This window comes from Lonchura striata, chromosome 4 (assembly GCF_050655825.1).
Source record: "Lonchura striata isolate lonStrDom1 chromosome 4, ASM5065582v1, whole genome shotgun sequence".
NCBI lineage: Eukaryota > Metazoa > Chordata > Aves > Passeriformes > Estrildidae > Lonchura > Lonchura striata.
In genome coordinates this window covers 63,241,517-63,363,412 of record NC_140706.1, presented here as the reverse complement: position 1 = coordinate 63,363,412, position 121,896 = coordinate 63,241,517, and the positions used below count along the sequence as shown (strand labels likewise).

The 121,896-nt window shown below is 39.0% G+C and overlaps 2 protein-coding genes across 20 annotated transcripts in view; both read left to right on the top strand.

Moving 5' to 3' along the window:
• The first annotated feature begins 830 nt into the window (after positions 1 to 830).
• Positions 831 to 97,260, top strand: GAB1 (GRB2 associated binding protein 1). 17 transcript variants are annotated; one of them, XM_085578225.1, is made up of 13 exons: positions 45,390 to 45,537; positions 46,597 to 46,744; positions 57,913 to 58,207; positions 67,827 to 68,040; positions 71,153 to 71,233; positions 74,893 to 75,494; positions 77,374 to 77,459; positions 77,666 to 77,969; positions 89,758 to 89,847; positions 91,552 to 91,645; positions 91,984 to 92,107; positions 95,036 to 95,158; positions 95,362 to 97,260. In XM_085578225.1, exons 3-13 carry the CDS (start codon positions 58,150 to 58,152, stop codon positions 95,518 to 95,520), a joined length of 1,935 nt encoding a protein of 644 aa, XP_085434351.1. In that variant the 5' UTR covers positions 45,390 to 45,537; positions 46,597 to 46,744; positions 57,913 to 58,149; the 3' UTR covers positions 95,521 to 97,260. The 17 variants fall into 17 exon arrangements, 15 of the variants coding, with proteins under 15 accessions (XP_021382182.2, XP_021382179.2, XP_085434345.1 ...); XM_085578219.1 differs by lacking the exons at positions 45,390 to 45,537; positions 46,597 to 46,744 and adding an exon at positions 861 to 1,276 and having other exon boundaries at positions 77,759 to 77,969; XM_085578217.1 differs by lacking the exons at positions 45,390 to 45,537; positions 46,597 to 46,744; positions 91,984 to 92,107 and adding exons at positions 861 to 1,276; positions 94,347 to 94,422.
• A 9,553-nt stretch (positions 97,261 to 106,813) lies between these two features.
• The window catches only part of SMARCA5 (SNF2 related chromatin remodeling ATPase 5), a 22,910-nt gene continuing 7,827 nt past the window's right edge, over positions 106,814 to 121,896 (top strand). The window contains exons 1-14 of one of the 3 annotated variants that reach the window (XM_085578213.1): positions 106,814 to 107,055; positions 109,342 to 109,416; positions 111,649 to 111,815; positions 112,742 to 112,842; positions 113,488 to 113,588; positions 115,515 to 115,694; positions 116,053 to 116,208; positions 116,310 to 116,441; positions 116,712 to 116,780; positions 117,146 to 117,255; positions 118,075 to 118,301; positions 119,787 to 119,908; positions 119,997 to 120,149; positions 121,352 to 121,484. In XM_085578213.1, coding sequence (XP_085434339.1) covers positions 106,921 to 107,055; positions 109,342 to 109,416; positions 111,649 to 111,815; positions 112,742 to 112,842; positions 113,488 to 113,588; positions 115,515 to 115,694; positions 116,053 to 116,208; positions 116,310 to 116,441; positions 116,712 to 116,780; positions 117,146 to 117,255; positions 118,075 to 118,301; positions 119,787 to 119,908; positions 119,997 to 120,149; positions 121,352 to 121,484 — 1,861 coding nt within the window. In that variant the 5' untranslated portion in view covers positions 106,814 to 106,920. Of the gene's footprint in view, positions 107,056 to 109,341; positions 109,417 to 111,648; positions 111,816 to 112,741; positions 112,843 to 113,487; positions 113,589 to 115,514; positions 115,695 to 116,052; positions 116,209 to 116,309; positions 116,442 to 116,711; positions 116,781 to 117,145; positions 117,256 to 118,074; positions 118,302 to 119,786; positions 119,909 to 119,996; positions 120,150 to 121,351; positions 121,489 to 121,896 lie in introns of all 3 variants that reach the window. The other 2 variants (XM_085578212.1, XM_077783027.2) reach the window with 2 other exon arrangements.

The window sequence follows — 121,896 nt, the reverse complement described above, 5'->3', positions numbered from 1 at the left end:
TAATAATATATTATTTATTGATTATATTTATTAATGTATTTGTTATTACTTATTTAACCCTTTTCTGACAGAGTGGAAAAGACAGAGAGCATTCACAGCAGAGCTGGTGAACGACCTGGACAATTAAGGATTATTTTTTTTCCTTTTTTTGTTATGGCAGTTTCAGACTTGCTATGAGAAATTTACTTAGGCCGCGCTATTTTTAATGCAGTTTTAATAGGGATCTTTAGGTTGGGTTTTGTTTCTTTGCTTGCTTGGTGTTTTCATTTGTTTTCCCCGCAGGGACCGAGCCAGTCCCTCGGCCGCGTCCCCTCCGCTCCCGGCCGCGCCGCCGCAGTTCTCGCCGGGTGCCGACTACAGCTCCCAGGATCCCGCTGGAAGCGTCGGCCGGCCGTCCCTCCCTGCCTGCCTCCCTGCTTCCCAGCCCTTGTTGTTTGAAAGGGCTCCGGCGGAATTCCGAGGGGGAGCCGCGGCGCTCGGGGCGGCGCCGGGCGGGGGCAGGCGGGGCGGCACCGCCGCTCGGCGCCGGGAGAAAGGGGGCTCGGGGGGGACGCGGCGCCGTGAATTCCAGGGAAAAGCCTTCCCCCGCTGGCCGGCAGGGAAGCGGACCGGCTCCGGGCCACGGCCCCAGCCTCGGGACAAGACCCCTCCCCGCGGAAGGGAAGGCGAGGAAGGGACGGCAGGCGTGCTGCCGATCCCCTCCTCCCGGCGCAGGGGGAGGAGGAAGAAGGAGCGAGCAGGGAGCCGCGGCGGCCGGCGCTGAGCTCGGAGGGGCGGGCGGGCGGGAGCGAAGCCCCCAGCGGCCCTGCCCAGCGGGAGGGTCCCGGTGGCACGGGGGAGGCGCCACCGGCGCGGGGCGGTGGCTGGATCCTGGATCCTGCCCCGGGACGCCGAAGTTGCGGCGGGGCGGCGGCCGCCCCTGTCGTCTCTCTCGATGTCCGTGTAACTCGGCGGCGGCGAGCAGGAGAAGGCAGGGAGGACCCTCCCGCCTCAGCCCCGCTCGCCGCCCCGCTCCCCTCCGGCGGGCTGTTGTGCGAGAGAGACAGACAGACACACACACCCTGCGCCCCGTCCCGCCCCTCGCCCCGGGAGGCCAGGCCAGGCGCGGTGCTGCCGCCGCCGATCGGGGCTCCCCGCGCCCGCTGCTCGAGGAAGAGAAGGAGCGGGAGGCGGAGGGAGCGCCCCGGCGGGCAGCGGCGCAGCCATGAGCGGCGGGGAGGTGGTCTGCTCGGGCTGGCTCCGAAAGTCCCCGCCGGAGAAGAAGTTGAAACGCTACGTGAGTGCCCTCTCCCACTCGCGGGCCGCCCTCCCCCTTGCTCCCTCCCTTCCTCCCTGCCCCGCTTCTCTCCCGCCGGAATTCCGCGCTCGCCTCCCGCTCCCGCCGGCCCGGCCCGGCCTCCCCGCGCGGTCCCTCCCGGCCGGGCCCGGGCGAGCCGCCCTCCCCTCCGCCTCCCCGTTCCAGCCGGCGCTTCTGCACGCCACGTCCCTGCCGCTTTCCCAGCGCTTTTTCTTTTCTTTTCTTTTCTTTTCTTTTCTTTTCTTTTCTTTTCTTTTCTTTTCTTTTCTTTTCTTTTCTTTTCTTTTCTTTTTTCTTTTCTTTTCTCCTTAAAAAAGGAGAGCTGAGCGGTCAGATGTTTCAGCCCAGTTTTTATCGCCTTTCCGAGGGAGTCGGGAGAGGGCGGAGTTTTCCCCCTCTTCCCTCCGAGTCCGACCTCGGTATATATGTATTTTTAAATGTAAACACTTGCCGTCCCGGGGCTGGTGCCCGATCCCAGGGAGGGCGGGGGCTGCCCCGGTTCCGCGCCGCTCCCGGCGGGATTGCACCCCGGGCTGGAGCCGGGGATGCCTCGGAAGCGGTCTGGCTGGGGCGGGGGGAGCTCCGCTCTCGCTCTGCGCACCGGGAAGAAAAAAGAGGAGGCAGTTGTGAGAGAAGCGCCCGTGTCTCTCTCGAAGTTGTTGCCGCTGTTGCTCGGTAGTGGCTGCGCTCGCAGGGGCTCCGGCGGAGCGGACGGGAAAATGGAGCGCGTTTGCTGAGCGGGCAGATTCCATGACAGGGCACAGCGGAGCTGCGGGGCCGCCGGGGAGGCTGTCAGGTCACGTAGGAAGGAAGGATGGGTGATGCCAGGAGTCATCGCTGCTGGCTGAGCCCTTTCCCATTGGCACCCGGCTTGTTTCGCGGCATCTGTGTAATCGGGACAAAATGTTGGGCCTTTTTTTTAAACTCTTTTCTTCCTTCGCCTTCATTCCCTCCCTCCGCCCTCCAGTGTTTATCTTTTTTAAGCAGCTAAAGCTTCAGATTTATTTGAGAATCTGTGAATACAGATCTTAGCGTGACTGTGTTATTTTTGTCTGTTAGCGATTAGCAGTCTCTTCTTGAAGAACTGTTTTGGGCAGGTTTTTTTAAATGCCAGGAAATCTGTGAAATGAGTCCCTATTTAAATTAATAAACAATATTTGGGGTAGCCCATTCTCTGGTTCCCAATGTCAGAAATCCTCTTTGTGTAAAGGAAAGAGAACATCCTGATGAGACATAGCAGGGTTCTGCTTCCCCGCTGAATGGACTGCTTTTTTGGCCAATTCTCTATGTCTGTGTGTGTATTCACAGGATACCTCTTCACCAGTGTGGAGGAATTAAGAGCAGTATTCATGTTTTTAAAGACTTCTAATAAATTTTCCACTCAAACTCTAAATCCTGTGAAGGGTGCTGTGTGTAAATGGACAGAGTTTGCCCTCCTAAATCAATCTCATTAATCAGTCTCATAATATGCCAACTTTTTTCCATGTAGCTGCCCTTTCAGTGTATTTATAGCTCCATTTCTATACTGGAATTACACAAGAACCTTTGAGGGGAAAACCCCGACTACAGCACTGGTCAAGTGGTTCCCTGTCCTAAAGAGGTAATTCCTTAATTTTCATTTGAAAGGGGGATCTGCTTTTTGAGTAGGCAGACTATCAGGATGATAATACGGCAAGCTTACCTTAGCGTGATTTGGTTCAACATTAGCATGCATTGTAGGCCATAAGATCATAAGTTTAAATCCTACACGTTATTTTTGACTCTTTTCTGCTTGTGTGAAAGAAAGATACCACTTAGAGAAGGGCTTAAAGTAAAATTCCTCCTGTTTGTCTGTAGTGCCTGCTCTGTTGCAGGCTGAAGGCTGACACTCCCTTCAAAGACCTAAAAGTGACCTTGACGTTATGGTAGCCGTCTTGGAGCAAACAATAAGTTGATGTATTTAAGACAATGAACTCCAGCTGAGTGCACTGGCTGGAGAGTTGGCTTGTGCTCCCTGTAATTCTATGCTTAAGTGAAGGCACAGCAGAGAGCTGCCTTTTCCAAAGCCATGTTTTATGGTGGTAGTATTTCAAGGGGCTGCACCAGATGAAAAGATGGGAAAGCGATTTCAACAGGAAACTGCTTTTCTGCAACGCATACTTTTCACAGGTATATATGGAAAATTGTAACTTCGTGCTCTATTAAGTTTTGCATGCAAATGTTGGGGCGAACCCAGGTTACCATCTGGAAATGGAGATAAAAAGTCTGATATTGTTGTTAAATATGGTTTAGTTCCTAGAAAGGGTGAAAAGGAGCACTTTGAAGCTAATATACAGACATAGGTTTCACAGGGACTTTGATTTTTAGTTTGAAACTGTTGGATGAGGTATTAAAGCTAGCTTATACTCATTTCGAGGCTAAAAAAGTAAAAACCCTCCAACCAGCCCTGTCCTGCAGGTGGTATTCCAGATTTCCTTGAGTGTATGCCTTAATGCCATGAATGTCTGTTTCTTCTCTTAGGAGTTCTGTTCTCATGCCTTGTTCATGTGGTTTTGTTACGGAACTAATGTTCTGACAACCATTGGCACCTGCTGTCAGTTCCCTGGAGCTGCTGTTCAGAACAGTTGGAGGTAATAGACTGGTTGTTTCCAGCAGCACATCTCTGAGGAAAGTACAACTAACTTTTAGTGCTGTTGGTAGGTCAAGATGTGGATTTAGCAGAGGAGAAGAAAAAGGGAGTTGGGGATAAATCCTGCACAGCTCTCCACAGCCTGTGCTCTGGTTTCACAAGTACATGAAATAACTTGTTTGTGCAGAGAGATGGAGGACTGCTGAATTTCGCAGCTTCTGCTATTTTCTTATATGGTTTTTTTTCTTCCCTTGTTCCATTGCCTTAAAATTTGCAAACGTTGATGTGATCACTTTAACTTGCTGTGATTTTTCTGTTCTTTTATTTTTAAAAAATGTTGTTGGAAAGCCCCTTTCTCCCCATCTGTCCGCTAAAATGTGATAGTAAACCTTAGCTTCGTGGTTTTCTGCTGCATTGCAGTTCTGCTGTATATGTGCCAGTTAAAATAGCTGATGCTTTGTGGTGGCAGCACAGAGGTTTTTTACTACCATTATGCTAGGAAACCACCAGATATGTAGACACATCTGTCCTTGGTAAAGCAAGAAAGAAAAACTTGAAGAAATAAGAGTAAGTCTTAAATTGTCTCCTAGAATAACTATGCTCTTGTCTGGGGTAGGCTAGTACTCAGTAGGACACCTGGATGTGCATTAAATTAGAAAGAATGTTAGCAATGATGGTTGGAAGTCTACTGATGTAGTATAATAATTCCCAGTATTCTGAGGGAATCTCACCAGTGCATATAAATATCTCAAAGTCTGGGGCCAAGAGGTTGATGCCAGACTCTTTTTGGTGGTGCTCAGTGACAGGATGAGGAGCAATGGCCATAAACTAAAAACACAAGAAGTGTCACCTTAACATGAGGAAGAACTTCTTTGCATTGAGGGTGGCAGAGCACTGGAACAGGCTGCCCACGGAGGTTGTGGACTCTCCCTCTCTGGAGACATTCCAGCCCCACCTGGACATGTTCCTGTGTCACCTGCTGCAGGTGACCCTGCCTAGGCAGGGGTTTGGACTGGATGATCTCCACAGGACCCTTCCAGTCCTACCTGTTCTGTCATTCTAATATGTTCTACTTAGAAATAGGTTTTATTAGATAAAAGGTAAAACTCCATCAAACATACTGTGTAGACTAAGCACTTTGGGATAAATTGGTTCCGATTTTCTGTATCTAATAGGCTTCCCCATTCTTCTTACAGTTCAGAAGATGATTTTTGAAAGTAAAGTAAGAAACCTTAATTTTTATGTAAGTGTGGCTAAAAATCCTGTGGTTATTTGACTATTCCTACTGACAGTTCATTTAGTTATTTTAAAGAAATGAGTTTAAAAAAGAGAAATGGCCTTGATCACCCTTGATTTCCCTAGGTTGTAAGAGGCACTGGTATGCTACAATAACATCCTCTTACTTTCTAATCTTTTCAGTTGTAGACAGTGACTAAAGAAATGCCAGATTATTAAAATGCTTAATTGTTATTGATGTTTGCACTAGAGGCTCAGACAGCATAGGTACAGAAGTGGAATATTTTGCTGTTTTTTTGTTTGGTAGTTACTCTTTGCCACTAGTCACATAGGTGCATCTTCTGTTTTTGGTAATAGTTAAACATGCTAAGATATGTAAGGATTTTAAGAAATGTTATATTTATCAGGTTAGTTGTAATTTGGTAAAAGCTGCAGTGCCTGACCAAAGCCCTTTTATCTGGAAGACACCTGTTTGTGTTAGGCTTTTATTTGTGATCTTTCATCAGCATAATGAGCAAATTCATGAAGCTGGTTGGTTTACAGGAAAAAACAAGCCAAACTAAGATGAGCTTGTCTGACATCATTCAGTGCTGTCCCCATGGAACAGGGTCAAGTTAACTCAAGAGAGATAAGTATTATCAAGAAACATTATGTGACATCTTTTGTATTCTGAACTTGATTGTGCTTGTGCTACTCAAGAAGTTGCTGAAGAACTCACAGAGATTGGTGTTCAGGCAGGAAACCTTCCTTCTGGAAGGAAGTTTAACCCTCCCCTTTTGCTGTGCACTGGTCAGAAAACAGCAGTTCCACTTTTGATCCTTTCAAACATGGGTTAGTAAACCCTAAATGATGAAGTTGAAGGCATGACTAAACACAGTGTTTTTGTGGATTATAAGTTACATTGTTTTGGGTGCCAGTTGAAGATGCTGATACGATCTTGAGTATGACTTTAGGGCTATAGCTACATCCTGAGTGAGCTGTTGGGGTGTAAGGCTCACTTGAGGAGCATGGAATTCATCATACAAGTATTTATCATCTTTGATAGGACATCAGCAGCTGGTGTTGACTTTGCTGCCCAAGCTGCAGCACTCTTAGTGACTGACCTGTGGTGCATGCTCTGAATTAACTCCCAGAGGATGATTGCAGAGAGTAAGAGCAGGTACCAGCATATAAAACAGATTAAGAAGTCTAATATGTGCATAGTAAGATTATCTTCGGCTAGTTATTTTAATTTTTATGTAGTTTACCATACTATTAATTTGAGCATTTCTGAGCTTGGGGGGTGAGATGGTACTTGAACCACTTGAATGCATTTTTTTTTTCCTTGGTGTAGATAGGAAAATTGGAGACCTAATTAACAGAAATTGTTCTGCTCCTCTTGAAGTGCAGGTGAACTGCTGGATATATAAAATAAGCCAGATATTCTAAATATGTTAAATGATGTGAAAAAGTTTTCCTAACATCTGTGAAATAATTACTCCTAATTTGAGAACACAGTAGCTGAGAAATGAAGGAACAATAAAATTCTGACTTTTCATGATATTGAAGGTGGTTCTCAATTGGATGTATAACAATTTATGGATACCTTTTCAGTATTGCTTCTGTGTTTTGATAAGTCTGTTAATGAGATTTGGTGCAGCTAATCACAGGGGATTACAGTTCAGTGAGAAACTAAGAGAGAGCAGGGAGAGGAAGTAGAAAAACAAATCACTGTCTGCTATTTTCTTGATGCTGTACAGTGGCTGCTCCTCCATGTGTGCACAGAGTCTTGCAGTATTGAAATTAAGTATGAGTAACATATATACTTAGCAGAGGAAATAATGAAATAACATTATTTTAATTTCCATTTATACACATATGAGCTTGATTTGCATGCCTTTTAGTCAATTATCAGCCCAGAACAGCTGTGTGAAATGTCAATTGGATAAATTGAGAAAAGAATGTTTTATTGGACAGTTTATCTTAAAAAAGTATAGACCTTGACTCAAAATGAGCATCAATTCTGGAAACCTTTGGTAGAGCAGGTAACTCTTTCAGCTGAGAGGTAATTCTTGGTATTCAACAATCCCTTATTTAGAGGGAGAAGAAAGTGATACACAGAACTGTTTCTAGTGTTCTTTTCTCTCCCTCTTTAAGTTTTAAAAATGTTGGAACAGTGGTCACTTCTGAGGCATGTTTTATTTTTGTCTTTTTTGACATAACTTTTGAATCACATTATTAGAATCAAATGCACTCTTCTACAGATATTTAGAAAACATTTACTCCCCACTAAATTTTACTGATGACTTTGATAGAACTGTTGGCAAAAAAAGTGAAAGGAACATCAGTTATTCAAAACAGAGTAAATTTAAGGAAGAGGATAAACCTGTGGGTTGTAGGTGACTCTGGCTTGGGTATCTTACACTTCTTTAGTCCTTCTTTCATCTTTTCCTAGTCTAAAAGTAGATGCCACTGAACTGTATTGAGTGAAATGTTTTCCTAAATCAAGAAGAGGAGTACAACTGATGAGGTGCAAGTTTTGTTTTGACACAGAGCTAAGATTCACCTCCTTATTTTTTTATTCTCGCTTTTGCAGTGTTGCAGTGACAGACTTCTTGAGACCTTTTCAGAATTACCTTAATGTGCTTCAGTGAGTAATCATTTTATTGCCAATAGAAGCAAGTTCAACTGTTGCAATTTAATTGCAGTATTTCATTAGGAGGGACAGACCTTATGTCTTGCAAATTACTTGAGCAAGGCATGCAGAAAGATCATACAGAAAGGGATAATCTTGTCAAGGCAGGTAAGTGTTGTGTACAGGTGAATATTGTACTACAGTACAGTAATTTGCTGCTATTTTAGGGACTCTAATGTGAATTCAGCTCCTTATATGTACAAACAACTAGCTCTAAAGGAATGCTATGTATTTCTTTCTTTTTTCCTTTCCTTTTTTTTTTTTTTTTTAGAAGGGTGGAGGGAAGATTCTGCCATCTCCCAGCTGCAATAATATACTGTTTATTTTCAAGTCCCTCTTTATCAATTATTGATTATGCTTTTACATTGGTTCTTTTATGAATTCTCTTGCTTATTTGCTTTAGGAATAATGTTCATGCAGTTACACAAATCATGTTAGCTTTGTAAGTATTGTTCAGTGCAATATGCTAGGTGTATTTGCGGACTTTTTATTTTTAAAGAAAAGCACTTCTGGCTTCCAATAAAAGGTTACGTAGTATGTGTTTTGTAGTTGTGTTTGCTACTAGCTGTTGACAAAGGTTTTGTTTCTCATTATGAACTTTTGAAACTCTTTAAAACATGCCACAGTGCTTTTAGTTGTAAAAAGTACTCTTATGTTATGTAATATATGACTGTCTCCCTAGTAGTATCCAGTGAGGAAATGTTTACAAGGTAACTTTTTGAATGAAACAGACTGAATTAGCTGTTGAACTCTCTAACCATCTTTTTCTTGGTATGTTTTTGTTTTTCAACTGAGAAGGAACAAATCTAATTGTTTTTTTTTGCCTAAAATTACAACTCTATGATTAAACTCCCTGAGGTTATGGTGACATATTTTTCTTCCTTTTCTTTTCTTGGTAAATGGCAGTTATTTGGGGTAAATGGCAAATGGAGTATTTGGAGTTGTCTCTCTTGGAACTGGTGGCACAGCAGCATGTAATTAAAAAGGTCAGGTAGCTATGTCCATAGCTTTATAAGGCTTGTGTATTATTAAATATAATATCTCTGCATAATGCAAATAATTCTGTTTAAAAACATACCTGGAGAAAGAGGTGATACTTCAGCTAGGAAGCTGTGCCAAGATCCAGCCTCTCCCTTCACACAGCCAAGTTTAGGCTCCACATCAAGTAGTGAATTAAATGAAAAGCTTTTGCTCCTTTTTATTTTGTACAGCAATTTCTTGGCAGACTGATTTAATAACAATTACTCTTTTTCAGGAGCTGTTCTTGTTCTTTTGACTGAGAATTTCTAGGAAGCCAGAAAAAAGCTTTTCCCTCTCTGTGTCTTTTAAAAGGAGGTAATTTTTGCCTTCTGCCACAGGCTGGCTAGCTCAGATGAGAAACCTTGGTTGGGGGGGTGCTCTCAGGCCAGTGGCTGCACCTGGTGCTGAGGATGGTGGCCAGGCACTGGGATAACCTTGCCTACCAGGAGAAAAGCAACCTCGCCCCTTTGTCTGTTCCCAACACGAGTTTTCCAGCCATCTCACTGGTGACACGTGGGTTGTTCTGCTGCTTTGTAAGTGAAAACACAATGCTAGATAAACCCTTCATAGCAGTGGAGATAGTGGCTGTCGCAAAATAAATCTGCTTCCCCACCCTCTTCCCAGCACAGTCAGCCTTGGGGCAGGGTGATGGCAGAAGTGCTCCCTCCTTTTTCCTGGGTAACCAGTCTCCACCCTGGGAGGAATGCGATGGGTTTCAGTGGAGAAGGCCAGCAGGCTCCTCTCTCTGGGGGCTACAGCCACCACCAGGCTCTTCAGTTTTCTGCCTCAAAGCAAAATGGGGGAAGAAGAAAAACAACACAAAATTAGACTTTGGTTTATTTTTCTACATTGTCTGAGGTTTGGGATTTAAAAGCAAACTAAATCCTCTGTAGGTGTTTATTTCTGACAGTAGGAGTTCACTGGATTAGATTTGGGATATGGAATAATACAGGAAGCTTTTCAAACAGTTCAAATGACCTTTTTATGCAATCAATACAGAAGAATTGCAGGGCTTTGGGGAGGGGTATTAAAAGGGTTAATACACAAATTATATCAGATAAAAAGTGGATTTTGAGTTTCAAAATAGAATGCTACCCATTTCTAAAAAAAAAAAAGCCATTCTTAATGTTATGTGTCAGTTTGTCATTTTCCCTTTGTATGAAGAATAACTGCACTGAGTCAGGTAATGTGTTAGACAAACATTCCCATTCACACTTAATGCATATTTCTGTTACAGTTTTCTGATGCTAGTGTTTCCATGTAGATTCATAAACAGGATCAGATGTAGTGAAGAAGCTGCACCTGGTTTTGGGATGGTGCAGGGAGAATTGCTGCTTTATAAGGAAAGCTTTTTGAAACTGGTCCTAAGTCCATATACAGAATTTAACAAACATTTATGGTTTTTAAAAATGCATATGCATATCTGTCATCCTTAAAAAAAGAGTAAAATACTGACAGCAAGTGTGCCTCTTTGCAGCAAACACTGAAAAGTAAGGAATTTGTTAGGAAAGAGATGGTGGGGATAATTATTTGATGCTTCTAATGGTTGTTGTAAGGATTGGTATGTGTTTGTTTCATCAATAAACAACCAAGAAAGAGGATGTCAGTGTAATGTATGAACTTGATGTGAATTGACAATTTGTCCTTGCACTGTTTAATTAAACAAAAAGAGGGGGCAGGGAGAAAGAGAGGAGTGTTTGGAGTGTAGCTTGAAACAGAAGAGGCTGGTGTTTTCCAGGGCAAATGAGGCAGTGGAATGCTCTGCCATGTGGCATCCACACTGGGAATGCAGGAGATTCTGGGTAGGCTTGGAGAGAATCCCCCATCTCTAAACATGAACACTAGGCTGTGATAAGAGGAAACTTCTAAAATATCATGTTGTAACTGATTCCTTTGGTTCACTTGTGTGATCCAGCCTTTTCCTAGTTCTGCTGATGTGCAGGAAGAGTCAGAGGTAGGCCGTGAGTGTGATGCCATCTGGCAGTTCTGCTTTCCTAGAAAGTAGTGATCTCTATTAACTTCGAGATTTAAACTACAAACTGACAAAAACTTGTTCTTTTTGAATCTGTTACTTGTTACATAATTCTGTGATTTCTTTTGGTGCTCTTCATTAAAGAAATGTTTTCTTTCAATTACATGTTACACTGGGTGATGCTCTCATGGTGCCCTTAGACAAACTTGTTGTTTACAAAATCCTTCCCCGTTGCTAAGGGAGATAACATTAATAAGTGCAAGAGTAGGGATGTCAGTAAGTGCATCTTCCTGAGTCTTGCATGTCCTGGTGCATTTCCATTCACTGTTTGTATGCACTTATAGCTGAAATTGTTAGCATCATGCTGTGTGAGCAAGTTTTGCAGTCTAATGGCTTGTTACTCAGTGTGAAATAATGCCCTCAAAACTGAGGTCATGTCACGCTCTTAGTTATGACGTATCTAATGCAGTTGTCTGTGTACACAAATGAAGGAAAATTGCATAAGCTTCTCAGCACTGTGAAAAATAAATAAAATTACTCTTCACTACCAAAGGTCTGTCAGCAGAGAGGACACACTTTTATTCATTTAGGAGTCAGTCATTACTAAAATAAAACCTTGTTTTGTTTTGTTTTTTTTCTGGACTTTTGGTGTGGGGAAGGGAGAAATGGGGGAGGGGGAAGATCTAAACTGAAGAGTAGGATACAAGTGACTCATTAGTGTAAATTGGGAAACTTAACCCTGGTTTCATCCCAGGGTAATATTGTCCAAAGACAAGTAACTACAGAGTTTTCTGCTATGGTGTGTACTTCAGTGCTAAGTTAATTCACAGTCCTTTGAATTTTTCCTTGATCTAATGGCTCTGTTGATCTGTGAATCTCTGCAGCTCCAGGGGAAAAAAAAAAGAGCAGGAATTTATTGTCTGATTTATAAAGAGAATGACAGGAAGATCTTTACTGATCATATAATGGAGGCACCACTATCATTACATAAATTTGAGAGTATTCTTTGGTGGGGTTTTCTTACAGTACAGCCATAACTCACTGTGATACAAATCTGCTTGTTTGCTGTTTTAGGCATGAAATTGGCATGTTAATAATGCAGATTATTACTGCAGTTTGATAAACTTCAAGCTTCTGCTGGGATCTAAGAAACTGTGGATGAGACATGCAAAGTCGTAAGCAGCACTGCTGAGATTGTTTCCAACAACTGCTGGGAATGCAGTGCTATTCCCATTGGGGTGCATCTCCTGCCTTCTGCTTACGGGAAGAGGTTTTCCTGACAGTCTCTGCAACCAGCATCAGACAGCTGGAGAGTGTTCCTAACTGCCTTAGCTGGCTGGAGAATGAGCTTTTTGATCCTTTGCTTCAGGAAGTTTTTATTTTTAAAGAGAGGGCAAATGAAATGCTCTCTGAAATCTCAGTCTGCTTAAATAAAATAAGGAATAAGGAAGACTGATCTGTCCTTTTCAACTGGGAGACTGAGCTGGACAGATGTTTCTTAGTACTGAGGAGGAAAGTCCCTGGCTAAGGACTCTAGGAGGGTTAAAAGGTGACGGAATCATATGGGGACCTCCTGCTGCAATGATGAATTCAGCCCTGCACAAGCGGGATCAAAGATACAAAACTTGTGTCTCTTCATCCTTTCTTCCTCCTCCTTCTCTCATTGCAACTACTTTGTTTATTTTTCTACTTTTAAATTGCATAATTTAGTCCTTCCTGTCACTTCCTAATGTCTGAATCATAGGTAGCTCTTCCTGCCTGCAGTAAACAAACATTTTTACTCCTGGCACCTTTCCAAACATTGAGATGATGCTTATGAAGGTGGAGGGGGTCCCTCTGGCAGTGTGCTTGGGAAGCTAATTCAGGTGTGTACAGGTTGGGTAAGCTGCTTACTGCATGCTTCTGTGCCCAGCTGATTTCCTTGTCTTTCCAATCTTCCAAACTGATGGAGTTGCTGGGCTAATCAGGGCTGAGCAGGTGAATGGTAACAGATGATAAAAGCAGAGCATAAAAGATGAGCTTCTGCAGTTAGTAAGAGCAGCAAGTAGATTGCCTCAAGTCTTGCTGCTGTTGGTGGTGCCCCTTGGCTCTCTCACACCTTTGCATATAGGTACAGTGCTGAGGTACAATGGTGTGAGTCATCTAACTAGTCGCTTGGGAGAAACACTGCTTGGTCTAACACTCAGGCTTTCCTCATTTTTTGGATTCTTTCACTGTAAGGCAAGAAGATAACACAGGATACTTTGGAGCATGTGTCAGCCTCCATCAGCCTGCTGTATATCTTAGGCCACATTTGTAAAAGCTGCAAGTGTGTCATCCTCATTTTTCACATTATTACTCATCTTTCTTAGCTTTGAAAATCCTTTATTTTATTTTCGAATTGACTGTGACTCCAGAATGATACAGAGAAGACACAGCTGACACCCATGGAGGTTTCCCACCTGTCCTGTTGCATTTGAACTCTTTTTACTGGTTACTGTCCTTTAGGAAGAAAATTCATCTTGAGTAATCATAGACCAGCCTCACAATATGTTGAACACTACAGCTCCTGCACCGCATGTGGAACTATTAAATGGCCTTAATTTGATAAATGGAGACAGCAGGGGAAAGATACAGTCTTTTGTTTGTCAGCCTTGCACTTGTACCTTCCTGCTCATCTGTGCCTTCTCACTTCCCTCTCTGGTTCTTACTACTAAGATGCAAGAAGGTGAAAATAAGTTAAATATGTTTAGGATAGATTAGATGAGGAAAGAACACCCTGATTATTAGACTGACTTAACTGAGCTTTCTTGTAAAAGATAAAGAGATTGCCTTTTTCTTAAGTTACAACTTACCCTGAGTTTTCTGACAGTGTTGTGTATAGCATGGGAAGCATATCCTTTATACAGATGATCTAAAAAACCTACCAAAACCATTTTGCAGGTTGTGCCAATAAGACAAAGTAACAGAATGTTACTCTAGCCTAGTTTAGTACCAGTTTAAGAAAAGACAATTGAAGCAAAAGAACATGCCATAGGGATGCCTCATGTTCCAGTTTGTTCTGGCTGAGGCTACATATGCACAGGGATGTGAGGCTTTCCCTTGTGCCATTTTTTCTCATCCAGTCAGTAAAGGAATTAATGAAGTTCCTCAGAAAGATAAGTGTGAGAGACTTTGAACCTGAGAGCTTGTTTTAGTTGTGGTTGCGTTGGATACCCTTTTTGCCATCATTCCCTACTTGCAGTGTTTTCCTGTGTGTAATGAAATAATTTACATTTTATTTTGCAATAGTGGGAGGAGTTACTTTTTCCTATGGCTGGGGTTGAAATTACTTTTCTGTCTGTGCAGTATGAAAGAAATTTTCTTGGGGGTGGAATTTGGGTAATGTACCATTGTACTTACTAGGGAATTGGAAAGAAAGCATTGTAACACAAGACAGCACCCTCTTAATAGTATATTCTAGTCTACAAATCATGGCAACCCCTTTCATAATAATACTGTACCATGTGCAAACAACTACATGAAAATATTTTTATCTGTTTGCTACATGCATTTTGGAAATCTTGAAACTTAGCAGTACGTATTCAAATAAATGCCGTGTTAAATACTGTAGAAAATGCTTATGTGTCCTTTCTACACCATGTGGTGAAAGTTCTGCTGAATCAGAAACAAAAATAAGGGCTGGGTCCTGTAATTATAGTATTATATTGCCTGTCTACTATTGTCTTTGAAGCTTGTAATATAAAGTGTTTTGGTTAAAATGAAGATAACACTTAACAAAGTACAATTAAACCAAATTTTACAGTCATTTGTGTTACTTTGTCTTGTAATGGTCCACAGTACTATTTTATCAGTTCTTGTCAATAAACATCACAGTGGTGTCCAAGTCTTTCCGTTGGAATTTGAGGCTATTAAATTATACTCTTGCACTGAATTTCAGTGATTGCATTATTGTCATACATCTGAGGCAATGACAATCTTGCCTTCTCAAAGGATGTTGGGCTTTTTATTTCTTTAAGAAGACATAAGTGGTATTGAAGTGAAATCTGATGGAGTGTTGTATGATTTTTAGTAACTTGTTAAGCAGCGCTTCTGAGTTGCGTGTGAAATTTCAGTAAGTCTCATTGTAAAGTGCAAATATTTCTCTAGGCAATTGAATTATGCAGCCTTAAGTTGCTATTAAACACCTGTATGGTATTATGAAAAAAATTGTGCTAAGCTTTATAACAAAACTTGTGACTGTGGACAGGTGTAAGCCAAGAAAATGGTTGTGGCCATAGCAGAAACATGCTTTCCCATGAAAATAAAATCCAGGGATGTAGCCACTGTAGTTGTGCAATACATTATCATAAATGTGATGTCATAGTCTCTGCAACTTTCTGAAGGGGTAGTCTGATTTTGAAATCAACCAAGTAGTGAATAACAAGCCTCTGAATTGGCTGACACAACAGCAGACAAGTCTGCATCATTTGGGGAAAGTAGTAATCTCCTTAGTGAATTAAACTATTTCAAAATAGAACTTGTTGACTCGATTTGTTAATCTTGGCTTTTCATGAAAAAATGCAGCATCCAATACTGATTATTTTTTTATAGCACATCCCTAAACTGTGGGCTACACAGTTAAGAAGAGACTGATTGGAAGACAGTTCATTGAGGCTCTATTAAACATAACTTTTCTTAACTGCAGTTTTTCTTTGGTAGCATTCAAACATTCTTATTCACTTGTAGAAAAAGATCCCAAGATGCAGATGGGATTGCAGGACTGAGCTTTTGATTTATGAAGACAATTTCACAAGGGTGAAATTACCCAAGGGTGTATTGTGAAGATTAGAACCCAGAAAATCTTTAAGATTTCAATGGCATAATACAGAAAGTTTGTTTGGGATAATTACTGTATGTGATAACAAGGACCTATTGCTTGAACTGTAACTCTGTTAGTCATGTGTTATTGTAACTTTAAATAGAAAAAGGGAGAGTCCTCCCAAGTTTCTTACGGGTCTTGGTTAAAAATTAAGTATTTTTAATGAAATTATTTGAAAGAACAAGTTGAAATTCAAATGAGTGTGGTAAAACTTACCTCAGTGTCCAAATAAGGATATATTCTAAATGTAATAATACACAGTTTATGTTTTTGAGTGATTACCAGAACCTCTTTATATATAGATCAGTTGAAACAGCTTAGGAATAAGTGATGTGCCAACAAAATTATATCTCTGTGCCTTCCTAGTAAGAAATAGGAGAATCTTCACACAACCTCCATTCCTGTGGTGTTAGGTAAAAACACAGGTAAATAAATAAGTCTTGCAGTGTGCCAGGAAGGTGTTCTGTGAGGGGTCAGCTGGAGCAAAATTTGGAGCCAAGAGCCTTCCTAAAAGGTGAAGCCTTGGCTTTGTCCTGGCTCAGTCTTTCCTCAAGACTTCTGCAGATGCCTGCAGAGGCCTACAGGTGACCTTTTCCAAGCTGATACCCATTCATTCTATTTTTTTCCCTTTTCAACTTTATTCACTTTAGAAGCAATCAAAAACTCCTTGCTTGAGCTCTTGTACTTAGCCATGTGCCATAATACCCTGCTACTCTTGTGACTTAATATCTTTCCTAAAAGGTAGTAGTCTTTTATTTTCCTTTTTTCCTTTTCCTTTTGGTCTCACTTTCCCTTGAAGATCTGCAGCTTCTCTGGCAGCTTGTATCTGTTCATCTTTGCTCTGCCTTGCCATTGATCTGTCTGTGAATGGCTCTTCATGCTCATTGTATGTAAACTTTGCATCAATGGCACACAATCTCTCTGCTCCTAAATGCTGCCTTTTCTCAGACTTGTCTTCTGTATACTACTACCACTAATGTTTTACTACCAAATCGAATGTATTTTCTGGTTTTCTTGGAAGTTATCTTTGCAGCTGACATCTCTGTTCTTTTAACATACACCCAACATTTTCCTGACATTTAAGTCTCTTCGCCACTAGAATTGCCCATTCCAGGAGCTTGTAGATGGCCTTACCCACATTCATCATTGGCTGGGCATGTAGGTGTTTACCAGACAGAGCTCACTGTAGCCGTTTTTGTTTTGTTATGGTTTGGGTTTTTAAAAATTGTTCTGGTGGGTTTTGTTTTGGTTTTTGTTTGGTGTCTGTTTTTGGTTTTAGGGGTTTTTTTTGCGTTTTGGGTTTTTTTTTTTATGTCAGTTCTCCCTGAGCCTCCTTTTCTCCAGGCTACAGAGCTCCAGCTCTTTAAGCTGCTCCTCATAGCACTTGTGCTCCAGACTGTTCTCCAGCTCCATTGTCCTTCTCTGGACATTCTCCAGAATCTCAATGTCTTTCTTTTATGGAGGGGTTCAAACCACAGGATTTGATGTGTGGCCTCACCTGTGCTGAGTACAGGGGGACTATCACTGCCCTGCTCCTGCTGGCCACACTATTGCTGATCCAGGCCAGGATGCCACTGGCCTTCTTGGCCACCTGGGCACAGCTGGCTCATGTTCAGCTGCTGTTGGCCAGCACTCCCAGGTCCTTTTCTTCTGGGCAGTTCTCCAGCCACTCTGCCCCACCCTGTGTTGCTGCCTGGGGTTGTTGCAGCCCAAGAGCAGGAGCCGGCACTTGGCCTTGTTGAACCTCACACCATTGGCCTTGTCCCATTGATCCAGCCTGTCCAGATCCCTCTGCAGAGCCTTCCTGCCCTCCTGCACATCAGCATTCCCACCCAACTTGGTGTCATCCATGAGCTTACTGAGGGTGCACTTGAACCCCTCATCCAGATCATTGATAAAGATATTCATCAGGACTGGCCTATATATCTCTAAATGCCACAACTGTTTTTTCTTCATAGATTAATAAAATGCAGTCTTCCTGAAGATTGTATTTAATGTCATTCATAACTGCGCTATATCTCTATAGAAACATATATTATTATTTTTCCTGACTGCTCTAGCAGATTTATTTATGGTTTTGAACTCTGCACTGTTTGGGATTAAGTGATAAAACTATTCTGAATTATTAAAACTAGAGGGTGATTCTTGCATTCTGTTCTCAATCAGGATTGATTTCTCCTATTATGTGTACCAGGGATCTGTGAGGTTATTCTATTCACTTGTGTGTTTTTGTGAAATGTTCTTATGTCTATACTGAGGGAAGGAACTACATACAAACTTTTCAGAAGACTTCATAGTGGAAAACATCTCTCTCTTTGCTTGGAAAGAATGTAGCAGGCTTTATATGTAATTGCTCTTTTTTAGTCTAATCTGGGCAGATTTAGAGATTCCTTTGTAGTTTGGACTTTGCCCATGTGGAAGTCCATGAAGGCCAAAATGGATTGAATTTGTGCATAGACAGAATTGACAGAATAGAGACTGGTGTGCATGGGAATTATCTCTACTCTTTTGGGAGCGCTGCCAAGATAAGCTGCTGTCCTCTGTATCAGCTGTAAAGTTTCTTTGTGGTCATCCTTCAGAAAAGCCCCAAATAGAGTGCATGGTTCAAATTCCACTGAGATATAAAAGCAAACACAAATATGAAAGCTGACCCCTAAAGGAATGCAATTTTAACTATAAAGCCAAATTTTCTTTCATTTAATGATCTCACTACCCTACTAATAAAATAATTACATTTTTTTAAATTTTATTTTTAATGTAACAAAACCTGAAGGCAATGGAATTCACAACATGCATTAATTCTGTCATCTGAATGAGGTAGAAAGTTTTGGAGTCTTCAAGTGCTTTGACAGCATTAGTCGTGTCTTCCCTGGACTGTGCCTCAATTGGTACATTTCTCCCAAATCGTGTCAGGCAAGTCTGAAGTGACTTGGCACTGGAACATACATTTACAATGGTGACATGGCTGCTGGGACTACTGCTTTCTATTTTCACAAGTCTTGACAAATTCTCCAAGAGTGATGTGTGACAAAGCAGAATTAATTGCTATGCACAGGAGATAAGCCCTCTATCCTATGTGCCAACCCTTCCAACTCAGAATATTCTGTGATTTGATTATGTAATCCAAGCCTGTTGCTGTCCAAGAGGAAATAGTTGCGTGAGCCCCCCTCACCAGGATTCTGCACAGATCAAGGCACCAAGGGCTGCTGTTGGTTGAGCTAAAACTGACTAGGCTGCATGTTTTGAGTTTTGCAATGACCTTGATTGGGGGAAAACGATAGAGCTGTTTGCCTATCGATGGGAAAGCAAACTGGAAGTGATCCAGACCTGTTTGTGCACTCTCCAGTTGTTCTGCTGCATCAATCTGTGCAAAGTATTCCTGAAAGGGGAGTCCAGGAGGGGGGTGGAGAAGGTGATGGTGTGTTATTTTCTGATCTTACTAACCAGCAGTGTTCTTAATGGGAATAACTGGAAATGAGGAGGCTACTCAGGTGTAATGAGGTTTAACTAATGTAACCAATGTTTCAACTTGTTCTACTGCATGTTTGCTCTGAGGCTTGTTTATGTATTGTATAAGCCAAACTAGCCTGTCTTGTTGGGTGAGTGTGGTAAAGTCTGCAGAGCTACGCGAATGTACTGTAATATCTTACATAGCATTAACAAAATACGCCCCTGTGCTATGACACACTAATGGCACATGAAATCTCTGTGCTTTTCAGACACATCTCAGAATGATGGTACCAATTTTTGCAGATTGTGGGAAATCAGGCACACTCAAAAAAATACCGTAATACCAGCCTTTTGAATTAAAAAAATAATTCAAGGGACTTGAATTCCTGACAGAGGCAAATGGGAGTTGCAGTTTTTCTTACTGATGGTCTTGTGGATTGTTCTGAAATACAGTGAAAATGTGTTGATGGACAGTTTGTATCAAGTGAGGTGACTTATTTTTCTTATTTTAGAACCCCTTTCCCAAGCTTACTGCCTTATTGGTCTTCTGGTGACCTTTTGGAGTTCATCACAAGAATATTTTTGGTATTTCATATAATACAGCTATTATGAACAGCTTCTTTCACTGAGAAAACCTAGGGTAATAAGAATGTAGCAGTCATTGTTCATAACATTTCCAGTGCTAAGGAAATTTTTCTTTTCCTCTTGGACTAAGCTTCACGAGTGAATATGAAGCAAAATATCAGAAAGAATTTTTCAAGTGAGCCAGTTAATCAGAGCTACTGTAAGTTGATCACTATTGTGCTGAACAGAAAAACATTAAATTAGTCTGGTTGTGAACCAAGTTCTGCAGTTAATATATGTTTTACCAGTTTTGTTCATGAGAACTGCTTCAGCTATAGAATCAGGTCTGTTGTAAAAATTTGGGGCTTTGATGCCTCAAATTACTTTTTGAATCCCTTTTGAACATTAGTATGTAATACTTGTCTCCAAGAATTTGAAGTTTCTCAAAAGAGTTTGTTTCCCTCAAGAGAGTTATTCAGAATAGTTATCAAGATGAAGTATCTAATTACAATTCATTGATTTAATGACCTTTGAAGAAAAATGTTTTAATAACATAGAAATATTTAATTATTATTTCTGTTACAGTAAAAAATAAAATATTTTAATTTTACATGAAAGCAATAATAAAATTGAATCAGAAAACTAAAAATACAGCTCCACTGATATATGTTTCCAGATGTTTTTTTCTTCTGCTCTTCCCACTCTCCCAAAAGGTTGGAAGGAAATGTAGCTTTACAATCTTTGATTTTCCCGACTTCTCCTATTTTGAGAGCATTCCTAATGTGTTTATCATAGTTTGCTTGGAATGGGTTGTTCTGAGTTTCTTAGGGGAACGTAAAGTGAGCCTATATTTATGTATAGACTACCATGTGTCTTGCGTCTCAGTATTTCTGAGCAGTTACCTGATCTCCATTATCTGTGTTACAGGAAGGTTTGTGCAAAATGCTGGTTTTACAACTGGAGAGGCCATGACCCATAGTGATTTTTATCTGGAAATAGTAGCTAGAAAGGAAGATGTTCCCTCATTTGAAACTTCTCAGTAGTTTGGTTTTTTGGTGGTTTTGTTGTTTTTTGGTTTTTTTTTCTCATTATTCGAATTTTCATTCCAGTTATTTTGTGTGCCATGTAAGAAACTGCTGTTTTTAGACTATAGTGATGTTAGCCAGGTATGTGGGTACCATAGTGTCACCGCAGGCCCCCAGTCAGGTAATAATTAGCATTGACTCTATGATTCTCAGAAGGCTGATCAATCACTTATTATACTATACTTATTAAGAAAACCCATTATCCTTACCGACAGCCACGATACAGGTGGACTCAGTTGGTTCTCCAATCCAAACACCATCACCATTGGCTAATTAAGAAACTACCGTTTGGTAAACAAATCTCCATGACACATTCCACTTGTTCACAACAACACGTGCAGCAAGTGATGATAAGAGTTGTTTATCATTCTTTTTTCTGATCTCACAGCCTTCCCCAGGACAATGCCTGGGAAAGTTGTGTGTTGCTCTCTGTGGCCAGAGAGCTGCTGCCACACCATAGAGATGAAAATCTGGCTTTGCCTGGGATTCAGAGGTACTGGTGTGTGGTGTTGCATTTTAGTTAAATGGCATGCTCTGTCTCACCCCTCAAAACTGTATAGTTTATTCCAAGTTTGTAATCCTCGCCTGAAGTGTCCTGTGTTTGTAATCCCGTTGGGCCAAATCTTATCCCGTGCCCGCTTGGGATCTTGCTGTTAAGTGTGCCGGTGGGATGAGCCTCTCTCTCTCAGCCGGCTCTCTTGGCTGGTGCTTTCCCACCCCTCTCTCCCCCTCCTTCCCTCCCTCAGACACCATGCTGCTTCCCGGGGATAGGACCCCCAGTAAACCCTCATCTAATGAGCACCCTCAGAAGCTGTGTGTAATTCTCCTTGCCTGCCTGCTGCTACCAGCAAACTCACAGCTTGGGGGTCCCCCCAAACACACCGCAACACTGGTGGAGCCAGCAAGGGGCAAGGAGCGCTGTTGGGGTGTTAGACTTCACAATTCTGTATCACACTCTCTGATGTTCCTGTGTGTTGAGAAACCTACGGGCAGACACTCAGCCTTGAAGTAAAGTAAATTGTGACTGGTAAATTTTAAATTTACTCTGGTGTAGAACAGGTTTATTTAGCAAACTGGAGATAGAAGAATTTATTTGTTGCTCTTATCACCTTAAACTGAGAGGATGCAGAGAAGAATTGAGTAATGTGGGCTGCATGCACTGTGGGTGATTGGATGGCCTTGTATATTTACATTTGACTTATTATGGTATAGTCATTCTTCTTCATCTTCTAAAATTAGCAAAGTGCAGCACAATTATAATACTTTCATGCTTTGGGATTAGCTTTGCATTTCATTAGTTCATTGGTTCTTGTTTATGCTATGTCAGTTCAGGAAGAAAATGTTAAACTGGAATAACTTGTTTTGAAAGTTCAGTACAAGTGTGTGCTTTCCTCATCTCTAGTTTTGAATCTCCCACCTCTTCTGTTAATGTGAGTGTCTGCCTAACTCTCTGCTGAGTTGTAGACACCACCGCGGAGCAGCATCAAAGCACTTTATTTGCTTTTAAATACACACATGCATTTGATGAGAAGTTTTTAGTTGACACCCCACTAAATCCTCCTTTTTTTTTTTTTTTTTTTCCTCCTCCCCACACAAATATTTTTAGGACAAGATTTACTGATAAAAATAGCAACAGGTTAGAAGCACCTTGCTTTAGCTTGGTTATTCTTCTCGTTAGAGACTGGTGTTTGTGCTTGTCTGTGTAGTGGCCTTTGTCACCTGGAGGGCACCATGCTGCAAGTGGCCACTTCTTTCTTCTAAGTCACAGCCTTCAGCAAAAGTTGGAGAGGAATTGTGGTCAGAAATGTGAGGGCAGCTTTTCTTCTCCCCCCACAACCTTGTTTGATGTAGGGCTGGAGGCTGCTCCCTGCACCTTTCCTTGCTGCTGTGGGGCTCTGTCTTGCTCCATGCACAGCTTTCCAAGGAGACCACCAAGTGTCTCTGACTGTCCCCAGGGAACCCTCAGATGTTCCTGCCCCTCTGCCTTAGGCTGGCATTGCTGCTTTGCTTGTGCACCTTGTGGGGTTTCTCTCACTGGGCTGGGCACTGGTGGGAATGGAGATGCCCGTGTTCCTATGGGAAGTCAGGCTGTTGTGTTTATCTTCCTCGAGCGCCGCTTTAAAGTTATCTGGCAAGGAGTGCACACTCTTTAAAGATCACAGTCTTGCAGTATTTTTATGAGTATTTTGAAAGGCAAAAGAGCACTCTGCTGGACTAGCAGGCAGATGAATGGATGTGGCCCTGGGGCCTCACGCGCTGCTGGAGCGCCGCGCTAACGAAGCCTTCAGACAAAACCAGAAGGATGAGGCAGTCGGCAGTCACATTTCTCCTCCTCCTTTGACTTCGTCCAGAGGCTGCAGTGAAAGATGGAACAGTTGCCCTTAGACCAATCTTCAGGGTGTAGCCACATACTTCATCTTGGTGTCTTTCCTCTCAGTTCATGTTAATGGAAATGGCCTTTTTCACCACGCATTTTTCTTGCTTGCAGGCTTCTCTGTGACCTTGTAGTGAAATCATAAAAGCTTGAATCTTTGCTATCGCAGTCCTTGCCATAGCAACACACGTCATAGCTGAATAATTATTTATTTAATGGGTTTAATTATGAAAACTGGGAAGGGCACTTATGAAAACTGGATTAGTTGGGGGGAAAAAAGCACTAGTTTTAAAGTAAAAACAAAAAGCAGCAACACTTTCATGAAACCGGAGACAGGAATAAGTACTGCAGCTTTGGTTTTAACTACTTTACTTTCTTCTCCATCTGCCTTTTCCTCCTTCTTAATTGTTTTTTCTTGTCCACTTTGCAAAAACCATGCAGCTGCTTCAGTGTTTCCCCTCTCCCCCTTTTTCAAACCTATAAATACACTTCCTTTGTTATGTTGTTCCTTAAAAGCTTCACTTTGAGATAGCTTTGCTATTTAAAATCTTCCATCTTTCAATCTCCTGCTATCGTGAAAAAAGTAATTAGGAAGCCCGAAATCAAATGCTCTTTTTCGGTCTTCAGATTTTAGATTGTCTGCAGCTTTCACTCTGTATATTCAGAAATCAGTGTTTCTATTGACATGCCTTCTCAGAAAGAACCATCTATAGGAATAAAATTTAAAGTATTTAAGAACATGCAGACACTAGCACATTTGTAGAGTAGAGAAACTGTGTATTTTTTATAACAATGACTGCTATACTCTGGAGAATGTCCTTATTTATTTTTACCAGTATATACACCAAAAGTTACACAATCTGCAGCACCTGGTGGACTGATCTCTGATCACTAGTTACTCTTTTTCCTTCATTCATGAAGCAAGAATGAAATGAGACAAATAGCTTTATTGATTCCATTTCAAATTTACTGACATGTTGGGAATCTTTCAGTTTGAATTGATAGAGAACTCAGTAGCCATAGCAGAAAAATACCTGGACTCCTGGCAGAGATGCCCTTTCCTTGTCTCTGCTTTCATGCTACAAATACACTGAGGGTGCATTGTGAAATATGTCTTTGTGACAGAGCAATGAATTGTTAATCCAGGATGGGACTAGAATTTCAGATTTTTGAACTTTTGGCATGGAATGAAGGGTAGGGTTTTGGAAGGAAATTCATTTGTTGGATCATGATATAAAATGCAAAGACTTGACTGAATTACTCAAAAAATAACTTGGAAAAACTTTTCTGTTGAAGTTATTACTGGAGTCAGAAGCCATCACTAGTGAATATTCTTGCTCAGTCCTGATGCATAGAAGCAGAATTTCCTGGGTTTGTGGTGTGTGTTTGTTTTTGCTGGGATTTTTCTTAGGGGTTTGGGTTGGTTTTTTTCCAGTGCTGAAAAGGGAAGTTTTACGTGTTGGCTGACTTAAATACTCTTTTGGTAGTCTTGTACTCACTATGTAGGAAAAGTAGACATCTACTTCCCTGCTGCCTGCAGAGAGCTTTGTGGGACATAATCTTTCTTATTTTCCTTGTAAAATTACTTTTCTGCATTTTATTTCACAGATGTGATGCAAGACTGTGTACAGGACTCACAGGCTAATAACAGTATGTTGGGAGAAAAGACTTGTCTTGATAGTTACATTCTTGTTGTATCTTCTCAGCTGCCCACAAAAGTCTGCATTTTGGAATTGCAATGAGGGAGTGCCTTAGACTTGGGAGCTGTTTTGTGGCATTGCTCTTCACAGGAGGAATCAGCAAAACCCTTTTGGGTTAAAATCAGGAAAGAAAGGAAGAAAGTTCTGAAAGCAGACTGTGGGATGGTGAATTCTCACTAGTCCAAATGCTGTGTGAGTGACAGATGTATTTTTTAACCTGTGGATGCAAACCACCTGAGGGCAAATAAATTCATGTGCCCCCCGGGCTACAACAGCAGAGCTTCAGAAGTACGGTTCTGAAGCTTTGTGAGGTTCACAAATAGATTTGGTGGTGGTCCAACAAAGCATACCTTTATACTGCTAATTAATCTTTATCCTGCATTGAATGCAAGCATAAGTTTAATATTCACAATATTACTTTCTGAGTTTTTCTAGGCCTTCAAAGAAAAAGCCATACCACGTTAAAAGTACTAATGCAAAGGTATGTAGAGGTGTGTACAAACTTGTATCTCTCTCTGCAGCTGTTTTGACTTGAACTGTCTCAGTCAAGCTTCCAAAATTTGGAGGAAACTTAAAGTGGAAAGTTTTCAATTAAAAATGGAAGGAGATCTCCCATTTAAAATCGTGACTCTATATTGTCAATTTGGATAACCAAGAGCTATCTGGGGTCGTCCACATCATGTTGTGATAGTGTTGGCTGAGGAACTTGGGGCATCATTTTGGTGTCTGGCTTGTGTGTCAAGCAGATGCTTCCCTATTAGGGAAGGGTGAACTTACTAGGGATCAAAAATTTGTTGTTTGGGTGAAGGGCAGCCTTTGCATTTGGAAAGGCCAGTGAAGTTCTGACAGTGTCCTTTCCTCCTAAGCTACTTCCCTCTTTTCTGGGTCAAAGTGGTCCTTCTACACGTGGGGCAGCACCCAGAGTTTGTAGTTGCTGGGGGGAATGTGTGTGTATATTATTTCTGTCTGCAGCAGAAATGCAGCACATCCAGAGTGGAGCTCTGCAGTCTCCTTGAGTGACTGTCCTAGTTTAACCCCAGCTGGCACTGTGTAATGTTACAAGGGACAATCCTTCTTCTACATGGCTCCTTCCTTCTTCTTCCCTCCCCTTCATATGCTGAGCATGGTGTTATATGGCTGGAACATCCATCCCTTTGGTCAGCCAGGGTCAGCTGTCCCAGCTGTGTCCCCTCCCAGCTTGTACATCCCCACCCCACTCACTGGTTGTCGGGGTTTGACATGTAAAACCGTGACACTGGTGGTCTGGGGTGAGAGGCAGAAAAGGCCTTGGTTCTGTGTAAGATCTGCTCAGTAGTAACAAAAACCATCCCCATTATCATCACTGCTTCCAGCACAAATCCAAGTTACCCCATACCAGCTACTGTGAAAAAAATGAACTCTAGCCCAGCCAAAAGCAGCACATTGACATTTTCAGGAAAAATGGTGTAGAAGAAGATATGCAGGTGGACTTCTTTCTCTGCTGTTGCTTATCTCTACTGGATTCCTCTTCTCTTGATGTGATGAATGCTTCTGCTTCTTACAGAAACTTTTGTTCTTATCTTGAATTCTGAGTATGGAAACCTGGAGAGTAGCTGGTCTGCAGCAGCCAGGCCGTGCTTCCAAGGAGAGGTGGTTTACTGGGAGCTTTAGAAGTGAGCCTGCTGAGAAGGAAGTGGTGGGAATAACACAAGACATTTGCATCTAAGAATACAAACAAGAAAAGCCAAAAGGAATAGAACTTTGTAATGTTACAGCCTTTTCCATCTTCTTAAAGCAAGGTCATTAAATTCACCCTTTGCTTCCATAAAGCTTCCACTGGGTGTGGGAAGCAATAGACTTATAATCCAGAAACTGTTGACAAAACCCTTTTTCCTCCACTGCAGTTTTTTCATCTTTTTTCCCTGCCAGTATCTTGACAGTGAAACTGTATTTCTTCAGAGGAAGATCAGATGTTCTTTTAACATTGCAGCAAATCTGTACCACGTAACCATGTTTTGACGCATAATGTAATCAGCTTGATTGCTTTTTAATATGTCATTCAGTCCTACAGTTGCTGTCAGCTGGAAATTGTTCCCTTGGGGAATTTCAGTATTACTTTCTGGTGGATCACAGTACCTGGTGGTAACAGGGCTTTTTTCCTTAGGTGCAAATCTGTGTCCCCAGGATGACTTTAGAGGGGAGAGCTGAAGCAAGATGTGAGAAATGTGCTGGGTTCTTGGTATTCCTCTGCTTTTACAGTGGGGAGGGAAAGGCTGAACAGAGTTCAGCCTTTCTGCACAAGTACCAGGTGGCACAGCTGCACTGGTGTATGACATGCATTAAGCAATGCTGGGTACATGCCTTGCAAGTTTTCTCCAGAGGAAAAGCTGAGGAGGATGAAGTGGCAGCCTGTGGCAGCAGCTCTCTGGCCACAGAGAGCAGGCACAGACTTTCCCAGGCATTTTCCCAGGGAAGGCTGTGAGAAGATCAGAGAAAAGAAAGAGAAACAATTCTTACCTCCACTTGTTGCACTTGCTGTTGTGCACATGTGGAATGTGTTATGGAGATTTGTTTACCAAAGGGTAGTTTCTTAATTGGACACTGGATGGTGTTTGGATAGACTGACCAATTAGGTCAAAGCTGTTTTGGACTGGCTGTAAGGGTTACGGAGTTTCTTAATAAGTATAGGATAATATAATATAAGATGATATAATAAAGCAATTGATCAGCCTTCTGCAATCATGGAGTCAATGCTAATTATTACCCGGCTGGGAGCCTGCGGCAACAGCAGCCTGGACACTGTGCTGCTTAGAAGTCTTCCTTCTTGGATATTAGTTGTGCATGGCTTATTATGATTTAAGCACTGCAAAACTATTACTAAATTGTAACAGCTTTAAATGTGTTCTGTTTACTTCGCAAGTTACAGTGCCAGGTTCCATTAAGAGACGAGGTTTTTCTTTTTGAGTGTTTTGCTTTTGAAAGGCTTTATTGACACTATGAGGTGTGAATATAAAGCATACATGTGGCTGTGCTTTTTTTTCTTCCCCATCTGAGTGTTGTAGCATATCATGTTTAATATGACTGCAATCTCACTAAAATACCAGCTGGTTGAATGTGGAACCTCTTCATGTTATGCATTCTTGATTAATTGTGAACTAGACAGGTTTGAGTAGTTAAGATTCTCAGTTTTCTTATTGTGGTGTGCTGGTTGTAGAAAATATGGGTGCTTTCATTTCTCCTCTATTTAAAGGAAGTATGACAAAGCCCCAGACAAATCAAACCCATGTGGACTCATAAGAAATCTGCAAGTGACATAGGTAAGAAATTACATTTGGCATTTTCATGTGTTTACTTGCCTAAACATACCATTATAGCTCTAAGAATTCAGAGACCTTTCTTTTAACAGCAATATGCCTAATTTTCTGTGGCAAGATGCTTGGCTGCAGCTTGAATGAGTTAAAAATGGCAAGTAGCTGTTTTATATATACTGGGCACAAGAAACAATTGAACATAATGAAGTACTTGTGAAGTGTCCTTAAGAAAGCAAAAGGCCTCTGTGTGGAAGTGTGAAGAAGGATTAAAACTGAGACAGTCGTTAATCCCCCTGCCTCTTTTTAAAGAAAGAAGGATTTCTAAGGAATACTGGTGAGAATAATATCGCTAATTAGAAAGACTTAGACATAAGAGCATTTTGGTTAAAACAAGACTAATAACTTACCCCTTCAGGCTGATTCTGTACTGTGAGTGACTTTATCTTGCATAAAATACAGATACTGGTTTCTTATTTTCATGTCTGCTTCTTTAGCCTTTCCTCCTCCTTTCTTTTCTCTGTAGAAAACTTTTTGGTGAGGCTATTGATGCAAATTTGACCTTTAAGTTTTTGACTGAACAGCTTGTGTATCAGGAAATAGCTTAGAATGTGGAAGATAATTTATTGCAGGAATTTGGTGCACTTTATCGCTCTTTGAAATTTCCAAGGCCTTTTAAAATTCCATCTCTCTAATCTTACCCTTTACCATGGGGAGGTTCTACTTGTTAAGTGTCTGCATGAGGTGCTTGATGGTGAGGCTGAGGAGGTGGTTGCCTTGTAAGTGCCTTGGTCTGTGAACAGCTACCCAGCAGGGAATGAAGCAATATGTGGAATAAATGGACTTCACAACTTGGGGTAGTTAGGAAGTGGGTATGTATTGTCAGCACCTGACACAAGTGAGGTGGTTCTCCAAAAACTTGTGTGGTGAGCCTTAGTCTGACCCAAATCTTTATTCCCAAAGGTGTTCCATATGCAGGACATTATACAACTTTTCCATGTATATTCAGCCCCTGCCCCCGCATCTCCTTGCCTCTCATGCTAAATAGGTCCACGCCCTTCTGGGCACGTGTGGTTTGCTGTGATGGTCCTGCGGGGGTCTCTGGTGGTCTCTGAAGATCGTGGTCTTCTTCATGGTTGAACTTTTCTCTTTTGCGCGTGTGCTTTTGGTCCTTTGGTGCTTGTCTGAGCACCGTCTGTCAGTCTCGGTAGGCGTGGGGACAGAGGAGCCTCTTTATCTGGGTTCTTTGTGTTTTCGGTCCTTTCTGATATTGTTCTTTATGCAAGAAGCTTCAGAAATTTGCATTTTCTTATGCCCTTTTGTACCATGGCAGAGGTTTCTTAAGTAAAAGGTTAAAATTCAACACGTAACTCTACAAGCTATAATACAAACGCTTAATTCATTTTATTAACTTGAGTGAACTCCATAAATCTCTGTTTCAGGAGTGGGAGGTCTGTCTGTCTGTCTTTTTTTGTCTTGCACCAAACTGTGTGCTGTGTTAGTTGGCGCAGCAGGTGCCAGCATGGATAGCACTCCAGAACTGGTCCCATGTGAGCAAGCAGCTCCCTTGCCCATCTCGCTGCCTGCCTGCTGCCAAAGGGGGATTGCTAGCAGAGGGTGCAATCCCTCCATTTCCTCCACCTGTCCCCTGCCCACTGCTCCTGTCACCATATTCATATGGAGCAGCTGAAGTCACTCAGCTGGCTGTGGGCGAGCCTGTGCTGGATGTGCAGCTGGATGTTAAGGCCACTCAGACACACAGGCAGGGATGTTGGCCATGGAGAGGGGCAGCACCAAGGGTCCAGGTATGTCTGGTCTTTCTGCCCTGCCATCTTTAGTATATCCAAATCCTGTACTTGGCATTTCCTGCATTCTCCATACTAGACTCTCTCTCTCTGGGATAATTCTACTTTCTCTCTGGGTAGGTAGAGTGATGCTGTTTTTAAGCTAATGGCCTACTTCCATTAATTCATTAAGCAAGCACACTTCATTGGTGAAAGTTGTGTTCAACAGGCTTGGCTTTTAAAGTCAGTAGGTCTCTGTGTAACAAAAGGGCAGGTATGCACCTGTAAGTATATTATACGAGCCAAACTTTTAAGAATCATAGCAGGGGTTCTTTGCACATGATGACTACTGGTACAATAAATAGAAAGAGCAACTCGGGTTATCAGCATCATGATTATCTCGAAAGTTTCTGTATTAGCTGTTTCTTTTTTGGAAAAAGTCAAGTATTTTGCTTAAAATAATGTAGAGGTTACTAAATTTGGGTTTAAAAAAATTACATGAAATCTGAAGTCATCTTGACAGGGATTTCACGTCCTAAATTGATACATCAATTTCACAGGCATAGGACTGATATTTCTCTTTGCTTGTAATATCAGTGCCTTTTTACTTGGATGTAAAGAGACTGTGTGGTGAAACAATAAGCAGATTTACTATAGTAGGTAATATGCTTTTTCTTGAAACAATGTTCATCAACTTTAGAGAAAGCAGTTCCTCATAATCTTTTTATGAGTTCTCCTCAAGAACTGCAATAATAAATAAAAGGGAGAATGTTTGAAAACATACCACAGAAAACTAGCAAAAAAGCTCCTATGAGTTTTGCTTCCTTAGAACATATAGCTTGAAGGAGGAAAAAAAAATCCTGGGGGGACTTTGCTAACTATCTAGATTCTCATAACTGCCTGAAAAAAAAACTAATATACTATTGGAATTCAGTCTTTGCTATTGCAAAGTAGTTTTTTCAAACTTCTATGTGACTGAAATGATTGGTGTTGATGTTTAAAACTGTGACTTCTAGTTTACCAAGGCTGTTGCAAAACATTTTGTTTCTTCTTAGTGCAGTAGATCTGGCAAGTGCCTCAGTCCATGCTTTTAAGAAAAACTGTGAGTGGTAAAGAGAAACTATGTTTTGGAGGTGCCCTGCCCACTTTCTCTCCATGTGAAGAACAGATGTTTCCCCCATCATGCATCACCTGTGTTAAAGAAACTTCTGTGAGATAACGTATTGTCCAGAGATAATTGGACACTTCAAGTCAGAAAATGTGAAACTAACCTTGGCTGCTGTCATGTTCCAGATACTGATGTTCTCATACTGAAAAGAAACTTAACTCTTGAACTATTTCTGCTTTTAGGAATTTTTGTAGTGATTTCATTTTAAGGGAAGAACTCTTGACAATGCGTTCAAGTTCATCCAATAGTAGCAAACACTCACAAGAAGGTCTTTATTCTGTGGTTTTGTTTTGGTTTTCTGTTTTGTTTTTTTTTTAACTGTAGACTTTGGGATAGGTGCTTATAAGACTGGGATCTGAGATATGTCTTGATTTTTGTAAAATCTTGTGTCTTATCCATGCAGTTTTAGCTGTAACTGCTTTTTGTTTTATAAGGCTTGCTCAAGCACTTTCCTCTGCCTGCATTTAACTATCCAGTTAAAAGCATTGGAGAATAATTGGCAAAGTATGTTCTGAATGGCAAATCTCTGTAACAGGCCATATAAAATACAACCAGGATTTCTTACTTAGGTGTCAGGATCTGATAGTAATACAAAATTAGAATATCTATAGAGAGAAGTGAAATAGTTTCCAGTCACTTATTTCAGTATGACTTTCTGTATGCTTAATTAAAAAAAAAAAACAACAATAGAATATTAAATGTCCCAGAGAGAACTAGGGAGATGTCAGGGTTTTCCACCTTTCCAGTATGTCAAACTAGATGACATAGGCATAAAACTGAGTTTGAGATCTCTTGTGGTTTTAATTTTTTTTCTGTGTGCATGCTTCTCCTGCTGTATGTATTTTTTTGATACTTCTTAGGAGTATCAAGAATGCCACTTGTGCTTTATTACAAATTCTGTACTCACGGCACAAATACCAACCTCTTTGCTTCACCTCAGTATGAACAAAGACTCTGCTCTAATCCATAGCTACTGAAGTAATTATTTGTAGCCTTCAGTTTAAAATTTATGGTTAAAACATTTACATAATTCCAGTTGAAGTATTTCTTAGCCTTTCATAATATAAGACAAAAGAAATATTTTGACTAATGGGAGTTGGTGCTTTCTCTTTCCTTTCGGTTGTTTACTCTACAGATTTGGTTTTATTCCACATGAACAGTATTACAGTGACAACATGAGTTATGTCTTTCCTAACATATCCCTAGTAAATAAGATAGATGTGTATTTCCTAGTGATTGATGTGAGTCAATTGGCTAAATACCATGATAGCCGAGAGATGTCAAATACAAGAGTTGTTTAGTTTGGACTCCATGCACTGTCCTTTGTTGTCACAAGTAAACCCAAAGTCAGTGTGGTAACTGGAGTTTCACCTAGCTTGGATTTTTGGGTTTTTTTAAAAAATTTTTTCCTCTTTTTGACTTCTGAAAAGCTGAGACTTGCTTTGCTTTTGGAGCTGCTGCTGTTTGTGCTGGGCTGCTAAATGTCTAAACATAGACTGAAGTTGTGGCGAAAACAGTAGCCTATAACCAAACTTTTTGGAATTTGCAGGTGTGGGCAAGGTCTCTTTGAGATTGCTGTGCTATTTTTGAGCCTGCAGGTGATAGCAAAAATAGTCTTCCATTCAGATGGTATTTCAGAAAAATTCTTGGATGTGATGCAAAACAGAACTAACAGTTGTGTAAAACAGATGCTTGAATGCTTTTGCATATGTGTTGGCCAGTGAAAGACCCTCTACAGTTTACCAAATGTATTAAATTTACTCAAATTAATAAACCTTCTTTTTAGATAATCACTTTGTAGAGCTGCTGGTTGTGCTGCACAGAAGGGGAGAGGAAACTCAAATGGCAAAAGAGCCTTTTTTCTTCTTTTTGCTAACACAGTTAATCCAACCCATTTTTATCATAATAAGAAATTATTTCTATGCTTACTAAAAAGGATCCTTGATTTGTATGTGGCTTAATTTTTGACTCCTTCAACTATTCTTGGTTTTATCAAGATCAAGATGAGAACTGGAAAAAAGGAATACAATGCTCTACTGTTACTTATACATACTGTAGTAAGTCTCAGCAGCATTGAATCATCCAGTATAATTCTGATTGTTTCGCTCAGTTCTTCACCATTTTTAGAGGATTCCCCCTGCCTCAAGACTATTTCCTTCATTCAAATTCTTTGTCTGTTATAATTTAGTCTGAGGAAAACAGTAATCCCTATTAACATGAAACTGAGGTCATTTTGATGTCATTTTTCAGAAGGAATTTAAATTTATTTGTAACAGGACACTACTGTGAAAACTGACCCTTTAAAATGAACTACTTTATTTGCATTGTAATGTCAGCTGGCCCTTTAATCAAAGGCAATTCAGTTAAGTCTCTACATCAGCTTTAGTCTGTGAAACTTATTATAATTTTTTTCTGAACAGTTGGCAGTGGGATCAATATTTCTGTGACTTAGTATTCAAATAGTAATGGCAGCAGTGAGGAGATGATGAATTGAGGCAGTTGCCAAAAGCAGCAGTCAGTTTCTTCTCCAAATGACAGTCACAGTGCTAAAGTGCAGAAAGAGCAGTCACAGTCCAAAAGAAACACATCAGTAACAGTTTAAAATCATAGCGTCACATCTTGATGGCATCTTTTGTTTTCTTAATGGAAGAACTGTAATCACCGTGTTATTAGGCCAGTTCTAGTCACCCATTTTTACAAATTGGTATCAGAAGACTTCTAAAATTCCTTTGTTGGCTCTGAGATGTAGGACACAGCTAATTAGCAAGCTCCTTCATTTGAAGCATCTTCATTAAAGATAATGCTTAATCATGGTTAATGACAGTATTTATTATAATAGTGGATAGTCTGGAGCTGCATCAAATAGTGATTTGTTACCCAATGCTGCTGAATAATTAGGTTGTTCCAGTAATTATCCTGTCCATGGTTATTTTCTTGCAAGAACATCTTGTATTGGAATATTCTTACCGGCTTGCCATGGTTGCACTGATATATCTTGAGCCTTTCTTGAGCACATTAAGATTCCCAGGTGATATAGCCTGTCACCCTCTTTCCTAACTCCTCCTCAACATGATTCAACTGTTTATTATTTTCTGCCCTACACCATGAAATAAGACAGCTCTTAGAGATCAATTATTCTATCTTGCGGGATGCGTAAAGTAGAGATAACATTTTCTTCCTAGTTTTCCTTCACAGATATGTAGGTTATCTCTAAGCAAGAGTAACCTTAGGCTTTTGAGATGCTGTAATGGCAAAACTCTACTGTGCAGAATTTATCCATCTCTTTTTGCTACACACACCCAGTCATTACTAGTGTTTTGTTTAGTTTACACAATTACCATTGTAGATAAAATGAGTTACTCTTTATAAGTATAATTTAACAAGCATTTACACAATATGGCATGGCTTAGATGACCCTTAATCACTTGTGATTCAACTTGTTGGATGAGCAAATTTGCCAGTACTTATTTTATGGAAAACACAGAAACGAAACTTTAAAATAAAACTGTATGTAGCACAACTGCATCCCTCAGACAACTGTGTGCATATTGAGCAATGCCGGGAGGACATTTGATTGCAGGAAGTCTAAAAATACTTTGAATAAGTTCACTGCCTCAGACACACTTGAAACTCTAATGCATGCTTGTTAATATCCCACACCTTGTAGTTCCAGCGTTTGGAACAGAGAGGCTCTATAGAAAAAGGAGCTAAACTCTGCATTTGCAATTAGAATGATGTGCTTAGGCAGTCAACTGTCTCATCCTGTGCAGAGTTACTGCAGGTTCTCTCCCTCTGTAAACATCTGGGATTGTGATAATTTTCTAGATTACCATGGAAATACAACAGGATGTTACACTTGCAGGAAATCAGTTGTTGTTCTTCCTGTCCTCCCAAGATACAGGTGTAAAAGTGTGTGTGTGCTGATGCACAGCTGCAGAGAGATTCTTGGAGGATGAGCAAGGGTTGTTTTCTTTATGATCTTAAGAGGCACCTCTGATCAAGTATAAATAAATACAACCAGCTTTCCCTTTTAAGTTGGAATCTTGAAGCCAAAGCATCAGAGATGCAGCCAGATGCAGCCTGTACAGACATCCTTCCTGCAGATGGCCTTGGATAACTGTGGCTCTAGGAGGAGGTTCAGTGGGTGGGGAGGTGTGTGCCACCCCACACATCCCTCCAGAGCAGGACAGGGCACAGAGCTGGCCCTGTGTGGGCAGGGCTTTGCTGAAACACACACGGTGTATTACTGCTAGCTAATGCTACTTTAACTCTTCAGGTCTTGGGGCTCATTAATCACTTTTTCCTCTTCTTGCAGGTGTCTTTCTTCCATGATAATATGCACCTGGAACAGCTTACCTATACATATGTCTTGTCTCTGATTTCATGTGTGTACTTAAGTGCTTCCATAAAACTCACTATGCTTTGTGAAACATTGCAAGTGTACTTTTAGTAAGTAAAATTAATGAGACTGTTCCGTTTTTCTTTTTGCTTATAAATTTATACTGTAAAATCTCATGAAGTTTCAATTCATATGTTAGTGAATGACTACTTGGTACTCTTGGAACAATGGTGGAAATCACTGTCTTACCACATGTTGGTAATTTATAATTGTAAAATCATGTTGCTTCTGGTGTATGCATACCATATCTCTGCGTGTAATAATGTACAACAGAAATTAGGGGCAGGAGGCAGAGTCCAAAGAAAAGATGTTATCCTTTAATTTCAGCCCTGAATCTGCACTACAGAGATTAAAAGATATCACAGGTTGGTCATTAGCAACATCTGGGGTCTAGAGCTCACTCTGCTAGAGCTCTGCTGCCTCTGAAGACTTGTCTAGGCCAGCCTTTTATTGTGGCTATTAGTAAGACAACACCCTGGAGCTTCTTATACTTCAGCTGATCTGTCCCCTGGTAATGGCTGTTCCCTATTCCCTGTCTGAGAGAGCTGGCCAGAGGATAAGATCAGTAGAAGTGGTCAGGGTTCCCTGCTCTGACCAGTTGGGATGTGTTGATTTTGTCAGCCTGTGTATAAATGTGTGTGTGTCCCTTGTCTGGTGCTGTTCAGGGAGTGTATTCAGTCAGTGTGCTGGGCAGGCTGAGATATGCCTTGCTACAGACATGGTCTTGGCAGTGCCATGCAGCAAATATGTTGAGGTTTGTGGTTCTGAACTGCATCCATTGCAAATCCTGTAGGTGAAGTTTGAAAGCATGCTGCCCTGAGGAGCACCCGTACTTTCCCAGGACAGACTCTTTTAAATATTCAAAATTACAAAAATGCCCAAACAACCCCAATCCTATACGTAATGTGGTCAAATGTCCACCTCCAGAAGCAATTTCTCATCTTTAAAGTTTTCTGTGGGTGTAAGTTCCAGTGCAGCTTCACACTCTGCTTCATCATAATGAAGTCAGACAGAAATTACTGTCAGGTGGGAAGATATTTCTTTCAACATTTCCACCAATGCCCTGGTTAGAAGTGTGGAGCAATCTATATGTTCTGACCAATGAGAAATGTGCCAGAAATAGCATGTTTTTATAAACCAAAAGGACTTGTCTGGCATCAAGCATTATTGTGGTCTTGCATACCAAGCTTGAGATAATTTCCTGATATGTGGCAGTAATTGGAATTTTTTAAAAATTATTTTTATCATTACTGTTCCTATTCCAAAACAAATCCCTCTTTTCTACTTGTCCTGCACTGAAAATTAGTTTCTTCCTGTCTTTCATTCTTTTCTATTCACTGTTTACTTGCATGTTCATGCAATTTAAAGATGCTTATCTTTCACTAGGAGAAGTATTTTAGATCTTGGAGATGAACAAGAATAAGCAAATGCAGGAATTGCATGAATCTGTCACTTGGTTTCTATCAAAAAGAAGGCAACTTCTTAATTTAGTCTTAGTCTATTCTGAATGATAGGTCACTTATATGCACACCTTCAATTCATACCTTCTGCTCTCTCATCCCTCCTCCCCATTCCAGATCCTCCAGAAAAATTAACAGAAAGGTGAACAGTGATTTGATTTGATTTTTTTTTTTTCCAGGGCAACTTCTTTTCCTCCTTTTTTATCCTCTGAGTACTCTTGGTGATCCACTAGTCTTTCACTATAATGAGCTAGTACCTGGGCATCTCTGTGATATGCAGACTGGGTCTAGTCAGCAGCACAGTGTACTTATTTTTGGCCATGTTGTGTCTTTCTGTTGTGGATGATAAAAATGACTGTGGGAAGAAAATGGTCCCACTGATAAATGAGTGACAGAAAGCCAGTAAATTCTGTGCTCTGCTATTCTATTAGAAATGATACTAGAAAAATGATATTAGAAATGAGTTCTCTCATCCTAATGCAGCTCCCCTGAGCTTTATGTGACTCTCTTACCTGAGCTGAGAGTTACTTTAAACTAAATTATATTTTTATAGAGCATCACACAGAGGAATTAAGCAAACTTGGGATGCATGGTAAAACAAATCTAATATAAAGTTGTTCTCTTGTTGTTTTGTTTGGTTTTTTTTTTTTTTTATTTTGAGAGTGCAACTCGCACATTTTTTGACTTTTCATTTAATTAATATTTTCAGTCCCTATGAAAACTAACACAATAACATCAGGAAGCTTATTACAGGTAGATCATTGAATTAATTTCAAAGTTTTAGGTTGCCTAACATCTCCCATTGTAGTATTGTCTTAGCTAAATCATGTTTTAACTGGTTATGCTAATGACTTTTGGTCTGGGATATCTGCTGTAAGCTCTGTGTGAGAAAAGGAGTAAAAATGAGATAATTACTGGTTTGTTTAAGCAAGATGTCCTTCTTTGTCCTCTACCCCTCTTAAATTGCTTCAGTAGAAAGGCTGAGAGACTTGGAAGGTATTTCAGTGTTTTTCAACAAGAGCTTTTTAGGGGGGATGGGAAGGAAAATCTTGGTCTCAGAAGGAAGAGACCTTTGGAATATTGTTCAAAGTCAACAGCAATAGAGAGTTCCTGGGTGGGACAGAATTAAATATTTAAGTCTGTTAACAGCTCAGCTGTTTGAAGACAGATACTTTTGCACTGTCAGTGTTCATGCTTACAGAGACCAGCTACATGCTTACAGGACCAGTTGCCTGTTCTTGGTAGATTTCAGTGTTATGCTAGTGGAAGAATAATAATGCACTTTTAATGTCAATATTTGATACTTTAGATGAAATAAGACATTATTAGAGAGTTAAACTTTTTCCTTCTCTTTGTAGCCAAGTCACATGCATTTTCCCTCCTCTCCTCTGTCATGTCTCCTTTTTATCAGCTGTTATTTTGTTGAAATCGTGGAAGAAGCATTGTTAATTTGTAACTAGATTTTTGATTTTGTGCATTTTTAAAATTGTAGTGCAATTTTATATTCTATTCTGAAGGGCTAGTATGTATTTGGGTAGCAAGGGTTAATTATTTTTAAGTCTTTAATTATTTGAACTAGAGCTGTCTGCCTTCACTTTGGGATGTGCAAAGATGATATCCTAAAAATACAACTGCTTGAACTGAGTATGCTTGTGGAAAAGTAGGGCAGAAAATCTAGATATTTTAAAAAATATGTGTCTTGTCTTGAATGTCACATTCCACAAAGTCACTTTTTGGTATCTTAATGTCTAAAAAATATTGCTCAGCAAAGCAAGAGTCCCAAGTCAGATCCTGGCTTCTGTTGGGCCAACTGAGTCAGTAGTTTCCTAGGCAGGTAATTTGGGATAACAGGGTTGAAAGCCTTATTGCCCTGACATTGCCATGCTGGTTTTCCCATTCTGAATTTTCATTTTAAGTGAGTGTTCTGGCAGTGGAGTGAGATGCATTCAGAGGAGTTTTGGATGCTTGGCCCAGCAAAATGGACTGATAGTCAGGGTTGTAAATGTGTAAAGCTACTTCATATTAGTTGTGTTAGTTGTGTGTGTGTTTAATATTTAGATTTTTCTCATTACCCTCATCTGTCAAATAGAACAAGTTTTATTTGTACATGCCTTATGTTTCTTCAAGATTGGATGCTTCTGGCTTTGGTGAATAAGGGGATTTAATTACTGTAGCATTTTTGTGTTGGTAACAGTAAAACAGGCTGGGAGCTGTGCTCTGTGAGCTCCACTTGATGGTACCTGGGGAAGAAAATTGTGCTTCAGAAAAGGCAGCTACTGATGTTCTGTGAAGGTATAAGATTTTTCCAATGTGATATTTATTAACTGTAAACATGTAAATTGTTATATGTAAACTTCATGTTCTCCATGAGAGCTGTTGTATAGAATGCTTAGCATATGTATGTAAAATTTAGCAATGGAACATGACTTACAACCTACTGGGTAGAAGTGACATTAATTTTAGGCTTGGACCTAGCAGTATTTTCTCTCCACAATTCCTTTTGACCTGCGGGGTAGAAACTGTGCCGGGTTTTTGTTTCTTTGCGTGGCAGTGTGTCTCTGCAGGAGTGATAGCAGAGTAAGCTGATTAGCATGATTGATACTGCATGTCAGGGGTCTGGCATAATGGGCTACCATTGAGACTGCATAGTGAAACCACACATGGATGAGGTAATCTCATTAGATGATTAAAACCTTCATTGAGTCTACCAGATTGCAGAGCTTTCAGTTGTATTGCTGTTGGGAACTGATGCTAAATAAGTGAAGCACTCTCCTTGGAGTGATGCTGAAATGGAGATCTTGATGGGTTTTTCTCCAGGATAATAGTTGCAGCAGCTGGAGACTGGTGAAGAGTTTTCCGTCTTTCTGTGTTTAAAAGTAAGATTCTGCATGATGATGTAGTTTTCTCTTAAAATCTTTGTCAGCCTTCTCATGCTTTGCTGTTTGTTGTGAAATTCTGTACTATTAATGTTGGGAGGATATGCTTTGTGTAACTTCCTATGGAATAATGCGGTGTATGTATCACTGTTCTGTTTTTGTAGTGTCTGTGTTTTTCCTGCAGGTTGGCTTTGCCTTTGTGATGAGGTTTAGTGTGTCACTCCTTATCCTCTTGCCTGTCCTGTTTACAAGCAGCGTGGCAGGCACTACATGTTCATACCAGAGCTGATGGTGTACAGAAACCCCACCTAACTTTTTCACGTGCTACTTGTTTTAAGGAGCCCATTAAAAACATTGAATTTCAAATTAAAAGTAGTATGCTTGATTAGCCCTATACCTGAGCTTTGCTTTTGCTAGCAAGCTACAAAATTTCTAATTCTGGATCTCCAGTGTTATAATATTTGTAATGCAAGGGTTACTAGAACAGAATTTTGGAAAGTCAGGACTGCTATTGCGAGACTAGTAGTGACCACTGTTGCTGTATAAACAGATTTTTCCGTATTAAAAAAATAGCCCAGTTAATCTGTTGGGAGCTTGGGTACAAACAGAAAAAAGATTTGTAGCTTCCATTTTGTGTCCATTTCTTTCGCTTACAGAAAGTACAGTATGACACTAATAAGCACATCTAGTGAGACAAAAGCACACGTATTCTATTTTTTGGCAAGGGAACCGCAGCAATGTGTTATCTTCTGAATTCTGTCGTCAAATGTGGTTTATTTATTTAGCAATTCTGCAAGGAAGTGACCTTTGTCTAGGAACTATTTTGGATCTGGTGTCTGAAAAAAAAAAAAAACAAAAAAAAAAAAAAAAAACAAAAAAACAAACAAACAAAAAAAAAAACCAAGAAAACTTGCCACAACAGACTATTCCAGTATGTGAAGAAGTGGGGCAATATACACACTGTGAAGAAAATATTCTTTCATGTGTATTTGACAAAAAATAAAATCACAAATGTGTACAAGTTAGTAACAGGTAACAGACACCAGTATTGTGTAGACTGTGATCTGCAGAACAAATGCACATCAAGTTTTTAGGTTTAATTTTACCAGCTTACTAAAAATGACATAGCTTGATGATCATCTTGCCATTGATTTTAAAATCTAGGGTTATACTGGCTATCAGTGATAGGCAAATTAGAGACAGGCCAACAATTTATATGCAAAATCAAATAAAGTTTCCTCAAATACCAAATACTTAAGGAAATAAATGAATTGAAAAGTGTCCTAATATTTTGCATATTGAAAAAAAAAACTTTTGAACTGTTCACAAAGTTTTCTTTTACTGTAGTTATCTTTCTGTGTTGTAGACTGAAGTGAATTGACTCTTACAATATCTGGTGTATATATTTAGGCAAATATTTAACATTTCAACTTTAGCTTGCTCTCAAGTATGAATTATCTCAAAATCTCCTTTTTGGAGACCTTGGTCAAGTCCTGATGCTTCCTGAAATGATTTGGGCTACTCTATTAATGGCAGTACTTTGCAGGTACTTTTTACTGTAAGAGCAAATGTTATGCAGCTGTATTTTGCCAGTGGAGGACCTGTTCCTCTGAACAGAATATAAAATTATAAAGTGTTTCCATGAAACAAGTTAAGTGTTTTGATTATGAGAGTAGAAAACCTCCTTTGTTGGTATGAGTGCACCCAACTAACACTTTCCAGAGCGTCCCCTGTGAATGAAGGAGAGAAAATCACAAATGTGGGACCTCACAAGACCCTTTCCAAAGGGAATGAGTTACTGGCTTTACTTCTTCATGCAGCTTTCTTCTTTCTGCATGCTGGATATGCTTAGAAAATGAACTCCAGGGATATCTCAGCCCTGTTGGATTTTGGAACAGATAAGTGAATTCAGGATCACCAAGACAGAATGTAAGCTATGGAGATTAAACCATGATTGTATTTGTTACTCTGTCTTTCTTATTTAAAATTTATAACTCTTTTTCTGCTTATATAGGCCTGTAAAAGGGCTGGAAAATCCATAATCTCTCTAGATTCAGATATACTTGTTTCAACTCTATATCTGTAAATTGAGTCCCCTGGAAAACAACTATAAGTGACCTGTCTCCAAACACTTCTACTGACTGAAGAGAAGGAAAAAAATATTTTTCATGTAATTTCTTAGACAAATGTTGGGTAGTGTGGAGAACTGGAGTCAAGTGCCTGAGCAGTTGCTGAAGAGAGGGGGGTAAGACTGAGCCCTTCTCCTTAGAAAATGCAGTGGAAGATATCCAGAATGTGTGTTTTGTCCTTATTCCTTGTTCTTAAAGGAAGCAATAAGTTTTTTTTCCACTGGCTAAAATTTTGATGATGGTAATTTGTGCTTTGCCCACCAATTTCCTTTCACCATAAGAAATCTATATCTACTGTTTATTTTGCCTTGGGTTAAGCCAGATGATTTAAACTATTTGATTGTCTGTCTGCATGAAACATTCAGGAATTATTTTGCTAAGCATGAACCAGCTCTTGAGCCATTTTTTTTTTTTCCAAGAAACTTTTGACATTTCTTAAAATAGTGTGTTCACAACATATTTGCTCCACTGTTTTGTGCTGTTTTCTTCCTTCCCATAACAGCCTGGTGGGTGAACCTGGGCATCAACCTCATGCTCTACCTCTTTGCTGTTTCTTTTGTAATGTGTTTGCTTAGCTAGCTGGCCTGCCTCCAAAAGTGCATAAGTGTGTTTATACATGCAGCCTAACAATAGTATCATAACACCAATTTGTTCTACCTGGGCTGGAAATAACAATCTAAATATTGTGAATCAAAGAGAAAGCAGTCATTTGTATATGCCTCTCTATCCTGTCAGCTCATTTCTCTTGAACATGATACAGTCACTGAAACTTTTCTTATGTTCTGTGGGAATTTTGTCAGTTCTGTCAGTATGATATGATACCTCTTTTAAATGCTAAGAGAAGTTCAGCTGTAGCTTTTCCCCCAAGCTGCATCTGATGCTGCCAGGCAGAAAACTTGTATGTCTAGTTCAGGCAGATGGTATTGCAGAAAATCATCTATGCCTACCACCATGGGGAGGAATTCATACTGTAGCAAACCATTAAACTGTGAACCATTAAACTCTGCTTTTATTATGATGTTTAAGCAGAGTTGTAAGAGGTAGAAAGCATACAATAAATGCTGGTTATGCTTATTTATTAGTCATGAGGTGACTAGCAAAATTGATCAACATATTTTGGTTAAGGTGCTAAGATATTAAAATAAGTGCTTTTTATTGTTACTTTGATTCAGCGACTTTCATCACCAAAATAATTTTCCTCTGGATTGAAACAATTTGGATTGTGTCCATCAGTAGCTGATGTGAGCAGTTCTAGCAGTATTTATACTATTCACATGCCATGGGGCCTCATGTTTTAAAGTTTATGTTTTTGAACCTAAACACTCTGGCTATATCATCTCACTGTCCCATCCTCAAAATCTTCTGATCTTTACTGAGTGGTGGTGTAATTTTGCTTTAGTAAAATCTGAGTTGACTTGCCCAATCTGCTGGAATATGTCTTTATTTTCTGTGAAAAAAAAATTAAATGGGAGTGTAAGAATGGACGTTCTGGCCATTCTGACACATCAGCTTGTTCCCAAATGTGAGAATTCCTTTGTTTCCATGTCACTCAGACTTTGGCCTCTCGGCCTGTCTAGCATAACAAGTGCTCTCAAATCATGTAGTAGCTCCAGTGAAGTGGGACCTGCCTGGCTGGAGCTGACAGCAGCAGTACAAATAAAGTGACATTAGTAGTGTCTTGCCTGCACAGTCAGTGACAGTGAAGATACAGTCACTCTGCATCAGTGATTTCCAAAATTCTGGGTTGACATTGTTATTATTGATCTTAGTTCATCTCTCATTATTCAAGCTGTGAATAAGCAGCTTCAGCTCTGGGGCTTTCTGGGAGGAATAGGCTTCCATCAGATGCAAAACAACATATTCAAATTCAAATAAATCAGTTGTGTGTCTCACTGGATTCATAATAACAATGTTATATATAGGTTTAAGAGGTGGAAAATTTTGTACAATGTACTGTACAAAATTAAATCTTGCTTCTGATTTTATGCCTCTTGCTCTTGTCTCAGAGCTCTTTTCATTTTAAGAGTTAAAAATGATTGTTTTTAGAAATAGACTACACTTTGTCATGATACAGATTTTGAAAAACAACAAGTGCTATAGCAAATCATTATTACTCATAAGTGGCTCCAGAATGAAAAAGGTTAAGTTAGGAGTTGAGAAAAAGTACCTGCTGAATTAAGTTGTTTTGTCCATTTGAGGTTATCCACTATTAAAAATATTTTGAAACTTCTACTTGTGTAGCTTGTAATTCTGTTGGATGACAAGCAAAATGTAAAAAAACATGTTTTTCCCTTTCCACAGTCACATTGTTCCTGAATTGCTGGCAGTGGTAAGAGTTTCCAGTCAGTAAACAAAGTAGATGCTGTTTACGTGTATAAGAAAGACAACAAATAAAGTAACAAGGAGTCCAATTTTAGAGTTTCTTTCCTGCCTGAAAGTTAAAAATTAAACATTTTTATAGCAAATGAAACCAGTTAGGAAACTAACAAAAAAAAAAAAAAAAGAAAACAGTTGTATAATGCAGAGCTTGCTTTTCATGTCAAAGAGCAAAAAGTTAAAATGTGAAGTACTTTGCAGACCAGATAAGGTAAAGGGTAACACTTGAATCTGCTCAAAACAAGAAAAGAAATAATAATAATCTCATGGGGTTTAAATTCTCAGAGCAGTGCTGCTAATTTAATGGTAGATTTTTTTCTTTAAAGTATTTTTAATGTTTTTCTCTATTCTGTGATGTGATCTGATACAAATGAAGACATTAACAATCTCACTGTACTGAGCAAACAGCAGGCTAATTGTTCACTTTTTATTGAGTGCACAGAGGAGGAGGGGAATAGTTTGTGGTGAGATCAGAAATTTCTGTTTTCCATGAATCTCTTAGTTACTCATCAGAAGGATGCTATTATTAAAAAGAACAAGAACAACAACCTTCACAAGGATAAATGCTTAAAAGCAGAAATCCTTCTTAGCAGTAAAAGGTGGAGATGAATGGTGATATTTAAAATGTCTTGAGTTTGTGGGCATTTCCTAGATTACAAGAATGATCTTACAGGGCCTTTTGCCTCATCTTGTTCTTTATCCAGAGAAATGCCTGGCAAAAGAATGCATTTTTAGTGAATTTAACATTGAAATGATGCCACTTTAAATTATTTATCCTTAGATTATACCAAAGATGTTTGTATTCATCATCTGTCTCGATGCACAAAGCATGACTTCTCTTATGCTTAGATGAAGCCTTAGATGTGGGATGCTTTTGAATGGTCTAAAAGTGAAACACTGGACAGTTGGTAAACTAAATGCCCTTTGGTAGGTGGTGAGATGCAGGGAGCTGTTCAGCTGGAGCTGCAGCACAGCTGTGGTATCTGACTTTGAAAATGAGGGCTTTGAAACAAGTACCTCCTTTCATAATACAGCTACATAAAGATATTTTTATTTTTCTCTCTTCCTTTTTGTCATATGATATTTACAGCAAAAGAGTATTAGTCAAAATGACAAGAGCTGTTCAAGAAAGATTTCTCCCAGCAATTGCTGAAGGAAATGCTGCGTTTTTAGAGAAAATGACATAAAGCTTCCTATCTTTTCACTTACTTAAACTTAGCATCCAAACTGAATTGAAGGTGAGTCTGGGAAGAAGCATCTGTCACCTTCCAGTTCTTTTGTTTTTGCTTTTCCTCTCTCAAACATGCTAACTCCCTATTTTTTAATTTTCATTTTATTTTTAATGAAGGTTTTGTGAACCCTGGGGGCTGGCCATTAATTTTAGGCCATTGTGTGAATGCTGACTACTTAAAAATAGTCATGGAATCAACCTTGCTTCCTCTCAGGGTTAATCAGTTGGAAGCATCTTCTTTTTATCCCATGTGTAAGCAAAGACTTCTCTGGACTGACAATTTGATCTATATAATGGAAAATCTAGGCAGGATATCCTTTCTCTGTTATTCCTTGGTGTGATGGCATCAGGTTGTGTCTTAAAATGGGGGAAGGGGAGGATTCTATTAGCAGAGTGGTATCAAGGGACTCTTAAACTGCAGGCTGGCTGAGGATGTCGTATTTACTTTCCTTGTTGGAATATTTGTGCTTCAAGCTACTCCTCTAACATGCCAGTGGTGGCTTGTGCTGCTGTGCCCAGAAGCTTACTTGTGTGCTATTTGAGTGTTTTGTCTTTGGAAGTTGTTGTTGGATACTGAGGTCTGTGAGGGGCTTCTCTGTAGTTATTTTGAGCTCTAGCAGACCTTAATGAAATGTTGCATTGACAAGGTACATGCAGCCTTATCCTGCAGAAATGCAGTGCCTGAGCTTACCCTGCCAAGAAAAGAATGTTTCTGTTGTAATTCCATCATTAAAATGCCTCTGAAATGGAGCGGTGCCTAATGTGCACTAGAGGTGCAGTGAGTGCTGGATGAAGTGTGTGCATGGGGTAGCAAACATGCTAAGAACTATGCTGGAACATTAATAATGTTGGAAAATTATCACGGCCTTGCATGTCAGCATGCTTGTAACTGTTCCATGTAATACTCATAGCTTGAGATTTTCCTTGGCATTTGCAAGGCAGAAGGCATTACCAACCTCTCTGATTGTGGGAGAACCTTGGGTTTGGTTGTCCTGTGCTCAGGACCAGGAGTCTTGTAAAAATGACACTGACTCTTTATCCCACCCCTGCCCCTTCCTTTGTACAGAAAACACGGTGTAGCTCTGGTACAAGAAGTGAGTCCCTCTCTGAGTTGCTGCTTCTCTTCTTCTGACTGTGACCTCTGTGTGTTGTGGTGTAATAGTAGAGGAGGAACCTGGGACGTGATTGTGGCTCTGCAAAATAATAATCGGCAGGTACTTGGGATGCAAAGCAAAAAACATTAAAACTGATAAAAAGAGATGCTGTAATTGCCTGTTTGGACTTTGGAATCTGTACTGTCCAGTGTTTGTGTGGGATCATTGTTTGGGCTTTTATGTGAGGAGTAAAGATCTTTCCTTCTACACTGCAAAGTGTATCTCAGCTACTTAGAGTCAGCAGAACTCCTTTAACAAACTGATCTGTGGCTTTCCATCACCATGGCTTAACTGCAGTGTTTAAATGGACGCTTGCATTTCTTACAAGAATGTCTTCTAATTTTATGGGACATATACCTATTTCTTACCTAAAAACTCAGATAAATAAAAGTTTTTTAAAGAAAGACAAAATGTTCTAAGAAACTTCTACTGCTCTTGCTTACACTGCTGCTAATTTTGTTGTAGATAACAACCTAATGACTATGATATAAACACAAAATCTCAACATATGCAAGCATTTGTACCTCTATGCTCTTAGTAGTGCCTAGATTAAAGTTTCAGTTTTTAGCCCCATTCAACCTAGGATTTTGAGCTAACGTTTTAAGTCTATGCAGATAACGTGTTTTAAATAGCTGTTGAAAAACCAAAGCAAGAGAAGTTTTTCAAATCTTAAGCCCACCCCTCATGTATTAAATCATTTGAAATCTTACAATTGCTGTTATTTTCAGTCCATTGTGTCTGCTTCCTGTTGGTCAAAGGTTATGAGGATAGGGTGGTGTAGAGTGAGGTGGGAAGCCGGCAGGAAAAAGAAAGCTTTACTTATTTTGGGATAGACAAAACTACAGAAATGGCCACTACAATGCTTAAATTTTCTGAAGACTTGAAGAGGTAAACTAGTCAAAAACTGTGTTCTTGATGTTGTTTACTTTTTGCTTTGTAACTTAGGTATGGGGAGAATGAATAGGTGTGAGTAACCAGGGGCTTCCTTAAAGAATGTTATCTTGAAATTTTTTCTTTTTTTTTTTTCTTTTTTTTTTTCTTTGTTCAGAAAGAGCTTTTGTTTTGATTTACAAGTTAACTTCAGTGAATGCTGTTGCTGAAGCAAGAGCCTAAACCTCTCCACCTGTTTGTTTACTCTTATCTACTAGCTCTAAAAAAGAAAAACAAGAGAGAGGCTTTGTGCCATGGAGAACAAACAGAAACTCGAATGTATTGCTTCAGTACATTGTGGGTTGTGTGTTAGGTGTGTTAATACAGCCCTCCAAAAATACAGTTTATTTTAATATTTGTGCTGTTACTGAAGAGCTGTCTGTGAGTCCTTGTCTGTTCACACATCTGTGAATTGGTTGTGGTGGTTACATTCTACAAAGTTGTTCATCCTAATAACGTATGGCATGAGGGTACTGTTACAGTCCTGGAAAGAGCAGAAAACACTTTATGTGAGCTGATGAGAACTAGAGGAGTGTTTTATAAGATAATCCAAGTAATTATATTGAAGCATCTTAATATTCAAGTAATCTGGTATGTAGTTGAATTTGCTATTGGTATGTGAGGTTCCTGAATTTCTTAACCGTTTTGTTACTGCCAGTGAGTTATTTGAATCTAAAAGTATCGTTTGCATTGTTGGAAAAACAATATTTTTGCTACAATAGGAACTCAGGATTAAGGAGCATAGTGAAAGGAATCTATATATCATAATGTCTTGGAAGGAATTTGGACTTTATGCTTGTTTATTTTGAAATTAATTTTTCTCTGGAGTTCTTCAGGTCAGTTCTCAGAAAAAAATTGCCAGAGCCTAATTGGTAAATAGTTTCATCCATGTAAAGTGAGAATGTATTTATCAGACAGAATACTGATTTTTATTTTACCTTAGCCTTTACTTTTCTTAGCAACTTTCTCTGTCATCTCTGCATATGCACATTTCAGATCTGGTGATTTGTAATGGGAAAGTTTATAGTTTTAGTGTTAAAATGTAAATCTCCATTCCTAATTCCTAATTCTTCCCCTTTCTTATATACAGGGGGAAAATTACGTGTTCCTTATATACAAACAGGGAATTCCTTGCAATGCCTTGCAGTATATAAAAACTACTGTGCCAAAGCTGTGAAGCTTTGCAGAACAATAGGTTTCCTTTAGCTTTCCCTTCACTGTGCCTGAGGAAAAGGGCTTGAGTAAGTGTCAGTCCTTTCCTTGCTGGAGCAGTGGCTGACTCATTTGCAAGTGATGCCTTGGTCTGCATATACTTGATTTGCAAAGATGTCAGTGACTGTACGTCCTTGCTCTTATGAGGAATGGATAAGGATGGAGTGTCAACATGTCCTAAGTTTAATTTGTAGGGACTATTTAAGACATAGTCTGAAGTTCCATTGGAGACTGTGTGTTAATGGATGGTTAGGAGCTTCTTTAATACAACTGGTAGGTTAAACCAGGTTAGTTACCTGGGAGACAAATTGTAGAAATTATGGGATATCTCTGTAGCATCATCCTTAATTCATTGCTAAATCCCTCTTAATTCATCATTCCCTATTGAAGCTGGAGGAACTGATGCTTTTGTGTGCAAATCCCCTTTATTTTGTAGGGTGTACAATGCACAGGATTTAAGCCTATAAATATTTTGTTAAAGAGATGATGTACAGAATGCTTGGCCTCCTGTCATCTGTAGAAAACTTGTATTGTTTGCAAACGAGCACGCTTGAGTGATCCAAGCATGAAGCAGTGACGCAAGCATGCATTGAATGGTCACTGCAACTGCAGTGTCCCAGGATCTGCAGTTAGGAGTGGCATGTTTTTACAAAATTCTAGTGTCTCGTTTTTCTTTTCCTTGGGTATAAGTCTTTCACCGATGATGAAGATAGATATCTACACAGGAGAGTAAGAAGGAAAAAAGATAAAACTCAGTTTGTACAAAATATTACAGGAAGCGTTGGGTTTGTGATCTGGAGAAACGGGAACTTTTCCCCAACATATTACAAACACTGCTTCAATACTCCTGTCTTCCTAGGAAATGAGGAATGAATGGATAAAAACATATGGTGAAATAGTTAATCCCCAGCTGTTAGAAGGCAAGCAGCTTCTTGATATCAATAGAGTGTAGGCTTGACTTCTCAGCTTTGAATTTTTCACATATTTATAAATACTATTTTTTTGGGGGTGTTCCTTAATGCAGCCTACACCCATGAGCTCAGTTGGAATCCAAGTCAAACAGCATGGCTGCTGCCTTCTCTGCCTTGTCTTGTTTAGGGGGTCATGTGAGCATTGTGGTAATCCTTGTGATAAGCAATGTACAGAGACTTGTAAAAACAGGGCAGAGCTTACCCCAAATTATTTGCTTTCTTAAATTAAGAGTTGTGGGGAGAAGTGAATTCTAATTAAAAGCTGATGAAAAGACTGAAGCAACTTGAAAAAAAAAATCTCAGCAAACAAACCTTTCTCTGGTGAATACACAAAAACATAATTTCTTAAATAAAACCATGTGATGCAAAGCCAGATTGCAATTTGGTTGGGTGATCACAAGCACTGTCAAAGAGGCTGATCTTTAGGAGGAAACCGGAGGAAGGAGATGTCTTGCCCTTGCTTATTTGTTTAGGAAGCCTTCAAAAGAAAGATGAGACATGCTGGAGAGAAGGAAAAATGATCCAAATCTGGTATCAGTGGTAAAGCAAAAAGCAATCGGGGGAGACTTGCAAGAGGGAGAGAGTCAAGTAAGAACACAAATCTCTCTAAATAGAAAAAGCCTCAAAATGGGAAAAGAGACCCTAAAGTACAATAAAGCAAGTCAATAAATGTAAAACTTTAAACTAGAAGGTGATGTAATCAGAATGAGAGAAGGGAGATTCTCCTGGCAGCATAATTTCAAATAGGATGGATATGGGAAAGACTAGAGAGGGGGATGATCGGACCGTGCTCACGATCAGAGAGGAAATAATCAAATTTTAGAAATATTCTGGGAAACAGGGCAGCAAACCAAAGACCATGTAGATGTGTGAGTAAGGGGCCTGCAGTAGCTGTAATTCTCCTTGTGCCAAGGCTGACCTCATGCTTTGAGTGTTGTGTCTTCCTTGCTGACAAAGGAGTGAGATGGAGTGGTGAGAGGTGATGGCAAAGTTCATACCACTGGTGGGGAATGTGTTCCCAGCAAATTCCTAGGAATTATGTCTTGGCTACAGAGGATGGATGGTGGAGGAGAAGTGAAAAGGTGGGTTTGCAAGTGATCAGAACCACTGGAACTTTTATAGGCATTTCAATTGGATTAGAGAATGTAGGAAGAGAGTCCGTGTCTGGTCACTGGTCCTGGCTTGGAGACAGTGACATGGGGGCGCAGGTTCTGGCGCTGCTGCAGGGCTCCTACTTTATTACTCTCTATAGCTATGAATAAGTACTCCTTTGGTGAAGAGATGAGAATTTCCTTTTGTAATAATTCCCAGGTGTGCAGGAGTAAGTTTGTGCTTGCCATTAGAAAATTTCTGCCATGATGCAGAAAAGTATTTACTTGTAATAAAGATCAGTTTAATGTGAATTAGATGATACAGACCTGGCTGCACTATTGTACATTTGGAATACAGATAAGGATGTAGAAAAAAAATATATAAAAGGCAAGAAAATATTAAGTATTCCCATGCAAAATTGAGAGAAAAATGAAGATATTATTCTGTTAGATTCAGATTCACAAAATAAAGCAGCAGTTTGTGCTACACTGTCTGCATTTTATTTTGTGCCTTTTTTGGCGCTTTAATTAACACTGGGAGACTTATTCACATGTTGAAACATCAATTATGATACTGAGCTCACAGTATATGTGTGTGGAGGTATTGTTCTGCTGTATTTTCAGTTTTTTGTTTATTTAACAAGCTAAAGTTAGAATCGACAGCACAAGACTAGAAAATAGTGACAATAGTTTGAAAACAGGAAATTTTGGCCTTATGTGTATTCGGAACAGATGATCAGGATGATGGCCAGGAGAGTGGAAACTTCCACTGAGACTGTTTTTTCCTTATTTTGCTCAGTGAGAAAAGATGGTGCTTCCTGGAAAACAAGTCTTAAGTATTTAGAGAAAGTCAAAACATATTCAGTATTTTCCTCATACCACATTTGTTTGTTTCCCAGCAATCTGTTTACACTTCTTAGTATCTAGTACTACTAAGAGTAGAATATTTGGACCATTGTCAAATCATGGAATTGTAAATTCTGCTGTATAGAATTAAAACACTAAATATTCTTTGGGTTTGGTTTTTTTTTGTTGTTGTTCTTGGCTTAATTGTTCTGTCTTAAGGTTTAAAAAGTAAAAGGCATAATTTTTAGGGAAGAGGATAAGAGGATGTTTATTGCCAGTTAGTGTTATGACAAGGGTTTCAGAAATAACTAGTAATTACATATTCTTCAGTTCCTGGTGCCCATGATATGGCCTTTAAAAAATAAACCGGATTTAAAAAAAACCATGAAACCAACCAACCTAAAAGGTTTTAAAAGATTTACAGAAAATGCTTTCCTTAAAACACTCCAAAATAAGAAATCTATATAGAAATCCATATGGAAATCTGCAAGTGTTAATTTCTTAGGGAAAACATTTGAAATTCTGCAACTTCACCATGTTGGTGTTAGTCCTGCAAGTTGGAAGAGCAGCAAGTGGAAAAAGTAAAGTCCTGTACTTGAAGTATTGTTACCTAATGTGACCTTTTCTGCTACTTCCTAGCAGTCCTTCCAAGTATGTGCCCTGTGGGATGCAGCTCATTGGTTATAGCTGTCACTGGTCTAGGCTGACCACAAGCAGGATCTAAAAAAAAGCACAGTGTGAAGGAGAACTTTTGTTTTTGTTTCATTTGAGCTTCTACTGGGATGCAGAGCTCAGGTCTAATGCACAAGTCAGTGAAGCTGTGCCAGAGGTGTGTTTGTCTTCTGTGATGGCTGGAATAACTGGACAATGGAAATGTGGAGGCAAAAAGGAGCAGAAATACTCAGCTGCTGTTTGGGATCCTTTTTCTGGTTGTTTGTCAAAGACATGTACCAATTTCACTGTTTTTTAACCTTTGCACTGAGAAGTAAGTAGGAGAGAGGAATAGATTAAATAGATGGGAGCAAAAAAAGCATAAAGAAAATTAAATCTTGATCCCAGCAGACAATTGAAAAATGCTCAATAGTAGCTACAGGAATTAAATTTCCACAAGAGCATACAAAGTCACCTCAGGCTGTGTCTTTTGCTGTTCCTTCTCTCTGGTTCATGTTCTCCTTTCTGTCTTCTGCTTATTTCATACGTTCTTTTGGAATAAGGAAATGTCTTGTTGTGCATTTATGAAACACCAGGTATTTTTTGGAGCCTTCCTTGACCCCCTGGGCAAGTAATTTCTTTCTGCCAGGTCTTCATTGATGTCTCTGAGAGAGAAGGATGCCAAATAGTGCCCTTTTAAAGTACTTTGTGACTACAGAGATGAAAACCTAAGCACACACTTCCACACACTTGAGAGATGAGAAGGAAGGCCTGAGATTGGTAATTTTATTCTTGGATTTACAGATCATACATGGAGAAAGATTTATTAGCAGTGTTACTGTGGTGGGGTGTAAGGAACTCTCTTTGACTTAGACAGTTCTCAGGTGTTTTGAAAGGTTTTTTTGATTGGATGCTACCCAGAAGAAAAATGGTGGCAAATGTGCTAGAAGAGGAAAATCAGCTTTAAGCAGTCTTAGAATGGTGAGTAATAACAGTAGGAAACTACAGAAGGATAATTGATCATTTATCAGTAAGCAGTCACTTGGCCATGTGAGAGCTAAATCTGTAAAAAATGGACCACAAAAAGCTGTCTTTCATTTAACATCTCTAAGCTTTTATTTTAACATGTCAGGTAATCATTTTGGCCTCTTGAGAAACCACTTTAGGAAGTGGTTCTAAATGGAAGGTTAAATCCTTTGAAAAATATAAATTATCTGCTTTTTCCTGCCCCTTCCTCCTTCCTTTCTCTTTCCATTTACATATGCATCCCATATTTCCTACATCTTTGAACTACAGGCAGCAGCTGAATGAAGTACATCTTGAGTGAATATGAGGAGAGAGGAGGGGAAAATAATCCATAAATTTAGAGATTAAGGGATAGCTACAACTTCTTCAACAGGTACACCTCTTGTAAGTAGAATATATTCTAAATTCTGTGTACCGCATACAGCAGTATGCAGTAGTTAAAAATAAAAACCAAAAAACCAACTAAACCCTAACACTGCTGCATGATGCCTTCTGTCAATTTCTTAGCCTCTTCATTCACATTTGAAGTCAGCAATTTGCATATACTTTAATAAAAAAAAAGCCTTAATCATAGAAATGTCTTGGTTTTACTTTGTAACCTACACAAAATGCTGTGTAAAAAATACAGAATTCCACTTTTCCGTTGATCATTTGATGCTTGGTGGGTGAGCAGCTTGTCACATTTCAGACCCTCTCAAAAGCAAGTAAACAAGCTCATTTCTATAGTTATGATGGTCTCATGACAGAAGCAGGACAATGTTTGGCAGGTGTGCTGGTGTCCTGTGTTAGGCCAGCAGATGTGCTGTGCAGCCCAGAGGAGAAAACAAGCTGAGAGGCACACAAGGCCTTTCTTACACTGAAGGAAAAGCATCACACCTTGTTCAACTGTGTTTTGTAATAATTTACAAAGCCTACACAGGCTTTTGGTGAACTTGCTAACCATGGTTTTTGCCTTACAACACTTATAAAAGGAGCCGTTTTTCTTCTGAATTAGGTATTTGCTCTGCAAGCAGCGTTTAGGGACTAAGTGCTAGTATATTTAGAAAATATATTATTAAACCATATTTATATTAATAACATATTTTATATATTTGAGTGAATCTTCCATTAAAAAAAAATATTTGCTCAAATATCTTCCCAGAATTAAAGAACTACAAAATATTTAAATCATATTTGGCTATTATTTTACTTCTCAAACTAAAAACAGTTGGCTTCTAGCACGGAAAACCAGTGTTTGATAATGTATGACTGATAATGACATCAGTTATGTGACAGATAAATAACTGGTACCTTTAATTTTCCTGTGACATAAAGTGGTTGTGAGTGATTATGAGAAATAGTTTGTAGCATGCATTTCTATAAAAGAAAACACAAAATTTTCAAGCAAAAACTCCCAAATGGGTAAAAAAAAAAGAATAAAACTTGCATAAGTACATATTTGCGCATGTACACTCTCTCTTTTAGAGATTGCTCTTTGGAAAGCTGTTGCTGAAAAAGCTCTTCCTTCCACACATAACACAAATAGCACCATATTCTGTACTTCAGTGGGGCAGTGCACAGCTTTCTTTGCAGTGACAAATACTGAAATGTTAAAAATAGATCAAGCTTTGAGAATCCCAGATATTTTCAAATAACAAAGGATGATTTATGTGAGCTCATTTTGCACTTTGACAAAGTATAGAGGCTCTTTTGTACTATGATTAGCAAGGGTGCTGATGTCAGTTTGCTTGTCTAGCTTTAAGCTTTATTCTGCTGCTAAATTGTGCTTTGTACTGTACTGCAGAGAACCTTTGTATCTGCCTTATTAGTGTGTAGTTTATGGAATTGCTTTTGTTTTTGAATATAATCTGTGCCAGTTTCAGAGTGTGACTCACTATTGGACTGAAATAAATGTTCGCATATGCACTATGTGAAAACTCTTCAAAAATAGTAGCAGGTGCTAGCAGGCTAAATTCAATGTTTTAAATATTTAAGACTTGCTGTTTTGTAGCCTGAAGGGCTGAAAGGAAATTCTTTTAGCTCCATGTTTTTTCTCAGTTTTAGAGTCCTATTTGCTCATTAATACTCAACAGAAAATGTCAGGATTGCTAAGAACCTTTTATTCCCTAACACAGTACTAAAAATAAATTTTTAGTAGAGGCATGCCTGGTTGATACAGAGTTGACAGAGTTATTTTGCATGGCATTTTGTTGGTGCACAAACTGTTAGACAAAATACACCATACTTCTCAATTGCGCTTCTTCCTCTCCTATCTCTAATTTCTTTCCTCCTGATTTCTGCTTTGAAAATTTAATGAGTTACTGAAGGCTGAGGTTAAAGATAAAGCAGTTTCTGAAAGAGTTTGTAGCAGTTATCTGTGATCAGGCTTGCCTGGAGAAAGGCTCATCTACTGAAGTTTCATGTTATCCCAGCATCTAAGTTGTCACTTGATTTGGAAGCAGGAAACAAAACAAACTCTGCTAATGTTTTTGGGTCGCTGTTAAATGCTGCTTATCCAGCTGTGCTGCTAGGATATACTCACATTTGAAATCTAAATTGAAGGGGTTTGTTCTATTGCATCTTCTACATTTTAACTGTTCACCAGTTAACCTTACTGCTACCATGGAAATAGTTGCTTGAGACTTTGACAGTTTGCTTACAGTTCAGCATTTAAAAACAGATGCTGTTATTCAGAACTGCAATAAATAAAATTGTTTTGTAAAGTATAGACATTATCTTTAAATTAGAAAAAAACGTTTTGAGGTTTGCTAGTTGGAGAATGGATCACAAGCCTTAATTAATCTGTCTGTCCTTTTTCCCTTTCTCCTTTCTGTATTATCTTTTCATAGTAGCTTTCTAAGCTTGGTACCCCAAACAGGCATGCACAGTGGGGGTTTTATGAGTCTTTGGGGCAAAGCCCACAGCACTTGTTTAGAGTGGGGAGATGGCAGTGCAGTTCTTCCTCCTTGTCCCTTATGTCCCCCTTCCACTAGTTTGTTTAAAGGTAGCACCTACAAAAAACCAAATGAATGCACTTTTGTGCCTCACAAAAATGGCCCTGAATCTTTCCCTAATACACAGTGAGAAACGCTTGTTTTCGGAGCTGATGTCCCAGTGTTTAAAGGACATCACATATCTTGATGCCTTCTGGGACCATCCTTTCTGATTCTGTTCCTTTCCTTGGTTAGCTCACAGCCAGGGCTGGTTTTTTTCCTGTTTTTTTTGTTTTTTTTTTTTTTTAATCTTTCAAAGGACTTGCTGACAACCTTGTTTGAATATCCTTAAGAAGTTTACAGTGGGGTGACTTGGGGCATGGTGTGAGTCTGTGGTGTAATGCAGTTCTTGGCCACTGCACTGATTTACCTTGGTCTCCAACTTTGCTGAAAAATGTAAGAACACGGGTGGCTCTCCACTGGATCTGGGCTCTGCTTTCAGACTTCTCTGTGCAGCTCTCCTAGTGAGCAATGGCAGTTTGTCTGGTTTCTTCTGCTATGCCAAATTATCCTGGCACTGGGGTATGAAAAGAAGCTGCTAGCATAGTATTGCTGGTAGAGCTGAGGAACAAAAGTGCAGCCAAGTGAGGCAATGATGATGCTGTTGGAAGCAGCAGGACAGCTGTATGCTGAGCTTGGTTGTGTAGTTTTAGTTAAGGTCTTTGATGAGAATTATGGCAGGTGATAGAGGCCCATGGGATGAAAGGCAGCTAAGGATTAGTTAGAGAATGCAACATTTTGCATTTGCTTTTCTCTTAGACCAGCTTCTTTCTGCAGCATCAGGAGGGCTGTTATAATAGGCACAGTGTCAGACTATCAAATTGATTCGTTCTGTATCTTCCCCAAAGACTGGGCTTATGTGGTAAAAGTACAACATTTGGTCATTCTCTCCATCCCCATCTCTCTAACAGTTTCAAAAAATAATAATGTTGCTCTTTTTCTGTAGGAAGTACTAATGTAGAAATATGATGAGGTTCTGAGTGCAGAGTTCTGCTGGCATCGAGGTGCATGTACAGTGTCTGTTCCTTAAATGCAGGTCACTATCGCTGAGTATCAGTGAAAAATTCAGTTAAAGTGCATCAGCCTGAAATAACAGATACTGTAAACAAAACATCATAGAACACATAAAGATGTATTTCATTTTGTCTTTCTCATGCCTATGACAGCTTCCTTCAGAAGCCCTTTTTGTGTGCTTTTTTGCCCCTTTCCTGATCCCCACCCCACTTTTTTCTTTAGTGTATTCATGCTTTCTCATTTTGTAAACAGTGATTTAATTTATATATGCACTTGTTACAAACAAAGCCAGGATATAAAATTTAAAATACAAATTCAGTAATCCTCAAGTCCACTGCTTTAACAATACCTAAATAGTGTTAAATGTGGGTATTTGGTGTGTAATCTCTTAGTATAATAATTGAACTATTTATTAGTACTTGGTTCAACCCAGGCTGGAGTCACACATAAAAGGTCGTAAAGTGTGATTTCTTTCTTCTAATTTTTCTTCCTTTTTTCTTCTCCCCAATTTCCAGGCATGGAAGAGAAGGTGGTTTGTGCTTCGGAGCGGCCGCTTAACGGGGGATCCAGATGTATTAGAATACTACAAAAATGACCATGCCAAGAAGCCTATCCGTATTATTGACTTAAATCTGTGCCAACAAGTGGATGCTGGATTAACGTTCAACAAAAAGGAGTTTGAAAACAGCTATATTTTTGATATCAACACTATAGACCGAGTTTTCTATTTGGTAGCGGACAGCGAGGAGGAGATGAATAAGTGGGTTCGATGTATCTGTGATATCTGTGGGTTCAACCCTACAGATGAGGGTAAGTTCTGTTACTTTTTCTGAGAAAGTGCAGTGCCTATGTGTGAGGAACATTTCAAAGATCAGATGACTATCTTTAGCTGGCATATGTTTTAAAACTTGTGTGTATTGGCATTGAAACTTCCTTGTTATCCTCAAAAAAAGTAAGCAGAACAGAGGGAGATATTCAGAATTTGTTACAAATTAAGTATGCCGTAGAACTTGGATGACGCTCTTCCATTCTGTGTGATGTTAAGTCTTGGGAGTGCAAGAAAAATCTCAAAGTACAATCGTGTACAGCAGTAAATCTTCATAATCACCAAAGGAGTCCCATTTGGTATAAAAACATATGGTTATACAAGCAGGAATGAGTGCAAAATGTCAGGTTTCTAATATTACCATTTCTCCCTCTGCTTTGAGACTTGGGGGGAAAGAAATCCACCCCCATCAGCTAAAACAAACAAAAAATAACCTGTAGCTTTGCACTATCCAACTCAAATCCTACCAAAATAGATAGTCTATGAAGGCAGCTTGTAGGAAGCATGATGGTGTGTTTAATTCCTTGGAAATACCTCGTGGCCATTGCTTGTCCTGAATCCATTCTTTTTTATTTACTTGTATTCCTGCATTCCTTTTGGAGATTAGTGGGTTACATGACTTGCTGTAGCTGGGTGCACAGTTCCAAGAAAAGATTAAATAGGAGTGGTAAGAAGGTTATACACAAGGCATGCCTGACTGAAGGGGCTAGAATTAAATTCCTGCTTTTTGTAGGATTGTGGATTGAGGGAGGTGAGGGAGAAAAAGGGACTTGCATCACTTTGCTCCAGCCAAATCTTCAAAGTGACTGGAAAATACTGTTGTGTTATGAAGAAGGAGCCCTTTTCTTTCTCCTTATTGCAGTTTTGAACTAGAACTTTGTTATGAAAATTTCATCTATGAATTGCTGCTCTAATGGCAAATTCAGGGAAGTTTGCTTCTTTTGACAGTTCCAGCGTGTTTTTGTGGCATCCTGAGCATACCCAGGACCCTCAGCACATCTCAGGGAGCAACTGCCATGGGATTCAGTGCTCAGCCTGCCAGGCATTCCTGCATTCCAGAGAGGTGTGGGCAGGGGGCAATGCACCAGCTATGGGCAGAAGTGCTGGTTCTGGGGATAAACTAGAAATCTGGGATCTAAGGAGGAAATGTGTTCACCTGGCAGCTCTTTGGCAGAGCACAAAGGAATACGTGTCCATTGCACGGAACAGAGAGATGGGGTCCCCTCAAAACCATCAGACCTTTCATCTGAGAGCTGGTGTATTGTTAGCCTGAGTTTTCTGTCACTGAACTAAAGATGAAACCTGTTGTGTATGTGGAGATAGTAACTATGCCCTCACAAACTGAGTTTTTGCTTCAGTCAATTGTATCAATAACTTCTCCCCAATGTACTCTCATTGCATGTTTCATCTTTGGCATTTTAGCTTTAGCTGAATTATTCCAACACCTTTACTTCACATGCCTGAGAGTTGATAGTACTGTCTATTTTATCAGTTTAGTGATGCCTTGCAGTGCATTGAGGAAGAATTAAAAAAAGGAAAGTGGGAAAATCAGTTGCTGAGTGTTTATTGACAAGTTCTTCTTTTTCTAAGATGAATCTTCCTGCCAATGGAAGAGCAGGTCGTAAATGTACTTTAAAAAAATATGTGTTCACCTGCAGCTTATTTTGAAAAGTTAAAGGACAGGTGAAGTTCAGATAGTAAAAACACACTATTATTTTAATTTGGAGCTAAACAAAAGGAGTATGCGGCATAACCAATCTATTACCTGTGGAAGCAGAAGATAGTTTTCTTTGAGGCTGGAAAAAATGTCTCTTGGCAGACTAATTAAGGGCTGTTGTGAGTGTCCTCTTTGGCATCCATTGCTCAATCAAGAACTAGGAACACCATTGCCCTGTTGCTCCTTCTGGGGTTCATTTGGAAATCCAGGAACTTGTTTCCTTGGATTTATAAAGAAAATATTTGCAAGACAGCAGTGGCTAGTGCTATTAGAAAACAATTAGGGAGTTGTTGTTTTGGTGTTGAGATGAAAGAGGGAGAAAGAGTTGCTTGTAACTGTAGACAGACCAGAAAAATAATGCTCAGAGTAACTGTGAGCTGCTCCTTTCATACATAGCAGAGACTCAGCGATTCCTGTAATGTAAACTTTGGTCTATTTTTCATTAGAAATTATTTTGAGTACTCATTTTTACCTAATGCTTTGTTTTGACCTTCCAACTAGAAACTGATTTATGCATGTGAAATCTCTACATTGTGGAGATCTGCAATGTTACATTTGTATTTGGACAAAGTAGATAATTTATGTTCTTCAATCATATTTACAAGCATTGACTGTTCACATTTCTGGTTGCATCATAGTCTGGTGTAATCTGTAATGATTGCATGAGAATTACAAATATATGCAATATTTGGCTTTTTATAGGGACTTTCTTTTAAGAAAGGTTTCTCAGCAATTTAGGTATTTTAAAATTAAACAAGACAGAAACAGGAAGGAATTTTTATTTTAAATAAGGTAAATAATTATTTTACTTTTAAAAGTAAAATTCTGTGTAGTTTTTATGTTATCTTCAGCTAATGCTTCTTGTTTTCAAATGGAAGCTATAAAACATTCCTTTCTGTAGCATCTTTCTGTTTAAAACACATGTGCAAAGTTGAGGGGCACCAATGCATGAGCATTGGGTTTGGGTTTGCCACTGGGTTTCATACTGTGCTTTTAGTATTCATGTTTTCTCTGAAAGATCATGATATAAAAGTTCATCTAGAGATTAAAATGGAACTATAAGGCAAAAATGCAGCACTAGTGTTTCACTTTGAACTGTACTGAGAGACAATTGTAATGGAGAGACTGAATGGACCTGGTTGGTAATGGCTATTTTGTGCCTTCTGCTGTGGAGACATCCTCTGAAATACTTTCAGCAGGGTGAGGGTAAATGCTTAAAGAAAGGTAAAAATGGAGGAAATGTTTGGGTTTTTTTAAGTAATTGATACGAAGAAAGGTTGAAGGATTTTTTTTTTCCCTGAGAAGAAAATACTGAGGGAAGAACTGACTTCAAAAAAACAGCTGGGATAAGCAGGACATGGATCCTCTCTTACCTGAGGAGAGAACTTGTTTTTCTCTCAATGAGTGATGTAACAATAAAGAAAACCCTTTGAAGGATATCTAAGCACAGTCCTTCCCTAGAAGGCATCTGTGATTAATGTTTTTTATGTGATCCAGCTCCATGTTTCTGTAATTTAGTGAATTGTGTTCTTGGCAGAGCAGGGAAAGGAGGAAATGATCTTACTAAATGCAAAGGTGTTACTTGCATGTATTCATTTGAATAAAGATAGCAGCAGCAAAATAAACCAGAAGAAATAACAAGGTAGAGAAGACAAAAAAAGGGAAGAACAAGACATTGAAATCTACAATTACATTTACATAAATAATAAAATGTGAAAAAAGTTTCTGTCATCTTAAGGACCATGCATTGAAGAAGCTGCAGCTTGTTTCACACATGATGCTTTCAAAGTTTCTTTTCAGGCTGCAGCTATCTGGTATATGTCTTCATACCTTTTTGCCTTTGGAACAATAAAATTTTATATTTGCTTTTTTAAAATGATGTTCTGATAATCCATGCACTGCAAGTTGAGCACAGCTTCAGTGCAATATCAGAGACTGACAGGATGAACATAACTTCACCTTCCCATCCTGACTCCTTGTCTTTGATAAATAAATAGTGGGTGCTGGAGGTATTTAGGGTGCCCTTCCTGCATGAAGGGTCTGCCTGTAAGAAATAAAAAACATTCTTCTTTGACAGCTTTAACAAGTTCATGACAGAGCCTAGCACACGTGGCAAAGCAAAATTGCCATCCCAATAGCGGCAATTTTGATATGTTCAATATTTTAATATTCAAGACCTTGGTCATTAAAGGGCTCAAAAGTGAGGAGAAATAGCTGAGCTTCTAGATGAAGGAAGGGAGGCTCTGAAAGAGCATAAAGGGAAGTGCAAGGACAAAGTAATAAGCTTAAAAAAAATTGCAACAAATTTGCTCTATGGAGATGATGTACTTAATGAAGAGTTGAGGCATTTTTCTATCTCTCAGATATGATTAGCTAGAAAGAATTGTTGGCTCAAAGGTGACGTGCCAGAATGATGAGTGACTGATGACCTGGAGCGCAGTAAAAAATAACAAAAGAACCAAGTTAAGCATTAGGAGAAAAATCCCCCAGAGAAGGGTCATGGGTCTGTTGTCACAGACGTGAGGCAGAAGGTGCAGAAGGAATAATGGCACAAAGGCATCTGTTTTATGAAGACTTTTTTAGTTGCTTATTTTGAGTAAGCACCTACAGAAGTTAGTCTATAACACGACTCCCTGATTATATTTCCTGTGTCACCCAGCCTATGTGCCATCTCAAGATGGGCAAAACAGGCTACAGATGTTTCCTTATTTCTCCTTTTAAATGAATAGGCTTCAAAACAAAGTTGCAGGTGGAGAGGGGGTGTCAATTCCACGTGCAAATGCTTTTGAGATTTTCAAATTTTAAATGGGTAGTGAAAACTACAGCTTAAAATTACACATGACCTGCAGATAGCAAGAACTAAATTTTAGATGTTAGCTCTGAAAGATGAAAACTTCAGCATGTGATGGAACCTGGAGCAGTTGGTTGTGTTTCTGGTTCAGATGCAGGAGGCATAATGTGTGAAGCTGAATTCTTCATTCCTTAAAGAGGGTATCATGTTTATCTTCAGAAGGAGAGAGATACTGTGAGATTATATTAAACTAAGAAAAGAAACCTATGAAATGCATAGGAAGTTTTTATTAGAGCATTTTAAAGGACTTTCTCTAGCTGTAGCAGAAAGGTTCAGTATGGAGCTTTACTGCATAGATTTCATATTGATGCCGAGCTGATCACTTAATGCCAAATCCCAAATCCATGCTCATGTGTCTGTGTCCCTTCTGGGCTGGATCTGGCTCTCATCTATTGAGATGTATCTCATCTATTCTAATGTGTGAATAGCACAAGTACCCACCAGTATACATGTGCTTGTGCTCCGTGTGTGCATGTGTGGCCCTTTGATTCCAGGATCTCTCAAACAAAGTTCTTTTAAGGCTTCAGGTGTAGTTATGAGGTGTTTATTTGGTGGGTTTTTTTAAATTATGGCTCTTACTATTGTGTCTGAAATTTTGGGCAAGGTTATTGCTCTGATATTTTGTTGACCACTGGTTATTTTAATAACACATGCATTGTAGTAAGTTGATGGAATGAAACATCTCAGAAGCATAGAAGAATCATGCCATTGCACATCTGTAGCTGATTCACTGTTGCAATGGAAAAATCCCATTTCTGTTTTCATATTTCTACCTACAATGTGCAAAGAAAGCATTATCTTACTTTGATGGCAATTTTGACATTTAAAGAAATGCATGCTGTAATGAGGCCTCTGTGTTTTGTTCACTATGAGAACATTTCAAGTTTTTGCATAACTAGAATATTGAGACTGTACTTCATAGCGTAGAAGACAATTTAATTTTTGCTTTCATTAAAAAACAAACAAACACCACAACATAAACCCAATCCTAAATAGAAACTCCCACACTCAGATTTTCTAGGTTGTACACAAAGCACAGATATGTAGGAACTTGAGGAATAAAGTAGCTTTATATATTTAAGAAGGAAGAAAGTGAAATATTTTATTATTCTTGTTCAGAAAATGCTCTTTTTACATCATAAATTTTACAAGATATGAAAATAGTTACAAAGAAAAAAGTATAAATTTTAGTGAAAATGAAGCCTATAACTATTCATAACAAGCCAACTGAGAAAAGATAAACCTCTTGCCCTGTTTTGAGAAAGCTGATTGTTCTAGCTGTACTGAATGCGGGAATTATTAAAACAAAATAGGATTCTTGTTAGACTCATTTGCATGTTAAATTTTCTGGCTGTTTTTCCAGCTCCCAGTTATTTCAAAGCAGTCTGAGTGTCCAAGCTCTGGGAACAAACCAAATTACTTACAACACTCTTTGGTGTGCAGATGACCCCTTCCCTAAAAATCTGCTAGTCCAAAGTGGAGCAAGTTAATGATTGTACTCTTTGAAATCCTAAATGGCTCCTGGGAGAGCAACTTTCCTTCATATCAGCTTCAGGAGTACTTGGCTGAAGAGAATATTTGAGAGGGTTCAGATAGGCAATGAGCCTTCATTTGCTCAGTGATTAACATTACTTCTTCCCCTGTAGTCAAATTTGAAATGGCATCAATGCATAAAGCAGATCTGAAGTTCTTTAGACCAAATTCAGTAGATTTTTCAATCTGGCATTAGCCCACATTATTTAACATATACAAAATGCCTGTATGAGGATGCAATTCAGATCAGAAAGTTGGTATTTTAATAGTTAATGCTCTATATGCTGAAAAAACCAAACCAAACAAACCTCAACCAAACCACATGAACACCAATCTCAAACAAACCCCACACAGATCTGTGGGAGGATCAGGGATTTTATCAAGCATTATCTGTGTCAAAATAAATGAGACAACTCATCAGAAGGAAAGTGTCCCTAACAATCCATTAACATTAATGGGCTCCAAATCCTTGGTCAGAGAACAGATCATAAAGCTTCCATACAGCTGGATAGCGTCACCTTGAATATTCAATAAGAATTGGAGGGGAAAGGTTAGGAAAGGAACAGAATTAATCACTGTTATGTGTTTGTAAATCAGTGTGTCCCAGACTTTTTTGGGTGCTTTGTGTGCAATAGTTAGTTTCTCTTCTCAGGAAAGAAAAAGTATCAGGGCTAGGAAAAGTGAGGGTAAAGGGAAACCAGATGTGCAATGAAATGGCTTCTGCACCAGGAAAAGTTAAGCAGTACCAACTCAGTAAAAACTAGAATAAACTTGTGTAAAGTTGGGAATGGGAATTATGAATAGGGCGCAATTGTTCACAGTTTCTTTGAAGATGAGAGCTGAAATATATCAAGTGAAGCTATCAGGCAGCAGGTTTAAAAGGAAGTGGGCTTTCATATCACGTGTAATAAGGTGTGGACCTCACTGCCACAGAATGGTAGTAAAGGTCAAAAATACAAAGGCATTCAAAGAAATAGGAGAAATTCAGAGAACAGCATGTCAGAGGGTAAGTCAGCAGAGGCTCTGGAAGCAGCCTTCTTCTTGGATGCCCCAGGAGCTGGAGCAGTACATCAGACTTTGTGGATACATTGCCCTCTTTCAAAATTCTTGATTTTATTTTTCCCTGGAAAGTTACCCTTGAGATTTGCTACTTTTCCTGGGAATGCTAGTGCATGGTCTGTTTAATTACATCAGGTCACAGAGACATCTTACTGGGTACACGTTGGGCTCTCCTGACTGCAGGAGGGCTGACTGACACACCCATCTTCCCTGGAAGCCCCAAGGATATCCTGCTTGATGGCTTTTTTTTTTTTTCCCCTCCTATGAACTTGGCACCGAGTAGTTACAATGACATGAAGCTTTTGCATCGCCAGGCCCAGGAATGGCGTGGACACTGTGGCACAGGAAAGCTCTTGAGGATCTCATCTTTAAGTGTGGTCAAAAGATGATGTATTTGGCAGGAAACTTTTCTTTCCCACACTTCCTGGGGCATACATCTGCTTGTATTCTTCAGTTCTGCAGGGGGCAGGACAGGGAGCTGTTTGTCCTTTCTCACACTGCCACTTTTCCAAAGTACAAAAAGTACATTCCTGGTAGGTCCATTCAGGCACTTCTCTGTTCTTGCTGTTGTACCCCTGCATTAGGGGACTCAAGAAACATTAGTAGGTGCCTCAAAGAGGCTCCTTCAAGATCTTAAATTTCTTAAATGATAGAAAATTGTTCATGTTTTATATTTAAGCATGTAGAAAATAAACTACTTCTTTAGTAGCTTTTGCATCCGAGTGCTTTTGTATTTGAAAGGGAAAAAAAATTACTCTAATATACAAATAAATAGGAAGTGCATAGGAATTATAAAGACAAGGATATTTAAGTAAACATTGGCTATTTTAAGTTTTTTTTTTTATTTAACAGTTTTCAGGTAACAATGTAATGAATTTTACCTTTTTTCCCCCCATTTTTCTAAGCCATAGGATGTGGTTTAGGAATATGTGTTTCAAGAAATGTAAATGTATAAAGATTTTATTAATTATAAACATCTCTATACTGTTATTTATCTGGCTGCATCAATTTATTTTTATGTGTGTGATCCCTCAATACAGTCTGTTTATTTCCTTTCTTCTTCTAACTAGTTTGATGAATAGGTCAGCCCCAACCCTTCATAAGAACCTTTTTTAGGTTATCCTACCTTTTCAGGTAGGTTGAGTTGAGGAATTTTCATACACCTAGACTTCTTTCAACTACATGGGCGTGGTGGAATTTAATTTCTGAGCCTGTTTAGGTGCCATGGGAGTTCAAAGCAAGTACTGCTATTTCTATTTCCATGTCTAGATCACTTGAACTTGGTGTACACAGAACTGGAAGCAGGAGGGCTGTGTTCTGGGCTGCTCATCTGTTTTTTCCTAGGATAGTGCTGAATGAAGCTACTGTGTAGTACATAGCTGGCCTGTAAGGCTGACAGGAGCAGGAGCATTGGATAATAATATGTTCATTTAAACAATGCTAATAATCAGCATCCATTCTTGGGATGTGCAATTTGGAATGTACAATGAGTTGCAAGCGAGCCTTGATAACTGGGAAATAGTATGCTTAATTATGTTGTTCTTAGTCAATGTGTTATTAAAACAATGAAATAGCCAAATGATTGTTTAATGTTTGATGATGTCAGTATTTTCTAGTCTCCCAGATAATTTAATAGTCTGGATATATGTATTTGGATGGAAAAAAGAAGTAACTTTAGTATATTTGTGGATAGGAAGTGGATAAGTGTTCTAGAGATAAGGTTGTTTTTAAAAAAAGAAAACCACACTGCAACACCTCCCCCCACCCCAAAAGAAATCCAAACTAAGCCAAAACAAAACAAGAAAAGGAAACCAAAACCAAACCAAACCACAACTGCTTCATTTCTTGCACAACAATAAAAAAATTAGGGTATGTAATCAGGGGGCTTATTGGAACATGTTACTTGTTGTACCTTTGCATTATTTTTGTAGTTGTAAAGAATCTTCCATTGCCAAAGCAGCAGTTTTCCTATTGATTTCCAGATATTGAGAGTGGCCAGGTCTTGGCCTGGTGACTAATCTCAAACCTTGAAGTGACCTTGGTCAAAAAGGAAAAAAGATTCAGGCTGCCATGTTCAAGTAACAACTTATGGACTTCTGCCTGCTTTTGATTAAAACAACAGATTTATGTTTTTAGCTGTATTACCACAGCTGTCAACATCTTTGTTCTTTCTGTGGCCAGAAAGCAGGTTAAATAAGTCTTTAAATAAGGCAGAACCTCTGTTTCAAAGGCTTACTTCAGAAGTTAATTGCAGTTTGAAAAGAAAGATTGATATGTAAATGTAAATACCCTGAAACAAATGTTAACATCCAGATGTTCTCATGTCCAATTTCACAAATTTGAACTAAAACCTGAGATTTTTTCTATCCTCTGTTAAGAATTTTCTTAATGTTGAAGAACTATTTCTCACTGTATAAAGAAATCTTTACTTCTGTGTTTGCAGATGCTGTGAAGCCACCAGTTAGTTCTTTACAACCATCTGCTGAGTTACCCTTGCCCATCAACACTTCACTGCCTTCCATGCAAGCAGAATCTTCCCTTCCTTCTCCTTATCGGCTTATTAACGTCCCCCCTCTGGAGTCTTCCTCTGGTCAAGAAGATCCTCAAGACTACTTACTGCTAATAAACTGTCAAAGTAAAAAACCTGAACCTATGAGGTAAGTGACTTTTGTTTCTTAATAACACTTATTTGTATTACAGGCCAAGTGTGTTTGTGCTGAATGCATTTTTTTATTGCCAAGACATTGAGCATTTGGGTGCACGTATCTACACAGGGAAGCTGCCAGTAACTTTTCCTTTTTTTCATTCCATGCATAGACCTTTTGCTGCAATAGTTAGTTATTTGATCAGTGTTATATTGCATTCTTCAGAAGTGTTGACAGCAATTGCCAACATGAAGTATCACAGTGATGGAGCAATTCAAACATTCCGTTGGAGCTTGGAGTGATGCATGGTGCAAAATACCCATTCTTTAGCCACAATCTGGTGTGCTTAGTCCAGTTTAGTACTAGAAAAAGCTGGAGGAATTTATCCCTTCTCCCTCCTGGCATTTGGTTCCCTGGTTTTGCCAGTTAAAGTTCTCATGGAAGGGGTTTAGAAAACATGCTGACCTGCCAGGTTACCACATCACTGAGTACAGTGATCTTCAAGTGATATTTGTTTACTATTGCTAGCGTGGTTAAGACTCTCAAACAAGAAGAAAACCCAGTTATTTTATGATAACTAAGAATGCAGAGGCTGAAACCACTCAGTTTCCATATCCTGAATTTTAGTTTTTTCCAAATAACAGATACTTAAAAGGAAACTCAAATAAGCTTTATTTTTTTTACTGAATAAAGAGTGCCTACACATTCAGTTCTCTAGAGAAGTGTGCAATAGGAAATTTGAAGGAAAATTTTGGAGGAAAATTTTGGGACTTCTACAGAATTAAATCTCTATTTATTTCTCCAGCTGCTACTTCTAATTTAAATAAATCCACAGCACCTCCTGCATAGGAGGATATGATATTCATAGTAGCTACCTGGGAAATATCACTATGGTTTGCCAGAATGGATCATGGTGGCCTTTCTTAGAGCAGGCTGCCCAGAGACATACTGGAGTGTCTGTCCCCCTTAAAAAAAAAAAAACAAATTTAAGAGAACCAAAAATGAACTTGACTGGACAAGCTCCTGAGGAGCCTCACTTGATTTTGAAGGGTTTGCTTAGAGGTATTAGAAAAGCTGAGCAGATAATGTCCAGAGGTTCCTTCTGACCTTGAACATTCTGTAGGAGAATCTTATAAATCCATCTGACAAGCTTCTATTCTGCAGTAATTTAAAATAAGATTTTCTGGGCTATTTGCAGAAAAATTATCAAAATATCATATTATTTTTGTGATAATAATAATTATAAATTAACAAAACATCATATTATTTTAGTGACAAGTATATGGAAGATTGAGGGAAGCTTCCTTTGAGAGTGTTTTCATAACTATTTCACATGCATCCTTAGGGCCATACCTTCTAGTGGCAGTGCCTTCTGCATCAACACCTTGATAATCCACCAGTTTTACCCGTGCCATGTGCTCTGTGCTCCCTTGACATTTTTTATCTTGCTCTCTTATGCCTGAGGAGTTTCCTGCTCCATTTACTGATGATTATGTGGTAGTAAAGTATCCACCCTTTACAGTCTTCCTTATAAAACAAGGGAATGAGCCTACAGTTCCCCCAGAGTATGGAATGTGTAGGTTACAGGCAGCATGGAATGTCCCAGAACCTCCTGCAAGGGAAGGGGAAACACAGTGTTGAAGGTTTCAGTGTTTAGTGATGTTTAAAAGCTGATAGTGCTGAAGGGGAATGTTCAGTGTTCCTGCCAAAAGCTTTTAAGTTTGGTATGACTTCCAGAACAGCTTGGCAGAGGAATTGACTTGGATTTCAGCAACCCTGGCCTATCAGAAATGTGTCTGAGTGATTTGCTTCTGTGAGGGACAGGCTCAAAGCAGAGTTTTACCACCACAACTTGAAGGTGTTTTTAGGAATTATGAAGGTTGAGATGTATAATTGACTTTCTGACCTGACTTCCACAGTTATGTGATGTGTGGGTTAAGTAGAGGCTGAGGAGACCATAGAAGGGGCCACAAAATAGAAGGGCAAAGTAGAGAGTCCATGATTAGCCTGCAAAATTTCTCAAGGATGACACAGGGGAGAAGGTACTGGGGAAGGCAAAAGGCCCGGTGGCAATAAAATGCCTAGTGAACTGAAAGAATGGAACAAAATCTTTGGGAGTGTGCAGATTGTTTAAATAAATTATGGCGTTGTAGGAATATCTGAAGACATTGACACTTGCATATTACATGAGCTTAGTTTATTTTCTGTAACTAAATAGCTGTGTCCTTTCATTAGAAAGGCTGTGATCTTGAAAATTCAGAATAACAGTTGTGCTGAACTTTTAGTACCACCTAAAAGGGCTACCTATGTTTTATGTCTGGTAAAGTAGGTAAACTGCTGCATTTGAGACAGAGCATAGAGCACATTGACATTTTCCTATGGAATGAGAGCTTTGTGCATCTCAGTAGCACATTACTGTGATTAGTAGGAGTGCACTCTACCCCAGTCCATATCCTTAGAGGCAAAGAAAGAAAATTAAATGGCTACATCATTTTCCTATTTTCCAGGCTTGGAACAATTTATCTGTGTATTTCATAGAGACTTAGTGTAAAGTGCAAGGCTTAATAGCTGTAATTAAACAGGCAGGTACTGTTAGTTAAATGTTTTCCCTTTAGACTTAAAAATTACCAATATGCAGAAGGAACATTTTCTGTTCTGATTCTGCATGTTACTTTACAGGTAATCTGGGAACCACCAAATTTTATTTCAAGGCTTTGAGGTTCTTTTCTGGATGAGATGGGTCTCTCTGAAACATAGATGTATCTGAGTCACCTCTTTGGGATTTTTGAGAATTCTAGTGTTTCAGACCTAGAAAAGAATTATTAAATGTTCCATTATAGTGTCACAAACTGCACCACATGCTGTTGTGAGAATATCTTGTATGCAGCAATTGCAGTTGTAACTATCACATGCAGTATAGTTTCATGCTCTGATCACTGCTGACTTAAGAAAAAGTATTGTTTCACTGTAGCATTTAGGGAGATTCTAAGGTTGTATTTGGATCCTAGATAGGAAAATGCAGCCAAACATTACTTCCAAATCCCTTATTGTTTTGGGTCATTTGATAGGTGTATCAAAATAATAAATGCTGTCTTCCTCATCTTTTATATTGTGTATGAACCAGCCAAGGATCACCTTTTATCTCAGAAGAAGGGCAGGAATACCTGCTATTAGAAGACTTTGAAAGTAAAAAGATTCCACTGCAGTGAGTGAACAGTAGCCATTCTTGGAACACGTGTGAGAAATTAATCACAAAGCCATTAACTTGCCTGAAAATATTGTTTGTTTGACACTCATCCTGCATGGTGTTTTGTGAGTTTTAACAGAAAAACTATATCACTTTTGCTTCCATTTTCTGAAAAGAGGTCTGGATGTTATTTATTTTTATGTCCATCCTGTTTCTTCTATGCTTGCTGTTGCTGTCCCAGCTTGCTGGCACACAAGAGCAATTTTATTGCCATTTTGTTTATAATATGCTGTTTAATCAGTCATATTGATTCCTGTAGATGGGAAAAGAATCAGCTGAAAAAAAAGAGTGGTCAAGCCAGCCCAAATACTTTATTTGCAAAAATGAGGTGATTACCTCTCAGACTAAAACACTTGATAAACCTTTTTCCTGGGCCTGGAAGGAAATGGCCAGTCCTAGCACTGAGAAAGGGGTAGTTTGGCCACTTAGCATAATTTGCACATATGTGATTACACACATATGATAACACTGAATTCATATAATAGTCATTCTCTGCTAATAAAGTGAGGAGTTATTGTGTTACATCCAGCTTTGTCATTATTTTAAATGGAGGTGTAAAAACCCTTTAATACTTATCATAATAACAGTTTGCTACTGGAATATTTAAGCCAATTCATTTTTTTTATTGAGCTGTACTAAAGGGGAAAAATTGTAATTCCTGAAGTATAGACGTCATTAAAAAAAAAATATCCTGTCAGCTATGCACGGTACATTTTCAGAATTATATATGGTGTTCTTATGATCAGTGGTTAATGCTGACTTCTAAAAATAGTTAAAATTCTGAGGCTGAATTCTCTGACTTCATTTTGGCATAAACTGCTTTCTTTGTTTCAGAGTGTCTTCAAACTTTCAGTTGTGCAAAATCAAATTGCTTACAACCCATTCATATTTTGAAAACTATTTCAGTAGACTAAGATGTTGATTCCAAAAGATGACTTTCAAAAATGTGAATTAAATCAGAAATGCCCTCTTGTAATAAGAAATGTAAGCTGTTGCCAACAACTCAGCAAATTACAGACCTGGCTGCCTCATCTATCATGGGTTTTGAAAACCTTCTGTTTGCACAAGTGCTTGGAGTCAGAAAAGAAGCATCATTCACATAGACCCAGAAAACCTCCTATATTTAAAAAGGATAGCATTTGTTTCTTGCATTTCATGGGTAATCCTTAGGCTCTGGCATTGTAAATATGCTGTTGTTTCTTTCTGAGCTTTGGTTATATATTCCTGCATGTTTTTGTAAGATAAATGTAGTGGTTTTGTTTTATTCCTGTAGTTTTAGTTTGTTTTTGTTTTTTGGTTTTTTTTTTCTTTTAAAGTATATCCTAGTGAACTGGAACTAATAACTTTGGTTCTGCAATTGATTTTCAGTGTCCAACTTCTGTAGACTGCCCACTTTATTTTTATAGTATAAAAATTAGAGATCCCAGTTCTTGCTGTGTTTGAAAAACACTTGACTTTTTCTGGGATTTTGGTCTAAATGGATATCATAGAACTAGGAGAGTACATTTAGAAAGTGAGGAACTCCTTAATAAATCCTTTGCATAAAGAGGAAGGGCTGCAGCAGGGGCTGAGCTCAGTGTGCATCTATTATGCACTCTTTAAACTTTAAACTGTGCTTCCTTCAGTCCTGTGTGCTCTATACTTTGCAAGTGTTTTAAAGTCCTAGTGGTTCATGCATGAAATTTAAAGTTCTGACGCAAAGAGCTCTGAGGCAACTGTTAAGAAACAAGAGAAATATATATCCATGGTCAGCATCATGAGGAATGTAGAAAGTTTTATGTCCTTGGTTGTGCCAAGAACAAATAATAATCTTCTTTTGAGGGGGGTCGATTAAACTAAATGCAGATTAAAGTTCAGAGTTACCTAGAAACCAGTTCTGACCAGTGACAGAACTGAAATCTAGTAACCAGAGATTACTAGAAGTTTCGTAACCAGAGCAAAATTACTATACTTTCTCTAATGGGAAAAAATGCTAAAACAATAAGAATAAGCTGATAGGAAAAGGTGATGAAATTGGAATGAGAACTGTCATAAGACAGGTGTCCTGATGGAAGATTGTATCTTTGCTGTTAAACAGAACAAAAACAGTTGGTGAGGTGAATGACATTTCTCTTGAGTGCAGATGTCCATTCCAAGCTGATCATGTTGGTTCCCTGATGGCTGGAAGAGAGGCACTTCTGGGGATGATTCATCAGGTTTAGATACATATCTAAGAAGAACAGACTGTGTTTCACACAGTCTCCATTCTTCTGATGACTGGAGAGGGAACCTAAATTAATAGCTTAACTGGATTCCTTTTTCCTCAGGTTGCCAAAACTCTGGGAGATAAATCCAGCCGGCCCTTAAGAAAATTTTTACAAACTTATTGACAAATGAAATGTGAATTATAAATATTGGTTGTGATCACTTTGAGGTGCAGAGCCTGTTAAATAAGGAGGAAAATGCTTCTTGTGATAGTGGGTGTACTTTATGTATTTTATTCCTCAAAACTTTTAGAACTGTGTAGTCCAATTGCTTAATAGAGCTTACTAAGGTATTGCAGGTATTCATTGATACACATGCGTGCTGAAATATTTACATATGCATGCATAAATTAACACAATGGTATTGTATTGAGGTAATGAAAACAGGAAATGTGGTATGTTTGATCAAAAAGTGTATGGGCTTCCTTAACTGCACCACTAACATTGCTAGTGTTAGTATTTTGCCACTGTTTTGACTTTCATTTAAGCAAGGAGCCAGACTGATAACAGAATTTCTCTGCCTGGAGCACAGTAAATGGAGATGTTTAGAAAGGAAATAAATTTATTGTAATGTGGTTACTTTCCATGTAAGTTTACTGGTAGTGCTTAATATTAGTACTAATGAGTGCTGTTCTCATAGAAGAATTTCTTAAGAAATCAGAAGTGAACTGCTTTGCAGCTTTATCTAACAACACCACCTTCATTTGCATTCAAGACAAAAGCTCTATGTTGCACATGCAACCTAGGGATTTTTTTCCCTCAAAGACCATACTATTTTCCTCCTATTTATGATTTTATCTCTTATTTCTCTTTTCCTCACATATTTCAAATGGGTTTTATATGATTAATATAACTTCAGGCATGCATTTAGGGGGGTTACAAGCAGTCATAATTTTTCTCTTAACATTTTTTTCATTATTAGAATGAATAAGTACTGTAAGTCCAAGAATTGAGCATCTTATTTTTTTACCTTTAACAGTGCCAATAAAGTGTTACTAGTTTGCAGCATGGGTTTAAAAAAATTATTAAAAAACCTCCAGCCCCCAAACTTGGCTTCAAACTGGCATCCTGAAAATCACTAGCTTTATGAAACATCAGCCTGTTGTGAAGCTGTTGGTAAAGCTCCACAGTTGTGCTATATATTTCACATGCATGAATTTGTATGAATGTAGTTACTTAGAATGCCTAGGTACTCCTGTTTGTTTAATAATTGAGTTCCTGCATCTCATTTTAAAAAATGAAAATAAAAAAATTGGAAGACACCGGTAGATTTTTTTTCAGTTGGTTACATGATAAGCATAGTGTTTATGATTTGCAATGTTTGTTTTTCTCTGTGTGTTCATCGATGTTCTAATCTCACAATCTCACGTGTAGATCTCATGCTGACTTTGCAAAGTCCAGCTCTTCAGAAACAGACTGCAACGATAACCTGCCCTCCCACAAGAACCCCGCTGCAGCAGGGAGCAAGCAGGCTGTGAACGGCTTCTTCCCGCAGCAGGGCGTCTACGATTCCCCACCTTCCCGCTCCGCGCTGACGCTGGCAGACTCCAGCCTCTACAACCTGCCCAGGAGTTACTCCCAGGATGTTTTGCCCAAGGCGGTGTCTCCATCTGGAACTGATGCCGAAGGAGAGCAACATGTTTTCAATACCCTGTCAGCAACGTCATTAGACACACAGATGAGGCACATCTCCATTAGCTATGACTTTCCCCCCACACCTGGAGGTACTTATCAGATCCCACGAACTTTCCCAGAGGGAACATTGTCTCAGACTTCAAAACTGGAGACTATTCCAGACATCCCTCCACCTCGGCCGCCCAAACCTCACCAGGCAGCAGATCGATCTCCTGTGGAAACCTGTAGCATCGGTCGCACTGCTTCAGACACTGACAGCAGCTACTGCGTTCCTGCCGCGGGAGTGCCGCCCTCGCGCAGCAACACCATTTCAACAGGAGATCTGAATGTCTTCCGGAAAGGTCAGTATTCCATCTGCTAGCCCTGCAGAATTTTCGTCTTGAGCTATGTGATCTGAATGATACGAATGGGCTGAATAACGTGAGGGGCATTTCTAGCCCGTAGGAGCAAGTGTTTAGCCCCTCACAAAGTGGTCTGTGTTCACTATGTTTAAAATATATTAGAAAGAGGAACAGAGATTTTTAAAGGAAACCGTCAAAGCAACAAAGCACAGGATATCTGTAAGGGATGTATACTGCACTGTGGCATTCAGCCTTAGCTAAAAATATTTGAAGATCTAGACATGTTAGTTTGGTAATAAGCTCATATAACTGAATGCAATACTACCATTATCAGTCTTTCAGAATTACCAAAGCGAGCTTAGTGAAGTGTGGTGCAATCTACAGAAGCTGAAATTGTTTCATGAAGATCAGTGGGATATGGTGTATACCCAGAGCTTTGAGATCAACCCTGATTTGATGATCATTGCCACCAGCCTTTCTTTCTGTCCATGTGATAGATATACTTACTGCAGTCTTTTAGTAAAATTAAAGTTGTTCCTTGTGGCCACCTAAATGTTGGTACTCCAGATGCGCTGTCGTGTGTATTGTCTTGTTAACCACTCTTGGGCTAAGGGTTTCAATTTCAGATTTCTGAAGCAGGTGGTTATTACAGTATTGTTTTGAAAGCAAAATTTTTTATTGGTTTAAGTCAATATTTATGTTACAGATTATTTTAAAGGAGAATTGTTTGAAATGGGGGATGAATACAAGGCTTTTAGGGGAGGCAATATACAGAATGGATGGGATCATACAGATGCTCAGATACTACTGTCATTCATTTTCTAGACTGAGCATAAAATATTGATGTTTGTCAGTGTTTTAAAATTACAAGTGAACACTATGAAAGATCCTTGTTTGCTCTGCTTATTTTCCCTCATGTAGTATTTTTCCCATGTAAAACCACCACTCATTTTGCTAAGTTTATAGGTGAGTATTCCTATACTGAATCTGAGATTGTCTGCCTCAAGAAAATGAGTCTTTCTGAAAACATAGTTTCAATTTGGTACTTAAGAGCAGGATTGTTTATCTTTCCTCTGTAATGAAAATCTTAAAACACTTCAAAGGCTTTTTTCAGGGCAAGGTGGGGATAAACCCCAGTGTTTGCCCAGTTTCTGTGCTGGCATCATGAGGAGGGGCATCCCTGCCACAGGGTAAGGCTGTGCATGCATGGATAAGCAGCAGATAAGCTGCTGCATGCATGGATGAGGAGCACCTGGGAGCCAGGAGTCTCGCAAAGAACCAGCCACAGAGCCAAGGAACCTGCTTAGTGGGGACTGCCAAGAGCCAGGACTCCAAAAAGGGAGAGGTCTTTGGTTTTGCAGCAGTTCACTCCAACAGAAAGCCCCTGGAGACCACACTGGGAAGCTGAGAGAAGGGATGCACCTGTTCCTGCAACAGATGGGATCCTGTTGAATCAGCACTTTCCAAGCAAAGGGCATCAGTCAGAAAACCTTTCTCCAGACGTTAAACTACATCTGTTGTTTGTTTGCTTTAGAACAGGTTTTTCATGAGAGCCCAGATTCTCACTCATTGCACTAAGTTCTTACACATGCTCAATTGAAAAATAGACTCTGCTGCTTCTTTAAAAGCAAAAATTAATTTCTCTTTTCTTGCCATGGAAAAATGCCACTGTGAGTGCTTCAAGTTGTAACTGATGAGTGCTAAGGTTGTCTGTGAACGCAGTCCTTTCAAATATAGATAAATGTAGGGGTTGCAGCTTCAAGAGGTGTGTTTGTGTACTCTCAGAAGCAGACAATAAATAACAATAGACTCTGGATGCCTGTGCCAGGTGACAGGAACAAGGGTGATAAATAGCTACTTTCTCTTCTTGTTTCTTTAGAAATTAGTTCTCAAGACTGTTATGATATTCCACGAACGTTTCCGAATGACAGATCTAATTCATTGGAGGGTTTCCATAACCACTTCGTAAGTATAACTTGATCTGATGAGAGGCAACAGTGACAGTGCTTGAATGTTCTTTGTTCCTGTGTAAGAAAGCAAACTGTGCAGTGTTTGTGATTTTTCACTTTCAATAGAATACATTAATCTGAATAGATTAGGTTAAAAGGCTCATATGATTCACAGCTGATTGCATAACTTATTTTGTTAAAGGAAATATATGTTAATTCTAGAAACACAGAAGCATGTTGACAGTGGGAAGTGTTTCAAGTGAAGAACTAGATGAAAATTATGTCCCAATGAATCCCAACTCTCCTCCACGACAGCATTCCAGCAGCTTCACTGAACCCATCCAGGAAACAAACTATGTACCAATGATACCTGGCACATTTGATTTTCCATTGTTTGGAAAGCAAGTCCCTCCTCCTGCTCACATGGGTTTCAAGTCCAGCCCAAAGACCCCTCCCAGACGGTCGGTACCTGCTGCAGAATGTGAGCCACCGCCCGTGGACCGGAACCTCAAACCAGACAGAAAAGGTGAGGAAAACCTCCAAGAAAACTTAATTTTTATCATGTAGGAAAATAACATCGCTCTCTCTACTTCTGCTTAGAGGAAAATTATCATGTTTTTAGAAATAATTTTAGAAATAATTTTTGTCCTATGAGATAACCAAATCACTGAGGAGCCACAGGATTATTTTTAACATTATTAAAACATCAAAATAACAATGCCAAATAAAAGAATAGGTTTAGATTTTATTGCCATACTTACTAATGAAAAAATGACACTGAATTCCTAAGATTCAGAAGTGTGTCCTTGTATATAGAAGACACTTGTGATGCAGGAATAAAACACAAGGCATTGGGTAGAACACAAATTTAAAGCCATAACAATGCTTGGTACATGATCAGCATACATACTCATTTTAGAGGGCCCCTTTGAATCTATCCTAAAAAATTAATCTCTTAAATCTGGCACATAATGTGTTTATTTTTCCTCAAAATAAGGGTTATTTGGGTGACCAGAATTCTTAAGGAACAAGATGATTAGGTTGCAATGTGTCTTTAAGAGCTACTCATACAGAGAATCCCTAATAAATAGCTTGTATTTGTTTACCTAAAATGTTTTATCAGCCATATTACTAGAAATACAGGCAAATGCTTAAAGAACTTGCTTCCCTACTAAGTTTTTGAGACAAGATTACTAACTTTTTTGTAGAAGACGGAACTAAACAACATCAGGTCAAATGTCTGCTCTATTTTGCATTTGAGCAAGTCTTATTTGTAATCTTATGTACTTGAAAATATTAGTATTTACATTGAGAATGGCTGACTTCATTGTAGGAAAGTGTAATGGCTAATATTCAGATGATCCAAAATATTCTCTAACTAAACCTTTAAATTAGTATTTTTACCACTATGTGAAAACCGTATGTAATTAAGGGAAGTAGAGGGTTAGCACTATGATAGATGAGCTGTGTGCAGTGGAAAGCACCATGTCACATTCCGCCTGCCCATCTTCAAAAATTGAGGCATTGCCTTTTTTAAGCATTGCCTTCTTAGCCCTCTGCTTGTGTCTAGTTGTTTCTGTGTTATCAGCCAGCAGTTTTGTTTGCTTCTTAAGAAATACTGGACAGGAAGAGAGAGATGAAAGTTGATACTGGAAAACATTCTGAATTCAGTTCAGAATAAACTGAACTGAACTGAACCAATTTAAAATATCTTCCCAGACTGGCCAGTTTGTGTATTTTACTGATAAAATATTTGACCTTCAAAAGTAATAAATGCATGTGTTGAAAAGCATCTCACTTTTGCTGTTGGCAGCGCAAAACTGCCATACAGATGTTTGCTGGGGCAGCATTATCGCTCTTGAATCTCTCTTTTTGGAACAGAATTAGTGTTTTACATTTAGAAAGTGGCAAGCAAGAGTCTGCTTTGCTCCCATCCTCAAATGCCTTATGGCTAGAAAGATGTAGCTAAGATCACGGGAAGGACTTTAAGATGTGTTAACATACCTCTTAATGAATGTAGAGTTACTGGATGAAATTTTTGCCTGTAGACTTTTGAAAGATTTTATCACTGTAAAATAATAGGATTGTGTCTTGGTTTGAAAAGATAGGTGTCTGCTAAGGAAGGCAGGAGCCTCCCCTGAAATGGAAAATGTATACCCCCTCCCTCCAAATAGTGATAATTTTGAAATTAAGGGGGCTCTCAGGCAAAGATATGGGAGTAGGAATAACAGTTCTTTATTAGGGAAGAAAATAAAAGTAGAATAAACAATGCAGTAATACAAAACAACACTGATAGAGTCAGATTACCACCTGACACCCTGTGGGTCAGGGTGGTGGCAGCATCCCATTAAATGGTGGCTGCAGTGCTCCTGCAGTGCCAGCTGTGCTTCTGCTGGAGCAGGGATCCTGTAGAAGGGCGTAACCTTACTCTGAAGATCTAGCGGTGATATAGATGGGCCTGGTCTTCCTCTGGGAATCCTGTGAAAAACAAAGCTGCTCCTCTGGGATTCCAGTGGAAAAGGCTGTGGTCTTCCAGAGCTCTGATGATATCCAGTTGGGAATGCTTGGCTCCTCCCTCTGGGCAGAGCTTCTCCAGTGGGATGATGTAATTTTATTAGTCAAGCTGTGGTACTCAATTGCCCATTAACAGAAGATACCTCCCCAGAGGGAGTATGGGTTGTGGAAAGGATACAGAAAACTTCCCAATTAACAGAAGATAACTGTCCCGTCGAATAAGAATAGAATCCACCCCTCATTTCCAACCTAAGACAGATTGTTTAATGTAATTCACAAACTAAAGTGATTTTTAAAGTAAAACTATCTTTAAAAGTAAATATGGTATAGTAATTAGGGGCTGAAAAAAGTTTTATCAATATCTTGAGGTGCCAAGCATGGTAATGATTCTGATTTACCACTGAGGGTTTTATCTTAGTAGCACACACACAGAGACTGCCTCGCTCTAATTTTATCAAATGCACCACTGCAAGTTTTCCATTGTTGTGAAGAACAGATCTGATGACACATTGGAATGGTGATATATTCCCATTTCAGTAATTGAGATCTCTACACTCCTTCAATATATACCTTTGGGAAAATAAAACTGCAGGTTCCTTTGAATTCAATTATGTAAAGCCCTTGTTTAAGTGGACCTTTACCTAACTAAAACAATGGTGTGCTTTATATTCTTCTGTGTTGCTTTTTCAGCTTTCAAGTTCTTGTAGCAGCTTCTATTATCAGGTTGTTTCTGTTTATGTAAATGTACTGCAATGCTCTTCTGCTTCAAATTAGTGCATAGGAAGTGTCAAGTACGCCTGTGTGTTCAATAAATTTTTGCCAGAAACAGAAGGGGAAGAAATGGAACATAAAATACTTACCTTTGCTCCTATGAATTTTGAGGGGATTTAATATGCCATTGGTTCAAGAACTTCTGTTTAAGACCACTGGTGCTTCTCCAAAAGATGGTCTTGAAAATACTGCAGAATTCAGATGTTTTGGGGGTAAGGGGTTATGAGGGCACATTTCATGTTCTGTCAGAAGAAGCTGCTGTCTTTTTTTTTATTAGTTACAGATTGCTGCAAAAACAGTGTTTGCATTGCCTCCAAGCTTTCTGTAAGCTATTAGAAATACCACCAACACCTTTCACATGAGCTTTAGCTTTAGGTTAGTTATATTTCTGTGGACCAGGGATGTTTGTTATATCCAGTGCTAAAAATGCATTTGGCAAAGGGATAATGCAGCAAAACTAGCACATAAAGGAAGGATACGCTGTTTTTGTTGTTAAATATATGTGTTTAGCATCTCTTTTCCTTTATTTTAAGGGCTTGCTGCTTACGGCCTTAGACTCTTTGATCTCCCCAGTCTGTTTCTTTTTCCACTGATCTCTAGACCTTTGTTTCAGAGAGTGGGTTAAAAAATAATAGTTACTAAAAGTACCTATAGCCTTGAGATTACAGTACAGATTTGTGTAGTTTCATTTCTCTAGCTCACAGCTGCTTCTGTAAATATGGGGAGCTTCCAATACTTTCTGGAAGTCTTGAAAGGAATTTCAAAACATGGTGCTGGCTCTCTTCCCCAATAACTTGAATCCTTGAATCAAAACACTTTACTTGTTCTTTAGAGAATACCAAAAGGTAAGTGATGTATTGCTTGGGACAAAATGGAGAGTGTTTGGCAGGTGCTTCTCTGCATTCACCTGTAACTGAATGACAAAAATAATCTCTTTTTTAATTTGGTTTTTTTTTTTTTTCAGAGTGCTGTTTCTTTAGTTATGTAGGACCATTGGCTATATTGATTTTTGTATTTCTGCTTTTTGGCTGCTTTAGCTTGCCACAATTGCATGTAGTCCTGATGCTAAATTGGAAGTGTATTTGCTGGTAAAAGGCTTCAAGCAGAAAAAATATTGCATCCACCCATGGAGATGGATCTTGCTCTCTGAATTACTGAAATACAGTGACTGGTTCTGCCACAGAGCAAAAATAACATTTGTTGCAATGGTGACATGCCTTCTTCAAAATACTGTTTGTCCAAGAAGGAGTAGTAAAATTAAAGATGCCCAGATGTTGTGAGGTGAAGGAGGACTCCTAGACAGATTAGGCAGCAAAGAACAACCAAGTTCTCTTTTCAAGGGAAAAGTTTGTGGTCAAAACTAAAATTAAAAATATGTGAATTGTTTTTTTGGGTCAGGAGGAAGCATTTGAGTGGTGCAGCATTTGAGAGATGGGGGTCTCTGTGAACCTCTGGGTATGACAGCAACCCCTACAGACATTTGTTTTGGTTTTTGGTTTTTTTTTTTTAATTAACAGTTTAGAAGCTGCCCAGAGCAAGTCCTTATAGCTGTATAACATCATCCCATCTGTAAGACTGAAATCTCTTAAGAAATATGTGCTTGTCATCTTGACTGATAAAATGCAGTTTTTCAATATCTGAATCAAAGTGTAAAGTCAGCAATGGAATTGGTGATGGTGGAGTTTACTTCCTCAAAATCTCGGCTTGATGCCCAGCTTACATTTAATCGGTAAATTCTTTTTTCTGTGTTATCACATTTCTACCAAAGTGGGCTTTTTGAGATTCTGAAAAGAAATATATGAACAGTGGGCATATGGCTGAACTAACAATGGCCATGATAAAATGAAACTCAAAAGTTAAATCTTATTCATTTGAATATAGTATATGAATGAATGAATATAAATGTAATTTTTCTAAAGTTTTTGATCAATAATACTTGAAAGCGTTTTCTGAGAGAGGTCCTAGTTCTGGGTCATGGGGAGCTGAGATGGAACAATGCCCTCAGGATTGCTCAGCAAATTACTGATAGAGACAATACAGAATTTAGAATTCCCAGCTTACACCATGGTATTGGACTTCGCTTAATTTGTATTGAATAGAAACTCTATTTGTCCAAATATTGTTAGGGTTTAACTGCATTCAGGATTATTTTGAACAATATTTTAAGTCCTAGTTTTGGATTGGGCAGCACAGATTATTTTGCTGATAGCAAAAATAACCAATAGTTAGTGTAGTGCTTGGGATATTTTTTTGCTTCTTGGTGGGGTTTTGTTTGTTTGTTTGTTCGTTTGTTTTGATAGCTTATATTTCAACATAAATATATCAGCATTTAATCTGAGAGTCTTCCTACAATTTAAGTCCACATGATTGCCTTTAAAAGAGATTGCTGCTTGGGCCTGGTAATTGTCAGCCCAGCATGTGGTAAACTTGGATTTAGAGACAGTTAATGATGCACACATTTATTTTCATGCCAAGAAAATACCCAGTTGCAGCTTGAAAATAAGAAAACAAACAAAAGAAACCAAGAGAAAGCAAGAAAATTCTCATGGAGTTGGAAATTATTTTTTAAATGTTTTAAAATTTTTCTGGTTGCTTTTGGCATAGTTTTTTTCTCATTTAAGATGTTAAAAGACATAATCTGTGTGGTTAAACTATGAATATGTGGATTGTTTCTAAACATGTGGCTGTATCTTTGCCACCACTCCCTATAAGCATCTCCCAAATGGATTAACTTCACAGAGAATTCCAGTTTTCTTTATAAAAGAGCTCAGGCCCACTTGGAAAAGTTAATTTTGTACAGAGCGTTCCTGTAGCAGGAAGCACCTGCCACATTCTGGTCCCCATAGGACCCACTGTGATGCTTCTGGATGACTGGAATAATCTTCCATTGTTGCAGTGTAGCGTGGTGCTCTACAAATCCCAGGCAAAGTAGGTAGCTGTTAAGTAAATTAAGAACTCTCATTAATCATGAAGGTAGCTATAAATAGCCTGATGAACAGCTTCCTTGTTAGACACCTGAACATATAAATATTTAAGTTGGACACTGTGAATATATTGCATGTCCTGATACAGCAGGAGCACCACGCCATCCTTAAATAAAACTTCAGAGAAACACTGACAGCATTTGTGATGATGGGAACAGACAGTTCTTTTAAAATAATAATAATAATAATTAGGAACTGTCAACATTTCAGTGTTGATTCTGCTATTGATCAATGATTCTACACTATCATCATTGTCTTGCATGTTCTTTAATGAAGGTTCAGTTGTGTTCTGAGGCTTTAGGACAAGGAGGCATTGAAAATATGAGAATGGTGATTTCTGTCTGCAGCAAGGACTGAACTAAAAATCTGTTAAAAAATAAACTGTAACTTTTGTGATGACTTTTCTGAACAGAAGTATTGTTCATTTGGCTTTTAAGAAAACCATGCATTTTATCTTCTATTCTCTCCTGGAAAGAGAATACACCCCTTGTTCATTCCATTTAGGAATTAAAAAAACATAGGCTTTTGGGGGATGTTTTGGTGCTTCCTCAGAGTTTGTAAAGCAAGTTGAGTACAAATTTATTGATTTCTTTTTCTTTTTTGATCTTCCACAAACTCCCATTTAGCTGAAAATTAGACTTCCACCATGCCTATACTAAATTACTTGTACAAGTCTAGTTTTCACTTAATGGCTTTGAATAACTCCTCGCTGTGATGTACCAGTTCTGAACTTGCAGCTGTGATTTGTCTTCTAAAACTTTGAAACAACGAATAATTTCAATAAAGATTTCATTTGGATGGCTGCATCACAGCTGCAGAGGAAGCTGTGCTTTGCTGGACACAATGGTTGTAAAAAAATTAAACATGCTAGTTTTCTAAAGACAAACTGCAGTACTTATTCTAATACTAGTGCTGGGAATGATTAAGTTTAGGGATTAGGGCTAGGGATTTTTTCTTTTTTAGGTAATTTTAAACTGCAAAGATATGAGGCAGAGCAGGAACAAGAGAACGTGGGTAATAATGCCCTATTTTTAATTATCTACATAAAATATTTCTCTTCTTTGCTGTGCCCTTATCACTTTTTTCAAAAAAAAACATAGTTTTTAATGCAGATATTGTCATGCTATTCCATTACTTTGTAATAGGCTTAAGGTTAATCTTTAGTTTTCCAGTGAATAATTTAAATTTTGTTATTTTTTCTGTGTTTTATTTTTGAAGTCTTTTGGGCTTCACGAATCTTTGTGCAGCCTTAAACTGCTCATCCATAAACACTCCAGAACACTGTACATGTTTTAAAACAGTGTTTGTTATTGCCTGTTTTCAGTTCATCATGCTTTGGGGGCTTTTAAAATACAGTTGTGTAGAGTTACTTAAATTAGAGTAGTTAAATAGTATTTTGATGATTAATAGCTTTGGTATTCACTGAGTAGTTTTATAACATTTGCCATTCTTTAAATACTTTTATAGCATTTGCCAAATATTTTAGAAATACCAGTGAATGTTAGCTGTCAGATCCAGTTTTTCCAATTCATTCTTAATTTCTGTAGCATTCAAAGTCCCAGTTCACTGTAAAAAGTTATTTTGAGGGGATAAAGATGTCTGAGAAGACTGAAGAGCAGCTCTTTATATGACTGCATTTTGTTTTTCATAATACTGAAGAATAAGTTGATTTCAATTTGTTTTTATTGTCTTAAAGAGACCATAGTTACCAGCATCCATATCTTATCCCCAGTCAGCACAAAACATATTATTGATATTCCTATTTGTTGGTGATATTAGCATGGAAATCCATTTGAACGTTGTATAACTAAATACATGTTTCTCATTACAAGTATCTTGGCAGGAAACAGTCTTACAAAAACAGAGATGAAAAAGCAAATTCAGGATATTTGTAGAGCTCTGTGTTGAAGACCATGTACTTGGGAATCAGGGTTCACTTGGGTGAGGAAGAGGAAGAGAAGAAAAGCAGGAATTTACTCTGCAGAATTGAAAACCAAATAATAAATTATTTGGGAGCAAGACAGTGAATTTCAGCCTTGTTTTTTGAGGAAAAGTCTACAGTGATTCTGAGTACAGGAATTCTTGGACCTCTGCAAATTTCAGTTTCATCTAATTACAAAGGAAAGGGAGCAAGATATGTATTTTCTTGATGGAAACAAGGAACTGTGGTTAGTTATTTCTCTCTGAAAGTACTTTTGTGTGGATGCAGAGCACTTAGGTGGCTGGTTTCTCCTTTTGCTCCCCCCTTCCTCTATCCCAAGCACAGCACTGCTCTAGCATTCCTACATATGATCTCCTTGTCTCATCAGGATTAGTCCTGTTGGCCAGGAAATAAATAATGCATTTCTCAGATTTTATGTTACATTAGTATATTTACCTTAAAAATTTAAGCCCTAAATAGCTGGTATTTAAATGGAAGAGTTGGCCTCTTTTGTGAGGATATTTGCAATTTCCTGATGTGAAATCCCTTGCCAGCAAGCCATGGAGCAAGCATCCAGTCAGGAAAGAAGTGTCCTTAATAGAAATCATGTTTAGTTCTGGTGTTTCAAGGCAATAGTCTGAGAACAAATAAATCTCTTCAGCATTATGTCCTCAAAACAAAAAACATTAGGACCCATCTACATTGATGCAGGAATTTACTGGAGTGGGACTTCCTCTCCCCCAGTATTATATTCCAAGTGTTCTATGGAAAACAACAAGAGCCAATGTAAAAACTAAAAAGGATTTTTCAGTTTAAACCATTGTTTTGAAACAAGCTCAAGCATGTCAAATGGACTCTTCTCCTGGTGACTTCGCAGACAAAGGCAGCATTGACTTGCCCCAAATGTCAGGAGCAGAATTCGTGAATCTGAGTGTGCTCCAGTGCCACAGCCATAATCGCCTGCTCTGCCTGGCAGTTTGTACAAGCAGCCATTTGTTAGAAAAATAGACTTCACTAGTGATTTTTCAGCTCAGAGTGCCCTTGTGCAGTCTGATAGAGCCTGCAGAAGCTGAGCTTTTGTCTCCTGGCTGTGGCATTTTGCATTTCACAGGTGGTGACTTGATAGAACAGTAAAAACATCTAATTTTCACTTCTTGTTTGGTTGCTTTCACTTGACATAATTTATTTGGGTTTGGTTTTTGTTTTTCCCTGTGTAGGTTTGCATCCAGTGGTGTTGCAACATTTATTTCCTTTTCAGTTAGAAAAAAAATTAAATTGCATAAATGAATTTTTTTTTTAACCCAGATTTATCTTTCCCAGAAGATGTGTGTAAGTTAGAAGTATTATTGTTCTTTAGATGAGGTAAATCTGGCCTGTGCAAACCACAGGAAATGTGTTCCTCAGTCTTGCTGGTGTTGGAATGCTGTATGGAGCCAGGCTCTCCACAGAGCCCTACTGTCACTACACTGATTTGACAAACAGCCCTGTGACACTTTAGTGAGTATTTGTGGATAGAACAGATGTGGGAGACCAGCCTGTTGTACAGGTGGGAAACACTTTCCCCTCTATATTTTAATCAGTTTGTTGCTTTTCAGAGATACAGGCACATGCTCCTGGGGAAAATTGTCTTTTGAAAGCAGTAAGGGATATTATTAAGGGCTTTCAGTGCCTTGTCTCGTGTCACTTTATCTTCTTAAATGAGCAAAAACAGGGTGAAAGCATTCTGCAGTTACACAAATAGGTAAGCTCAGATTCGTGATTTTGATCCTGCCCTTCTCTTTTCCTTTGCCTGGTGTCAGAGCTTTCCTGTTGCACAGTATAAGCTCCTCAACAGAGATTAGGCCTTTGGGTTTTTTGTTTTGTAGGGAGGAAAAAGAAAACACTCTGGACAAATATTTTAATTCTCTGTGACACATTAAATGGGAAGAATTGCATTATCCTGGCTGGTTGGTAGCAGCAAGCTGGTTTGCCACCAAATTTATTGCGATTGAACAGTCTTCCAGCAGCAAGAGATAAAAACTCAGTTTTGTACGTTCCTGTCCAATGTAGAAGTATTAAAGGGACCGGTACTTATTTATTTAGCTCTTCTGAAAATCTGAGTGGTTTTAAGTACTAAATTAAGTGTGAAGCAGACAGTTACATAATATCCACACTTTACAAATGGGGCTAATCCCAGTTCAGAAAGGTTGGCTGTGCTTGACCATGTAGCATCATTACCAGAAGGAGAAATAATGAATTCTTTGAGTTCCTTGAGTTTAGCTCTGTATTATGGGTTTCAGGCACTTCAATCTGTTTGGTTATAAGAGCAGAGGTTATTAAGTGCATGCTGCTTAAATAATTTAACTCTGTTACCTCTGCTACTTTTCTCTCTGTGCTTACAATCCGTTCTTCTACGTGAGTGCATATTAATTTGAGTTGTATTGGGCCAGATTTCTTTTAAATCAGATTATAAAACTGTGAAATACAAAATTATGATCAGGAAATGGTATTCAGCATCAGATTGTCCTTAATAAAAAGTTTTTGGATTTGAACTTCTACATTTGTTCCATCAGTTTGAAGATCCTGGTCTTTTTAATTAGGCAGGCTTTTATCAGAGAGTTATAGGCAAGGACTTAAGAATACTGGATCAGCTCAGAATTGAGTACACCAACATGATGGTTCGTGCTTTTTACTTGGCTCTAGTCAGAAATACTTCATGTTCTACTTCACAGTCTGTGTCTTTGGTCAGTATTGCCCAACTGTTCCCCCGTTTCATCAGTACATTGAGGCATTTTTTTGGAGCATCTGATTTTGAAATTGGGAAAGAACTGTCCGTGTAAAAAACATTTCATGTCCTTTTCTTTTTAAGGAAGTTGCTATGCAGCACTACTAATGAATAAATAAATTTTATCTTATCTGCATGGTCTCTCAGAAGCACTGTGTAGAAGTTAAGATACAGTACAAAACCTCTGTGTTTACCTTACTTGTTGTTACTTGATTATTCCCAATACTTCAGTGATAACAGTAATAGAGCACTTCATATGCAAAACCCCTGGGGTAGAGATTTGCAAACTTCTGGTGTTTGTTGCCAAGTTTATTCTTTACAAAGCATTCTCACCCATTGCTGGGAGTACCACACCTGAGTCTGTACCAGTCCTTTTCCATTTTGTGCTGTAGGGCAGCTTTCTAACATAACCAGACTTAAACTTTTCATTTGGTTTATTCATATGGCTTCTTGGTGTACCACTTGAAGGCAATTGCCTTTTTTAATATTAACACTTTGTCAGATAGACTTTAATGAAAGCTTAGGGCTACTACACGTTATTGATCATATTTATTTAAAATAGACGGCATGACCTGGAACATTTGCATAGTTTGGTCAAGTTGGCTAAAGAAAATCCTTGTTTTTGAAGGGGATATGTGTTACTGTCTGTAGGGAGATGATTGGTATTTTCATGCTATGGTCATTTCTGGTGGAGGTTGGATTGTGCCTTGGTTGGGGGGCAGTATGAAGGCTGGAAATTTAGGAAGAAAATCCTACTGTGTCTGCAGGGTCGGAGTGGTGGGGTTTGGTACAGACAGATGGAGGGAGACCGCTAGGGAGCAAGTTTAACAAATACACTGTTAAAAAAGATTCTCGGGGCATCTCAAGTGGGGGATGCACATTGGGTAGAAGACCTCCCAAGAGCACCATAGGAGTGGAGACTCCCAAGAATCATTATTTCCAAAGAAATGTTGTGACTAAGGAGGATTTAATTTCTCTGAGGGTACTTCAACTTGTATCTGAAACATGACTCTTCTCCTTTCATACTAAATATACCTCAAATATGTATTTTTTTTTAATCAAACCAGTTAGTAGTAATGATCAGTTACAATATTTGTTGATGCACTTTTTAGCCTTTTTGTACAGCTTTTACGTTTGCCTCCAATATATTTATTACTTGCATGCAGTGTTTTCTTTGTTTCTGGTTTGGTGCTTAAGCCCTTAGTGTGAGCCCCAGCTAGACTTCAAAATCGCCTTCAGCAACTTGCTAATGCTTGTGGCATTAACCTTTCTGCAGGGGGTTGTGATGTTTATTTATAAAATTCCAGTTTTCCAATTACAAATAGAATATTATTAAGAGAGTCTTCTTTTTGCCAATTAGGTCAAAGTCCTAAAATTTTAAGACCTAAACCACATGGTTTAGAGCGAACTGATTCACAAACCATAGGTGACTTTACAACAAGAAGAAAGGGTATGTACTTTAGCACTGTATGTATATGGAGCTTTATAAAAATAAGTGAACCAAAAATTAAGAAAATTGTACTTTTAGAATAACTCTGGCATATTCTTTTCTGCTATAGTCTAAGGTCATGAATGCATTTTCCATGCCAAGCAACTAGTTTCCTGTATAAGGAATTAAAGATTTTCTGGCTTGAACAGTGCATGGAAACTTTTCTTTGATATTAACATGAATGTTCTGATCTCTTAAGTTGTAGCTGTTCATATTTTGTATATTTATTTAGAGGGAAGTATATAATAACTTGTAAATTGTATATAGTAACTTGTAAGCTACTTGAAACTTTTGTTACGCAATAACCTGAAATCACAATTCACTTAGGTCTCTTGAAATGAAGCAAAATACTGATATTTGATCATACACTAGTACAGACATCTATTTATGCACCTTAAAGAGGATTGCAATTAATTTGATGGGCTTTATTGAAGATGCTGAGTTTGTGCCTTACATAGTCACAAGAAGTAGAGAAAATTATGAACAACATTAAAAATCTCAGAAAAATATCACTAATTACCTTTGGGTTTTGAAGTCCATTGCAACAGGATGAAGTACTTCTGCTGTTCTTGGTGGGCTTTGGACAAAGTCCTGGCTCTGTCTGCTGCAGCAGTACCTCGCCCACTGTTTATTCCTGCCAGGTTGTCTCAGACCTTTACAGAGGACCTGAGCCAATCTGATCAATTTTTGTGTCAGTCGTGCTTTAATATCATCTTGCCTATGTCGCATTCAGTTCTGTCATTATGTGCCTGACACTTGATCTTAGTGAACCTGCCAAGAGGCAGAAAACTCATGGTGAGTGTGGGCACAAGGAGAGAAAGGGCTGTTTTTATGATGATATTGCATTCTGTTTTCTAAAAACAGCTTTAGGGAGGATAAAGTTGACAGCAGTTCGACTATGTGATTTTTTTTTTCCAAAAGCCTTTTTATACTTGGGTTTTTTTCTAATGTTTAGGAAGGGTGAGACGTATAAGCTGGAGGGAGGGATAAAGTGTGTCTTGCTAACAGCCTACTCATGGTTCTGTTCTGAAAATGGAGTTTTAAAATGGCACTTTTTTTGAGAGCAGTGTTACCTGTCGTGAGTGGCACTTTGCTCTGCTGGACTGTGGATGAGCTCTGAAGTGAGCCAGGCTCCTCCTGCTGTTTGCTCACTTTTGCAGACCTTAGTCTTAGCTGCAGGTTCTGCCCACTTGTGGAGCTATGAAACCTCACCAGTAAGGGCACAAGTACACAGCGAGGGCAGAGTTTGCATATTAACAGCTGGCTCTGAACCAAGAAAAGTCCCCAGAGCTGGCTCTGCTGAAACAGCCCATCAGCCCTGCCTTGGCTTGCCAGCTCAACAAGTCATCAAGGCAGAATGAGGACAGAACATGATGTTGCCCCTTTCAAAACAGAATTACTACCTAAGCTGCAAAATTCTGAAGTTGCAGTGGGTTTTTTAAATTTTATATTTTAATTTTTTAATTGATGTTTCCTCTCATTACCTGAAAAGATTAAAAACATAAGTTAATATATCATGTCTTTCTGAAAATTGAAGTGTCTCCCTTTCCTTACTAGTATTTACTATTTGAAAGATAGAGGTTTTTTCTGTATTTAGGCTGTAAAAAGCTATATAAAGTTGTTTAGGAAAGTTCTGTGCTTTACAGTTGTCTGTTTCTTACATAGCAAAACCAGCTCCACTAGAAATAAAACCTCTGCCTGAGTGGGAAGAATTACAAGCTCCAGTTAGATCTCCTATCACCAGAAGCTTTGCACGAGAGTAAGTTTCTTGGATTTTCCACATTCAGATTAATCATTTTGGTGACAGAAGTGTTAATAAATGTGTGTACATCTGTATCATATCTTTAGCTTGTTTGTTGCTTGAAGTTTCCCTTGGAAGAGTGTGAGTCTGTGTGTGTGTTTGTCCATTGAAATAAACTGTGTCTGTGTGAAATTTTGTTTTGTGATATTAAATATAAGGGACTGTGTATAACCAAAAAATGTGACACTAGTAAACTTGAATGAAAATTTCAGCTCTAACATGCTTATTTTTGTTGTTTACCAGGAGGTTTAAGATATTGCAGATGTATTGTTTGTAAAATAATTCCTGGTAATTAGCTCCTCCAGGTTTCCCGTGTCTCCCAGACCGGATTCAGTTCATAGCACAACTTCCAGCAGTGACTCGCACGACAGTGAAGAGAATTATGTATCCATGAACCCAAATCAGTCCACTGACGACCCAGTATGTAAAATCTTCGTCTTAACTACTCTCTTCCTGTGCAGTCCTTACTTTTAAATCATGCAAACACACATCCTTCACTCAGAATCACTCCCTTTATACTTCTACAGAATCAACAGAATCATAAAAAAATCTCCATAGCAAAGCTGTAATTTTGGCAGGATTTCACTGAAGAAGTTAAGAGCATAAAGGAAATGGTTGATACATACCTATTATATAAAACAGTATACAACATGACTTTTTTCTCCTTCTTTCCTAGAATCTGTCCCCTCTTTGTAATTTCTTGTAATTTCTGAATACCAGTTCAGTATTATGACATGAAGGGAAGTAAACTGTCCTAGGACCTCTGAGACATGCTTAAACTGTATTAAAAAGACATCTTCCAGGAAATGTAGAAGGAACGGAGGAAAAAGCTATTGATACTTGTTGTATACATTCTACAAAAACTGAACCATGTGTATGTTAAGTGTCTTTCAAAGAAGATAGAAGGAGTCTTTGTGTATTGAGTGTCTGTATTTTTTTCCCCTTTGGGGGAGAATTTTCTCAGATAATGAAGCTTCAGATACTTAGCATGGAGTGCAGCTAGTTAGGAAAAGTTAATGATGCACACTGTGGTTTTTCTTTGGTGAGGGGAAGGAGAGAGAGAAAAAGACCCAATAGCAGTAGTTTTAAGGAAGACAAAAGCAGTAGACCTAGGCCGAAACTAAAATGTGGTTTAGAATATGCATAAAACACCAGAGGAAACCTGTATCTTCAGCTATGCTTTTTGTCTAGTGTAGAATCATGGACCAGTTTGGATTGAAAGGGACCTTAAAGATCATCTTGTTCCAACCTCCCATGCCATGGGCAGGGACAGTCTACTAGACTGGGTTGTTCAAAGCCCCATGCAGTCAGTTCAGTGCACTCATATGTTTGGGTTCTTAGTAGGGGATACAGCAGTATTTTTCATCTTTAAATCATTTATGTATGACCTCCTTTGGGGAGGGTCTGTCTAGCACCCTTTTTGTTCTGTTTGTGTGTCTGCCTTCTTATATGGCATATGCTGGCCCAGCTCACTGCCCCTGGACTCTCCTCTCGCAATGCTGTTCACTTTCCTGTCCCGTGCTACTCTGGATCCCCTCCCAGTCTCCTCCAGTGTCCCTGCCCCACAGCTCACCACTGCTGCCTCTGGATGCTACATCCCAGGTCCCCCTTGTGCCATTCCCTGTGGGAGCGGGCGGGATGCAGGCTCCAGAGCCTGCGAAGTGCCCCAAGCTGTACCTTGTGCCGTGCCTGTTGTGCTTCCCAGGGGAAAAGCACTGAGCACGGGGGAACTGCTGATGTTAAATCTTAGCTCCTCTCTTGCAAGGGCCGTTGGTAAGTAATGGGTGATGTCCCATTTCAGAGGTGCGTCCCATATTACACCAGAGATTAGCCCCAAAGTACCCAAAGTTCTCCCTGCACAGAATCGCAGTTCAACCCAGGTGTTTCTGTTGATTCTTAAGGCTGTTCCAGGGGCTTAACTTCCATACCAAGATGGTACAATTAATGCTCCAGCTCATTAATATCCTCTGTTTGCTTGCACCAGTCCTATTTTAAGGTTATTCTACAAATTTCCTTTCTGTTTCATTTGCGTGTATTTAAAGTATCTGTTTTCTAATGCATATGTTCTGCCTGCCTAGTTTGTTTGAAATAAGAGATTATTTTTTTGTTTAATGAGTAACAGCTTTTTAAATTTATGCTGGAAACATTGATAAAGAATCCAATTTTTTTATCTTTAATACACAGAAATTTGTTCTGAGAATTTGAGAAACAAAAATGAACTTCGTATCAGTTGTTTGTGTTTGTCCATGTTACCACTTAATGTTAAAAGAGTTGGACAGTAGAGATATAATGGATAACTTAAATTTTAAAAGTCTGGTCCATTTGGCCTTAGCCCATAAAATATTTTATTTCCTAAAGAACCAGAACATTTCCAGCTTTCTCACAGACTTCGTTTTCAAATTTGACTTTTTTGAGAATTTTTACTTGTTCCAACTCTATCTTAGCAAGGAGTCCATATTTTTTAATCTTTTTCTGTCATCAGCTTTGAAGCATCTTGTTTGTACATGTCATACTTATGTTATATTTAATAAAATCAGCAATATTCTGCTTTTTCTTTCAAGTTGCTCTCAGCCTTACCCCTCTGTCTTTCCTTCTGCCTTCCTCTTCATTTTTTGCTGACTGCTGCCCTCTGTCTTCCTGTTTTTTCTTTATCTTTTAGAGAAGAGTCCTTCTATTGTACTGTTCCTATAACACCTGTTAAGAGGGAGGGATCAGGCTGGGAGAGGACAGAGGAGGTGAGGTTGTAAAAGTCTGGGCTAATTGAAATTTAGGTATATATAATGCAACTTAATTTCAGGCAGCCCTACACATATTTTCCAAAGTATTAATATATTAATCTTGTCAATTGAACAATACTCTTTGATTTTCACCTTAATCGTGATGACTTTTAAATGAAATGTAAAAGTTTAGATTTTAGCTTTGCCACTTCTGTAAAGCAGAAATTATTGTAGGTATTTAACAACAATTGAGGGAAATAGAAAAGTTTGTGCTTAAGTAATGCTAAATTTGAGATATAATAACTACATTTAAAAAGAATAAAACTTGATCTGTTCTTTTTTCATTATATGAAGAGGTCATTAAGTGGAAAGCACAGATGGGTTTGGTGGCAGCCTTAAATTCGGGAGGGTGGTTTTCAGGTTTTTTCCTCCCACTGGGTTTTTACTCTGTCCCATTTTTGACATAGAATGTATTCCTTTGCCATACAGGGTCAATGAAATTTGCATGATTTAAGTGATTGCAAGAGTCTCAGTAATTTCCTTATTTTGGCAGTTTATAGTAAGCATATTTGATAATGTGGACCACTAGTTTGTACATTTGTAGATGAAGTTGTTTATATTATGATTTCAGAATTTGTTTGGAAGCAATAGCCTTGATGGAGGAAGCAGCCCTATGGTAAAACCTAAAGGAGATAAACAAGTGGAATATTTAGATCTGGACCTAGATTCGGGAAAGTCTACCCCACCTCGTAAGGTAAGCAGATGTTCAGCTCTTGCTGTTGTGCCATCAGGAGTTCAAAATTGCCTTCAGCAAGATCTCTTAGTGGTCATTTCTCAAATGATTAGTGGATAGACAGTGTTGGACCTTTCAGAGAAACCAGTGCTTGTTCTGTGTCTGGGACACCTACTTGCTTTTTTGTTGTTAATTTACTTGAACTTGTTTCTCACCGTTCCCAGAAGAAGAACAGTGGCTCAGGCAGCAGCGTGGCAGACGAGAGGGTTGATTACGTTGTGGTGGACCAGCAGAAAACGCTGGCCCTGAAGAGCACGCGAGAGGCATGGACTGATGGCAGACAGTCTACGGAGTCCGAGACACCCACGAAAAGTGTGAAGTGAAAACACTGCTTTGTCTTTGAAGAATGGAGAGAACTGAATTTTGAAGAATCACAGAACCATAATGGTAGTGTCAGCTGTACAGTACCTGATTCCCTGGGGTGGGAATCAGTTCCTCACCAAATAGGTTGGAAGCCAAGAGACACTTCGAATATATCAAAGGAACTTTAAGATCATGAATTGGCTCTGTGGTGTCTGGAAAAATCACAGCCTGTAAATAACCTGTAAAATAATATCACTTAGCTTTCAGAAAATCTTTTGTTCTGTAGTTAACACATTTGTGGTATTACAGTGTTTATGCACTTTCTCAGTTACAATGTTGGTTCAGGTATTCACAGTTAGTGTACCTTAATGTCTAATTCATCTGGAGAATTCTTTTTTCCTTACACTACTATTCCTCACAATTTTAGGTTAATTAAGCTACATGTAGATATGGAAATTAATATTTGGACTTCATTTTAACAACTCAAAATTTATTTTGCAGAAATACTTTCACAATTGAATAATCTACTTGAAATGCCAAGAGACAACTATTAGTTACATACTTGTTTATATTTAATACATACAAGATTATTTGGAAGTCTACAGGTTACCTTCCTAACAAAAAATTGCTGTGAGTTAATAATAATGAACTGTACTGGGTTTAGACCTAAAATCCTGGCTTATATGTTAGTTGTTAGTGGTGGAACTTCTATTGTATTTTATTAATGACAGTGTTCTGTGTTCAGTGGGTGAAGATTCTGCAGGGTGGGATCTTACACTTTCAAAGACTGAATAATTAAATGTCAAGTAAGCCTGCAAACCACTGATGGCATGCAGTAATATTGTGATCTCACACTTATTAACAAGAAATAACCTTTATATTATTTACAGAAGGTAGAGTATATAAATCAGGTACGTACCAAGCACTGTTGTGCTAATACACTGATCAGGTTTAGACAATGAGCTTTAGTTTTGTACTGTTTAGAAGTTCTAATGTCAGTTTTCAGTACAAGATTAATGGGACAATTTGACTTTCACTTTTTGTAGTGCTAGCAAAATACTGTGATTTTGAATTAGACATTAATTCAAATGGAAATACTATGTTTTAACACCATAGTGCCCTTCTTATGAGCTCTATTTTACTTTAATCTCCTGCTTGGCCTTATATTTAAATCCCTATGCAACTGATATTTTATATCTCTGTTTTTAAAAATTAGATAATATACGTGAATGATCCCCTTGTAAACCACTTGTTGCTCTTTCCTGGTACAGGATTTTAAACTCTGTATACTGTGATCCTTTATTTTACTATGCCGGTTCCAAATAATAATCTGCCTTTGTTTAGAAACAGTTTTTTGTTATTTGGAAGAAGATAGAATTCTTTAAATACATGAATGAGTTAGGTCTAGATAGAAAACTTACTAACACTTTTGTTTTATACAAATGTTCTCAATTAAGTGGTTGGTTTCATTTTATTGCCCAGTTGGGTTTTTTTTGTCCAGATCATTTAAAAGTTGCGTTTAAAGCTGCATTGTTTTCTGGCATGTTGGCCTTCATATTGTGCCTAATCTACCATTGGTTGTTTCTCTCCCCTAACAGACACAATTTACAGTATGTAAATTTTATTATTCTTAACAAAGGTTCTTTTAAAAATAGTAATATTTTGATGCTTTGAATGTTCATTTTAAAAAAGAAACTAAACACAGTGCATTTTGAGGTGAATTTTAAATAAATCAAGTTGTTCTGTTTTGGTGTGTAAAATGTGTAACCTGTCCTGTAAAGCAGCAAATGGATGTCAGTGTGTCTGGGAAGGTGCCTGGATACCAACCACATTTTTTCAGAATTGTAGATGTACAGCTAGAACAATTTTTAACTTGGATCTCTGATTTCAAACCGTGTGCCAAGAAGCCAAATAATGTGAATTCTCACTCTTTTGGGAGTCAGGAAAAAATCAGTCTCCTAAGCCATCCTTCTCTTGCTGAGCTTGTGGTAGAAAATGAGTTTGCTCTAAGTTTGCTGATATCAGTCCTTGATTTACAGATTACATTTACTCTTTCTTCATTTAAAATTTGGCAGGATTCACAACATTATTTGTTATTATGATTGAGAATCCACTCTTAATTTCTAGGCTTTTCCCTTTTCTTTTGTGAAGGAAAACAGGAGTTTCCACACTGTACAGACAGTGTAACATTTTCTAAGTAGCAGTCTACAAATTCTCTTTAATTAGATTTCTAAGCAGTTTTCTCCCCCATATTCCAGTATTACATTTTCCATACTGCCATGCTGTCCATGGTATGTTCAGAATCAGAGGTGTGATATTAACATTTGATGCTTCGGATATTAACCTTTGATATTAACCAGTGAAACTACACGGGCTTCACAGTGCAGATCTGTCTCAGCTCTTGGATGGTCTAAGGATGTGAATATAAAATTGAAAATGTGGCTCCTGAAGTTGTAGGTGATAGAAAGCAAGTGGAACTGATATCAGCCCTGTGTCACTTCCAGTTACTGGCTTTGTGAGGACATTCTAGTTGGAGGCAAGCTGATGGAAACTCTAGTAGATAGTGGTGCAGAAGTAGCTTGTCAATGTTGTTTCTCAAGTGTTCTTTTTTCAGATAGGTAAGTTTTCTCTTGTTTCACTTAAACACTATATTACCAGTTGCAGATACAGTTTTCATTGCTGTATGTGTAATTATAAATTGCAAATATATATGTGCAATATGTCTTTTACAAATACACAACATCTTGCTCTTGAAAATCAGAAGAAAACTTGGAGCCTTGTACACTAAGATTGACTTGAGAGGTGATTTGATATAATTTCTTGGTGTGATCTGAGCATTTCTTTATGTGCTGAGTACCAATAGCCACACTTTTACACACTGTGATATAATCACTATTACCTCATGAAGTACAGGTGCAAACACAGCTGCTCTGTTCCACTAGAACTTTGTAATGTGACATAGAAAAAGGTGAAAATGTGGTCATTGGTCTTTTTTCTTTACTGATATTTGTATTTATGTAAAAAATAATAACCATTCATGTGTGACAATTGTGACATAGTGCCACACCTAGGAGTACAGACAAATTACAGTATGGCTGTTTTGATTAAGTAGTTTACAATTTATTACTTCTTGTAGCTAATTAGGGAGTCATGGGCACCTCTGTAGCTTTTACAGCGCACTTATAAGCCAAGCAAGATTTTTATCACAGTGAAATTTAAGTTTAGCTATTACTGCAGCAGTACATTTTTGTGTCTGTGTGTGTATACATGTGTAGTATTCTTGCAAAAGTACTTTGGAAACTTAGCAGCCCCAGAGAAAAGTTCCATTCCCTCCTTAGCATTTAGTTTGTATCATGAAAAGTGAATGGATGTTTCTTTGCTCAAGGAGAAGGTACTGCCATACAATATCAGTGGGCAATTTGGACAGCAGTAGTGTCACTTCATCTGTTGAAATATTTTATACCTGTAGTTCTTAAGAAGCTCAGCACTATCCACAGATGAACTTAAATTTCGAGATTATTCTCCATATTTCCTAGATCTGCTCTTGATCTCTGTATATTGCACCTAACTGCTTCTTAAATGTTAATTTCTTGTGGTTTGTTTTATTTCTTGGGGATACTAATATGGCCATGACCACAAAAAAAAGTGTTTGTCCAGCAATTAGTGTAATAAGTGTCCCACAAAAACATTGTATTGATTGTGTGTAGATGAAACCAAATCCCAAGCAATGAGGTTTCTGGATTTTGCCCTAACTGAACAAACATTTTGAGTTCAGCTCTCAGCCTGACAAGGTGCAGAGTGGGATACAAACAAAAGGTTTTGAGAGGGTTATGAACAATATCCTTGACATTTTAAGTTTTCCAGAATATGTTTATGGTTCCACAGCCCTGATGTTAATTTTCAGTAGCAAAAGTGGGAGGAGAACAGGTATTGGATGCATGACCAGTTGAAAGGTTTTTGCCATCTCATTGTTAAGTAAACAGAACTAGACAGTTCTGGTGCCAATTATTTTTTCTAGATGCTCTAGAAAAGAAAATTTCCATGTTTCATTTTAAGGGGATGATCTGTTTTCTTCAGCTTTTTTATAAGAAGCAGGTTAGCTAAAGTGGACAGTTGTGTAATCTGCTGTGCACACACACAAAATGTTTAACTTTAATATATGCTAAAATGGAATAGAATAAAATCCTGTACAGTTTAGAACATAAAGCACCAAGTTGGCAAAATGGAGACTTTCAAAGTTTTCCTGCAATTATAAAGCCAGTAGTAATGTAGTAATGATCATGATTTGCTCTTGAAAATTCTCCCAGGATCTCTCATCATTGTCAAGCCTTTTCCTGGAAAGTTGTATCTGCAGTGAAATAAAAAGAAAATGTGTATCACATTTTCAGAAAGGCCAATCCTAATAAGATTTTAATAAATGCTGTTTGAGGTCCTGGGTTTAATGTGTGTGGGGGGCTTGCACAAGGTACCCAGACAGCTTGATTGTTTCAGTCGGAAGGCCAGAAGAGGAGGAAAATATAAATATGCCTTATTTTCCCTGAATTCCTACCAGACTTCAAAATATGTACATTTTCATATTTTTATATGCTTTTTAGGGAATATACTTTAGAGGAAACAATCGCTACTTGCTTCTGTGCATTGGTGCTGGTTTTTGCACAATTATAAACTGTGCAGACTACCTTAAGGTTTAAGGGTTTTTTCTTTCTATTTTGTGTTAAGAGGTGAAGGATGCAGGCCTGGGAGTTTAGGGATGCCTCAGACTGGCCTGCTAGTGCACCTCAGAATCTGGAGTTAATTGCATCAAAACAGTGATTCAACCCTCTGCTGATAATAATACCTATAAATCATGGTGTGTATATTTAACTATTTTTTTAAATTGATCATAATTGAAACCCAAATGCTGGAAACAAATAGTGTTCAGAGGTAAGGTCCCCAGTTAGGCACAGAACAGCATGTGAAAAGGCATTATGTGTAACAGGGCTCAAATTCCCCAGGCACACAAATCCTTTTAGGATCTTTTGGTTTAGAATTTATATTCAAGGCACCACTCTCCTCTTTAAGTAAGTGAAAGCTACAAGAACTTTTTCAAAATCTAATTTCTACTCAATTACGTAAATATAAGTTTAGAAATTGAATTTGAAAAACACACCTTGTGTTATAACTATGTTTTTTTCCTCCATAAATGAAAGAAGTGATAATTCTTAAGACATTTTTGCGTTTAGTTCTACTCACTAACAGCCCAATATGAGGAAGCACAAAATAAACTTAACCCTTGAACTTTATAAAAAGAAGGAAAAAAGTAAAGAGCCACTTAGGACCAGGATTTAGCCTCTGATCTCCTCATGTGGTGCAGCTGCCCCCAATTCCAGTGCTCAGTTTAAAAGCTGGGACACAAATCCTGTGGCCAGTACCAGGGAAGCACCAACAAGCTCTGAAAAAGTGGTTTACTTTAAAACAGTATCAAGAGTTGAAGCAAAAATTTAGTCTTTGAGAGTGTTGGTGGGTTTGTTTCCTCTGTGTAAAATGAATAGGATAATATTTAGGATTGTGATGCAAGTATACTCAGTGCTGCCCTTTAGGAGCTGTGCTGATGTCACTATGAATACTACTGTTCACCCCAGTTTTTTGGGTTTTGTGGTCTGTATTTTTTGTACAGCATTTGGTATACCAGGAGAAGGGCTGTCTTTAAAGTGTGGGATGAAGAATCAGAAAACGTTGGCTCCCGATAACATTTTAAGTTTAAATTTCCAATGGATAGTTCTAAGATCTTGAGATTTTCCTTTAGTAGGCGCATTGTGTATAAGGATGGAAACTTGAAATTAAGTAAGCAGTTATTGTTCTGTAAATGGAATGGTATTCTGCATTAAAAAAACAAACAAACAATTTTTTAAATTACATTATCTAAAATTATCCATTCTGTACACACAATGTCAGACTTTTCTCATAGTAATTTTTATCTCCAGCAACATAATGATCTGAATAAATGCTGTTACGTTTTCTCCAGGAAACTTAGTTCTTTGGTGAAGTCTTACTTTGATTTCCTGTGTCTTTCTGACATGAATTTTTTCCCAGCTATTCTCTTTAATTGAAGGAGGGTTGAAAACCAATTACTTTTATAAAAGCTGCTCTGTTTTTTGTAAGCAAGCAGAAGGTTTTTTTTAATGTAGCAAATCTCTGTTGTGATTCAGAATAATCACTATTGCAGAAAGGAATTCAGACGAGGTATACAAAGCAGTAACTCCAAAGCAGTGAGTATAGGCTAATACAAAAAGCATATTCATGTCTAAAACCAAAGGCTCAGGAAATACACGTGACAGAAAACAACCACAGCCCACAGTACACATGAGGGTCCACCATTTTTGCAATAAAAGCTGTATTGGAATGCTGTGTGTCCTGTGTATTCTGATACTATAGTTACAGGTAAGTAGATACTTATCAATGTTAACTGTCAAGGTGTTTTTCAAAGTCTTTAATAGAGTATTTAAGTATCTAAACACTGTGGGGAAAATTGGCCCACATGACAACTGAGAAGAAACATAGCAGCATGAGAAAGGCAAGAAAATAATGAAAATCAGATTAAGATGCCATGGCAGAGGCATCAATGTATGAACTTTGGGTGTAGAGGTAGATTGATACTTAGGTATATGTAGAATCCAACTAGAACTGTTACTGAAGGGATAAAACTGCCCATGTAGTTAAAATAGAAAAAATAAAGTAGTATGTCTTGCTTAAAAAAACAACTTCTTCAGATTTATCCCTATCTTTCACTGAAGGTCTATATCCAACTTCTTAAAGACCCTTTTTGCTCTAAGGATAACAGCAGTAGGAGGAAATCTTGATGATCTCAAAGGTCTTTTTCAACCTAGTTAATTCTGTGATTCTGTAAGTCAAGTGGCTTAACTGTTGTGCCCATACCTGGAGGTAAGTTTTCCAAAAGAGTCTTTCCTTGCCCTGTCTCGCTCTGGTTGCAGTACTGTAAGGTGAGGAGTGAACTTCATTAAAGGAAACAGGGCCAGGGCAGAACCTAGTTGCTGAGATGGAGGAGAAACTGGAGTTTTGAAAATGGAATGATCTGTGTCTGTGTTTGTGCATTATTTTTTATACAAAAATTTATTTTGCATATTGAAAAAATATATATGATTGCCTTTTGGTTGAGCTTTTCAGTCATAGCAGCAAAGAAATAAAATCTAAAAGCATTTTATTAGTTCTGGGTTTTTTTTTCTGTGAGAGTGCTGCTTGTTACAGAATCTCCATTCTTCAAGGATTTCTGTAATGAGTATCAGCATTTGACTCCATATGGGGTCATCTTTTTTTGCATGGGTAAAATTTACTGATCAAAGGGATTGTTTTAAACTAGGCACAAGCAGAGTCTGATATGCTATCTGCATGCCATGTTGCTGTTACCAAATATTCTCTCATTTGTGGTTGGGCACAATTTGAAAAACTTTTGGTCTTCACATGTCACTATTTTTGCAGTCTACTTTTTGAAGGTAGACACACGACAGGCTTACAGTTTGCTTAAGCACGTCAGATGAAGTCTGGGCTGTTTCTTTTCTGTGAAAGTTTAATTTTACCAGGATGGCTACACTAAAATTTGAACAATCTCAATGTCATCTTCATGGCACTCAAAATTTAAAAAGCACAAGGATGAAATGTATACACCTACATATGTTAAACTCTAAAAAGTTTCCATTGCATTAAGAAATCTACTGAAATTAATATATGGTATTGTTTGCATATGTTGAGGTTTTTTTTTTTTTGTGGGGATGGATTTTTTTAATACTGTAAATCAATGTGTTGACAGTTACGATAAAGCTGATGACAGTGACCTTTGCTGATAGGCAGAGTGTTTTGGGGTTTTTGTTTTATTTTGGGGGTGGTTTTTGGGTTTTTTGAAATAGATATAGCATTATTTTGATGACTTCTTTGACTGTTATCGTGTGTGTGTGTTTACACCACCTCTTGCCTGCAGCACTGTTAATCTGAGGCTAGAAGAAAAGTGACAGTGACAGAAGTGATGGCTTTGAAATAAGTCTAATTGTATTTACTCTTGATGGGATAGTCCAGCTCAACATCAGCCTTGTGAGGAAGTAGAACTGGCAGTATCTCATCTCACGTGGGTAGTATCTTGCTTTGGCTCTGTAAACTAAAAAAAATTACAATCCCCCACCTAAGATGTGAACACAAACCAAGTTCTTACCCCTCTCTTACCTTCTTGAACCCAAATGAGCATATCATGGAGCAACTACAAACAACTCTGTTTCACTCCTTCCGTTTCCCAAATTTTGGGAAGTTTTACAGTTTTGATACATGTTCAGCAATGCCTATTAGCATACTTGCTGCACAGCTAATAGTATCAGAGTTACTTTTACTTGTGGTGTTTCAATTTCTTGTTTAACAAGGAGCCATCTAAAGAATATTAATTAAAATTATGATTGCACAACTAAGCAACAAAATTGAAAGATGTGTCACCTGAGAGATTTGACAAAAATCTGTTATTAAACTGTTGTTTACTAACTTCATAAGCATGTTAGTAATTAGTTGTCTCTACTGTTGGGTAGTGGCTGAGAGGGGATATCTTCCTTTACTGTGCATTTGACCATTATGTAGGTGTTCAGTAGGTTCAGTAACTTCTGTTATGAATTTCTTTATGCCATTGGTTGCTTTCAATTTAAGGTCTTCACATCTGGACTCTGTATGGACTGTTATGGTTTTGTGTGTTTGTGAACTTTTTCATGTTAACTTGGAAAGTCCTCTTTCCTGCTTTCGTTGGGGTGTTTCTTTGGAGGGGGGTGGTTTGGTTGTTGTTGTTGGGTGGGTTTTGTTTCAGTTTTGGTTTTCTGGAGGTTTTTTGCATAGTCTTCTGTGCTACTTTCAGGACTTCAGAAAATTCAAAAAAAAAATTAGAGCCTTTTGTCTTTTAACTTTTGGCAAGATTCTTTTTTTTTTTTTCAATTATTTTGCCTGTTGAAGTAGAGGTGAACATTCACCTTTTCTGATACCAATAACACAAATATCTCAACACCCCCACACCCTGGCATGGTGCTGTTTTATTTTGCTAGATGGCCAAGGATCAATGAGATTTGGATGGAGTTGTGCTTTTCTACCTTCCCCATCAAACCAGATCCTACCTATCAGTTTTAGTCTAAAAGATGGTGTCAAAGGTGTTGAAATATCCTCGCCACTCTTCCCAAACACCTGACTTCTTCCCAAGGGCCTTCTACCCCATTTTCCTTCACCAGTGATTCTCCATGTGTGGTTTTGTTTGTGTGCTTTGCAGGGGAGGCAAAAGATGAAAAATGGGAAGGGGGGAATGTAGCTCCCTTCCCACCATGACTTACACTCCTCACTACACAGAGAGCACTGCATTATCTGGAGCAGCTCTGGGAGAGGGGCAGGAGCTGAGGCACAGCAAGTAGACACAAAACTACTCTGGAAGAGTAGAGCTGGCTAAAATAACACAGTTATTTTAATTTGTAATTTGCTGCCGCATGTATTTTTAAAGTTCAAACTGTGTACCTGAATGAAAAGCATTTAGCGAAGCTCAGGGACAGAGTTTTCATCTGTGATAAGAGAGGACAACGAGGAGTTGGAAAAATATGTCAGTAAATTTGTGATTAGCTGAGAAATCCTATTCTAGGAAAATTGATATTTTCTGGGAATTTATTCTTCTGAGCAGTTCTAGCAGAAAAAAAGTGACACCGTCTTTTGGAAATGTCAAAGCTAATAATTTTAACTTCAAAAAATATTAAAGGATGCCTGTAATAAAAGACAATGGAATGAAGGTTGTAATAATCATCATGAAGATGGTCTGTTTTGCTGCTACATTCCAGGCTACAATGGTTTCTCAGAAGATGGAAGATGCAGCTCCACAAACCTATGGAGTGCACTCAGTGGCTGCATCTACGCTGACAACTCTTGTGAATATTGCTGGAATACCTACTGGTGTGACAAATCTGCAGATGTATAGAGCAATTTGGATAATGTGGAGAACATGACTGTCCACATTGTGAACCAGTCAGGGGAGTTTTGCTTCTAACTAGCTCAGGTCTGGCCCTTTGGACAGCCTCTGTTAGCACCTGGAGTGCAATAGTAGTGCTCTTAAGCAGCTTTTCCTGTTCAGTTTCATCCTATTCCGTGCACTCCAGGGTTCTGGGATACATGCTCTGGTAGGTGGCACCTGGCAGGTTATCTGTGAGGCATTGCAGGTGTAGATCTGCTCAATCACATCCTAAAGCAGGGGGCTGCAGCCCACGATGCTTCAAGCTGGGAGCAGACACTGTGGTTGTATTTAGGTTACAAAACTGTACTTCTGTGCCTACAAACTTGGCCTGGCTCCATCAACCTGAGCAAGCGAGAGCAGGGGACTTTAGAGGGTGGCTCTGTGTGACACCCTTTCTGTGAATGTTCAAGTCCCTCTACCCAGAGCTCATGGAGAGATGAGGAGCCCATAGAGCAACCTGAAGCTGCCTCTTGAGTAACTTACGGTATAGCACACTGCTGTCACCTGCTTTAACCACGCTCCCTGCCGCTCCCGCACGGGGTGCGGGGCTGCTGCTGGGCTCCAGCCAGAGCATGGCTTCACCTCCTCAGGTGATTCCTGAGCCTTTCCTGGAGGGCTGTGAAGATGGTGAAGGGCCTTGAGGCGAAGCCACGTGTGGAGCAATTGAGGTCAGTTCAGCCTGTAGCAGACTGAGGGGAGACCCCATTGCAGTTAGAGATTGAAGGGAAGAGGAGGGATAGGCACTGAGCTCTTCTCTGTGGTGACAGCGAGAGGATCCCCCAGGGAACGCCCTGAAGTTTTGTTGGGGAAGTTTAGGTTGGATGTCAGGAAAAAAATCCTACCCCCAGAGGCTGGGCCTGCGCTGGAACAGGCTCCCCAGGAAAGTGGCCACAGCACGAGCTCAAGAAGCATCCGGACCACGCTGAGGCACAGTGTGACCCTCGGGCATGGCCTGTGCAGGGCCAGGAGGCGGACTCGGCGATCCTCGCGGGTCCCTTCCAACTCGGAATACGCTGTGATCGTACACAGGGCGTGAAACGCGATGCCAGCCGCGATCTGAACTCATGTTTCCCGTACGGCTGTGCATCGCAGGGAGGCGGGGACGCCGCGGTCGCACCGAGCGCCGCCGAGCTCGGCGGGGCCGGCGCGCGCCGCAGCGCCCCCAGCGGCGGCGGCGCGCGCTGCTCGCGGGGGAAGTCTCGCGAGCGCGGGCTCGCGGGGCGACTCGCGCGCGGCTTGGCGGCTCCCGCCGGGACGGGCCGGGCCGGGCCTCGCTCCCTCCGCCGGCCGCGCTCCGACACCCGCAGGCCGCCGCCGCCGGCAGATCCCGGCTGCCGCCCGCGCCTGTCCGCAGCACGCAGCCCGCCGGACGCCAGCCCGAGCCTCGGCGAGGCGCCGTTTCCTCACGACGCGGATCATGTCCGCCGGGCAGCCGCCGCGGCCGGACGAGCCGCCCGCGCCGCCGCTGCCGCCGGGTGCCAACACCGGCGAGGCCGCGGGGACGGGGCCGCCCTGCGCCGCCGGCCTGGCCGGGGGCGACGCGAAGATGGAGGTGAGTCGGTTCGGCCGCGGGGTCCCCCCGCTCCCCCGGCGGCAGGTGGGACACCCGGGCCGCGTGGGGCCGCGGGAGACAATGGAGGAGCGGCCGCGGGGCCGCACCTGGCAAGGCCGGGCCGCGCTCGGTCCCGCCGCCCTCCCGCCGTGAGCGTGGCCCGGCGCCGTGCGATGTCTGCGGTGTCCCGTCTTTCTCGCCCCCTCCCCGCCGCGGAGGGGTCGCGCTCGTCCTGCCGCTGGGACGCGCGGAAGAAGGCACTGCGGCCGAGGCACGCCACTTGTTTTCCAAACGGGGCGGCGGGAGCCCCCCGCGCACCCCCAGGCTTTCTGTCTGCTCCTGCTTCCCCGAAACCCTGCCCAGCCTTTGCGCTTCCTGCTCCAGCCGCCAGCCAGCCCGGTGTCTAAAACGCATGAGCGATATTTGTCTGCTGAAGTGCTTCAAAACTTTTTTCTATTTTTTTTTCCTTTTTTTTTCTTTTGAGAAAAGAGGTGCGAGGGTTGTGAGAGGGGTTGTTTTGGCAACAGGTGCATATATTCCAGAAATTTCAGGGGGTTGGAAGTGATTGCCTGGAGATGCTAATTCTATCGCAGCATTGTTTCTTTAATGATAGCAGGAAACTGGTCGGTCCTGCTTTCAGCGCTGGGTATTTTGTACTCTGAGTCACGCTGGGCTGTTCAACCTACTTGTGCTAAATTACATTGCAAATGCCATGTTTTTCGGATGAACAAGTAGCCAAAGCACTGTGGGAAATTAATCTTGCTCGAACCTGCAGAAATAGGGCACTTCCAGGCTGGAGTTTAGCGTGTGCAGGCTGAGAAACGCGTGCTCTCGTGGCGCCCGTGTGCGAGGGCTCTCTGTGCTGCCAATTCCGTTCCTTTTTTTACCTTGGGAAGGGATTTCCTGGCGTACAGTGAAGTTTGAGTTGGAATGCCTTGGAGCCGTGAGCATCTGAAGGACTGTTTTCCCTGGTCTCCAGCTCAACTGCAGGGTTCTGTCATCTGTGCAGCAGATGATGAGCTCGGATGGCCGTGCCGCTCTGCTGCTGTGCTTTCCAGGTTAGGCATTGTGGCAGAAAGGGGAATTGCGAACAGAAGTTCCAACGGTCCTCTGCTTGTGCTTACTTGGGTGTTGGCTCAGTCCAGTGAGGGATGAGTAAGAGGATTTGGTTGTGATTTCAGAAGAGCTTTAGCCATAACTTCTTACACTCAGTTCTTTATATTCTGACTAGTGAATTAAACATTTGTGTTAGGATTTTTCTGTTTCCACATGCCTCACCTGCTAGAGGCTTGTGAGGAAATACCCACTGACGAATATCCTGTTTCTTGCCAGCCTTTGTTTCATTTGTTTCTTCTCCTGTTCCTTTGTTCTGTATTGGCCGATAAAGATTTAATTTAGCCCCATACTTACTACGCTCAAATAAACAGTAAAAACACTTGACGGCATCTCATTTGTTTCATTTTCTCAATCTTTCAACAGTTATTTTGTTATGTGTTACCTTAGCATTGTTTATCAGGGAAGGATCATCTCACTGCTTTTAGTTTTAACAACAGGAGATGAAAATGCATATGGGTAGACGATATGCAAAGAGTTAACCTAATGACAGAAAAGACAAGGATGAAAAAGCCCTGATCCAGAAGAGTAATTTAAGGCAGTATGTTAAGAATTTGGCAGGAAGGGCATGAGGGAAGACTGCCCTCTCCTAGCCAGCTGGTCCTTCTGTTGTTAGTAGTACCATGGGTGATAAACATTATTTAATTTAGTAAACTATGTAGGAAAAAAAAAATACAGTTTCCTAAACTCCTCCTCAGCTTTCAGGACAAAAGTGCAGTGTGGATTCTTGTTTAGATTTGTTTTTTTAATACACAGTGATGAGGGATTGGGGTAATCTGGCAAAAACCTTGAAATTGCTTCAGGCCTAGAGCTGGTGCTTTCACAGTCCGTCTCAGAGCCAGCTTCAGGGGGGTTGGCTCACAACCCTAGAACTGGCATGCTGATCTCCTGGACCACAGCTGTCTCCCTCATTCACATTGATGTGATGCTTTAATGATGGAGCTAAATCAGATTACAGAGACTCAGCTCTGTCCCTCACCCTGTGGCAGGGATCTCCGATTCATCTCCAGGTAATTGTATAGGTAATAATAGAGAACTGACTACTGTCTATCCACATCAGGTGCTACGACCAACTTTTGCTGCTTTGATACAATGTGAAACGAGCTTGTTCTCCTTTAGATGGGTATCTTCTCTTTTTCAGAAATATTTCTTCTTAATTCTTTTTCATCTCAGGAGCCTTTTGATGATACGTCTCTGGCAAAGCAAAAAGAAATCCAGGAAACAGATCCTACATATGAAGAGAAAATGGTATGTAATATTTGGCACTGTGTACATTTAGTACTTATGCACTTATTTAAAATAGATTTGAGTTTTCTGTTTGCTTGTTTGAAATATCTTAAACAGATTTATAAAGATTTGTCTGGGTATTAAAAAATATTTAAGTAACTTGAAACAAAAAATATTCAGAAGAACACTTCTGGGACCATTCTCCTTTCCAGGATTTTAAAGTTACCTGTAGAGCAGTTAATCCTCTAGGCAAGGGGGATTATAAAGAGTTGAGCATTCAGCTTCTCGGTCAGAACTGGAAAGATTGTCTAGGAATCTCTTTATGAAGCTTTAATTAGAGTCTTCAGATTTTTGAAGATGGATGCTGGTTTTGTGCTTCACAGGTTAGAAAGGAGAAAATTTGTTATTTTCCTTCTTTTTTATTTTTTCATAGTTTTTATATATAAAATGTAAGAGATGGAGTTGCCCATTCCTCACCATCTCATTGCAGTTTCTTTCTCAGTTGCTCCCTGTTTGCCTTTCTTCCTGTTTGGAATTCCAGTGAAATTTTCTTCATAGGAAAGTGAAACTGATTCTTATAATTTGCTGCTTCCTGTGTTATTTCTTCTTTCCTCTGAAAATAACCCTGTCTCTTCTGCATATTTCTTTGTGCTACTTTGTGGCACATTGAAGGATGTGAATTTGGAATTGTCTCCTTTATTCTCTGACAGATGCAATAACAAGGGCAATTGTGTTTTAGAGATGCATTGAAAAAGAAAATGGGAAAAGTGTCTCTGTTGGTATAAGGATAGTTCAGGGTTGCAGAGTACAGCCTGTTCTTTTCTGTGTGCTGTCTAAAAGACTTACATAATATTTCTTAGTCTCTTAAAAGAACATTCTCAAGTGCAGTGAAAGAAAGTGTGGGGATGTGTGTGCAGGACCAAAACTTGATGAAGATTCCTTACTTAAGTCTTAAAGTGAGGAACCTTCTACAATGCAGTCTGCATCTCCTCTACTTCTGTTTTGTACAGCCAGTAAAAAAAAAAAAAAAAAAAAAAAAAACTTAAAAATAAGGGTCAGCAATTTGGATGGTAGTGAGATCTTACCTAGTTTAAACCTCAGAAACTCTTACAAAAGTAAAGAAACAAAACCTATGAAGAATAGACACAAAAACTTCCATTTCAATGTGGATTATAGCTGTGTCATTCAAGCTTAAAATACCCTTAGAGTGAGTCTGAGTCCTGTGTGGTACATCGAGATCTTTTTTGTGGTCTCTTTATTCTCTAATACTTTGTCTTCCTGTCTCTTCCATAGTGCAGGATCTACTCACACTAAGGAGGAAAACACTCACAGAGCTGCCATTGCTTTTGCAGAAGCCTGGAACATATGTTCTTTTTTACTAAGAAAGCGGACTTCCTGTAGCTGTGCAGCAAGTTGCTAAATATCAGGTTATGCTGTGGCAGATGGCAGAATGTCAGTGGTTACTGTTAGCCTTAGTAGTTACTGAAGCTGGTTTTAGCTTGATTGTCTGTTCAAAGTCTTGGTGTGGCCTTGGCAGGGTGTGTTGATTCCACATGGAACCTGTCTCAGCGAAGCTGAGCCTTTCAGATACTAATATTGTCTGCTGTAATTTTTTCTTGCAGAGTAGAAACAGCAGCTCCTATCAAAGGGGGCAGCCTGATTAGTTAGGCTGAGCATATCTAAGGTCTCTGCTACTGAAACAGATGTTCTGGCTTGTGGCTATGAGCTGTTCTGTCCTCACTGCCTCCTTTTATGCCAACTCTGTTGCTTATCTGACAGCACAGGGAGGTGCTGTGTCTCACTGAGTAGGCAGGTCACCAGTACAGTAGAGAGCAATTGTTGCTAGTTCGGTTAAAATGAATTAGTACAATGAAGAATCCTCTGTGTGATGTGTAGGGGAAAATTTCTAGGAGTGGGACTATCACTTTTGATTGGAGAAAGTTGTTAAAGGGAGTCTGGCCTTATCTAGTCAGACTTATGCAATCTTTGTGCCAAAATCAGATTTTAGTCTTGGCCACAGGTCTGTCTCACAGCTCTGATCTTGCGGCATAGCAAAGATGAGCCTTGTCCCCACAAAAGAGTATTGAATCTGTCAGCATCAGGTATATTGATGTTACTCATTTCTTCTTTGGTGTTGTAGTGATGTGTATAAAGTAATGTGAATCTATATTCAAGAAGTATTTGTTTGCTTTTTCTTTTGAATTAATACATACTCAAATGTCTCACACTTGTTCCATTTAATTTTGTCACCAGCAAACAGACAGAGCAAACAGATTTGAGTATCTATTGAAGCAGACTGAGCTCTTTGCTCATTTCATTCAGCCTGCTGCTCAGAAAACTCCAACTTCACCTTTAAAAATGAAACCTGGACGTCCACGAATAAAGAAGGATGAGAAACAGAATTTACTGTCAGCTGGCGAGTGAGTGATGAGACATACTATAAATAAGATTTTATTGTACTTTAAAAGTGGAAGTTGAACTTGCTAAGCTTTTGTCCCGTGTCTGTGTGTGTACACCGTTTTTTTCAACTGCCCACCTGTAAGTTGAGGGTTGCTTAACAATTCAAGGAGTTACAAGAGATTTGTGTTGATGCTTTCCAGCATGAAGAAAAGCAGGGGCAGAAAAGTAAGGTAGTCATGGCTCTAAATTGTAAGAGCCAATGGAGAACATCGCTATGCAACACCTTACAGGCAGCTTGAGAATTGTAAGTCTAGAAATTTGGATTGCCTTCATTGCAGTTTATGTGGCTGCAGTGTTTGGCAGGTGCAGCAGAACTTAAATGCAGTGTTGTTCCCTGTCTTGTAGGTAAAAGGCCAGTACCGATGCACACATTAATCCCTGTCCAGTCACTTTGGGCTGATATTTGAGCCTGCTGAACATGAATTCTAGTGAAGAATGTTGCTAGAAACTTTCTTTCTTTGTGTGTAAATGTTCTGTATTGCAATATATACATTAATATATGTTGTCACACTATGACACGGAAATAACTCACGCACTCACTCTAAGATCCAAAAGAAGAGAAAGAGGAAGTTTTATTTCTGATCTCACAGTATATAGAATTCCGAAAGTGACAGTGGATTGGAGGATGAAATTGCCACCTCTCCAGCCACACTGGTCAAACCAACAGTCCATCAATTCTCTCCTCCCACAAAGAAGAATGCAAAACAATCATTTACATGAACAGTGCATGAGAAACTCCAGTAGAAATATGTAAACATCAGAAGGCATAAAATACTTATAAAAGAACTTTAAAGAACAGGGTGACAATACATTGCATTTAATTTTGCAGCAACTTGATGTCTTTTCAGTTTGTCCACAAACTTAGTACTGTCTTGGACTTTTCCAGCTATCGGCACCGTAGAACAGAGCAGGAAGAGGACGAGGAGCTGTTAACAGAAAGTTCCAAGACAACAAATGTCTGCACTCGATTTGAAGAATCTCCATCATGTGTGTTTCCTTCTTTTTTTTGTTTTTTTTTTTACCCCTGTACTTTTTCTTCAAAATGTTTAAAATTAACTTGATTTGCACACTTTCTAAGGACAGTGAAATAATTGGGTGGGACGGTAGAGGGAGGAAAAAATCCAGTACCTAGCTAATGGTACAAAATGTATTATTGAGGAACTGCTTATTTTCATTCCGGCTAGAAAGATGGTCCAGTGAGTCTCGTCCCTTAGAAATCTGGTTGCTATGTTTCAGTTAATAGTAAAGAGTTAAGTCTGTCATCTTACTGGTTTTGCCTATGTAACCTATATTCTGATACAAAGCACCTAGCAGCTTCCAGTTCATTTTATGGTATTCAGTATTTGGTTGTTTTAATGTTTGACTGTGTTTTGATTTTGACAGTGATGATGGATTTGAAATTTCTGTGTGCTTTGTGTTCTTGCAGAAAACAAAGCTGTTGCAGCAACTTGCAGAAACAAAATTAATATGTTGCTGTCTCCACTCTGCATTGTCCTTGAATTTGTTACATTAATTTATTACTTGATTTTGTTCTGTAGCTTTGGTAATCACTGTCAGTTAGCAGTTAACAGGTGGTGAAATTCTTTCCAAAGTTCTTGTGTATCTTTTAGTCTATTCTTTTATGTCTTTTAGATGTGAAATGGGGAAAGCTGCGTGATTACCAGATCCGAGGACTGAACTGGCTCATTTCTCTGTATGAAAATGGCATCAATGGTATCCTGGCAGATGAAATGGTATGCACAGAGCCTGTGTTTAGGATCACTTAAAAACACATGCAATACAATGCCATTTTCGTCCAGCAGTTTGTATATATATGGGAGTTTTAATAACACAAAATGCAATATATAGTTTGCCAGTCTTATTTTTCTACTGTGTTTAAAGTCACTAATTTTAAAAGTATCAAAGGTATTTTGATTTAAATAAATAGTGCAGGCAGGTTTCAAAAACAGAAATATGGAAAGGGAATCCATCAACCTTTAGGACCATGAAGTTAGTGGAGGGGAGTTGTTCCACAGAATGACATGTCCTCTGTTTTCTTTCTCTCTAAATTGCAGGTGCTTTGTTATGTTATTCTTCAGCTGCCCTTGCAAGGAGAGTGTCATATGAAAAGAGCATCGAATGTAGAAACACTTCCTATTGTTAGGGCCATGTGTAGATATTAGGATATGAGTGTCCTCTATGGACTGATGTCCACAGAACAGCTAGAGGAGTGGGAATTTTCCTGAAAAAATGATGCAAAGATAGACATAGCTAGAGAGCTGTGTTAAAATTTCTCATACATCATGACCATGGACATTTCAGTTGGCACTGGCCATAGTAGCTTTTCCCTGTGTTTTCTGTTCTCTTTCCTGAAAGATAAGGGATGAATGCAGAAGAAATTGTAATAGTTTCAAAGGCAGGTGTTTTTGTCCCCTTAATAATTTTAGATGTATCTCTTTTTCATAAGGAGTAGAAAAGAAGAAACAAAAGACTGAAGTCTAATTAATTTCAGTGTATTGCATTTGCCGTATCTTGTAATTTCTGTGTAATAAAACGTAGAGACAAAAGAGTTTAAATTACTGTTCAGTAACATGCTTCACTTTTAAATACATCAAGGTCTTTTTTAAACATAAATGCTTATGAATAGAGGGTTTTTTTCTTGGCTAAGTGGAGAGGGTTGTTTTAACGAAAACACCTTGGAGGCTTTATGAGCCCTTGGATTTGTGGTATTCCAATATCCATTTTGTGTAAAAGAGATTAAATATTACTAAATTTTTTTTAACTTACTCTTAGGTATTAATTGTTTTGAAATTATTAAAGCATTTCACACAGCCTATAAACACTTTTCCTCATCTTGTACCCGGTGCATTTTGGTTATTTTGAAGAAAAAGTCTTTAGAAACAGAAATTACTTGTGCTTATGGTGTTTGGGGTTTTTAATTCCTGTGCATTTGAATTATAGTTTTGAATTACTTAAAGTATAGGAATTATCTGGTTTTTCAGTACTTCATCAGTTTTGTTTTAGTTAAAATTATATGTTGAAGATACTGTGTTATACCAGATTCTCAGTATTTGTTTTCTTCTTTGAGATATGCAGTTTTTTACACTTGTTTGGCTCTTTCCTCACAGAAACTGATGTAATTTCTGGCCTGTGGAAGCCTCCTTTTAAAAAGTAATTAGAACATATTTACAATATGAAGCTTTAATAACATAATATATACAAAATATGACAGATACATGAAAATATATAATAAATTTAAAAATCTTTAAGAATCCTTAGGAATCTTTAATTTATTAACTTAATCACTTTATGTCAAGTTTAAGAGAATACCTAAGTCAAATTTTTAAAGTTTGACCTTTAAATACACCATAGTCTGCAAAATAAAAGTTTTAGGAAATAATGTTTCCTTGTGCTTTTAACAAGTTGTCTGTACTTGAAAGGGAAGGCAAAATTCTAACTTCATAATCCAAGGTTTCTGAAATTATACTCTTGCTACTTTGTTATAATGAAATGTGAGAAGCCCTGCAAGCTTTTCCTAAACAAGACTTTGATATCCTTTTTGTATCTCCCTCATTCATTCAGGCTTCTGTACCTTCCGTGCTGTGCTCAGAGCTCATTCTTGAGTTTTCTTAAAGGTTTTCTGAGAGGTTTTCTTTTTTCTAAAACATTGTGTCTTACAGGGTCTTGGGAAGACGCTGCAAACAATTTCTCTTCTTGGCTATATGAAACACTACAGAAACATTCCTGGACCTCACATGGTGTTAGTTCCCAAGTCCACTCTGCAGAACTGGATGAATGAATTCAAGAGATGGGTACCAACACTTCGAGCAGTTTGTTTGATTGGTGACAAAGACCAGCGAGTAAGTTAGGATATGGTAGTTTTTCCTGTGTGTTCCTGTGTAAATCCAGCTTGTGATCTTGCTGTCCTTTCCCTTTACTTCCTGGGGAGGGATGTTACTTCGATTTGTACTGGTTTAAGACTTACAATGCTGCCTACTTGGAGTATAACCAGCTTAGAATTCATTTGTTTGTTGCCCAGATAGTGCTTCATCACTTTATGTTCATAATTTCTTTTTCAAAGATTTACAGTCTCCTTGTATGAAGGCAGGACACTGCCTTCATGAGACTTGATATAGGAAAATTGTAACAGTGCTGCTGTGTTCTTTTCGCTTTAAATTTGACAGAGCTTCAGTAACCAAATGTCACCTTGTTATCTAGGCTGCCTTTGTGAGAGATGTGTTGCTGCCTGGAGAATGGGATGTCTGTGTAACATCATATGAAATGCTTATCAAAGAGAAGTCAGTATTCAAAAAGTTCAACTGGAGATACCTTGTTATAGATGAGGCCCACAGGATTAAAAATGAAAAATCTAAGGTAATTTATTTACACTGAAGAAGAGATCTATGTGGGTTATTTAAGTGGTGGTGTGGGGACTAGTAATGTTTTACATTTGGTCATGTCTCAATGTCCTTCAGTTATCAGAAATTGTGAGGGAATTCAAGACTACCAACCGGCTGCTATTAACTGGAACTCCACTTCAGAACAATTTACATGAACTCTGGGCACTTCTTAACTTCCTTTTGCCAGATGTGTTTAACTCAGCTGAAGTAAGTCTTCATTTCTGCTAATCAAATTCATTTTGCTGGTTTTCATGATTTGAAAATAGACCTGGATATGTATAGTTAGTGGTGTCAGTTACTTTTAAGTGATAGATTGAGTTAGAAATGTTTGTGTTATAAAGCTTTTTGTAAAATAGGCCAAATAGGGTAATTTGTTCTTTTACTTCCTGGCTATATGAGAGTTGTATTTTTCACCATTGTGATACTATTGCACCTTGAAAGGAAGCCTCTTATAAACTGGTGATTTTGTTGATACAGGATTTTGATTCGTGGTTTGATACCAACAACTGTCTAGGGGATCAAAAACTGGTGGAGCGCCTTCATATGGTGAGTGCTTTTGCCTTTTGTACAAGTGTTATGTTTACATAAGTTAAATCCAAGACAGTTCTTCTAGTGCTTCTTATGATAGACTATTAGGATGCAAGAGATTATTCCACAAATTTTCAGTCAAGCAAAATTAAGTCAAAGGACACAGAATGATATGAAAGATGATTTTGACCTAATCATTGAGTCTTTCAAATAAAGCACATGTATAGCAAATAATTTCTCCATATGGGTTGCCTTTTTTTTTTTCCACATTGTCTAATAATAGGTCTTGTATCTGTTATAGAGAATATCTGCTCTTTGATTTGTCCATTGACCTGGTCAGTGTTTCAGTTTCCAAAATGCATTTAATGATGAACCTCTTTCAGGTGCTACGACCATTCCTTCTCCGTCGCATCAAGGCTGATGTGGAGAAAAGCTTGCCTCCAAAGAAGGAAGTTAAAATTTATGTGGGCCTCAGCAAAATGCAGCGAGAATGGTAATTAATGCATGTGCTGGACTGGGCTGTGGTTAAGGCTCAGAAGGAGTGTGCTGTCTATGACTTGAAGGTTGTGTGGAACTCTGTGGTGTACTCCCAGTTCATACCTATTTCTTTGTGACACTGCTATGCCAGAACCATGCATGTCAGGGAGATTTACGTGATTAAATTAAGGGTAGGGTGAGCTTTTGACAATTACTGTTGCTTAAAGACTTAAGGAAACTTGCTTAATTTCTTGTTTAAAGAAAAAGAGACTCAGGAGGAACTTTTTGGCTCTGCTCAGTTCCTGGATGGGAGGGTGCAGCCAAGTGGGTCAGCCTCTTCTCCCAGGCAACAGGACAAGAGGAAATGGCCTCAAACTACACCAGGAGAGGTTCAGGTCAGACATCAGGAGGAATCTCTTAATCGAAAGGGTTGTCAAGCATTGGAATAGACTGCTCAGACAGGTGGTGGATTCACCATCTCTGGAGTTATTTAAGAAAAAGCTGGACATGGCACCCAGTGCTTGATGGTGTTTAGCTTAAGGTCGGAACTGATGATCTCAGAGTGCTCTTCCAACCCAGTTGATTCCGTGACTCTGTGCTACATTTCTGACTTGCCAAAAGGCAAAAGAATGTCACCCAACCCATGTCCCATGGCTGCCATGATGCTGAGGGCAGGTTCTGTCTCCCACAGTCTTTTCCTTGCTTACACCCATTCAAACCATTCCTCCTCCTCCCTCTGCATCACCAAAAGATACAGCCTGTGAATAATCTCCCAGCTTCATTTTAGACTTCATTTTAGAGTGAACAGAAGGGTTTTTTTCTTTCCTTGCTGTAGGTATACCCGAATCCTGATGAAGGATATAGATATCCTGAACTCAGCTGGGAAGCTGGACAAGATGAGACTGCTGAACATCCTGATGCAGCTACGAAAATGCTGCAATCACCCATACCTCTTTGATGGAGCAGAGCCTGGCCCACCTTACACAACAGACATGCATTTGGTCACTAATAGTGGCAAAATGGTAGTTCTGGACAAATTGCTACCTAAGTTGAAAGAACAAGGTATGCATCTCCTTTCTGGGGTTTTGAGAGTTTTTTGATTCAGTGATATTTTTGTGTATTCTGAGCAAAAACCAGCCTACTTTAGCCAGGATTATTGATACCAGCTTGGATCAATAGTCCCATTATGGCTTTTTGTGCTGAAGTGGTTTGATTCTTTTTTTTTTTTTTCCCATTTTTTCATCCCACATTTTTTTCCTAATTTTTTCATCCTAAGTTGAGACCATAAAAAACATCATTTGATTGGGAACTTTAGGTTTTCTTTCTTAGCCTTATTAGTTATTTTGAATATAATTATGTAGTACTTTAGCCACACCATTGATTTTCCATGAAGGACCATTTCAGATTCAGAGTCCTCATATAGAGTTCAAGTCAAGTCCTGTGTGAAATGTTGCTCTTTCTTGCTAGATGTGATTTTGAGCAGCACCTGAGGTTTTCTATGTATTATATAAACACTCAGACATGGGGGAACTCTTGAATTGTTTTAAAGTTACTTGATATTAGGGACAAAGATTTAAAATGGATTACTATAAAACTCACTTGCCACAGAGTTTTTGACACTGGAATCAATTTTTAACTCACTATTTTTTGAGTATGATTACAGTAGTAACTTTGCTAAAGAAGCTGGAGGTAAGTTTGTGAGTGGGGACACTTTGAAGAAAAACAAAACTATGTCCAAACCTCAGCCTTCTGTACTATAAAAATAAACTGTACTTTGTATCTAGGTGTCATCCAGGCAGCTGTGGCCATATAACTCAAGACTAAAAACCAAACAATTCAGTGGTTACTGTGCTTTTTTGATCTTGATTTCTTCCTGTTAGGAGGTTTATTTATGATGTGTTGTAATTAATACTGGCCGGGTCTCAAATCAAATCGTCATCTTAAACAAGAGAGTTCAGTATTAACTGAGAGAGTTCAGTATTGTCCAAAGAACAAAAGGGAGTAGAAACTTTGTTATATCCTATGTTTTACTTATATTTCTCCAGTAGCCTGGAAATGGTTGAGTATGTATGCATAAAGTACTGAATATTTGCTTTTTTTTTTTTTTTCAAGTTGTTCTCGGCAGGAAAGTAAACTGACAAGTACTTAGGAAGAATTCACTTTATTTCTGGAGATCTCAAATCCAAAACAAACAAATACTTCAAAATTTTATTATTTATACTTGATTATGTTTTTATATTTGTGTTACATCTTACTCTGCTGTGTCTTGAAACTTTTTCTTGTGGCGTACAACACAAAATGAAAGGGAAAAGCCATCCATTAATTAGACAGTGACATATCAGAGTAAGACAAATGTATCCCATGGCATGGATGTGCTGTGCCAGCAGCAGCTGCAGCCCTGCATTGTAGTATGGGGTCTGAAATTCAGACTACTTTTCTTCTTAGTATATGGAATTGTCCTCCTTCCTTTTCTGGTAGTGCAGACTTGGAGAGTTTGTTTAATCTTACATTTTGGTGAAAGCATAAGAAACCTTTTTACCCAAACAGGCTCAAGGGTTCTAATCTTCAGTCAGATGACAAGAGTCCTAGATATCTTGGAAGATTACTGTATGTGGAGGAATTATGAATATTGCAGACTGGATGGACAAACTCCTCACAATGAGCGACAGGTATTTATAATTTTAAGAATTGTATTTATGTAAAAATACTACTTGTAAAACATTTTGTTTAACTGATACGTTCTTTTCATTTATTTAGGCTTCCATTAATGCATTCAATGATCCTGACAGCTCAAAATTTGTGTTCATGTTGAGTACACGAGCAGGAGGTCTTGGAATCAATCTGGCTACTGCTGATGTTGTAATTCTTTATGATTCAGACTGGAATCCACAAGTAGACCTCCAGGCTATGGTAAGATTCCAGATGGAAATTTTGTTTTTCTTTTCTTTTTCTCACTGAACTTTGCTAGAAATATGTACTTCCAAAATAAATTGGTATTTTCCCATTTTAGTACAGCAATAGGATTTGTAAGACCAATTTTAATTTCAAATGCAGCTTCCATTTTGTGGAACCATTAGTCATTAGTCACATTTAGGTTATACAGTGTTTTATGCAGTGGGAAATGCTGGGTGTATGCTACACCTTTAATATTGTTTAATGCAAATAGCCTACTTGAATAAGTAAAAATGAACTAAATCTAGGTTGTTAATCCTGAAACTATAAAGCTTTAAAGCTTCACTTTTGTGGGGAGTGGAGGTGAATGTGTTTGCACTGTTTTTCTTGTCATTTTGAAAATACGATAAATTTGAATTAAATTTTTCAAAAACTGCTTTAATGGTGATGGTAATGGAAGGATCTCGTCTTTGGGGTTTTTTTTAAGTAGATTTGGATACATCTCCATCCTGGATACATGTCAAGGACCTCGGTGACCACCTAAGAAAGCAAAGCTATTTAAAAACTGCCAGTGTTTTGTTGGGTTTTTTTTTGACAAGTGAGGCCTTTCAGAGGAAATGTCTTTAATTATTTCAGTTAACCTGTGGGGTCTCAAGTACTCTAGCAAAAATTACTTCTAAGGAATGATGGAACTGATGTCTAATAGCTCAAGCGAGGCAGTACCAGCTACCACTACAGGTGTATGCTGAGAACACTGATTCTCACAGTGGTTCATGTTTCACTAGTCAGGAGAGGCAGGGTATTGTAGTTTTCCTGAACTATTCATGGTACTACTGAAGGATTTTGAGAAAGGCAGCTTTTGGTCAGCACAGAGATGATTTCTTCATGCTTTGATTTTACAGAAGGCTGCTTAAGATCAGAAGCATGCAAGTCTTCTCCCCTGTGTGATTTTAATGAAAAACCCCAAAACCTGCTATTTTTTAGCCATGACACATAGAGACAGACTCACTGTCAATGTTACTGAAAAAAAAAAACCTGAACTTGCAATGTAGAGAAAAATGTAATATCTTGGGTAGCCATGGATAGTTACTTAAATATTTAAGTAACCTGTGCTGTTCTGTTTTGTAAATTCATGTACTGGAAATAATGAAAATCTTAAACCTAAGTATATAGTCATACTGGAAGGCAAGTGCTGAATTTTTTGTTACTGTTATGGGCAGGATCGAGCACACAGAATTGGCCAGACCAAGACTGTCCGGGTGTTCAGGTTTATTACAGACAATACTGTGGAGGAAAGGATAGTGGAGCGTGCAGAAATGAAACTCCGCCTGGATTCCATAGTCATCCAGCAAGGCAAGTATATGAAGGCACTTTGTATCTAGGATGAAATTCTCTTCTTCTCCTATTGTAAATCATAGTGGAATCAGCCAGTAAAAGCCAGTAGGAATGTTGCTTCTGCCTCATCTGAGCTCTGAATAGAATGTGCAAAGGCCTCATCCACTTGAAAATTAGTTTTATTGTAGGAGTAGGCATTTACTCACTAACCTTTTGCTTTCCTCCCTAGTGGGATATAGTCAGATTTGGTTTTTTAAAGCACTCAGTTTCTTCTTTAAACTAGGGAAATGAATGCCTTTCCTTTTTCTAATAGATAGAGAAAAGTAAGGTAACCTTAATTGACTTGCTTGGAATCAGTAATATATAGCTTGTATGTGGAAATACAAGCGGGAGAAAAATCCTATATTGCTCTTTCCATAACATAAACTCT

Excerpts from the sequence above, each read along its gene's own strand:
- GAB1 (XM_085578214.1), top strand. The coding sequence starts at position 1,205 with ATGAGCGGCGGGGAGGTGGTCTGCTCGGGCTGGCTCCGAAAGTCCCCG. Across the intron at positions 91,646-91,983 it reads ACCAGAAGCTTTGCACGAGA|CTCCTCCAGGTTTCCCGTGT; the intron begins GTAAGTTTCTTG and ends CCTGGTAATTAG. Across the intron at positions 92,108-95,035 it reads ATCAGTCCACTGACGACCCA|AATTTGTTTGGAAGCAATAG; the intron begins GTATGTAAAATC and ends TTATGATTTCAG.